Source organism: Lithobates pipiens, unplaced genomic scaffold (assembly GCF_037356315.1).
Source record: "Lithobates pipiens isolate NorthernLeopardFrog02 unplaced genomic scaffold, aLitPip1_a1.2 Scaffold_10, whole genome shotgun sequence".
In the NCBI taxonomy this organism is placed as follows: domain Eukaryota; kingdom Metazoa; phylum Chordata; class Amphibia; order Anura; family Ranidae; genus Lithobates; species Lithobates pipiens.
The window spans coordinates 163,836,762-163,976,927 of NW_027507686.1; the positions used below are offsets into that span (position 1 = coordinate 163,836,762).

At 43.9% G+C, this 140,166-nt stretch overlaps 1 protein-coding gene across 2 annotated transcripts; it reads left to right on the top strand.

The window, feature by feature from the left end:
- Positions 1 to 20,245: 20,245 nt before the first annotated feature.
- On the top strand, positions 20,246 to 113,835 carry LMNTD2 (lamin tail domain containing 2). Of its 2 annotated transcripts, none has more exons than XM_077459018.1 (9): positions 20,246 to 20,407; positions 60,016 to 60,080; positions 85,539 to 85,725; positions 91,125 to 91,244; positions 101,358 to 101,506; positions 102,082 to 102,188; positions 108,562 to 108,608; positions 108,909 to 109,073; positions 113,161 to 113,835. In XM_077459018.1, the coding sequence occupies exons 1-8, from the start codon at positions 20,351 to 20,353 to the stop codon at positions 109,026 to 109,028; spliced, it is 852 nt and encodes a 283-aa protein (XP_077315144.1). In that variant the 5' UTR covers positions 20,246 to 20,350; the 3' UTR covers positions 109,029 to 109,073; positions 113,161 to 113,835. The 2 variants fall into 2 exon arrangements, with proteins under 2 accessions (XP_077315144.1, XP_077315136.1); XM_077459010.1 differs by having other exon boundaries at positions 108,909 to 109,062.
- The last annotated feature ends 26,331 nt before the right edge of the window (positions 113,836 to 140,166 follow it).

Here is a 140,166-nt window from a genome sequence, read left to right on the forward strand (position 1 = left end):
AGTGCTACCTGCCCCCAGTGCCATCCACCCCAGTGCTACCTGCCCCCAGTGCCATCCACCCCAGTGCTACCTGCCCCTAGTGCCATCCACCCCAGTGCTACCTGCCCCTAGTGCCATCCACCCCAGTGCTACCTGCCCCCAGTGCCATCCACCCCAGTGCTACCTGCCCCCAGTGCCATCCACCCCAGTGCTACCTGCCCCCAGTGCCATCCACCCCAGTGCCACCTGCCGTCAGTGCCACCTGCCGTCAGTGCCACGTGTCATCAGTGCCACCTGCCCCCAGTGCCACCTGCCGTCAGTGCCACCTGCCGTCAGTGCCACGTGTCATCAGTGCCACATAGTGCCATCTGTCATCAGTGCCACGTATCAGTGCCATTTGTCATCAGTGCCACCTGTCAGTGTCACGTGCCATCTGTTGTCAGTGTCACGTGTCATCAATGCCACTTATCAGTGCCATCTGTCATCAGTGTCACGCGTCATCGGTGCCATGTATTAGTGCCATCTGTCATCGGTGGCACATATTAGTGCCACGTATTAGTGCCATCTGTCATCGGTGCCACGTTTCAGTGCCACGTGTCATCAGTGCCACGTATTAGTGCCACGTGTCATCAGTGCCACGTATAAGTGCCACGCGTCATCAGTGCCACATATTAGTGCCATCTGTCATCAGTGCCACATATTAGTGCCATCTGTCATCAGTGCCACCTGTCATCATTGCCACGTATCAGTGCCATCTGTCATCAGTGTCACGTGTCATTGTCCTGGTGCTTCAAAAGTGTAATAAATAGTCAACAAGTTAGATGTGTAACTTATGTTCCTAGAACACATGATGGCGCTACCTGCATGTTGGGCCTCTCTATGTGGTCAGGCTGTGAAAAAGTCCCACACATGTGGTATTGTAATACTCAGGAGGAGTAGCAGAATTTTTTGGGGGGTGTCATTTGTGGTATACACATGCCACGTGAGAGAAATAACCTATTACAATGACAATTTTGTGGAGAAAAAAAAAAAAATGAAAAATCTTAATTTTGCAAAGAATTGTGGGAAAAAAATGACAACATCAAAAAGCTCACTATACCTCTTACTAAATACCTTAGAATGTCTACTTTCCAAAAAGGGGTCATTTGGGGGGTATTTGTACTTTCCTGACTTGTTCGGGTCACAAGAAGCGAGATAGGCCACCAGTACATCAGATGTGATCAATTTTGTGCGATTCGCACCACAGCTTGTAGACTCTCTAACTTTCACAAAGACCAAATAATATCCACTAATTTGGGTTATTTTTACCAAAGACATGTAGCAGTATAAATTGTGACCAAAATTTATGAAGAAAAATTAATAATTTGCATAATTCTGTCACAGAAACAAAGAAATATGCGTTTTTTTTCAAAATTTTCGGTCTTTTTTCATTTATAGCGCAAAAAATAAAAACCCCAGAGGTGATCAAATACCACCAAAAGAAAGCTCTATTTGTGGGAAAAAAAGGACAAAAAATTCATTTGGGTACAGTGTTGCATGACTGAGTAATTGTCATTCAAATTGTGAGAGCACCGAAAGCTGAAAATTGGTCTGGGCAGGAAGGTGTTTAAGTGCCCTGTAAGCAAGTGGTTAATAACAATGATAACTTTTTCCCACTACAGTGGAGTTACCCTTTAAGCTGGCCATAGCTGGGTAAAAAATTATTTGTAAAATCGTTCGAAACGCCCAATCGTTCCACCTTCTAAATGTTTGTGGTCTCATATTGGTTAACAAAAAAAAAAAAAAAAAAATTGTAAAAAGTAATTAAAAAATTAAAATTGTAAAAAATAAAAAATAAAGAACTGACACTGTCCACTGCCCTACTGACACCATCCTGCAGATACTACTCACCGCTGTACACTCCACACTCCTCACATGCACATACTACCCACTGCCATACTGTACATTCCTTATTTAACATTACTACATCCTGCACTGTGTAAGTAATTTCAGACTCTATAAAACCACACTCCATTTAAGCCACACCCAATATGTAGCACCGTTTAAGCCACACCCACCTCCCTGAAATTAGTTTTTACAAGTTGGGATGTCTGCTAATGAGTACTTGGGGCACTGGAGCAGGAAGTGGTCCTCATCCTCCAGGGCCTCCTGGTCACATTGCTGGCACAGTCTACTTTCAATGGGCTTGAAGGTCTGTCTGCGCAATCCATCATTTTTTTTAATTTTTTTATTTTATCATTGTTGGGAGTTTGGGATAGACAAGGCGCTGATGAGTTGTTGCAGGCTGCATCCTCATATCTGCAATTCCACTTCTTCAGTTCTGGACACCAGGGGCCCATTCACACCATATCACATTAGGCTGCGATGGGTAGCTTTTTTTAGTGCATAGACCAGCCTTTCTCAACCTTTTTAACACAGAGGAACCCTAGAAATAATTTTCCGGTCTTGGGGAACCACTGCTAAAAATGAAAAATCTACAACTCATCATACATTAGTGTGATGGTCAATGAGAAGAATGCTTCTAACACTTGTGGTTATTGGGAAGAATTCCCCCCTACAGATAACTAAAAAGATCAATGGTGTCCTTGAGAACTTACCTGAGATGCAGAAATTGACCATTGCTCAGGGAACCCCTAGCAACCTCTAGAGGAACCCAAGGATTTCACGGAACCCTGTTTGAGAAACCCTGGCATAGACAAAGCAAATTGCTCTGTTTCCTATGTGTTCACAACAGATTATGTGACGCAGTTCACGCACAGTGAAACATTCTGCTGTGAATTAAATGAAAGAAACGTCACCATCATAAAATTGCCATTTTGGGTGGACTGAACCTTTAATACAATGATATGTCAAGTGGCTTCTGTTGAGTCTATCTTCTTCTGTTTCCACAACAGCTGCACAACGCTCACATGTCAGGAAGTGCACAATTGTACTAAATCGATCTACCGTGTCATCATAGGCGGCAGACATTGAGGGAGAATACTCTGGAACTAAATCAATACAGACAGGTGGTAGTGGAAAGAATACGGTCACAATAAAAGATTTAAGAAGTGGTGATGCAGGGGGATGGGTTTATCGTTTTTCTTGGAAGGTCTGAATTGAATGTCCTTGTTTCCTTTAAATGAGGCGCTACTTCTTCTCCACACTCGATTGACGGACAATTCAGTTGAGATGATGAACACTTTCATCACCGGATGAAGATGTGATTGGAAATCAGGCAGGCTCCATCAGGCTGCATACCTGGAGAGGGGCGCATTCCAGTGTGTATGGCAGAGGCCACATCGTATATGTTCTTACATGTATTGTCTGCTGACTATCACCTGGACCTGCAAGAAGAAATATGATGTACTATAGACTGAAATGGATTAGCATAAAATAACAGGACCTAATGTAGTGCTAAATCCATGCAATAGAATACTTTGTTTTTGCAGAATGTTAAGTAAAATAGAATTGCATTAAAAATACTGTTTTCCCAATACAGCGTTCATGTGCTCTCTCTTTGCACTGTGCACATTCAGCTGCAGCTAACTCAGTAAATTGTCTTTGCATACCCCTTAATAGAGTGCATAGATGGCAACATTTCCCCAAAAAATTTAGGGACACTTTTTTTTTTTTTGTAGCTGGAACAGCATGTAAATTAGACGTGGGGCATTCATTTTGTGGGTGTGACTGAAGTGCTAAATTTTGCGGTGCGTGGAGTGGCCATGGTGTAAATTACGCTAAATATTGGACGTGGCTTAAAGGGAGTGTGGTTAAAAAAAGAGTTTTTCTTGGGCCCCACCATGCAATTTTGGTCCTCCATCCCAAAACAAATAAACACACACACATAGACTTGTCACAAAAAATTTACGTAAACATGAAGAACTGATCCACACTCACTGATTGGCTGCTAGAGGTTACAGTAGTAAATCATTACTGCTCACTGATGGGTTGCTAGAGATTACTGCAGTTAGTACAAGAGACAGTCAGAGCCTGCAGACATAGTACAGAGGCTGCAGGCCATGGTGTACTACAGTAAAGGATCAGAGACTGCAGGGTGTAGTACAAAAGAGGGTCAGAGACTGCAGGGCTTAGTACAAGAGAGGGTCAGAGACTGCAGGGCTTAGTACAAGAGAGGGTCAGAGACTGCAGGGCTTAGTACAAGAGAGGGTCATAGACTGCAGGGATTAGGACAAGAGAGGGTCAGAGACTGCAGGGCTTAGTACAAGAGAGAGTCAGAGACTGCAGGGTGTAGTACAGAAGAGAGTCAGACTGCAGGGCTTAGTATAAGAGAGGGTCAGAGACTGCAGGGCTTAGTACAAGAGAGAGTCAGAGACTGCAGGGCTTAGTACAAGAGAGGGTCAGAGACTGCAGGGCTTAGTACAAGAGAGGGTCATAGACTGCAGGGATTAGGACAAGAGAGGGTCAGAGACTGCAGGGCTTAGTACAAGAGAGGGTCAGAGACTGCCTGCATTTGCACTCAATAGCCATACACTTGCTTATATCAATATGAGCGAAGCTGTGTACATTCTGCAACTGCGCCACCATTGCTGATTACGTACTCTTGTCTTATGAGTCATTCATTCAGTAGCAGCATGTGCAGAAAATGACCTTGGTCTTCAGTTATTGTGATTAGCTGAAAGCTAAAGTCATTCTACACATGCGCCACCACCCCTGATAACACTATTGATATTTACATGGCGGCTTTGAACAGTGGCTGCAACACTTAAACTGGCCATATATTATACAATGTTCTTATTCAACTTCTTTTACATTTACCTTCAACTATATAGTGCAAGGACCTGCCTGATTGCATACAAATTGAAAGTGTTTAAGTTTGACCTCATATTATATTGTGCTGGTAAATAGAGTGGAAATTTGTACAAGAAAATTGTATAATGTATGGCCAGCCTTGGGGTCCATTTACTTTGAATGCATATAAACATTAACAAAAGCATGTACATGCATATGGCATAAAATACTGTCCAAATCAGACTTTAAGTGCAGATTTTCCAAGTTTTTGGTTTATGCAGCTTAACCTCCCTGGCGGTATGATTAGTTCTGGTTTTAGGTGCTGAAAGCGGTACAATTATTTTGCATGGAAATTTGGCGTTTTATATTGTAGTCCTGTAATTCTTAGGAATAACTCTCTTAAATCTGTTCAAACCAGAGTCTAGCAGACATCCCGGGTATGATAAAGTTGATAATATAATAAATAATAATAAAAATTATTCAATAATGTAATCAAATCCTAAAACACTGAAAAAGGGACACTTTTTGGTTGCTATGGACAATCTCCAAATTCCAGGCAGAAAAAACAGTATTTATAATATAAAAGTGCATGCAGGGCACTGCACAGACCACTAGGGACAAAGGGTGTGTGCAATTTTTTTATACAGTACTGTAATCTGTAAGATTACAGTACTGTGTGTGTTTTGTGTACTTTTACTTTTTTGAATTTGGCGCCGATCTCCGCTCCCGTGCGCCATAACGTCGCAGGAAACGGAGCTCAGCGGCATTCGGCACTGTGTGAATCAAGTGGAGGACAGCTCGATCACAGCGCGGAGGACATCGCTGGATCCAGGGGACAAGGTAAGTAACTTCTCTGTGTCCTCCCTGTATCCAGCAGTGCGATCCCGAGTCTGACTCTGGGTTACCGCTTGTGACAGTAAAATCCCAACCTGAGCCAGACTCAGGATTACCGCTAGGGAGGTTAATTGTGTGGGCCACAATCGAGAGGTGTGAATGGGCCCAATGCATGCAATCAGGTCTGTATAATTATAAATCTGACCACAGCAAATTATGCATTCTAAATCCAAACTACTAAGATGGTTTTTTTTGCCCTGTCCTCCAGTCAATCTTCAGTGTATTGATAAAAATGGGCAAACTGTCTCTTAAATGACTATGATGTCAATTCTATGTATTCACATAAAAGGAAAGAAAAAGCACAAGAGGGGTATGAGAGTCTGTACAGTGTAGTATCTGAGATATTCAATGGATATTTTAGGCGTAAGCAGTAAAAGAGCCCTGTTTGGAATCCATCAGGGTCCATTTACATTTGTGCTTTGCATTTAATGCATGTGTGTTAAAAAGCTTTGTATTGCATGGTAATATGCATTACATTAAGCATTTGAATGGGCTGTCTAAAGTACCAAAATGCAGAGAAATGGGTGCATGCACCATTTTTAGCAATGCAGTGCACCACAATGCATGGTAGTGAATTACCATGTGTCGAGGTATCCTGCAACCTATCTTGGATCTTGTAGAGAATACCAGTGGCGGCCCATGCATTGTGGGTGCACGGGCGTCGCCCCCCCTAACACCGCCGCCGCCCTTCCTATCCATGTGCCCCCAGCCCCTGTCAGGATGCCAGGCACATGAATTCCTATGGGGGTTGAAGCACCTGATTAAAGCCAGAGGCTCTAAAAGACTTCAAAATAGGGTGGGCTCGAGGTCCAGAACATTGCGTCTGGTGCCCACCCAGTTGTGTTGCAACAGCAAATGAATATTCATTGTTGCAACACTGATCCTCCTCCCGGCCAATTGGGAAGCGGGTCTGATACCCATCATCTGACTGAAAGGATAGGCGATTCTATTGGACACCTAGGATGAGGGGAGGAGATGGACGGCATAAGCCGCCGGGATCTCAGAAGAGAAGAGGACACAGGAGACGCTGCCAGATGCCCATCGCAGCCTGATCCCCTGTCGCTGTGTGCCCGCCGATCCCTGATGCTGTGTGCCTGCCGATCCCCGACTGATGTGCCCGCCCAATCCCCGCCACCAATGGAGTAAGGGCAGGTGGACCGGCAGACAGTGGGTTGTTTCCCCCCCCCCCCCCCCAACAAACAAACACCAGCTGCTAGAGGCTATATGAAAAAAAGAAAAAACACATTTTTTTAAAATTTCTTTTGCATGTTCTCCTAATGCAGATCAAATTAGATTAACCGTATGAAAATGGGCACTTTGCCCACTAATATATAAAATGAGTTAACACCTTTAGTTGCAACCTTACAAAAATGCACAGCTATTAGAAATGACCTGGTTAAAAGTGAATATAAACAGTAGGAAAATAAATCATGGTTGTCTGAAATGAGATAGATGTGGTAACCATTCACAAAATACAAGGCCTTCTGTGAATAGACAAGGGGGTAGGTGTGGTGGTTAAGTGACAGTGAGATCTTCTTTGTATGAGGGCTGCAGTCCAAGCCCCTGTACACACGGTCGAAGATTTCCACACCCAAATCCGTCGGATTTTGCCCGTCGGATTTTGCCCGTCGGATTTTGCCCGTCGGATTTTGCCCGTCGGATTTTGTCCGTCAGATATTGTCCGAAACTATTGCATACACACGGTCGGACAAAGTTGGCGAAAAATCCGATCTTTCAGAACGTGATGACGTAATTGCGTTACGGTGGGACTACATTCAGGCTAGTAGCCAATAGCTTTGATGTAGGAATTTGATCTGAGCATGCATGGCACTTGGTCCGAGTATGTCCGATCGGCCCAGTTGGTCGGGAAATATTTCCAACATGTTGGTAAATTGGGTCCGACTGATATTCCGACAGAATCAGTCCGATGCATACCACACACAGTCGGAGTATCCGACGACACGGTCCGATAGGACACATTCCGATGGATTCTCCGACCGTGTGTACAAGGGCTTAGAAGTATACCAACTACACACTGGTCATTCTAAGGTCCTTCCCGTTGGTTCATTTTTTTTTTCCTGGAGTTCAAAATTATTCTCTGCACTTTATATATACTTCTACTCCAAATGTCTATCAAAAACATTAATTATAAAAAAAAAAGATACAACTTAGAAACTTGTACAATTATATTTTAAATAGTATTCTGCTCTTGTTTATTGCTGTAGGTGTCCCTTATTTTCAATTACTAGTAGTGGTGGAGGAGTATTTTTCCTGATTACTAAGTGTATTTTATAGCGTTTACGTGACATAATTACACTTTATTGTGAAGCAACACTTACATAACAAGTGATGCATCTTATTGTGTTGTTTTTATGTAAGTTCTATGACCATTGCTGACCTCTTCTTTCAATAATTCAGATTTCTGAGTCGCTACCCTGGAATATTTATATATGCAGATCAGAATTTATGACTTCTTGCTGTCATCCTCTACACGCCTCATTCAAGTTTCTAGTAAATTATTAAAGCCTGACGTTCACGGTTACTGCCAAGCATCTATTGATTTCACACATATGGCACTAATGGCAGGCTATGAATTTTAACAAAGTTTTTTTTTTTTTTTTTAGACACCTAAAGTGGAATTAAATGCTAGTATTAACTAAGTTTAAAAGGGCAGTGCCTGAGTGGCCCAATGGTCAGTCTGCCCCTGCCCATAGGTCTACTATGTGACATCCACTGTCCGTCCTCTCCCTTGAAGCTGGCCGCTGGGAACTGATCATGTGACCAGACTGGATCGTGTTAAGAATAGGTAAGTATAAGCATCGTCTTTCTATAGAGTAGTTAGTATAGGCGTTAAAATGTGGGTGGGAGCGAGGAAGAAGAACCTCATTTAAGTTTGATAAATTTTGAAGAAAATTCACGCAGCATGTAAAAATGGCAATTATCTGATTTGATCACTTCATTTTGCACAATCTACCTTTTTCCAATTTAAAAAGTAGGCTGGAATTGCACTCACCCTGTAATGTCACTGTAGGCATTTGTAGGCATTTGTGTGCTGTGCGGGCTGCATTGCACGTACATGGCAGCCCATTCATTTGAAAAAAAATATTTTGGGGAGGTATGTAACCTAAGTCCTACCCCACCACTGGTAAAAACGTGGGGGTTCCAATGACCTATGGTTCCAGAGATACGGGGCTCCTTGCACAGCCTGTCAGAAGCTACATACAGAGCAGCCACTGTAAATAAAACTGGCACACTCTGTTTGCAGCAGACTGAGAGTATGAGCTCACAGTGCCTCTCACTTCTTGTCAGAGGCACTGAGCTCAATGAACAGCTTGGAGTCTTGGACCAATGGTAAAGTACCATTGGTCCCAGCTGTCCAATAAAACTGCTGCAGTGGAGGCACGCCTCTCACTGCAGTGTCAAAAAAGGGGCATGTGTCTAAAAGACAAACACTCCCTTTCAGTCCAGCCCTCTTAAAGTGGTTGTAAACCCTTACAAACCACTTTGACCTACAGGTAAGCCTAGATTAAGGCTTACCTGTAGGTTCAAGAAATATCTCCCAAACCTATACGGTTTAGGAGATATTTGCCCGAAGACGGGCACCGCTGTCTACGGCGCATGCGCTGTAGACAGCGGCGCGCAGGCGCACTGAGCGCGGCATCGTCGATGACGAAGATGCCGCACAATGCCACGCGTCTCGACTCCCGTGCGCATGTGCGGGAGTGGCGTCATCGCGGCTTCGCCGAATGACAGCGGCGGAGCTGTGAGACCCCACCGAGAAAATGGATGCGCCGGACTACAGGGGACAGCGGTGACTTCGCTGGCTCCTTTGTCAAGTAAGTGACACATAATGGGCTGCTATGCAATGCATAGTAGTCCATTACGCTTTGCCTTTGCAGGGAATGAAAGAGGAAGTAAACTCATCAGGGTTTACTTCCTCTTTAACCGCTTTAAGACCAGCCACCACTCAATGGCTCTCCTGCGTGAATCGCTGTAGATGTACGGTGGCTCACGCAGGCAGCATGCTGCGTAACGTGCCTGCGGGTTGGAGGGACTCAATGCTAATTGCTTGTACACAGGCAGAACGGGGAAATGTAAGCAAGGCATTTCCTCGTTCTGACAGGTGACACGACAGGGATCTACTGTTCCCAGTGGATGGGAACCGTGATCTGTCATGTCCCAGTAAGCCCAGTGCCCCCACAGTTAGAAACACTCATAGGGAACACAGTTAACCCCTTGATCGCCTCCTAGTGTTAACCCCTTCCCTGCCAGTGACATTTACACAGTACTCAGTGGCTATTTTTAGCTGTGATCTCTGTATATATGTCAGTGATCCCAAAAAAGTGTCAGAAGTGTTCGATCTGTCCGACAACAATGTCGCAGTCCCAATAAAAATCGCAGATCACCGCCATTACAAGTAAAATAATTTTTTAGACCCTATAATTTTTGCGCAAACCAATCAATATATTTTTTTTTACCAAAAATATGTAGAATAATACATATTGGCCTAAACTGATGAAGAAATGTGTTTTTAAAAAAATAAATGTGGGATATTTATTATAGCAATATGTAAAAAATATTGTTTTTTTTTTTGTTTATAGCTCAAAAAATAAAAACCACAGAGGTAATCAAATACCACCAAAAAAAAGCTCTGTTTGTGGGAAAAAAGGACATCAATTTTGTTTGAGTAAAGCATCGACCGCGCAACTGTCAGTTAAAGCGATGCAGTGCCAAATCGCAAAAAATGCTCTGGTTGGGGGGGGGGGGGGGGGGTAAAACATTCTGGGGCTGAAGTGGTTAACTACAAGGAAAAAACATGTTTATGGGTATAAGATTTACCCACAATCCCATATTTTTCTCACACAGTTAAGAGGGAGAAACTGATTCTGCTGAAAAGGTACTGTTATATTCATGCTAAATCATATATTTATTTCTATATGTTATAACATAATAATTTATTATTTATCTATTTACTGTGAAATTACTGGTTGGAAGTTATAACTTCAAACTTCAGTAATTTGTCTGCTAAGCCCCCTGCTTCAGTACCAATTTAGAAAATACAGTAAATTGCCTTAAAAACAAGATATAATAATTATTTATATAGTACTTACTTATGGCAATTAACCCCTTGCCACCCAGGCCAATTCTGACACTTCTCTCCTACATGTAAAAATCATAATTTTTTTGCTAGAAAATTACTCAGAATCCCAAAACATTATATATGTTGTTTTAGCAGACACCATAGGGAATAAAATGGTGGTCATTGCAACTTTTTATGTCACACGATATTTGCTTCACGAATAAAAAATAAATAAAAAAACCACTAACGTTAGCCTGATTTTTTTTGTATAATGTAAACGATGATGTTACGTCGAGTAAATAGATACTTAACATGTCACACTTTAAAATTGCGCACACTTGTGGAAAATCTCCATAGGCGACGCTTTAACATTTTTTACAGGTTACACGTTTAAAATTACAGAGGAGATCTAGTGCTAGAATTATTGCTCTCACTCTAATGATCGCAGTGTATGTAACCTGTGTGTATCTGGCTCTGATACTATCCAGTGCCTCACCAGCCACTGACCTCACCACACGTCCCTGGACTAGACCTGCCTATGTCACTCGCTTAGGTGAATGACATGGATAGAAACTGGAACTACAAGAAATATGGCATTGAGAGGCAGATACATGTAACCTTAACCAAAAATATTAAAGGAGGGAAAGACAAATCAAACAGAAGGAAATTTATAAACTGGCTGAAGGTCCGCTTTAAGCTTAGTTAGTACCAGTCTGGACTAATGCTGCAGACACATGACCGTTTTTTCCTTCAGAATAAACTCTTACGGTTTTTCCGATGGAGTTCTGCTGAAATGGTCTTGCCTACACACGGCAAAATCCAATCATCTAGAACACGGTGACGTACAACACGTACAACGGGACTAGAAAAAGGAAATGTAATAGCCAGTAGCCAATAGCTGCCCTTATGTCGTTTTTGGTCCATCGGAACAGCATACAGATGAATGGTTTTCCCAATAGGAATTGATTCCCTTGGAAAGATTTAAAACATGTTCTATTTCTAGGTCCGTCAGAATTTTCGAAAAAAAAGTCAGATGAGGCCCACACCAGGGGCGGATCCAGGGGGGGGGCAACGGGTCAATTGCCCCCTCCGAGAATACCGCCAGCTAATGACAGCACGGCCGGTTCCGCGGGTCCAATCGCGGCCGGTTCCGCGGGTACCCGCGGGCCGGTTCCGTGGGTCCAATCGCGGCCGGTTCCGCGGGTACCCGCGGCCGGTTCCGCGGGTCCAATCGCGGCCGGTTCCGCGGGTCCAATCGCGGCCGGTTCCGCGGGTACCCGCGGGCCGGTTCCGCGGGTCCAATCGCGGCCGGTTCCGCGGGTCCAATCGCGGCCGGTTCCGAGGGTACCCGCGGCCGGTTCCGCGGGTCCAATCGCGGTCGGTTCCGCGGGTACCCGCGCGGCCGGTTCCGCGGGTACCCGCGCTGAGTGGACAGGTGAAGGGGGGGCAGCTGGGCGGCTTAGGAGGGCTGCTGGCCAATCAGGAAGCCAGCAGGCAGGGGAGCAGGGAGATGACATCATCTCTCACTGCCCTGCATCCCTTCAGTTCCACCCTCACTGTGTAGGAAGCTGTGTGCAGCAGAGAGATTGCATCATCTCTCTGCTGCCTATCTTCACTCTGGGACCCAACAAAAGACCACCAGTAGGTGACAATCCGCAGTGTGTGGCAGGCTACCTGGCAAGTGGCAATCCGCAATGTGTGGCAGGCAACGTGGCAAGTGACAATCCGCAATGTGTGGCAGGTGACGTGGCAAGTGGCAATTCGCAATGTGTGGCAGACTACGTGGCAAGTGGCAATTCGCAATGTGTGGCAGACTACGTGGCAAGTGGCAATCCGCAATGTGTGGCAGGCAACGTGGCAAGTGACAATCCGCAATGTGTGGCAGGTGACGTGGCAAGTGACAATCCGCAATGTGTGGCAGACTACGTGGCAAGTGGCAATCCGCAATGTGTGGCAGGCAACGTGGCAAGTGGCAATCCGCAATGTGTGGCAGGTGACGTGGCAAGTGACAATCCGCAATGTGTGGCAGGCTACGTGGCAAGTGGCAATCCGCAATGTGTGGCAGGCAACGTGGCAAGTGGCAATCCGCAATGTGTGGCAGGTGACGTGGCAAGTGACAATCCGCAATGTGTGGCAGGCTACGTGTCAAGTGGCAATCCGCAATGTGTGGCAGGCAACGTGGCAAGTGACAATCCGCAATGTGTGGCAGGTGACGTGGCAAGTGGCAATCCGCAATGTGAGGCAGGCAACGGGGCAAGTGACAATCCGCAATGTGTGGCAGGTGACGTGGCAAGTGACAATCCCCAATGTGTGGCAGGTGACGTGGCAATCCGCAATGTGGGTCAGGCAACGTGGCAAGTGACAATCCGCAATGTGTGGCAGGTGACGTGGCAAGTGGCAATCCGCAATGTGTGGCAGGCAACGTGGCAAGTGACAATCCGCAATGTGTGGCAGGTGACGTGGCAAGTGGCAATTCGCAATGTGAGGCAGGCAACGGGGCAAGTCACAATCCGCAATGTGTGGCAGGTGATGTGGCAAGTGGCAATCTGCAATGTGTGGCAGGCTACGTGGCAAGTGACAATCCGCAATGTGTGGCAGGTGACGTGGCAAGTAACAATCCGCATTTGGTGACAAGTGACAATCCACATTTGGTGGCAGGCGACATGGCAAGTGACATCCTCAGGGCTCCCACTGATTCTGCAATATGGTGAGTTGAACCATTTAATTTTATATTACAATGTATTAATAGAAATAATGCGCTTCAATCATCCTGACACCATAACAACCATGGTGCCGTAATGATTGAAGCGCCAATACCAGCCATTTCCCATATAAATTGCCCCCCAAAAAACATATTTTATAGAAGTGCCCCTCCCGAGACTAGACTCTGGATCCGCCCCTGGCCCACACACGATTGGAATATCCGATGAAAAGATTCTGTCTGAGTTTTTCTACAGGAAAGTCCGACCGCGTGTACACGGCATTACACTTTAAGTCCCAGGTGCCAATTGAAAAAGGCACACCAGTTCTCTGCCCCAGGGCTGTTAAAAAGCAAGCCAATGCTATGTCTAGGAAGGGCGAAGCAAGAGGGTCACTTTTAATGTCCTTTCCTTAGCAGCACTCACTTTCCTTCAAGCTAGCTTCACACCTACAGTATGCATTGTGGTAACGTGTAGATTTCTGCAATGCACAGTAGCCTATCATGAATGCATTCGTATATTTTGGTGCCATTCATTTTGGAAGCACCTCCTACACAACATACACTGTAGCACACCACAACGCATTGCGTAAATAAGTGCAGGTGCTTTTTTTTTAGTGCATTGGTGGTCTATTAAATGAATGTGCTGCAATAATAGAGTGCATGTTATTGAGCATAGATGACTGAGCTGCATTAGACCAGTAAGGTCTGAATGTGGCCCGACTTTCACCACTCTATTCAGCGAGAAAAGCATGCTCTGTGCAAGATCCTAATCGCTTTAGCCAAGGGTGCTTTTAACGTTTAGTTCGCCATACATTATACAATTTTCTTATTCAGTTTACCTTCAACTATGTAGTTTAAGGGCCTGCCTGATTGCATACAGATTGTATAATGCATGGTCAGCCTTACTTGATTGTGATTTGCTCTTTAAACTCATTTTCAGTGATCTGGTGTGTAAAGGGTAAATACTAATTTGCAATTCATGCAGTCATATTAGTAACCTCCCTGTATGAATTCACACATAAAATCAATCCAGACCTGTTCAGTTTGATCACGACTGTCAGAGTGCAGTATAATTCTTACTGGATATTTTATAAAGGGCTGGTTACATGTTGCAGAAGATGACATCTGGTGTATGTTAGAGGCTTTTAAAGGTTTATGAGGATAAATCTGTACTAATAAATGAGAATATGATCACAGTGATTATAAATTATAGCTTGAATCATTTTCCTTCTACACCAATTCAAAATAAAGCAATTTTGATGTGTATTTTTTCAGACAACCCAACAGACTATTCTCAGTACTGACAGTCCGCTTTCTTTTCTCCATTTTTTTTTTGTTCTTGATCTTCAGGATGGGAAAGATGGTGGCATAGCATGTTTAATGATGATGTCTGTATATAAAGGCCGATTACAGCCGTTTTTTTTTTGATGACTACATGTATTACTTCATCATACACCATTTTCATCATGATTGCAGACTTGTTGATATGTCTTTTCTTTTGGCTGTGCAGTGAGACAGTAGTACTAGGGAACTTACCCAATACCCCAGGTAACTTAGTGTTCTTTGACATAGAATGCCCTCATTCTGTTTTCTTCATTTAGATATTTTTAGAGCTGCAAATGAGAAAATATCTGCACAGTTGGCTGTCTATGTGTGGATCAATATAGTGATGGTGCATAGAACATGTCTTGAGCTCCCAATGGGGATGTAATACCTTAGATCATGGTCACATTGGCACAACGAACCAATGGAAGAGGAGATACAACACTAAACAATGCACAAACTATATTAACCACAAATACGGCCACATATACACAGAACTTGGGGGCTACTCCCAAACGAATGCCCCGTACAACCATGGATTTTTTTCTGAAGGATATTGGCTCAAACTTGTCTTTCACACAAGTGTTGGCCCAAAAATTCCGAATGTGAGAACGCGGTGACGTACAAGACTTACAACGAGCTGAAAAAAGGAAGTTCAATAGCCAGTGCAGCTCCTTCTGCTTGATTCCGAGCATGCACAAACTTTTGTGCGACGGATTTGTGTACACACGATTGGACTTTCTGACTACAAGTCCATCGCACAAATTTGAGAACCTGCTCTCAAACATTTGTGGGTGCAAATTCCGACAGCAAATTATTGATGGAGCATACACACGGTCAGACTTTCCGACAACAAGCTCACATCCAACATTTGTTGTCGGAAAATCCGATCGTGTGTACGGGGCATCTAGGAGACTCCTCTTTTTTAGAACCGTCCTCGTCGGGCAACAAGAATGCTCCAAACAACCTCGACTGTTATGTGATCAAACAAATACAGAAAACGATAGATTGGGGGTAGGGATGAGCTTCGAGTTCGAGTCCAACTCATGTAAGGTTCAGGAGGGGGGGGTGCTCTCTCGCCCCCCTCCCTCTTTTCCTGCGGCCTGCCAGGTTGCGTGCTCGGATAAAGGGTCTGGTATGGATTTTTAGGGGGACCCCCATGTCAAATTTTTTTTTTATTTGATGCAGGGTTCCCCTTAATATATTAATAAATTGAAGCGAGATCGAATCCAAGATAAGGTCATTTTGGGGTCCATGTGAACACAAAGTTTGAGCATGAACCAGGGTATGAGGACACAGGGAAATATTTAAAGCTTTAGATTTGGTAGAATTTCCACCAAATGCCGAAAGAGGAAGTAGGATAATATTCACAAAATACAATGCTAGTCTCTATGCCCTGAATATTGGGATTATTCCTAATAGTCACAACCAGAGGTTCCAAGGCCAATACAAATAAAATTGGTGAAAGGGGGCGTTCTTGCCTAGTACTGTACCTCTATAAATTTGAAACATTGTAGAGGAAAGGCCATTATATTATGAGGGCATGCCAGGCAATGCCAGAAATGTAAAGAAACAGCCAAAGCTTTCTTAGTTTATGGGGATAACTAAATCTTAGGTTAAAGTACACATCCTTGAACTTGCTGATCATATTACTTAAATCCGTTTATTTTATCTAATTCAACCACTTGCTGCCCACATATAGCAAAACGATTGCCGCAAAATGGTTGTGATATCCTGAACAGACGTCATATGACATGATCAGGATAACAAACAGGGGGTGCGCATCGCAGCAATCACTGCGGTGTGTCACTCTGACACACCGCAACTCTAATCTAGGTAAAGAGTCTCTGATGGACAGAGGGGGGTCTGTGCTGATTGTTTATCACCACAGCCCCCCCCACGGATGCCAACCAGGACCACCAGGGGTGCCACCAGAACCACCAGGGATGGCCACCACTGATGACCACCAGTTATGGCATCTCTGGTGGCCATGGGTGGGAATGTGTACCCACACATGATGCCAATTAGTGCCCACCAGCAAAACCCGCCAGTGCCTCCTAATCAGTGATGCCCATCAGTGCCATCATTCAGTGTCAATCAGTGTCCATCTGTGGCACCTATCAGTGCCCATCCATGCCCATCAGTGCACACCTAGTGCCCATCAGTGCCACCTATCAGTGCCCATCAGTGTCACCCATTAGTACCCATCAGTGCAGCCTTTCAGTGCCCATCAGTGTCGCAAATCAGTGCCACCAATGAGTGACCACCTGTGCAGCCTATCAGTGCCCATTAGTGCCTATCAGTGCTTCATATCAATGCCCATCATTGTCGCATATCAGTGCCCATCATTAGTGTCCCTCAGTCCCACCTTATCTGCACTTATCAGTGCCACCTTATCAGTGCCTGTCAGTGCAGCCTCATCAGTGCCCGTCAGTGAAGGAGATAACATACTTATTTACAAAATCTTATAACAGCAACAAAGAAAAACTTTTTTTTCCCAAATTTTCAGTCTTTTTTTTTATTTGTTTAGAAAAAAATAAAAACCGCAGAGGTGATCAAATACCACCAAAAGAAAGCTCTATTTGTGGGAACAAATTGATAAAAATGTTGTTTGGGTACAGTGTAGCATGACCGCGCAATTGTTATTTAAACAGCGACATCGCTGAAAATTGGATTGGGCAGGAGGGGGGGGGGGGGGGGGGGGAGTGCCCAGTATTGAAGTGGTTAACATTCTGCAGCAATAAAAATCTTGCGGTTAGCAGAACAACAAAACCCACAATAGAGACTTTAAAGCCCAACTCCAGAATTTTATAAAAAAATATGTTTGCTCTTTGCCAATAAATGAATAAAGCAGTTCTTGCAGCAATTCTCCCACTTTCTCTAGTACTGTCTTCCAGGTTGAATGATGCTTAGGGTCCTTCAATCCACTTCTTGTGTGCCCACCACTGCCATTTGCCAATCTCCTTCGTAAATGCTAGTTTCATGGCTGTCATGCTAACAGTGTCATTTATGATCCGGAATGACTGTGCTGATCATGAGTTTTGACTTTCCTGCAGCACTAAAGGCCGACTCAGCCAGGCAACTATAATAAGGAAATAAAAGTAAAAAAATACATAATAAACCAGGATACACGTGTTTGTTAAATAAACTTAAGCACCCACATCAGCAACTCCAAACCACAATTGAGTAATCATCAAAACAGATCCGAAATTGGTTCGACAACGTGCACAATTGCTTTATTATGTACAAAGTTTTAAAATTCATCAACTGAAGCTTCCATATCCTAAACACCTCCATGTACATTTAGGTGGCAATGTTGCCATAATGTCCTGAACCTCACATGCGATCACATACTATCACACCTCAGTCACACCTGTACTGGTTCAAAAACATAGTCTGTGTGTTTCAAATGACAGGTTCTCCTAGGTCAGTGATGGTGAACATTGGCACCCCAGATGTTTTGGAACTACATTTCCCATGATGCTCATGCACTTTGCAGTGTAGTTGAGCATCATGGGAAATGTAGTACCAAAACATCTGGGGTGCCAAAGTTCACCATCACTGCCCTAGGTCTACCACACTATTAGAGCAGACAATGCAAAATAGCTGACATCTGATTGGTCAGTAAAACGACTGGCTTATTACATCAAGAATCCCAACAAGCTGCTGATTGTATACCTGTCCTCGGTACAATCATCTACAGTTCACAAACCTCCACTCAAGCATCCAGCTGTGGCGATAAGCAAAGGACAGTCCACACAGTAAAGGCAGATCAAATGAACAGAGCACAAATGTTCCAACCAGGCAACTAGCATTTTCGTAAGACATCATCAATGGCAATCCACACATTTCCCTAGGCCAGGTGCACTATAATCTTCTTAAATATGAGAGTTTATGGCCATTGACATATTGGTATACCCATGTTCTGGCTGAAGAAGCGTTTTAGTGGTATGAATGTTCCCTAGTGTTATATTTTACAAACTTCACAAAATTCAAGGATCTTCCTTTCTCCTGTACTAAATTAATAATGAATGGAAAATGGACAAACTCTGGACAGCCGCACTCCGGATCGAATGAAAAGTAAAACGTGCCTTTATTTCCTCAAAATAAAAAACCTCACATCACACAAATCACAGCAGCAAATGGAAAAACAATAGAACAAATAGAATTGCTATGAGTAAGCGCTAGTTTTAGCGTGAAACGCGTCAGATTTTGTTCTATATTTTTTCCTTTTGCTGCTGTGATTTGTGTGATGTGAGGTTTTTTATTTTGAGGAAATAAAGGCACGTTTTACTTTTCATTCGATCCAGGTGCGGCTGTCCAGAGTTTGTCCATTTTCCATTCATTTGGTTTGTGCAATCAGCCTGCACCTGGGACCCCTACTTGCCTGGAGAACAAGCAGTTTTTTGGTGGACTGACCTGGAGCAGTGTATTTCCATTTTCCTAAATTAATAATATAAGCAAAACTTTTTTTTTTTCATTTTGGATAGAGCAAGGAGGGTTATAACCCCTGTCAGATTTTTTTTTGTCCACTTGTCCTCACTTCCTGTCCCATAGCCAAACAGGATGTGATAGGAAATCCCTGCAAATTAAAGTGGAGTTCAAAAGTTCCAACTGTGAAAAAAATTTTTTGGGATGAATATCTTCATTTTAAAATACTTATTACTAACACTCACATTTCTCTTTTTAATCGCTGCTCGATTGCCAATTTAATTGAGCAAGATATGTTTTATTCCTTCTTCTTGGCACTTTCCATCTTGCTTGTGGGCATGTGAAGCCCACAATCACTAACTTCTGGGCCCTGGTGCAGCTGAGCGACCAGCATGCACGCCTGTTGTGCATGTGCTGTATGTACGACGCAGCGCCATACACTTTTGACGTTGCCATCACAACGGGCGGCGTCTTCGGAAGTGCCCGCCACCGTTGTGATGGCAACGAAGCCCTCGGTGCTGCCTACTGATTCCTGGGAAATGATGACAAGCATCTCCCAGGAGCACTAGCGAGCATGGGCACAGAGGGAATGATGTCAGGCGCCAAAGAGAGGAAGAGGCAGATTTATGAGGCACCCAGATTTCCAAAGCAACAGATATGAAAATCTGAGTAAAAAAAAAAAAATTCCAAATGTTGTTTATTGTGTTTAATGCTGCTGAATAATGCAAACTCAATTTTATGGGTGGAACTCTGCTTTAAGGGAATTCCTTGGGGACCCCTTTAGAAGATTTCCCCTCTATTATTTTTTTGGGGGACAACCCAAAATTTGGGATTTTCTTATACTTTGACTTTCAATGATAATGGTAAACATGACAAATAGAGAGGGGGAAATCATTAATACTTCTGTGCTTCATCCAAAAGTAAACAAAAAAAAACTTTTGCCTTTAGTTATACTTTAAAATAGAGCAGGAGGGCTTGTCACAGAAGGTCAAAGCTTATTTTTTGAAGGCTTTTTTGGCAGTAAAGCAGTTAAAGCTTTCCACACCTCGTAGCCATAGTATCAGATAACAGAGAAGAATGAGTGTGTTTTCATAGTGAATGAGGAGTTTCCTGCTTCCTAGTTGTGACAAGTCTCTGTTTACATCCAGCCTGGCCTATGGCTCGTTGTTGTCATAGGGACATCAACAAAGTGAATAGGACTAAGGACAGCAATGAGCAAGAACATGGAGATAGGGGGGGCCCCTAACAGGACTGCCAGCTGTAGCCAGGTTAGTATCCCATTTTTTGAATTTGTATACATTTACTTATATTACAGAACCCTCATATCTGATAAGGATTAAAGTACCCACACAACATATGTCTGACTCACATACTGATGACAAGTAACATAGATATTCAGCTACTCTATAATGCAGTCCCTATGCATACAGTCATCAGGTCTATGGTTCACACTTTTGCGAATTGAATGCGGCTTTTGCCGCATCCAATTTGGAAAGCAGGAGATTGTGACCGGCTCTCTATAGAGCCGGTTCTCAGATCTTAGTAGCGGCTCCATTTTGAATTGTACAGGAGTCCTGTGCGTCTTTTGGTTCAAATTCAGTCAAAAATTCAGGCTGAAATTGGACCTAAAAAAGGTGAATGGGGGCGCACCGAACTCCTGCCGTGAGCTGCTCCGTGGTGCGGTGTGAACCCAGCCTCGCACTGAGGTGCTCGAAAGCTGCCCATAAAACGTTGGGTGTTTTTGCTGCACTTTTCAAGCGCTTTTGCAGCGTTAGCAGGGTTTTTTTTTTACGGTCACATGACTCAAAAGAACAATTTTCCTGCGACTTTAAAGTGCTTTTTAGGCGCTTTTCAGGTGCTTTTGAAGCACTTCCTATGCATTTCAACAGACAGGGGCATTTTTGAGGTGCTTTATTTAGCGCTCCAAACATGTTATAAATATGCTGCTTGGAGGACTTTTTCACCACCCCGCCAGCGCACCGCCCCAGTGTGAAGCATTCATTGATCTTGACGGAAATTGTTTTTTTTCCATAAACTTTCCAGGTGCTTCTTTTTAGCACAAAAGCGCCTAAAAAGCACCTCAGTGTGAAAGGGATCTACCGTAAATCAAACCTCCTCTCCTCCTCACTTCTCTCTTATCCAGCTTTCAAAATAAAAGATATGCAAAATCAAGATTAGCAATAAAGCTGTATAAACTATATACTATAAACGACATACATTGTATGTTGTACATAAAGTATCCATTCTCAAAGTCACTTGAATATTTACAGGTATTCTTGACATTTTTTGCAACAAAATATTCAGTTCAAAAATATAGTAGCGGTGTGTAATCATTTTGTTCATGCACAAACTGACAATTAATTATAGAACTCTATGCCCCATGATTCTGTATTTTAGCTCATGCATAATTATTTGATTTACCAGCTGAAATGGTGCCTTTTCCTCCCTTCCTCAGTAGACTCCCTATAGAAATCTTCTATAATGTCATCCGGAGAATAGAAATATTTTTAGGAGCAAAGATCATATGATAATCTTGTGAACTGTCAGTTACATATAATACCACAAAAACTGATAACATACCATGAGGCCTTAGGATTTACACTGAGGCTCTAGGGAGGTTGCAAAAGGGGCCCATCAAAATTTTGCAATGGGGCTCCATGATCTAGATTAGGGGCCTAGTAAACAATTCATATATATATATAAAACCTAAAAAACTGGGGTATCTGGCGCTACCTCTTGTTAGAAAAATATATCAAAATATTGCAAAATCCCAGAAAAGAATATATATTGGTGGGTAAACCCTGATGATACCAACAATCCCAATATTACGTTGACCTATTAAATGAACTATCCTGTATCTCAAATGACAATCTTAAATGTCTAATTTCCACCCCATGGAGATATTGACTTCTATCAGGAGAAACACGGTTCAATAATCCCAAACCCACTGGTTACAAAAACTCTATAAAAGCTAAACAATGTGATAACCCTTGCGATTCACACCTAAAATCGCATAAGTTGACCCTTTGCGGTTCAAACTACAAACAGCACAGGTTTAGTAAATGTGACCTTATCTAATATAATATATATATATATATATAAATATTTAACATCTATGTTAAAGGAAACCAGGTTATGGATTTCCAAAAAAAGGGGGTGCTATGTGACAAGTGAAGCCGATGAGTTGTTGGATAGGTCACATGTAATAATACTCATGCGACCTTAAGTTTAAGTCGCATTGAGTATCACATTTGTCACATAGCACCCCCTTTTTTGGAAATCCATAACCTGGTTTCCTTTAACATAGATGTTAAATATATATATATTATTTTAGATAAGGTCACATTTACTAAACCTGTGCTGTTTGTAGTTTGAACCGCAAAGGGTCAACTTATGCGATACTTAGTAGGAACAAATTATGTGTCTCCTCTCCCCTGACAGAACAGGGATTTGTGTGTTTACACACACAAATCCCCATGCTGGCTCTCGTGCCTGCGATCGTGCATGGCTGGTGGCGTTTGCGCCCGCTGGCCACTTACATCGGTTCCCCTGCCATGCTGTGGGTGCGCCTCCAGCAGCTCTTAAACTGAACAACATACCCATACATTGTTTTGCCCAGCCGTGACATTCCGCCGACGTATATCGGCATGAGACGGTCGGCAAGCGGTTAAGGCAATTAGAACCATTTCTGATTTGGTGTGCAGAGACGCCAGTCCTCAGAGTGAGGCATGTATGTGCTGGGAAGCTGTCATGAATATGACAGCTTCCTGCAAAGGACTGGTTGTTTCTAGGGTGTTGGTGACCACTGGCTTTCTAACAACCGATGACTCATTCTCAGCCCCTTGCAGCTGCCGACTGTGAGATTCTGTGATCCACAGCTGAATGTAAACAATGGGTCCGGGAATGCTTTCTGACATCATTACACAAATATGACAATGCCCATATTTAGGTAATGACAGGAATTAGGTCACGAGCTGCATGGCGCCAGAGATGTGTCTTTGGTTGCTATGATGCTGTCGGCTGCACAGCCACTGGCTTCTTAGCAACCAGTTATGCTGTGCTACCGGGGCTAAACAGGCACTGAGCATGGGACAGTCCACCACTTGAACACTCCAGGCCTAAGTGCCGCCCCCCACCAAGCCTCAGACAGGTACATTATCACAGGCACAACCATTTGTCATGGAGAGGTGTGAAAGAATTCTAAAGAGTGTTGTATACTCTCTTCATCCTCAGAATTTTTTAAGATGCAGTTTCTAATATGTTTCATATAAAATAAACCTGTACATAATTTTAGCGACTGATAAAAGGCACTCAATTACTTTGCTTGTCTCTGTCTGGGCAAACATTTACAGACACACATTATGAAAATGTAGGCCAATATGTGCCAGTCAGGGACAGTTGGCAGCCGTGTTAATTTACATGCCAACGTTTTTACCACTCCAGTCTTGCAATAAACTTCCTAAACATCATATTAGGTCTTTGGTGCTCTTCTTTGCCTTGTCATATGCACGGCTTCACTTCCTCCACATTTTTACAATGAACAGTATATGATGTAATACGGGAATTGAATGTGCTTACAAATATATCTGACGCAATGCATCAATATTTTATTCCAAAAACAGTTTTGCTCAGTTCCAAAACATTTTTTACAGCTGCTGCTGTGATATTTTAATGGATTCATCAACTTGGAATGTTACCACTCATTACATTCTCACAACTCACATTAATTTGCATAAATGCATCATTATTCAACAGCAAACCTGGACTCTGGAATGTAATACTCACCCATTACTAAATGAATGGTCAATTAATTACTCTCTGGCCCTTAATTACTACTTGCACAATTACATAAGATGTAATATGCAAATAGCAGATGCATAATCAAAGTAATAACTAGTAACAAACAAATGGCCCCTGCCCCCACCTATAACTGGCCTTCATAGCAAGGAGCACATGAAAGGGCAAACGCATGCGAGACAAACACAGAACATTCTATAGCTCAACTCACCAACCAGTCTGCCAACCGACCAAATTAACCTGTCCAACAGTGTACATTAAAAACAGGGGTTTAATTAGCATGCATTTGCAAACGCATGCGTAAGCTGCAAAGCCTCTTCAGGGCACCCTGTGTGTTGCTTGCAGTCCTAACGCTACTGCATTTATAAATGTCTCCACAACAGAAGCACATGCATTAAAGGGGTTGTAAACCTTCGTGTTTTTTCACCTAAATGCGTCCTATGCATTAAGGTGAAAAAACACCTGTCAGTGACCAGCCCCTCAGCCAACCTGTTTTACTTACTTGAACCCACAAACTGGTCCCACTGGGATGCGCTGTCTCTCTGCCCGGGGTTCTCAGCTCTTGATTGGATAGATTGATAGCAGAGCAGCCATTGGCTCCAGCTGCTGTCAATCAAATCCAATGACACGAGTGCTGGGGGCAGGGCCGAGTCCTGCATTCGGCTTCTATGGACGCTGAATGCTGGACTCGGGAGCATGCCCACAAGGTAACCTCCTTGGGTTAGCAGATGTGGCGAGGATCCGCCAGGGGACCCCAGAAGAACAGGTTCGGGGCCACTCTGTGTAAAACGAGCTGCACAGTGGAGGTAAGTATATGTTTGTTATTTTATTTTAAAACATTTTTTTACCTTTACAATCAGTTTAAATGGATAGACGAGGGGAAGATGGGCCTCCACAGACTGTTGGACAGGTTCATTTGGCTGGTTGGTGAGATGAGCTATGGAATGTTCTGTTTTTGTCTTTCATGCATTCTCCCTTCCATGTGCTCCTTGCTGTGAAGGACAGTTATAGGTGGGGGCAGGGGCCATTTGTTTGTTATTGGTGTAAATATGGTCCGGGGATACACTGGGTACCTACACTGCCTCTGTGCTATTGCTGGGTGTCCAGTGTGCTCCTGTTCCTTTAAGGGGGATTGGGCTGCCTCCAGGCCCACCTGCCCCTCATCTATCCATTTAATGCATGTGCTTCCATTGTGGAGATGCTTATAAATTCAGTAGCGTCAGGACTGCAGGGTGTCGTGAAGAGGCCTTGCGCATGCATTTGCAAATGACTTCTAACTAAACGCTGCTTTTAACGCAGACTGTTGGACAGGTTAATTTGGTCGGTCAGCAGACTAGTTGGTGAGTTGAGCTATGGAATGTTCTGTTTTTGTCTTTCAAAGTTAAACTAACATGAGCGCGTCCCTGGATTTCCAGAGGCTGTTTATAGTGAGCCTTGCCGCTATTAGTGTATGTATAACTATTGTTCTAAATGTTGTAGGGTATACTGTATGACCAAATTTAGTCCGAGTAAGGTTTTATTGACAGCTATAGCCAGACTAAATATTCAAGCTCAGTATGAATTTATTCTTGCTTATAAAACTACTTCACCATCATATTAAAAAAAAGGGATTACATGGCTATGCCATCCTAGAGCATCCAACTACTTAAAAGAGTGTAACTTGTAACTTATCCTTAAGTTTGACGTACCATTAAGCAATATATGTGCATATCTTTTGATGTAGTCTAGCATCTTGGACCTACCTTTTCAATCGGATTTAAAAGTTTTGTTTTCGTTTTCATTTTTTTAACCCAACGATCAAAGTAATTTGGTGGCCTGTCCATGCCTGCAGTTTGAACCCATGGGGTAGACTGGTACAGGTTATCAAGTATTTTATACTTACACAAAACCTTTTTAAATCAATGTAACCATGTTGGATACATATGACTAAAGTAAATGACAATTTGTATTGTTAATTGATAACTTTCAATAAAAATGTATTGTGAGTGAGGGACATGTTCCAAGATACAGTCAATATTCCCCGTACTCACTCTATCCATCGACAAAGAGGACCTGTCTAATCTTCTCTCTATTTAACCTCTTCACGCCAGCCGAACGCACATATGCAGCTTCTTGGCATGCAGACCCCTCCCTGCATGCTCCCAGAACGGTAGCTGGCGATTACTGGAAAGCTCCCGATGCATACTAGCCAATCACAGAGGTCACATGACCCGAAAACCTGACCTGAGAACACTTAAAGGGCTGCGAGACAGCCAGGGAGAAGAGGTTAAGAACAGAGGTTTATTGCACACAGAAGGGTTGATTTACTAAAACTGAACAAAGTTAAATCTGGTGCAGCTCTGCATAGAAACCAATCAACTTCCTGGATTTATTGTCAAAGCATAATTGAGCTAAATGTAGAAGCTTATTGGCTACAATGCACAGCTGCACTAAATTTTGCACTTTCCAGTTTAGTAAATCAACCCCATAAGATAATTCATTATATGGCTGTTACATGGTTCTATCAAGGAGTTTCTGTATTCTGTAGTCCTGTCCTATTTGAATGCATCAGCAGTAACCAAACTGAGAGTTTTTAAAATAGAAATGTGTTAGACCAGTGCTTGTCAACTTACAGCTTGTTGGGGACCTCAAGCTGTGCCCCCTGATGGCACCAAAGGACTTCACATAACATTCAGTATGTCTATGACTCTTTGCAGACACCAGCAGTCAGTAGTGAAAGCATGTGTTTGAAGAAATCTCTAGCAGTCTCGTGTAGCATGTTTCCCATCTCTATAGTGTGTCTTCAGCAGTGGGAGCTGGTGCTAAACATTTTTGCGGGTGCGGAACCCCCCCCCCCCCAGGTCTGCACTCATACCTCCCATGGTCACGATGCCTCGGCTTCCCCTGCTTCTCCTCCTAGCCAACCCGGTCTTTTTTAGATCCACCTCCTGTCCTGATTGGCCGACAGGAGAAGCCAGAAACCAATAGGGAATATTGATTCCCTAGTAGCGCGACTCCTGAAGAAACTGCACCAGCGGCACGTTTCTTCAGTGCGCATGCTCTGATGATGTTGGTAGCAGCGCATATACTGAATATCTCCGAAACTGTTATAGGCTTACCTGCAGGTAAAAGTGGTGTAACAGGGTTCACAGCCACTTTAAAGGATATGAGGTGAGCAAAGAAACGAAATTGATTTAAAATATCACTTTTATTCTACAAACGTCAGTAAAAACATCATAAAAACATGTATATGTGTGAATAGCATATGGTACAAAGCCAGTAATAGTACTTGTTTCCAGTAGAAGCCTGGAGAAGTTCTTAGGCATGGAATAGTCCAATGCGTTTTGCAGAGCTATATCTCCGCTTTTTCAGGGAAACTCAATATGCATCTAAATTTTCAATTTAATTTAAAGGGACATCATTACAATCACAACAATCTGCAGATAGTTTCATCATTTTACAATAACAAAAAAGATCATAACCAATATGAACATTAACTAAATGTTGTGCTCACCAATTTCATCAAATTCTGGCTGTGTGTAATTTCCAGCATAGAAAGAGACCGAGCCAACAGTTGACCTTGTAGTCCAAACTGCCAGAACCTAGACCTTAGTCTGACAGACACTGGATCGAGCCTTGGTGGAATCAGGCTGGTATCATTCACATATCTGCAATATTAAAATGTGGAAAACCCATCTCAACAGATCCAATGTATCTGTAACAGCATTCAAGACAAGTATATGGCTAGCAAGACTAGTAGCACAAGTTTTTTTACCTAAAGCTGGCTCTACCAATCAACTTTTGTACAACCGGCCTATTGGATTTTTCCTGCTTGATCAGCGCTGCCAGCTATATCAGTATATTCCGATGACGGGAAAGTCTCCCCATTGTCAGTATATAATACCTGGGAATGATTCCTCCATCACATCGAGTGAGTAGATAGGGCAATCGGGTCTTTTTTTTTTTTCAACTTACTGGTCGAATTGAAAAAAAAACGAATCTATGGCCAGCTTTATGCCCTGTACACATGGTAAGACATTTCGGCGACAAAATCCATCCATCACCACATGGTCGCACAAAGTTGTTGGAAAATCCAATCATTCAGAACAAGGTGACGTACAACACGTATGACGTGACTATAAAGAGGCCAGTAGCCAATAGCTTCCATCTGGTAATTTGTTGTGAGCACGATCGGAATTTAAACGATCGATTTTGGTGTCGCAAAATTTTAGATCCAGATCTCAAACTTCGTGTGTCGGAAATTCTGACGGAAAAAGTCAGATGGAGCCCACACACAATCCGATCGCACATTTTCCATCAGAAAGTCCGACCGTGTGTACAGGGCATTACTCTTACAAACAGGCAACTTCTACTTCAAAAACATTGCTTTGTGTCACCAATCATAAAAACAGAATCCTATTCTGATTTTTAAAGTCGCCCATGGTGACTTGTCCAAAACCACAGGGATTTTATAACAGAAGAATAAATGCACAGCTCAGAGTACATTTATAGCACCGCTCCCGCTCTGTGTCATGTTAAAGTGATTCCCATGACCATATGTGGAAGTGATGTCACTACAGCCTGGCCATTCAAATGGACAAAAACAGAGCAAACCCAGAAAGAAGGCCTGGTAAAGATGGAAGTGCCCGGGATCAGCTGGAGCACTAACAGCGCATCGCTGGAGGGCTTTGTTTAACAGGCACGTCCGCCATAATGCTGTACATTCTATCATATTATAGCATAAACCACCTGGGGGCCTATTGAAAAAAAATTAGCTGAGTTTAATTCCGCTATAAACCTTTTCTGCAAGAAGACCATGTCTTAATATTCTTTAATCATCTACCTAGCTCATGTAGCAGCTCTTTGTTCTCTCTGTGCCATCATCACCAAGCTTGCAGGTGTATCTACTGGGATCTCACTGCCCAATTACATAGGCATGCCCCGAGAACTACATTTCACATAAGCCCTTTCATTGTTTTGCTGAAAATTAAATCAATGTATGCATCTGGAATTTGTGTGGATCAAAGGAATAAACATAAGGGTCTGATAAAGGCATAATCAGAGAACTACAGGAAGTATTTAACAAACTCAGCTGTTCCAGACTAAATAAAGGAAAGTGCAACAGGAGATTAGAATGTGTTTACAATACACCAATGCCAATCGAAGGGTGCGTGAAGTGTGTAGATGTCACTGGCACATTAAGTCAGGATGAAAAAAAAAAAAACGTCTTTACTAAACTGAGGATTGATTATCCTATTGGACCTTCTGGTATGTGGTAGCATGGACATGGACCAGCCATGCACAGAATAAAATCATGGGCTCGTGCAGATGCAAAGAATGTGCACATTGCAGATTTGTAATGGAAGGAGATAAATTAGGTTTGTCCTTGAGTAGGCTTCTCAAGTGCAGATCTAATGTGGATTGTAATACACAGGCACTAATTTACAGACATACATACCTGAGCCTGTGGAACCTTCTACATGGGAAAATCAACAATAATGTGACCATGTATATGATATAAGAACTTTCAATATGTGTTCACCTTAAGCAAGATACTTTTTTCAATCATAATGGTCAAGAACATTTCCTAAGAGTCTTGATAATAGGGGTAATTGAGAGTGGGGCGACATGTACACTGGGCATTTAACGCTTGTGAGTCCAATCCCAGCATTTTAGTGAGCCTAGAAAGCACAAATACAACATCTAGCTCTGCTGACTGCAGCCTGTCAAAGTCTATTGCAAGCTGAAGTATGCTGTGGTTGGATGGGACTGAATGTTGTACCAAGTAGTAGTAGTTAGGGCCTTATGCATTCAGGGGCGTATGCCCAGAATGTGTTTTCAAGGGTGCCATAGACTTTGAAAGGCTGCAGGCAGTAGGAATAGATGCTATCAAACCTATGCTTCCCAGACACACCAAAACATCAGGATTGGGCCCATGTGGGCTAAATGCTAAGTGTGTATGTGGCCTAACCCTAGAGAAAGGGTTCTGGGTTCAAGCCGAGACTTCCAGTCTCATACCCGCAACACAATAGAGTCTATCATGGGCAACACTCATTCTAGCAATGAATACAAAGCTTCCTCTGATTGGCTGAGTCAGGGAGACGGGCTGTTAATGTCACAACATTTTCATGGGCATTTATTGAGCATTCTTGTAGCAATTTCAACTCTTCATAAACACAATGAAAGCAAATCATAAACTCGTGATAAATGCTATAGGAGCGGTAATAAGCACTCCTTCCTTCTTCATAACTAATACATCTGTGAACGAGTCCTTAAAAAGATTCTGCCCAGCTAAATTTGACAAAATTTGGCACGTATGGTTAGAATCAGACAGCACAAATGCAACACAATAGGCTCTGGATCCCCTTGAATGTTTACTTCCGCTAAAAGTCTTGTAGTGGTGAAGACCTAATCTTGCTACTATCTGAAGGTTCTCCTAAAAAAAAAGTTATTCTCAACCTCAGCATCTCTTCCTGAAGTGCGGGTTCCATTATCCTTCCCCTTACCTCTCTATTTTGATGACACGAGCAGTTTAAGTTATAGTGGTTTCTATAGAATAGTTTAAAATCTATAGAATTGTTATAATGTTTGTTATCTCAGCTGGGGTATGCCCAGTGGCTGTATTAGATAACCCTTCCACACGAAAACTCAATAAAATGTATTTTCAAAAACAAAATTGCAAGGGTATTTGCAAGGGTATTTTCTTTGTTGTGCCTGAAGTTGGCCTTTAAATATTAGCCATATACATCACCTACTGATTATGAATTCAACCCTTTGAATAGGGTGAAGATGTCTGTGACAGATGCTTCACCCCATGGTTTCTTTTATTTTACGACTGGACATTCTTAACTTGCTGAGGAGGGCGTAGGTAACAGGACTGTAAAGTACAGTTGCAAAGACTGCTAACGTTTTCTCAGTACTAAGGATGGATTCAAAGTATATTACACAAATTAAACTACCTTGTGGGGGGGGGGATGTGTTATAATATGTATTTTTACTAGCAAAGACAGGGCATGCAACAATGTAATGGCGTTTTGACTCGGGACACCCTGGAGCTGACGTACTGACATCTTTGTAGGACCCAATACATATATCAATCATGACAGGTCTTTTAGGCCTCCTACAAACAGACAATCAGGGCCATACACTGGATTCCATCAGAATTTCACTTATTTCTATATTATTTGTTTATGATCTGACATTTGAAAGAAATAGAAGGTGGCACAGCAGTGAGTTGGGTAAGTTTCTGTAGGATGCTGAGCATTATTCAGAAACAAGCAGAGTCTTAAGCCTTGTACATACGTTCAGATTTTTGGACGAACGTTCATCCGTTTTTTGTTGCATGCTAATCTCAAGTCGAAAATCAAGAGGTTACTCATCATATGAAAATTCTCGTACGACAGAATACAACTTCCGAAGTGACATAATGTGTTGAATAGTTTTGTATGTATTTTTTCGTTTCTGAGCATGCGTAGGCTTGCTCTTACGATTTTTTTTCCAGACGAAAACAGTACTAATTCAATGAAAATCCGACGTTGTGTTCACATCCGACAAAAATTTTATAGTCTACACATCCAGATTTTTTTTTGTACGAAAAATCGGAATCGACTGTTGAAAGCACTATACTAACAATCCGAAAATCGGCAGATCGTTTGTCGACCAAAAATTTTATTCCGATTTTCATATCGTGTGTACGGGCCGTTAATGACATCTGATGCAAATGCCAATATCTTCCATTATTAAGCAAAGTATAGTGTCTCTATGTGGCCACCTGTACTTTGGCTTTAGGCAGAAAATGTTCTAATAAGTCTCAGGCATACATCTCTAGTCTGGGAAAATATTTTCAACAGACAGGCTAATGTAAATGAGTGTAAATCATACAGGGAAAAGAAGTGCTGGAGGGAGTCAAATGTGTTGAATTAATTATGATCAGATGAATGAGTGACTCCCAACGCCATCAATATAGAACTTTTTATGTAGACCTTGTACTTGCAATTTCAGAATAATGCCTGGAATTCACTACATGTCCAGATAAGATTTCCAATACAACCTGCGCATGATATGAGTCATGAGAAAACACTGTAAAATAACAGGTGTTCAGTCAAATATTGTCCAAACTGATTTTCTGTTCAAAAATTAATTTCTTACATGCATGAATAATCTACAGACTGTCAGTGATAATATTAATAATAATGTTGGGCAACAACAGTAATAATAATAAAAACAACATAATACAAATTTGAATAATATTAATAACAACAACAATATTGTGTTTTAGTTATTATTCAAACTTACATTGCTTATTTAAAGCGGGTCTTGTATGGAAATGAAAGATCCTCTTATCTGGAAGTCTCCACTTCCAGTAAAGGTTCACAGGATCCTGGAGTGAGGCTCAGGGACAATATTGATGCTAATGCCATGTACACACGACCGGACTTTCTGGCATACTAGGTCCGACGGTCTTCCCGACTGACTTTTCAGCGGAGTTCCGACTGACTTTCCAAACCAACGGACTTGGCCATACACAATCACACCAAAGCCCAATGGATTTGAACGTGATGACATAAGACCGGACTAGAATAAGGAAGCTCATAGCCAGTAGCCAATAGCTGCCCTAGCGTCAGTTTTCGTCCGTCGGACTAGCATACATATAAATGGATTTTTCGAGTCGCGCTGCGCAATAAGGATGGTCCCCGCTGTCTCTGGGATCCGTGTGTTTCCCAGCAGGCAGCGGGGGACTTTCGGAAAGGGGCGTAGATTCTGCGGAAAGGAGCGTACCTTCTGCAGAATCTACGCCGGAAGTGGGTGCAGATACCTGTACTGTACAGGTACCTGCACCCCCCTCCCCCCTGAAAGGTGACAATTGTGGCACCAAGGGGGGGGATTCCAATGAGCGGAAGGTCCACTTTAGGGTGGACCTCCGCTTTAAAGTCTGGTCGTTTGTACACGGCATTAGAAGAAGTTAGTAAGTTTTAATTAAGGAATTAAGTGTAATGTAAGTAAGCTTTTACAATTTTCCTTCATTTCTTTTTTTTCCTTTTATTTTCATGCCAATTACCAAACTTTCACAGGTGGTGAATCATTCCCTGTAATTTAAAATGCAAACACCTGCATTTGTTTTTTAAATATGTCCCTAGGGGCCGTTCACACTGATCTGGTGCATTTAATGCAGGCTTTAAAGAGGAAGTAAACCCTGATGGGTTTACTTCCTCTTTCATTCCTTGCAAAGGCAAAGCATAATGGACTACTATGCATCGCATAGTAGTCCATTATGTGTCACTTACCTGGCACAGGAGCCAGCGATGTCACCGCTGTCCCCTGTAGTCAGGCGCATCCATCTTCTCGGTGGGGTCTCGCAGCTCCGCCGCTGTCATTCGGCGAAGCCGCGATGACGTCACTCCCGCGCATGCGCACGGGAGCCGACACGCGCGACATCTTCGTCATTGATGATGCCGAGCTCAGTGCGCCTGGCGCCGCTGTCTACGGCGCATGCGCCGTAGACAGCGGTGCCTGTCTTGGGCAAATATCTCCTAAACCGTATAGGTTTAGGAGATATTTCTTGGACCTACAGGTAAGCCTTAATCTAGGCTTACCTGTAGGTCAAAGTGGTTTGTAAGGGTTTACAACCACTTTAATGGGCCAGTGGCGGCCCGTCCATATGAGGCGCTCCCCTAATCCATGCCCCCCACTCCTAATCTGCATGCAGGGCACCGGACACATGGATTCCAACACGGTTTTTTTTTAAGCACATGATTAGAGCCTGAAGCTCCAATTGGCTAAAAAAAAGGGTGAGCTCGGGACACAGAGCACTGCATCCTGAGCCCACCCAGTTGTGTGGGTAATATACAATGTTGTCTTCCTGATTCTTCTCCTGGCCAATCAAGAAGCAGGTCCCGAGACCCGATTGGCCAGGGAGTCTTAGGACTCCTTGGCCAATCGGGTCTCAGGAATCACTTCCTGTTCATTCGGGAGGAGAAGCAACGGCCCTGCTCTTCCTTCCCCCTGCCTCCTAAGTTAAGGTCAGTCTTGGTGGATTGCCGCCGATTCTTTTACATCTAACACAGAGGGGGCTTGCGGCGATCTCTGACTTCCTGTCCGTCTCCCCCTGAGGGGGGGTTACCTGGCATTAGTTTGCCATCTCTCCCCAAATACTTAACACCAACAGCCACTGCAATGGGCGATCAACAAGCTTCAAGAAGCTCTAAGACCCGCTAGCAGCTTCTTTAATATGCATTCTGTGGTGTGTGTCCCTGCATTGCGTTATGCCAGCCCATTGATTTTGCATAAATTGTACCTGTATAATTATTTTGTAGTGTGTAACCATGGACCGAAGTGCGCTCCAATGTATGTACTGTATGTTGGGGTGCCATTCAAAATGAATAGAACAGTAGGGCACCAACATGTAAATTGCACGTTTTTCCAAAATACAGTGATGCGATTGAGTCCTCAATGTTTTTGAACCAGAAGGTTCCCTTTGACTGACCAATGCAATGTTTTATCAGCTGTAAACAGCTACAGATTTTTTTATTCCAAGTAGGTTAATCTGTATTTTATTTCTTTAGTATATGTCTGTGAGACTTATACTATAGTGGCTTTGAACTGTCTGCCTCTATTTATTAGGGTCAGAACTAAAAAATTATACTTAAAGAAAGTTGTTTTTTCAGGTCAGGTAAGTATGAAAGAATCTGAATACTACTAACAGTGATACTAAATAAAAGTGATACTAAATAACCACTTACCTGCTCTGTGAAGTGGTTTTGCACAGAGCAGTCCAAATCCTCCTCTTATCAGGTCCCTCTTCGGTGCTCTTGGCCCCTCCCTCCAGTTGAGTGCCCCTACAGCAAGCAGCTTGGTATGGGGGCACCTGAGCCGAGCCGCAGCTCCCTGTGTCCATTCAGACACAGAGCCACAGCCCAGCCCCACGCCTTCTATCTCCTCATTGGCTTACTAACCTTGACAGCAGCGGGAGCCAATGGTGCTTTGCTGCTGTCTCAGCCAATGAGAAGGGAGAGTCCCAGGCAGCTGAGTCTCTCGTGCAACATCACCGCATCGAGATGGGACTCAGGTAATTATTAGGGGCTGAGTAGGGCTGCTACACATTGAAGTTTTTTTTTATCAAAATAGATTGCATTAAGATAAACACCTTCTGCCTTTACAGCCACTTTAATCTTCTATGTAGCCAATAGGTGGAGCTTTAGGCTCATTTAAACACAGTTTCTCTTCGCCTCTTGTCATTAGAAAGAGCTTATTATGTATAAAGCTCAGCGTGTTTCTAAAGCTCAGTAGCTCAAGCTGAGGTTTACACACCAGTGAATGCATCATAGCAGAGGCTCATCCTCACTTTCCCTCCTTCAGTGTGGTGATGAAGAATCTGCACTCCAATCAGTTTTCTTTGTATATAAAGGCATAGAATGTAGCAAGATTAAATTAAATGAGTCTCTCTACTCAAGACACCCATAGAAAGAAGCATTTTAAGAAAGAGTTAATTTTTTACATTATAGACTGAACTTGTGCAGCTAGTATACGTAAATAGTCCTTTCTGTAACTATATTTTCTGGGGGTCCAAGAGATCCTGACAGGTAGGGGGGCCTATTTATGCCTATTCAGGTTTAAATATTTATAAAAATAGGCATTACAGAATATACTCCAACAGAGGTCCTGGACAGTACTCACAAAGTAGAACATTGGAGGGTTGCTGCATTTTATACTACATGTGTTAATGACAGTAAAAAGTAATATATTTCAAAAGGTAAAAAAACTGTTTGCTGTAATTGTTTGTACATTGTTAGCTGGGGTTCCGCTTCAATTTGTTACTCAAGGCCATCTAAATTTTCTTGTCAAACACTACCCTCTCCCTAGACTGACAATGCTGCTGTCCAAAAGTGTCTTTTTTACTATTTCATCCAGAATTCGGATTCCAATAAGTCCGCAGACCCCGACAACCAACGGCCAGGGTTGTCTGGAAGAGGCCTTTTCCTCATCAACATGGGGACAAGGTGCTTTGGGGTGGGGGGGCCGCAGGGCCCCCCTTCCCCAAAGCACCCCCCTATGTTGAGGGTGTGTGGCCTGGTACTGCTCAGGAGGGGGGGGGGTGCTCGCTCGTCCCCACCCCATTTCCTGACCGGCCGGGTAGCGTGCTCGGATAAGGGTCTGATATGGACCTAGGGGTGGACCCCCACGCCATTTTTTCAGCATAAGGCTTCCCCTTTAAGTCCATACCAGGTGACCGGGCCAACAATGTGTCAATCTCGCCGCCAAAGACGGCAACATTGATTTCCTTCGCTAGTCCCGGCTACCTGGAGCCGCGTTCAAAATTAACAGATTTTTCTCCGTGTGCAGGAAAGTCCGTTCATTTCAAAAGTACTGCGGACTAGCACACACATGGTGGGATTGGAGTCCGGCGGACAATTTTTGAGTCAAAACTACTTTCTAAGTCCGCCGGACTTTTGGGGAAAAAAAGTCTGCTGGAGCCCACACACGGGCGGACTCTGGTCCGCCAGACCAAGTCCGCCGGATAGTTTGATCGTATGTACGCGGCATAATAGTTACCTGAGGTCCATGTCTCTCCAGCGATGTCCACGAGTCCCTCGGCCATCCGGGACTCTGCTCCTGATTGGCTGAGACACAGCAGCAATGCCATTGGCTCCCATGGCTGTCAATTAAAGTCAGTTAGCCAGTCAGGAGTGAGGGGAGGCGGGGCCTACCGGCAGCTCCATGTCTGAATGGACACATAGAGCTGCAGCTCGGCTTGGATGCTCCCATAGCAAGATGCTTACTGTGGGGGCACTCGACAGGAGGGAGGGGCCAGGAGCAGCGAAGAGGGACCCGAGAAGAGGAGGATCTGGGCTGCTCTGTGCAAAACCAACTGCACAGAGCAGGTGCCCTTCTGCTTTCTACGGGAGGTTTCTGTCCTCCCTGAGCTCGCCTTAGGACCCTTTGTATGTTTGGGTTTTTTTTTGTTTGTTTTTTTTAAAACAAGACTTTACAATTACTTTAAGTTCAGGTAATGACATACTTTATTTGGTGAATATTGAATAGTACCGTACATTATCATTAAAGAAAGGTAAAACAACAGAGCTGCAAACTATAACCCAATAAGCCTGACTTCTGTAGTGAGTAAATTATTAGATGGTATTTGAAGTGATGACATAAAATATATAGTAAAGAATAATCTAATAACAGAGAATCAGCACAGGTTCATGAATGACAGGTTGAATCTTAACAAGTAAATTCAAATCTAATCGTGGCGACGTTGGTGACATAATATATTTAGATTTTGAATAAGTATTTCGTACTTGTTATGGGTTCTCTAAGATAGTAAAAAAAAAACGTTCATTCGGATTGCTGCTACTGTTGCGCTTTGCAGAATATTGATTATTTTGGGAATATGTCTGTATAAGTAAGGGCATCAATGATAAAGGGAGCATATGATATTACAGATTGAAAACATGGATCTTATACAATTTATGACATACGGTATACCCAACATTTTGCATGAGCTGTACATCATACTTTCTGATGGCAGGCACACACATGAATTATTCTTTGATTTGACAGAATGACAGAAAGACTTGGGGCCCCCTGTTTAAAAATGTTGGGAATGTGGAAAATATTTACAATGCTAGTACTTTGCAAGTCTGGTCCTATAGAGTCATTTGTCTGTCTGTAACTGACAAAATAAAAGACATACAATATGCCTATAATCCATATAAAGTATAGATATCAATTCATTTGGAAGAAACATTTATGTAGGGATCAAGACTGGGCAATAAACTGAAGGTGACTTTAAATTGGCAGCAATTACTTTGAAGACAGTTAAGAGTAGAAGCTCTGTAAGAGAAGGAGTCTGGGGTAAATGGGCTTCTTTTATTGAATTTCCTGGATGGGCCTTTTAGAGGAAATCCAAGCAATCCAAGTGGAGACATCCATGTCACGCCATTGGAATTAAATCCTAACACTAGCCTAAGAATACCTTGGAATTGGGCACAAAGAGTTAAAGTGAACCTGACCCAGCCTAAAAAATGGCTAAGGTAACAGCAACATGAACCAACCAAACAATTAAAAGTGTGCTATCTTTTTACTAAATATAAGTTAATAAATAACATAAGAGACACAATAAAAGTGCATTACACATATAATGAACTCATCCTAAATTGACATATCTGTGCAAATAAAGTCCATATAAATTGTGCAAACAAAGTGCAAAAAAATATATAATATATATATACAGTATCTCATAAAAGTGAGTACCCCGCTCACATTTTTGTAAATATTTTATTATATCTTTTCATGTGACAACACTGAAGAAATTATACTTTGCTACAATGTAAAGTAGTGAGTGTACAGCTTGTATAACCATGTAGGTTTGCTGTCCCCTCAAAGTAACTCAATGCACAGCCATTAATGTCTAAACTGTTGGCAACAAAAGTGAGTACACTCCTAAGTGAAAATATCCAAATTTGGCCCAAATTGTCAATATTTTGTGTGGCCACTATTATTTTCCAGCACTGCCTTAACCCTCTTGGGCATGGAGTTCACCAGAGCTTCACAGGTTGCCACTGGAGTCCTCTTCCACTCCTCTATGACAACATCACAGAGCTGGTGGATGTTAGAGACCTTTCACTCCTCCACCTTCAGTTTGAGGATGCCCCACAGATGCTCAATAGGGTTTAGGTCTGGAGACATGCTTGGCCAGTCCATCACCTTTACCCTCAGCTTCTTTAGCAAGGCAGTGGTCATCCTGGGGGTGTGTTTGGGGTCGTTATCATGTTGGAATACTGCCCTGTGGCCCAGTCTCCAAACGGAAGGGCTTCTGCTCTGCTTCAGTATGTCACAGTACATGTTGGCATTCACATTTCCCTCAATGAACTGTAGCTCCCCAGTGCCGGCAGCACTCATGCAGCTCCAGACCATGCCACTCCCACCACCATGCTTGACTGTAGGTAAGACACAATTGTCTTTGTACTCCTCACCTGGTTGCCACCACACACGCTTGACACCTTCTGAACCAAATAAGTTTATCTTAGTCTCATCAGACCACAGGACATGGTTCCAGTAATCTGTCCTTAGTTTTGCTTGTCTTCAGCAAACTGTTTGCAGGCTTTCTTGTGCATCATCTTTAGAAGAGGCTTCCTTCTGGGATGACAGTCATGTAGACCAATTTGAAGCAGCGTGCATAGTATGGTCGGAGCACTGACAGGCTGACACCCCCCCCCCCCCCCCACCCCTTAAACCTCTGCAGCAATGCGGGCAGCACTCATGTGTCTATTTCCCAAAGACAACCTCTGGATATGACGCTGAGCACGTACACTCAACTTCTTTGGTCGACCATGGCGAGGCCTGTTCTGAGTTTCTGAGTGGAACCTGTCCTGTTAAACTGCTGTATGGTCTTGTGCTGCAGCTCAGTTTTAGGGTCTTGGTAAACTTCTTATAGCCTAGGCCATCTTTATAGAGAGCAATAATATTTTTTTTCAGATCCTCAGAGAGTTCTTTGCCATGAGGGGGCGATTTGAACTTCCAGTGACCAGTATGAGAGATTTAAATCGATAACAGAAAATTTAACACACCTTCCCCCTATTCACACCTGAGACCTTGTAACACTAATGAGTCACATGACACCAGGGGAGGAAAACGGCTAATTGGGCCCAATTTGGACATTTTCACTTAGGCGTATACTCACTTTAGTTGCCAGCGGTTTAGACATCAATGGCCGTGTGTTGAGCTATTTTGAGGGGACAGCAAATTTACACTGTTATACAAGTACACTCACTACTTTACATTGTAGCAAAGTGTAAATTCCTCACTGTTGTCCTCATTCCTTCAGGGCAAAGAAAGAGGAACTATTGATGTTTAGAAAAACCAAGCACATTTTTTCACTTTTATGTATATATATATATATATATTATTATCAAAAAGGGGGCTAGGGACCCAGAGATTGTGGAAAAAAAAGAAACAGAGAAGCACCAAACCACTCCTATTGCAGCATTGCTTTAAAGTGGTTGTAAACCCTTACAAACCACTTTGACCTACAGGTAAGCCTAGATTAAGGCTTACCTGTAGGTCCAAGAAATATCTCCTAAACCTACACGGTTTAGGAGATAGTTACTAAAAGACAGTGACAGCTGTCTACGGCACATGCACCGTAGACAGCGGCACGCAGGCGCACTATCGGCGTTAGCGGTGCTAACTGCGATATTCTGTTAGTGGCGGCTCCCGTGTGCATGTGCGGGAGTGACGTCACCGCTTCTCCGGCGCTGTGAGTGGCCAGAGCAACGATACCCGGGAAAAAGATGGATGCTCCGGACTACAGGGGACAGCGGTGACATCGCTGGCTCCTGTGTCAGGTAAGTGACACATAATGGGCTACTATGCGATGCATAGTAGCCCATTATGCTTTACCTTTGCAGGGAGACAAAGAGGAAGTAAACCCATCAGGGTTTACTTCCTCTTTAATAAATGGTAACAAATTGATAACAATATAAAATGCACTCACTTGTGAGTGTGCACTTTTGATTGCATTTTATATTGTTATCAATTTATTACCATTTATTAAAACGATGCTGCACTAGGAGTGGTTTGGAGTTTTCCTTGCCCTCTTGAATAAATGCTTTATGCTATTTGTAAATAATAGTGCTTTATACCAGAATCCTAATTTTAGTGTTTTAAAAGGGACAGCTTTTAGAATAAAAATTATGCTTTTTATTACAGTAACCTACATTTTTTAAACTAACACTGATCAAAATAGAAAAGCACTTTTATTTTTGTTTTATTACATTTTGTTTATGGATTGTATAAATCAGAGGTAGGCAACCCCCGACACTCGAAGATTCTTTTGCCGACACTCAACTCCCTCCCCGGCAGCGCAGGAAAGTGTCAATGAGACACTAATGCATTCCAGTCTCAGAATACCCCACACCGCACCTGCATTGAGGGGGAGGCACTGTGCCCCCACACATTGTAAAAGATGGGAAACATTGTTTGGTTCTGTAACTTTGCTGTAGCTGCGATCATCAGCTTTTGTGATGGGGAAGAGATTGGGTACAGTTCTGCTGGGAGGCGGGCCCTGTTTCCAGGTGGAGAAAGACTGTTATTGGCCACTGCTAAAGCCAATCACAGTTCTGCTAGCCCCGTCCACCATCTGGAGGGAGATGACTCACATGGTTGCCACTACCAATCTCAGAAAGAAGGGATTTCACTGTGATCGGGTGACATTTTGTGGAATTATTGTTGAGCTTCTGGGAACTTTGTTGAAATTATTCCTGAACCTTTGCATCACTTACTACTGAACCCCGGCACTCTGTGTCCCTTTAAGCCACAGCCAGTATTCAAAAACACACCCAACTTTTGCTGCGGCGCAGAAGGCCGCACCTTTTCTCAGCTATGGGGGCCTGACCTATGATCCTGCACACAGGCCCACTGCTTTCAGAAAATGCCCCTGACCTGAGCTCATCTTTGCGCATCCATTCCATATGTTTGTATGTGACATCACATACTTCAGGTACAAGCACGTGGGCTGGATACAAGAGGTGGAATAGCAGGATGAGTGTGCCAGGACAGGTATATGTGTCTCATCTCTGCTTCCTTCAAAAGGTTACCTACCCCTAGTATAAACAATAAACATTTTTGCTAGACAGTATAAACTATATATGTATTATTTTGTTATCTTAAGTAATGATAAAATTGTTGCAGAATAAACAGGCCCATAGCAGACATGTAAAAATTACACTTGGCCATGGAGGGTGTACAGCTGAAAGAAAACACATGTAACATAACCATAATAAACATGGCTTGGTGTTTTAGATGTCAGACATCGATCAGGTTGTAGTAAGACCTCCCCCAAAAAACGAGTCGCTTTTACCCTCTGCTAGAGAAAGGGTTAAAACCGGCCGCAATATGCCACAATAGCGGCGTTTTGCCGGCAGTATTGCAGCACTGCCCCATTCATTTCAATGGGGAGCAGCGGTGGAGGAGCGGTAAACACAACGCACCTTCAACGCTCCAAAGAAGCTGCTGGTGGGACTTTTCCTGACGTCCTGCCAGTGCATCGGTCCGGTGTGAAAGCCCTCTGGGCTTTCACACTGGAGTGAATGGTGCAGCAATTTGAGGGCGGATTGCAGACGCTATTTCTAACGATATAGCGCCTGCAAAATGCTCTTGGTGTGAAAGGGCTCTAAGTGACTGTAATATAGTTCAGCTTACCAGATTTTATTGACTACTTTACTGAACAAGATAGTCAATAATCGCCTCTGCAGGATTGTGCCTGCTCACATGTGTTTGACCTGTAGATAGTTTATACCTTCCTCCTCACAGACAAGTGTGGTATATGAAAAACAGATAGAGAGCCTCCATAGCGTAACTCAGTTTTATTAAAAATCGTAAATAAATGTTTAGCCAAATGGCTCCTTACTTGTAAAAGTGCCCTTTTCCCAGCACTGGGGCTGCTGGCGTTTTCTAGGGCGAGCTGCAATGCAGAGAGTGTCCACACTATCCACCACAGATGGCGTGCGTTCCACGCGCTTGCACCTTTAACCAGGGGAACCGGATATCCTGCGTGACCTTGCACTGCCTCAGAGGCAGCACCCCCTATATGTTATCTAAATCACAAATGAGGAGCATATTATTCTCTTTTTCAGGGGAGCAGTACTAGAATAATTATTTTTAGGTTTTTCATTGCAATTTTTCACGACCATTGAGGTCTGTCTGAAAAAAGTGACAGGCAGATCTGAACGGTCTGCAGGTGTGAAAGGGCCCTTTGGCTGAAGCCATTTATTATCAATCAACTGTGTTTACTCTTTTTAACCACTTTGTCATGATACGTCGGTACTTTGAAGGAGGCTATCGTTGTTATGGCAGCAGCCTGGTATCCTCCTTTTCAGTGAGCGGTCCAGTTTGAAATAAAAGTGATCTGTGCGGCGGATTTGTCACAAGATCACTTTTATCGGTGGCGGGAGCAGGGCCCCCCGCCACGATCCGGTGCCCTCCGCCGTGATCCGGAATCATCGGCAGCGGTGGAGGCGATTGCGTCCACCAACATGCAGATTGCTTCGCTCACCTCAAGAAGTTGACCACTGTGACACAAAAGTCGCCTTTTTCCCACTAATCCGGGGAAATGGGTGTATGCAGATAGCAACTGGTCTCAGTTGATGTAAGGATCACCGGCATCTGATTGCAATATAAAACATAAAGAAAGGATCTAAGCCTTCTCTGCGTGGTGATAAGCTTACACTTTAATAGGATAAAACGTACGAGATTCCTCGTCTTGTTAACAGCAAGAAAAAACAACAAAACGCAGCCAACAAGCTGAAGGGATACACGTTCCCATCGGATAGCAGTGGGTGACGTCAAAGAACGCGGCTTCTCCTCCTGTACGCGTTAAGGGACACAGGAGGGGTGCATGCTGTTAACACAGCACCAGAGGAACATAGTTCTGTAAATAAATGAAAGCACAAATATTGTAAGACTGTGAAAACATTCTAACATGCTTTCATTCACAATGATCTCCCTCTCGTGAAATGTTACAATTTATTTAGGCTTCTTGCAAGCTGCTGCTTGAAAAAGTTCAGTACAGCTTATTTTTTTTACTAAGCTAATATACAGCCCATGAATTGTAATGTGCCTATGCACACAGGCGCGTAAACAAGCGGTGTGTATTCTTCAGTAAAAAAAAAAAAATAGAAAAATCTGCATTTTTGGTCAGTAATTTATGCCTCGTGCGCATTCAGTTACGCATGTATGCGCACATTTGTCCGCAATCGTTCATTAACATATTGTGAACGTGAGAATAAGTTTGAGCGCAGCAATGCACGAACGCATATGCGTGAAAATACACGCAAATACATGCTACTGTACTTTTAACTTACTGTTTAGTGCAGAGTTGTTTTTTTGTACAATGCTAAAAATTTACAATTGTACAATACTGACTGCCTACTGCCAGGTGATAAATAACAAATCAATGCCCTTTAGAGAATTGACTTTAATGATGTATCACATTTTGTTTGGGGTTTTTATTTTTATTTTTTGCGGTGTTTACCTCACATTAAATTTTTACTTTTTTTTACCAAAAGTAAAAAGGTTTTATTTGAACACATTCAAGCACATGTTCCATAAACACTCACAAAAGAATGCAAAATCGGAATGTACAAAACACTAGAAAACAAATAGACAATTACAGCTTCCAACTGCATAGAGCTCAATAAAGAGAACATACCGCCCCAGCTAATAGATGAAAACAGAAATGACAGTGCCAATAGAGCATTAAAGGAGAAGTACAGGCTGAGCTTTTTAGGCTGGGATTCACCTATGGGTCACAGGAGTGCAATCCGTTTTGCACTCCTGTGACCCGCTTTCAGCAGAGAGCGGTCTGAAGTCCGCTCTCCCCTGACGTCACCAGGAAGTCCGCTCTCCCCTGACGTCACCAGGAAGTCCGCTCTCTCCTGACGTCACCAGGAAGTCCGCTCTCCCCTGACGTCACCAGGAAGTCCGCTCTCCCCTGACGTCACCAGGAAGTCCGCTCTCCCCTGACGTCACCGGGAAGTCCGCTCTCCCCTGACGTCACCGGGAAGTCCGCTCTCCCCTGACGTCACCAGGAAGTCCGCTCTCCCCTGACGTCACCGGGAAGTCCGCTCTACCCTGACGTCACCAGGAAGTCCGCTCTCCCCTGACGTCACCAGGAAGTCCGCTCTCCCCTGACGTCACCAGGAAGTCCGCTCTCCCCTGACGTCACCAGGAAGTCCGCTCTCCCCTGACGTCACCAGGAAGTCCGCTCTCCCCTGACGTCACCAGGAAGTCCGCTCTCCCCTGACGTCACCAGGAAGTCCGCTCTCCCCTGACGTCACCAGGAAGTCCGCTCTCCCCTGACGTCACCAGGAAGTCCGCTCTCCCCTGACGTCACCAGGAAGTCCGCTCTCCCCTGACGTCACCAGGAAGTCCGCTCTCCCCTGACATCACAAGGAAGTCCGCTCTCCCCTGACGTCACCAGGAAGTCCGCTCTCCCCTGACGTCACCAGGAAGTCCGCTCTCCCCTGACGTCACCAGGAAGTCCGCTCTCCCCTGACGTCACCAGGAAGTCCGCTCTCCCCTGACGTCACCAGGAAGTCCGCTCTCCCCTGACGTCACCAGGAAGTCCGCTCTCCCCTGACGTCACCAGGAAGTCTGCTCTCCCCTGACGTCACCCGGATCAGTCGAGGCACCACGCCATCCTGAATTAGGAGGTCTGGATCCGCCAGCTGCCTTGACTGATGGCAGTTTCAGCATCTCAGCGAGCCGCTGAGATGGCTGCTCCCGCCCCTCCACAGCTCAGTGCTCCAATGAGTATGAAGGAGCAGAGCTCAAGAGATTCTGACTGACAGTCGGCGATGTTCGGTGGCTCGGTTCTCAGTGCAGAGAGGCCAGGCGACAGCTGCAGCATCGGTCTGATGTTGCATCCACCGAGGTAAGTATGAATATCCAAAAAAAACAACAACCCATACTTCTCTTTTAATATTGCACACTCCAAAGTCAGATAGTAATAACCCGCATTGAGTAACCAACGGCATTCTATTCCAATATCCTATCTATAATCGTGTCTGCTGGGGCCAATCCTGGTGCATCAAGTCAACCCCCCCAAACCCTCTCAAATTTAGTGGGCATCCACAGTACTGGTAAATAGCCTTTTAATATCTTAAAGTAGTACCCATAGGGTCTAGCCATTCCTTTAGGGATAGAGGGAGAAGTATTTTTCCAGTGGAGGAGAATAATTTTTACGTGCCTGAAACAAGGCTCTGGATACAGTTTCCTTAGTAAAGACCTCTAGTATAATATCATCAAAAATTCCCAGCGGACAGAAGGGATGTCTGTCTGGAGTACTCTATTGACCATTGCAAGAACAGATGACCAGTGTCTGTGTAACTTGGGACATCTCCATAGTATGTGAATGAGATTCCCATGATCTATGCTACATTTTAACCCCTTCAGATCCTTGATATAGTCGAATGACGACTACAGTGCATACCTACTTTGCTGGGAGGGCATCAATAGAAGTCCTCCCGTGCATGATCGGCCTGCGCACCCTGTGACCAAGGAGTCTGTGACTTGGTTGATCACAGATCAAAGTAATGGGTCAATCTGTACTCCTTACCACGTGATCAGCTGTCAGCCAATGACAGCTGATTATGTGATGTAAACAGAGCCGTTAATAGGCTATTTTTTCTCCTTATGCTGATAACGTGAGGAGAAAAAGAAAAGCCGATCAGCAGCGGCTGTCAGAGGGACATCGGTCCCAATCAAGGAGAGCAGTCTTATCTGTGCCACCTGCCAATTCCACCTACCAGTGCACAACAGTTCCTCCTACCAGTGCCCACAGTGCCACCTATCAGTGCCAACAGTGCCACCTATCAGTGTGACCAATCAGTGCCTCATTAACAGTGTTGCCCATCAGTGCCACCTATCAGTGCCATCTATCAGTGGTACCTATCAGTGCCACCCATCAGGGCTCATCAGTGCCATCTTATCAGTGCCTATCAGTGCCGCCTTATCTGTGCCCATCAGTGCAGACTCATCAGCGCATATCAATGAAGGAGAAAAATGATCTGTTTGCAAAATTGTATAAGAAACTATGAAACATGTTTTTTTGTTTGTTTAGCAAAAAATAAAAACCCCAGTAGTGATTAAATATTACCAAAATAAATCTCTATTTGTGTGAAAAAAATGATAAAAATGTCATATGGGTACACTGTAGCATGACCACGCAATTGTCATTCAAAGTGTGACAGAGCTGAAAGCTAAAAATTGGCCTGGGCGGGGGCGGGTTAAGTGCCCAGTAAACAAGTGGTTAAACAAACTGGTTCTGACAAGAGCCTCATTTTAAACAATTTCCCCGGGGTATAATGAACTTGGCAATAAAAGGTACAATTGCAATTAACGCTGAGAATTTCAATAAACACTGAAAACTAGCTTGCACTGCTTCAAAGTGCATTTTTCCATTGTTCACTGGACATGTCTCCCACATTGGACTCCCACAAATCCATGGCCTTACAGGGGTAGGCCTCCAAATAGATATTTAGTAGGAAATTTAGAAATAAGGCCCTTCTGCAATTCACTGTGCTGCAACAGCCCAAAATTAGGTGTTGGGGAAAGAGAAAGGTCAGAGGGCAGATATTGTGCCTGTACTTCATGGGACTGCTGCAAATAGTAAAAATACACGGATTGTGGTAGACTGTACAAAGTCTACAAAGAAGTGTGTCATACCATAAGCACCCCACTTAGGAGCATAAGTAAGTTTCGCTAGTTCTGGGTAAGCAGTATTATTCTAAATAGGGCTAAATTTTGTATACCTAGTTGCCCCTTGCAGCTGTTTGTCCTTACCCCAGATTTTGTGCATTAACCTATATGTGGGGACAAGACGGATGTGTTTAGTGTACAATTGCGATTCTAAACTTTGACGCTGATCTAGTGTGGTGAAGCATAATGGACAGGGAGGAATTCCGAGCTTCAACAGCCGACCCTAGTTTAAAGTGATACTAAAGTCTTGTTTTTTTCCCCCTAAATTAACAAACATGTTATATTTATCTGCTCCGTGAAGTGGTTTTGCACAATGCAGCCCAGGTCCTCCTCTTCTTGGACCCCTCACTGGCGCTACAGACCCCTCTCTCCTGTCGAGTGCCCTCACAGCAAGCAGCTTGCTATGGGGGCACCCAAGCCGGGCCACAGCTCTGTGTGTCCATTCAGACATGGCACTGTAGTTTGGTCCTACCCCCTCTCTCTGCTGATTGGCTAGCTGACTTTGACAACAGCGGGAGCCAATGACGCTGCTGCTGTGTCTCAGCCAATCAAAAAGGAGAAAAGGAGAGTTCCGGGCGGCCAAGGCACTCGTGCACATCGCTAGAGATGGGGCTCAGATAAGTATTAGGGGGGCTGAGTGGGGCTACTGCACACAAAAGGATTTTTATTTTTATGCATTAAGATAAAGAACCTTCTACCTTTAAAACCACTTTAAGCATACCCTCCAACATGTGCTGCAGTTGAGCGGTCTATTAGTACAACCATGGTTTTGGAAATGCCATGCCCGGTTTACTTTGATTTTTACAGTTGTTCTAGGTGGATCCTTGGTGAACTTTGCCGCCAAAGTAGTTGTCTAAAAATGGAATTAATAGTCCTTAAAAGCTTGAGAGACAGTACTATGGGAGCATTATGGAGAAAGTATAGCAGTTGAGGCATTAAAATCATCTTCACCAAGTTAGCCCTTCCTGCCACAGAGAGCCAAAGTTTTTTTTTCATGGACAGTATATTAAGACGGGAGTAGTTTGTAAAATTGGGTGAAATCTCCACACCTAAATACTTAAATGACTCAACTACCGGAAGGAGGAAAAGGGGTTCATGGACCTTTAAAGTTTACCACTGTAATCTCAAGTAGAAAAAAGTGTTCACAAATATATAAAAATTCATATTTTATTTAGAAAAATATCATCATAAAAAAACATCATAAAAACATTGTAGCATTTGTGCAGACAACTACTGGGATGGGGCAGAATGTGTGCAGAGAGGGATCAACTATGCCCTCTAATGCCCCGTACACACGAGTGGATTTTCTGTCGGAAAAAACTTGGATGGTTTTTCGGACGGAATTCCGCTCAAGCTTGGCTTGCATACACGCGGTCACACAAAAGTTCTCTGAACTTTCAATCATCAAGAACGCGGTGATGTACAACACTACGACAAGCCGACAAAATGAAGTTCAATGCTTACGAGCATGCGTCAAATTGTTTCCGAACATGCGTATGTAGCAGTACCCCCATGAGGGCTGCTGAGTTTGTTCATTACCTTTTGTCAGATGGTTCCGCTTTCAGTCCCCCCATGCAATTACATGACACCAAACGGTCAACTCTGGATTTTATAAAGCTTTATTCTGGGCATAAATCGGTGGGCTGTTCAGTAGAGTGTATGAGATGCCCCATCCGACCCCAGCTTTAAATCAAAAAGGGTACTAATCTGTAACCATTGCATTTGTTAGTTAAGTCCCTTATAGCAATCCTTTCCTGGTTCCAATTCCTAGCCTCCTCAGGTTGCACTTCCAATATAGACAGATAAGCATCAATCTGAATAATGCTGTGGATGTTGACCCCCGAAGTCACAGGCCACACTGCCTATTTCCATGACTTGTGTTGTCAAACCTCCCTCAGTCCTGGAAAAGTGCTGGATACTGTGGTCCTTGGATACACAGTATTAAGTTGCAAGCTAGTCCTACTGGGTTGCACTCCCGTTGCTCTCCCCCAATCACAGTCCATGTTCTACTCACAGAAAGTCAATTCCCAGTTTTTACCTTCCACTTAGTTCCTACTTCTTCCTCCATACATCCCCGCATGGGACGCCCGGTCTCCCTCCAGTGCTGCATGATGACTTCTCCTCCTGGGGCCAGACTTCGGCCTCCCTGGACTCGCCTCCGGCTATCTGGCTCCGGGATCTCTGAATTCCTGGGCCTTCATCCTCCTCCCAGAGGCTCCGTGATCTCTGAACTCCCGGACCTCCGGTCCTGAACCTCTGGACCTCAAACTTCTCCCCTCCAGAGCATGTGACCCCCCTATTTATGAGAGATCTCCCATTGTCCGTCGTAATTAACCATTGGTCAATTCTCTCACATGGGCTTCCTGCCACTCAGGTCTCAGTCCATCTTCTCTTTCCAGCAAAATCTACTGTCAAGAAGAGGAGGTATCCCTGAGTCCAAGTGTAGGTAGCCACACCCCCTTCTACTTTGACACTCCCTTCCCCAAATAAACAACCAGGCCTAGTAAAGAGTAGGACCCTGGCTAAATTTATCTGTCTCTGTCTCCTATACTCAAAAAAACACCACTAAGCACCTACCCAAAAGTAGAGGGCACTACACGTAGGAATTTTGCGCATCGGAATTTGTACAGACAAACTTTTTTAGACTGAAAAATAGATAACCTGCTCTCAATCTTTTGCTGGCTGGAATTCTGCCAGCAAAAGTCAGATGGAGCATACACACGTTTGGAATTTCTGACCAAAAGCTCTCATCCGACTTTTGCTGGCAGAATTTCTGATCGTGTGTATGGGGCTAATGCTGCGTGCACACGTAGCCGACTATCCGACGGACTTAGACTGGCGGACTTCCCGCCAGACTGTCCGTCGGATTTTCCGAACGGGCTACTTGCCCACACACGGCACTTTATCAGAGGACTAATACGCCGTACTATCCGCCCTACTTTTGAAATGAACGGACTCGCCCACACACGCGGAGGAAAATCCGCTCATTTCGAGCGCGTCTCCAGGTAGGCGTGGGGTTCCCCCCCAAGTCCACAACAGACCCTTGTCCGAGCATGCTACCCGGCCGGCCAGGAAAGGAGGGGCGAGCGCCCCCCCCCCCTCCTGAGCCGTACCAGGCCGCGTGCCCTCAATATGGGGGGTGCCTTGGGGAAGGGGGGGCCGTGCGGCCCCCCCACCCCAAAGCACCTTGTCCCATGTTGATGAGGACAAGGGCCTCTTCCCGACAACCCTGGCCGTTGGTTGTCGGGGTCTGCGGGCGGGGGGCTTATCGGAATCCGGGAGCCCCCTTTAATAAGGGGCCCCCGGATACCGGCCCCCCACCCTATGTGAATGAGTATGGGGTACAATGTACCCCTACCCATTCACCTGTAAAATAAAGTACAAAAAAACACAACACACAAGATAAAATAGTTTATTGCACAGCTCCGGGGGTCTTCCGTCTTCGGGGGTCTTCTCGCCGAACTCCTCTGCTATCTTCTTCTAGCTCTTTTGCTAGCGGAGGAGCCCGGCATTCTTCTTCGTCGCCGCGGCCTCTTCTTCCGACTTCGGGGGTCTTGTCCCCCTCTTCGGTTCTTCTGCCAGGCCACCGCGCCTTCTTATAGCTCTTTTACAGGTGGTGGCCCGGTCTTCTGTCGCCGCCGCCGCCTCCGCCTTTCGTTCTTCTTCTTCTTCTCCTTCTTCTCCTGGAGATGTTGAACTGAAGCTCTCTCCGGCCGCAATGCCAGGGACGTGCTCTGCGGTGACTTATATAGGGACAATGGGCGGGGTCATCAGTTGATGTCACATGGGTTGATGTCACATGGTGACACCGCCCCCTTGCGATGTCACAGTCCTGGAGGATGCTGAGACTGTCGCCATGTGACATCAACCCATGTGACATCAACCCATGTGACATCAACTGATGACCCCGCCCCTTGTCCCTATATAAGTCGCAGCGCATCCCTGGCATTGCGGCCGGAGAGAGCTTCGAGTCAACATCTCCAGGAGAAGAAGGAGAAGAAGAAGAACGGAAGGCTTCGGCGGCGGCGGCGACAGAAGACTGGGCCACCGCCTGTAAAAGAGCTATAAGAAGGCGCGGTGGCCTGGCAGAAGAACCGAAGAGGGGGACAAGACCCCCGAAGTCGGAAGAAGAGGCCGCGGCGACGAAGAAGAATGCCGGGCTCCTCCGCTAGCAAAAGAGCTAGAAGAAGATAGCGGAGGAGTCCGGCGAGAAGACCCCCGAAGACGGAAGACCCCCGGAGCTGTGCAATAAACTATTTCATCTTGTGTGTTCTGTTTTTGTTTGTACTTTATTTTACAGGTGAATGGGTAGGGGTACATTGTACCCCATACTCATTCACATAGGGTGGGGGGCCGGTATCCGGGGGCCCCCTTATTAAAGGGGGCTCCCGGATTCCGATAAGCCCCCCGCCCGCAGACCCCGACAACCAACAGCCAGGGTTGTCGGGAAGAGGCCCTTGTCCTCATCAACATGGGGACAAGGTGCTTTGGGGTGGGGGGGCCGCACGGCCCCCTTCCCCAAGGCACCCCCCATGTTGAGGGTACGCGGCCTGGTACGGCTCAGGAGGGGGGGCGCTCGCCCCTCCTTTCCTGGCCGGCCGGGTAGCGTGCTCGGACAAGGGTCTGTTGTGGACTTGGGGGGGACACCCACGCCGATTTTTTTTTTTCGGCGTTGAGGTTCCCCTTTAAGTCCATACCAGGTGGCGGGGCCAGCGGCGTCTCCTTCACGGGCCCCGTCTACCTGGAGACCCGCTCGAAATGAGCGGACTTTTCTCCGGGCGGGAAAAGTCCGTTCATTTCAAAAGTACGGCGGACTGGCATACACACGGCCAGATTGTCCTTCGGGTCAAAAAAGTATGCCGGAGGCTACACACGGGGGGATTGTCTGGCGGACTTCAGTTTCCCGGACTTTTCCACCCGCTTGTTTGATCGTGTGTACGCAGCATTAAGGGTAACAATACAAACTTGGAGAATTGATGGTCCAAATAGGTACCAAAGTCTGCAATTACTGCCATGGCTGTTCCCAACTAGGTATCTGTGTCCCCCAGCAGCACCAGCATGTCGCCTGCATATAGCATAAGTTTCTAATGCGATATTCAATATTTTACCTTGATGAATTGACTCTCTTTTTATCTCATGCAATAATTCCAAAAAGTGAGTCAAGAGACCTTCACCTTGAATGAAAATCCTTTAGTGAATTGATCCCCAAAGCCTAGTCAGCTGATGCTCAGTTGTTGTCAAACTAGTATTCGTGATTAAAGAAGGGCTACACCTTTAAAAAAAATATTAAGAGCCAGCAGCTACAAATACTGCAGCTGCTGACTTTTAATAAATGGACACTTACCTGTCCCAGGGTCCAGCGATGTCGGCGGCAGATGACAAGCAATCGCTCGTCTCTCTGCTGCCCCCGCTGCCACCCTCTGTCAGGGAATCGGGAAGTGAAGCATTGTGGCTTCACTGCCCGGTTCCCTACTGCGCATGCGCGAGTTGCGCTGCGCATCTCCACTGGTCCCCGCTGTGTCCTGGGAACTGTGTGTTTCCCAGAACACAACGGGGGGGGGGGGGGGGGCATCTGCGGTTAGCTGCGGGTAGCTTGTCCTGGAAGTGGGTGCATATACCTGGATCACCCCCTCCCCCGAAAGGTGCCAATTGTGGCACCGGAGTGGGGGAGGGATCAGATGAGCGGAACTCATGAGGGTGGAGGTCCGCTTTAAATAAGTGCACTGTGTATGGTGAAACTGGACACAGAGGGGTATTTTTTGTTTATTTGAAAGAATTATGGATGCTGACCTATACAGCTGAAGGACTTAAATCAAACCTTATACCTATATATCCTACATACTTGACGGTGGTCTTTACTAACACACATAGAGGGGGTTTATGATTATGAATGTTGTTTTTATCCATGTTACCTGCATAACTAAACAAACCTCTTATAGCACAAGTTGTAATAATATTTGACATTATTTAGCATACATAGAAATGATTGCTTGGTTTATGACCTAGATTGTATCATAATGAGAAGACCCCAGGGCACATTACATATCTGATGTGTAAGATGTTCTGGGTTTCCCAGCCTTCGGCAATGCTTAGTGCACAGTACACACCTGCAGTACAAGGAATTCCTCTTGTGTAACTTCTACTGTTTGCTGGCACAGGAGTGGAGGCTGCATGGCTCCTAGAAGTCTGGGGGATGGCATTAAAATTTTCAATTAGCCTGAAGTATTGTATATATTGGATGTAGGTATTGATATTATTTAAACATGTAGTAAGACTCAAACTGAGATTTAAATTACCCTAAGGTGTAGATTGCCCAATGATGAGTGGGAAGATATCTGCCTTTAATTTTTAATGCTGGACCTACTGCTGACCCTTGTAGTAGTGTGTGCAAAAATACCTTCCTGATTGACCAGGTAACACTGGAATTTTCCAACACTTTAGACCTCCTTAAGGCAAAGCTTTGTCCAAAAGGGGAAGCTCTACTTGTTTGCACCCTCCACTGACACATTTAGCACTTTTTGGGGGAAGCAGGCACCTAGTTTTGACAGGTGCCCGCTCCCACTTTCGAGCTCAGATCACTACAGCAAACTGAGCCAGAAGTTCATCACCCCCCCTCCTTTCCCCGCAGTCTTCTGGGACACATCACAGGTCCCAGAAGACTATGGGACCATTCACAAATCTCTAATATGCAGTAGGAAACCGGCTAGGAAGTTGCACAGTTTCCTTTACTGGAGATGCTGGTGCCTGCATCCGAAGTCGATTGAAGAATAGGCTCGAGTGAGGACATTGCGGGATCCCTGGACAGGTAAGTGCCCTTATATTAAAAGTTAGCAGCTACAATATTTCTCAGAATCAATCAGGCTGCATTCAGATTTTCCAAGTTTTTATTTTTTTAAATGCCACCTTGCACAAATTAACTTACTTGTCCTTAAATATGGTGGCTGCATTAACCACTTGCTTACTGAGCACTTAAAGAGGAAGTAAACCCTGATGGGTTTTATTTCCTATTTTTTCCCCTGCAAAGTAAAAGCATAATGGGCTAGTATGCATCACATACTAGCTCATTATGTGCCACTTACCTGCAAATGAAGCCTGCGCTGTCCCCGCATCCATCTTCACCCTCTTCCATCCCTCCTGTGCATGCGCGAACCATCCCTCCCGTGCATGCGTGCAGGAGCCATCAGTCACGGCACTTGCTAGTGAAGAAACGTCAATGAGGTGCACTGATGAGGCTGCACTGATGGGCTGCACTGGTGGGCACTGATAGGTGGCACTGATAGGCGGCACTGATGAGGCGGCACTGGTGAGCACTGATGAGGCGGCACTGATGGGGTGGCACTGGTGGGCACTGGTGAGGTGGCACTGATAGGCAGCACTGGTGGGCACTGATGAGGATGCACTGATGGACAGCACTAAAGGGCACTTATAGGCAGGACTGATGGGCACTGATGGGCAGCACTGATGGGCTGCACTGATGGGCACTGATGCACTGATGGGCATTAATGGGTTGCACTGATAAGCAGCACTGATGAGGCGGCACTGTTGGGCGGCACTGGTGGGCACTAATGGGCTGCACTGATGGGCTCTAATGGGCTACACTGATAAGCAGCACTGATGCGGCAGCACTGGTGGACACTTGAGGTTGCACTGATGGGCGGCACTGGTGGGCACGAATGGGCTGCAGTGATGGGCACTAATGGGCTGCACTGATAGGCAGCACTGGTGGGCACTTGAGGCGGCACTGGTGGGCACTGATTGGGTGGCACTAATGGGCAAAGGTAGGTGGCACTGGTGGGCACTGGTATGTGGCACTGGTGGTCATTGCTTAGCAGCAGTGGATATGGGGTGTGTGGGACTGAGGTCCTGTTTACTCCAGACAATATTTGGCTTTTTTTTCTCACACTCTCAACATGAGGCAAAAAAAACTGCTTATTGACTCTGTTTACATCATGTGATCAGATGTCATTGGCTTACAGCTGATCACCTAGTGTGATCAGCTGAGTCTTATTGACTCGCTGATCAGAGCGAGCCACGTGCGCAGGCAGTGCATGAACGGGAGGATGTACATGGACGCCCTCCCGGAAAATTAGGCATGTGCTGTAGCCGTCTATCGGCTATAGCGCAGGCGGGAAGAGGTTAAAATTAATTTTTCAGGCTAAAAATTATTTTAGCAATACAGAAACAAATCACAAACAAAGCTAATCTTCTGTGAACTACAAATCCCCCCCACCCCCTCCAAATTAAAGAGAGAGGAACACATCTTAGTTGATAGAGATGTATGGCAGGATCTGGTAGTATATCATTATGATTAAATGTGGACCTGCTAGTATGCAATTATGGATAGACTTGTAAGGCAGGACCTTGTAGCATATAATATTGGTGTTGCACCCTGATGTTTAGACAGGGTTGCTAATAAATTTACCTGACAATTGATAGTTGCGTTGGCCGATTGATAGGCGATCAATTGATTTCACCCTATTTCTGGAATTGCTGCACTTATAGGGGTCCCCTATTGACAGGCCACCACTGCTCACAGGAATGGTTTACTCCTTGTTCTCAAAGTTGGAACACACATTCTGATTTTCAGTAAAGGGAACCAAAGAGGCTTTCTGATACTGGGTGCACAACTTCCAGACTGAAGATTTATGCCAGTGAGAGGCCGGCCTAAATTGTTTATTAAGGGATTGGCTAATGGTTTTGCACATATTTGCTTTCTTTAGCATGTCAGGGCTAACAAATATGTAAATAAATATAAAAATATATACAGCATCTCGCAAAAGTGAGTACACCCCTCACATTTTTGTAAATATTTTATTATATCTTTTCATGTGACAACACTTTGCTACAAAGTAAAGTAGTGAGTGTACAGCTTGTATAACAGTGTAAATTTGCTGTCCCCTCAAAATAACTCAACACACAGCCATTAATGTCTAAACCACTGGCAACAAAAGTGAGTATACCCCTAAGTGAAAATATCCAAATTGGGCCCAATTAGACATTTTTCCTTCCCAATGTCATGTGACTCATTATTGTTACAAGGTCTCGGGTGTAAATGTGGTGTGTTACATTTGGTGTTATCGCTCATACTGGTCACTGGAAGTTCAACAGGGCACCTCATGGCAAAAGAACTCTGTAAGGATCTGAAAAAAAGAATTGTTGCTCTACATAAAGATGGCCTAGGCTATCAAAAGATTTCCAAGACCCTGAAACTGAGCTGCAGCACGGTGGCCAAGACCATACAGCAGTTTAACAGGACAGGTTCCACTCAAAACAGGCCTCGCCATGGTCGACCAAAGAAGTTGAGTGCACGTGCTCAGCGTAATATCCAGAGGTTGTCTTTGGGAAATAGACGTACGAGTGCTTTCAGCATTTCTGCAGAGGTTGAAGGGGTGGGGGGTCAGCCTGTCAGTGATCAGATCATACACCGCACACTGCATCAAATTGGTCTGCATGGCTGTCGTCCTAGAAGGAAGCCTCTTCTAAAGATGATGCACAAGAAAGCCTGCAAACTGTTTTGCTGAAGACAAGCAGACTAAGGACATGGATTACTGAAACCATGTTCAGTGGTCTGATGAGACCAAGATAAACGTATGTGGTTCAGATGGTGTCAAGCTTGTGTGGCAGAAACCAGGTGAGGAGTACAAAGACTAAGTGTGTCTTGCCTACAGTCAAGCATGGTCTGAGCATGTAGGCCCTTTACAAAATAATCTAGAATGGGTGACTGGGGACAAAGAGAAGGCTAATTTATTAAATACTTTCTTCAGCTCTGTGTATACAAAAGAGCATGGGGGAGCTCATGTCCATAATGGGGGTGGTGGTGACACAGCCCCAAATGATCCAAAATGGCTCAAAAGTGCTATGGTCCAGAAATATTTAGACAGAATAAAGGTGGATAAAGCACCTGGACCTGATGGCATCCACCCACGGATCCTAAAAGAATTGAGCTCTGTAATTTCAAAGCCATTGTATTTAATTTTTAGGGACTCATTAATGACGAGAATAGTACCACTGGATTAGTGCAGGGCCAATGTGGTGCCTATATTTAAAAAGGGATCAAAGTCTTTACCAAGTAACCATAGACCTGTTATGCCGCGTACACACGACCGGACTTTTCAACATCAAAATTCCGACGGAACAATTCCAGCAGACCATTCGATCGTGTGTGGGCTGCAGCAGACTTTTGATTTGCAAAAGTCTGACAGACTTTAGAAATGGAACATGTTTCAAATTTTTCCGCCAAAACTCCGCCGAACCCAGTTCCTACAGAGAAATCCGCTCGTGTGTATGCTAGTCCGACGGACAAAAACCGACGCTAGGGCAGCTATTGGCTACTGGCTATGAACTTCCTTATTCTAGTCCAGTCGTACATCATCACATTCGAATCCGTCGGACTTTGGTGTGATTGTGTGTGGCCAAGTCCGTTCATTCGGAAAGTCCGTCAGAACTCCGTCAGAACTCCGCCGAAAGTCTGTCGGACCTAGTCCCTCGAAAAGTCCGGTCGTGTGTAAGCGGCATTAGTTTAACTTCTATAGTCGGGAAGATACTGGACGTTTAATAAAAGACCACATAGATGAGTTCTTGCTGGAAAAAAACATTTTAAGCAACAGACAGCATGGATTCATGAAAGACAGAAGTTGTCAGACAAACCTGATTTCTTTTTATGAAGAGGTAAGTAAAACCTTGGACAGGGGGGTGGCTGTGGATGTGGTATACTTGGATTTTTCAAAAGTGTTCGATACAGTTCAAGACGCACGGCTCATTTGTAAGGTAAAGTCTGCAGGCTTGGAAATATCAGTTTGTAAATGGATAGAAAGCTGGCTAAAAGACAGAATTTAGAGAGTAGTGGTTAATGATGCTTACTCTGAATGGTCTAAGGTTATCAGTGGTGTACCCCTAGGTTTAGTGCTGGGACCCTTACTTTTTAATATCTTTATAAATGATATTGGGTCTGGAATCAAAAGGAACATTTCTGTCTTTGCAGATGACACCAAGCTATGCAGTGGAATAACGTCCTTACAGGATGCCTCCAATTTACAAGCCAACCTCAATGCTCTGTCTAATTGGACGACTATGTGGCAAATGAGGTTTAATTTTGAGAAATGTAAAGTTATGCACTTGGGGGCTAAGAATATGCATGCATCATACATGCTAGGGGGAGTACAACTGGGGGAATCCATAGTGGAGAAGGATCTGAGTGTTGAGTTATTCTCTTTACGGTCAACACAAAGGACACGGGGGCACTCTTTACGTCTAGAGGAAAAGAGATTTAATTTCCAAATATGGAAAGGTTTCTTCACAGTAAGAGGTGGTTCTGGTCAGCTCAGTAGATTGCTTTAAGAAAGGCCTGGATACTTTCCTAAATGTACATAATATAACTGGATACTGACGTTTATAGGTAAAGTTGATCCAGGAAAAATCTGATTGCCTCTCTGGGATCAGGAAGGAATTTTTTTCCCTGCTGTAACAAATTGGAGCATGCTCTGCTGGGGTTTTTTGCCTTCTTCTGGATCAACTGTGGGTATAGAATAGGGTATATTGGATTGTACGATTGTTTTATTTTTTTTTATTTTTTTTTATAGTTGAACTGGATGGACTTGACTAACTTTGAAACTATAGTGGGAGTATGGTCTGGGGCTGCATGAGTGCTACCGGCACTAGGGAGCTACAGTTCATTGAGGGATCCATGAATGCCAACAGTACTGTAACATACTGAAGTAGAGCATGATCCCCTCCTTTCAGAGACTGGGCCCCAGGGCAGTATTCTAACATGATAATTACCCTAAACACACCTCCAAGACAACCACTGCCATGCTAAAGAAGCTGAGGGTAAAGGTGATGGACTGGCCATGCATTTCTCCAGACCTAAACCCTATTGAGCATCTGTGGGACATCCTCAAACAGAAGGTGGAGGAGCACAAGGTCTCTAACATCCACCAGCTCTGCAATTTTACCATGGAGGAGTGGAAGAGGACTCCAGTGGCAGCCTGTGAAGCTCTGGTGAACTCCATGCCCAAGAGGGTTAAGGCAGTGCTGGAAAATAATGGTGGCCACACAAAATATTGACACTTTGGGCCCAATGCTGACATTTTCAGTTAGGGGTGTACTCACTTTTGTTGCCTGTGGTTTAGACATTAATGACTGTGTGTTGAGTTATTTTCAGGGGACAGCAAATTTACACTGTTATACAAGCTGTACACTCACTGCTTTACATTGTAGCAAAGTGTAATTTCTTCAGTGTTGTCACATGAAAGGTATAATAAAATATTTACAAAAATGTGAGGGGTGTACTCACTTTTGTGAGATACTGTATGTGTGTGTGTGTGTATAGGCTGGTCAGACTGAGGTTCTTACCTCTAATAACTGCAGTGAGCCAGGTAGAAATAAGGGACAGTGCTATCATATCCCCAAGTACAGGCATACCCCACTTTTAAGTACACAATGGGGTTTATTTACTAAAGCTAAAAAGTGAAAAATCAGGCTCACATCTGCATAGAAACCAATGAGCTTCCAGGTTTTATTACCAAAGTTTAATTGAACAAGCTGGGGTTAGAAGCTCATTGGTTTCTATACAGAAGTGAGCCCTATTTTTGCACTTTCTGGCTTTAGTAAATAAACCCCATTGTGTACTTAAAGTGCGGTATGCCTGTAGTTGCTTTTTCTCAGCCATAGATAATCTATGTAAGGACCACAAATCAGTGCTAAAACAGGAAGTTGTGGATGATCTCACTAACATTTTACAATATTTTATTTCTAAAAGTTAACTTTATTAGACTATACACTTTTTGTATATGTGGAAGATGCTCACAAATGTATAGTCATGTTTGACATTTATCTATTGATATAGGTAACCAAAGATGATTGGGTAGACAGAGGACCCATGGCGAGAGCAACAATATCGGAACATTGCAAGTAAGATGTATATATTTTTACTGATAGGAAAGTTTTCTTTAGTATCAATACAATAGCACCCAGTGTAGCAGAGACCACAACTATAAACGGATCCATGTCTCTAATACCCATAGAGAGGAAAATCATCCAAAAGTGATATTTTAGTCAAAGATGCAGCCTGGCTGAGTCCACCATTGGCTTCTTCTACTTCCTGAATACTCAAACAGCGGGAGCTCCCTGCGTTGTTCCTGATTCTTTCTATTGGCCCGTTAGCCCAAGCTCCTTCTGTTACATTCTTCTTTAGAAGATTACAGTAATTTAAAGCATATAAAATTCAATAGAGTGGGAAACTTCAAATTAACACAGCAGGTGTGTGGAGTCAATAATTCAAGAGCAGAGATCTTACCATCTTAGACACTGCTAGAGAGTTTACTTTTTTACCAGGGCAATTTTGAAATTTTTGTCACACATGATAAAATCTGCATTTGTTTTCTAGAAAATATTTTTGAACCTCCAAATATATATATTTTTTAATTCTAATAGATAGTTTGATCATTGCCAGGGTGACACATCCCTAACAATGTTTAAAGAGAATGAAAAAAACAAAAAAAAAACATGGACTGGGATTTTTTAGTCACCAATTAAACCATAAAAAAAAATTTTTAATTACAAAAGCATTTTTATTGAACATCAGAATAAAAAATGAGAAACTGTAATAAAAACAATCCAACTGATAGGTCTAGATGCTCAAAAATGGCTCAGTGTTGCATAGTAGATAAAGGCCATCCTTTTGTTTATGTATTGCAAAAAGGCTCTTACAATAGCCACAATATTATATATTATATACTGATTATCAGTGTTGGTCATCTTACTTTAAAAAAGTAATTAGTTAAGTTACATATTACTTCGTCCAAAAAGTAATTGCGTTAGTAACTCAATTACTACATTGGAAAAGTAATTAGTTACTCAGCAAAGTAACTGTGACTTTTTAAAAATATTCTATATTGTAATTACGTTCTATAACATCTTTAATATCAAAGATATTAACTGATTGAGGAATAAAAACACTATATACAGTATTTTAGAACATTTGGTATTTATTTGAACCCAAATGTTGAGGGGAGTGGCAGCGTTGGTACTTGAGGGGGTGGCAGCGGTGGTACTTGGGGGGGTGGCAGTGGTGGTGATGTACTTGGGGGGGTGGCAGTGGTGGTAGTATACTTGGGGGGGCAGCGGTGGTACTTTAGGGGGTGGAAGCGGTGGTGTACTGGGGGGGGAGGCAGGCAGTGTGGTACTTGGGGGGGTGGCAGCGGTGGTGGTGCCATCCTCTCCCACCACCACCACCGCTGCCTCTTAATGATCCCATCCCCCACCATCACTGATCTCATCCCTACCCTATCACCTCTGTTGTAGAAGTGATGGTGGATGGGTAGGGATGGGATCAGTAAGAAGCAGAGGTGGTGGAGGACTTGGGATGGATCAATTGTACTGCAATTCGAATCATCAGTCACTTACTTGAATGCCACCAAGGATGCCTTTCCTCATGGGGAGAGAGACCCTCCCTTTCACTCGATTGGTGTCAGAAAGTCAACTTCATTTTTCAGTGTCCACCCCGCCTCCCTACATTTTCTCTCTCTCTCTCTCTGGATAGATGGGATGGGATGGGGCGGTCCAGACAGTCTCTCTGAGTCTCAGCCTCTTCTCAGCTCAGCGGGCGAAAGCCCCCCTCCCCGCGGCGGAACGAATGGCCAGGCAGTGCGGCCACGGTGGGGCCTCCTGGGCGATAGATGTAATTAAGGTAATGCCGCCCAAGTAATGGGAACTGAGTTACCATGAGGGGAAGAGTAATCAGTTAGATTACTCATTACCCTCTAAAGTAACTGCGTTACGTAACTCCGTTTATTTTAACTCAGTTACTTATATCACTGATGATTATAATATAGACCCCAAAATGTTTCAATTTCAGCAAATCTTCATTAGTGGGAATCTTCATCAGGGTTTAATCTGAAATATGAATGTACAAATCAAAAAACATAATAGTATCATAACATATACATATGTGACTTCTATAGCACAGGTACATAAAAAGCTTGCATAAAAGCTGATATAACATCAACACTAATAAGCCAACCAATAAAATATGTCAATAAATCATCAGTAGCCCCCACAGTATAGAGCCTGGGGAGTACAAAAGGCACTAGGAATCCCCCGGTGCTCACATGATTCCTCAGATTTCTCTCATCTCTCCTCCCCTCCTTCCTGGCTGACATCAGCGGCAGTGCTCAGCCCCGCCCACTATAGCTGTCAGCCAGAGAGAGGAGAGAGCCAAGAAGTCACGTGAGCACTGGGAGCTGATCTGATATACGGTATAATCTGCATCTTTTTTTATACAGCACAGGCACATGGCACATAGCGTTATATAACAGAGAGGATGGCATGATCATCATATAGTAGGTTAACAACCACTTTAATGAAATGTGCCTAGTCTTTGGTTTCATGCAATTTGATAGCAGACCGGTCTAATCTAATATTAATGTCAGTACCAGGATTTGGGTTTTCACTTTAGGCCTGAGTAAAACTCACTTGAGACAGCTTTTACCTAAAAATTACAGTGATGGGCCAGATTTTTGTGTCCATGTTTAAAAAAAACTGTTTTATACTCCTCCTCCTCCTCTGCTCATGCAAATGGATCCTGCTTTGTGTGTTCTTGATTGACCCAGGTTGATTGCTCTGACCCTGCTCTCTTCTTGCTGTGATTGTGTATCATTTGGACTTTGATCTACTCATGTGTGACCTGGTTTGTCTAGACTACACTTCTGCTTGACCCTTCTGTGCTAGCAGACTCACTTGGCCTGCTCTGACCTGCTCCTGATACATACCAGTCTCAGTGCTGCTCTACTTAAATCTGCAGCGGTGCACCTCAAGCACCAGCAAGCCTTCTCTGCCTACAGTCCTGCTTGTGTTATGCGCTATTTATTACTGAACTATTTGCATATTTAACATATCTGAACTGTTTAATTCTTACCTATACCCTTGTCGACCAATTATAAAGTCCATGGTTCTCATAAATGACTCTTAACATGCCTTCATAGTTCCCATGGTGTCAATAACTCCAAGCTATGAATTGCAGAGATATTATCAGGTCCCCGAAGCGGGTATTTACAGAATTAACATAACCAAAGTGTCCAAGGGGTGCATTGAAGGGGTGTTGAGGTTTTTATGATGCTCCTGCAGATACTTTCTTAATGTCAGTTATACTAACTATATCTTTGTTTCCATATGACCATGTTTTACAGTCTGACAACCAACGTATTATTAGACAGAGTGAAATTACAATTTCATAGACCCCAAATATGATATGGATCTTATGCATATTTTCCTAAAGAGATGTAATGTGTTGCCTTCTGCACCTTGTAACATGGCTGTGATCATAGCCTTGCGCACAGGGTGTGCCGGGTGTGCCTGGGCACACACTAATCACCCTGTGTGGTGCATATTTCCAATGTTTAGACCCCTGATATTTCACCAAATAACATAAAAAATCTTTTTTTTCTCCTAAAAAAACTGCTAAATATTAATAAAATAATATTGTAACTGCCCTACTGACACTACCAATATCTGCCCTTATGACACCATTCACTGCTCTACTAACACCTTCCGTATATATACACATGCACACACACATATGCGTTTGAGCTTTGAGGTGCACACCCTAATGCAATAGGCTGCACACACCTGCGGCTGTGATTCATGTCTAAGTGATTGTTATTTTCTTGCACATTGGTGTAACCACTTTTCATGAAGGTATTTTCCTTACACCTGGTATTATTAAATAGGAACCACTGAGGGTCACTAAAGACCCAAACCAGAATGTGTATTTCAGGGATCTTCAAACTACAGCCCTCCAGCTGCTGTGGAACTACACATCCCATGAGGCATTGTAAAACTCTAACATTTACAGACATGACTAAGCATGATGGGAATTGTAGTACCTAAACAACTGAAGAGCCATAGTTTGAAGACCCCTTGTGTATTTACTAAAACTACTCCTCTAGACATCAGTTTTACATCAAGACCATTAAAAGGATTTACAGGCTCTGCAAAGTGCTGTTTATAATACTGCACTGCACTATTCCTCTTCCCGGGACTCAGCCAGTGGTTCCTGCTGCTGCTTCTGAGTCCTGTGAAGAGGACGTGTGTCAAACAACTCATGTGCGGAGGAAGTGGTTTGCGGGCCAAGCAGCGATGCATGTGCGTTTATGGATGGAAACAGCCCGGCTCAAGATTTCGCCTGCACAAGTGCACCCATAGCAAACGGCTTGCTATGGGGGCACTTGAATGTTACTACCCATACACTACATAGATAGCAGAGCTCCCAGGTGCTCCATCCACAGTTGCTGGCTGAGTAGAGTAATGTGGAAAAAATTATCCACACTTCAGTTGTTGCTCTTAAAATGTCTTCATGTTATTGAATAGCCACAGTGAACAAATGCAGATTAAGTCAGTTGACGCATTTCAGCCTATAAGGCTGGTTATGACTAAGGCCTTCTAGCCTGAAACGCAGCAACTGACTTAATCTATTAACTGTGGCTATTCAATAAAATTAAGAGATTTTAAGTGCAACAACCAGAGTGTGTATCATTTTTTCCACAGGAGGATCTGAGAGCACCAGCTGAGGTCCCCTGAAGAGGAGGTTTGGGGCTACTTTGCCCAAAACCACTGCACTGAGCAGATAAATATAATATCTTTATTATTTAAAAAAAAAAACTTTAAATCATCGACTTTGAACAAATATGTATATCTTTAAGTAAGGTATGGAACCCAAAGCATTGAGGCAAGAACGTAAATATGACTGCCAGGAAACTGGCATTTGCAGAATTAGAAGTAGCAATAGCACTCTCTCTAGAAAGTTTAATTTGCAACAGATTTTTTTCAGAATTAAAATATTACTCTACCAATAGACATTTGAGGGGACCTGCTTGATGAAGGAATACTGATAATGAGGTGTAAGGATGTTGCAAAATAAGAAGTCTTTTTGTGGCGGGCAATGGTAAAGGCTTTCAGCAGTAATACTGATAACTTTGAAGTAAGTGGACGATATGGAATAAAAAGCAATAGTGCATCGTTGGAAACTAAAGCAGCATTGCTATGTGTTCAGATTGAGTCTAAGAGCAGGGTTCCTCCTGTTTGTTTTTTTGTTTTTTAAATCAAAAGTTTTTATTGGGAAAAGACATATAGCAAATATGCAACAATACAATTCAGTTTGTCGTGTTGTAATATATTACAAGATCAGGAGCATCATAATAGAAAATAAAAATAAAATTACCAAGTCACTGAAACAACAAAGCATACCTACAGTCGTGAAATAGTACCGTTAAAGCAAATATACAGGTATTAAGACCCTTCTTGTATTTTAGGAAAACTAGAATACCAACCATACATTCAGTACCCACATGAACCTTTATCTTTACAGGCATTGCAGAAACCTCATCAGAATAAGGTTTCTGCACTTAGCCCTGGTGTATCAATCCAGGGTGCCCACGGTTTGTCTTATTTGTCATGCCTCCTCCTGTGCTGGTATATTTACCGTTCAAGGATAAAGCCCCATACACACTATCAGATTTTCTGCTGATTTTTTCCTCCAGATTTACCAAAATCATATAATATGAGGTCAAACCTTAGGAGTTTGAATGTGTATGCAATCAAGCAGACCCTTACACTACATGGCTTTGATAAATCTGAAGGAAAAAATCTGCAGAAAATCTGATAGTGTGTATGGGGCTTTAGAGCGTTTCCCATATGTTGTATCCAAGACTTAAAAGATGGTGGGGTGGCAGACTTCCATCCCATAAGAATAGTTTTCCTAGCTTGGAACAGGGCTCGAGAGAAAGCAACCCTTGCCATCTCCTCCGGGATCACCCCCTCCAGAGCACCTAGTATGCAGCATATTAGGTCCAGGGGAACAGTTGTTTGAAAGACACCATTGAGTGTGGCAAAAACCCTACTGCAATATTTATGGAGCTTAGGGCACTGCCAGAGGAGATGAACAAGGTCACCAGGAACCAGATTACATTTAGCAGGTCATGTAGTCTTCCCATTTTGTGAAGTTTTACAGGAGTATAATGCGCTCTGAGCAGTATATATAGGGGTAGGGGATTGTATCCACTCTATCGCCTCACTCTGTGCCCTAACAGCAGTTGAATGACATATTGGAGGGAAATGCAAACCCACTTTGTAAGTCTGAGAAGGAAAGTAATTTCAGTTGTGAAATATATGTGAGAGGTGAGTTACCCCTTGAAAGAGCCATCTAGGCTCCTGTTGGAGTTTAGCCAGTTCATCATGCATTTTATTTCCCCAGATCGGGCTGTAGATTGTGAACTCCTTTACATGCTGCAATTGTTTAGACTTATTCCGCACCTTTTGAAGGAGCGCATAAGTAGTGGCCAAAATCTGAGATAATGGACAAAACCTTAGTTAGGGAAATAGTTATGTCCCCCAGGAAAAGTAGCATATCATCAACATAAAGCATGATCTTCTCATACAATTCACCCTATCTAAATCTGGGCAATTATGCACCTGGGCAGCAGGGGCTCAATGACAAGTGCAAGAGCAGGGGGGGCAGGGGGCATCCAGGCCCAGTCCCCCTGCTTAGTGCAAAGACAGGTGACATCCTATCAGACACCCATATGGTGGCTTGCGGGGAGCTGTATAATAAGCATGTCCAAGTGATAAAGCTGATGCCAAATCCAAATTTAGATAATACCGCCCAGAGATACCACCAGCTGACACTGTCAAATGCCTTATTGGCGTCAAGGGATAGCAGGGCTCTATGCCCAATGTTATCAGCTGGTGTCTGTATATTTAGAAAGAGTCTTCTAAGGTTAGTAGCAGTGGACTTATGTGGTATGAAGCCTGCTGTGGTCTGAATGGACAATAGATAAAATTACTTTGTTCACCCTCACAGCCAAAACATTTCCCAGAATTTTTACATCACTTTGCAATAAAGAAATGGGTCTGTAAGAACTCGGGTCTATTGGATCTTTCCCTGGCTTGAACAACAGAATAACATTTGCCCTGGACATGATGTAGGTAGCTGTCCCACCTTCAAGGAGGTATTAAACATTTCTAATAGTTTGGGTAGAAAACCTCCCCATGTTGGGTGTATACCTCCATGGGGATACCATCATCCCCGATAATTTTACAAGTGGGGAAAAAAAACGGCCGCCCCCCTCAACTTTCCCAATGTGAAGGGTGCATCTAATTCTAAGCGGGCCTTTCGAGTCAAAGCAGGTAAAGGTATTGATTGTAAATAGCACATCAGTGCCTCATCAGAGTAGTTGTCACAAGGATTAAACAGGTCTCCTCCTGCTTGGTTAGTTAACAGGAGGTTGAAAGGGAAGCTGGAAAAACTGCAAAGCACTATGGAGAAGCCTGCTGAACAATCATGGTAAAAAAAATCTTGAAAAATAAAAGTTTTTGAATATTAATTTCAGCTGGATTTGTTGAAATCAGGTTGAGTCTTCAAACTGGGAATCAAAAATTGCTAATCTCATCAAAAACACTTTAACAAAACCTGGTGGGATTACAAACAGCAGCATAGTCACACATCCTGCTACATGTGGGAAAAATCATGTGGCAAAAACAATAATGAAATATTACCTAACACTGTCACTTATCTTGGTTTCTGTTGGCAGCATTGCTGGAATGCCACAACTGGTTTCAATGTTAAAATAAAACCTGACCTTTGAAATTGTAATGTGTCCTCCAGTTTATCTTCAGCATGATCCTATTTTTTACCTTTTAATACTTTTGAAGTAGGAGTTAAAAATCAGATGCCAATGCACAAGTATCCCTTTTCTCTCTGGATTGAATTGCTTTTTAAAGACAATATCAGCAAACTGTAATGCATTGTTGTATTTTCTGGGCCATTGTGCACAGGTGTCTGCATATCAAACTAAACTGGGCTCCTGAAGTGGCTGTGTTAGACATAATTGCTTGTATACTCCTCAGGGGAGGGAATGATCGGATGTATCTGGGTGAATAACTGGTCTGTACAGTGCACTAGGAATCTTGCTTCCATTGTGGTTGATTTACTAAAGTCAAATAGACTGTTCACATTGCAAGATAATTATCCCCAAAGCTTAGAGAATGTGTAGAAGCTCTGCTGACTGCCTTTACTACTTGAGTTATTCACTTTAAGGTCAACACAATGAACAAAGGGACACCCTTTACATCTAGAGGAAAAGAGATTTCATCCCCAAATACAGACAGGTTTCTTCACAGTAAGAGCTGTGGAAATGCAGAATAGACTCCCTCAAGAGCTGGCTCTGTCCAGCTCAGTAGATTGTTTAAAAAAAGGCCTGGATTATTTCCTTGGTTTACATAATATAACTGAGTACTAACATTTTATAGGTAAAGTTGATGCAGGCAATATCTGATTGCCTCTCGGGGGGGGGGGTCAGGAAGGATTTTTTTTTCCCTGCTGTAGCAAATTGGATCATGCTTTGCTGGGCTTTTTTACCTTCCTCTGGATCAACTGTGGGTATAGGATTGTGTATATGGGATTGTATAATTTTTTTATTTTATTTTTTATTAGTTGAACTAGATGGACTGGTGTCTTTTTTCAAACTGACTAACTATATACTGAGCTCTAGAGAATATTACCAAAGTGTACAATCTATTTGTTACAGACTCCCCACCCACAGCTGAATGAGGAAGAAAGCATTTTTCAAAGAGCGTAGACAGGCATGTACTGGCCATCGGGACTACTGGGAGTTTCCCGGTGGGCTGATGGCTCAGTGGGCCACTCTGATGTAAGGGGGTGCTGAAGGGACACTCTGATCTAAGGGGGTGCTGATGGGACACTCTGATCTAAGGGGGTACTGATGGGACACTCAAAATGTAAGTGGGCCGGTCTGGATGAAGTCCAGGGCCAAATTTCTGTCCCAGTCCAGCCCTGAGCGTAGAAAAGGGAAAACTGCAGATATACAAATAAAACATATGTAGGAGGATTTGTTTAATCTCTGTGTATCATCTGAGGCTATTCACTTCACTGTGTATATGTGAGGGTTTACAACCACTTTAATTTTCATCTCTCATAAAAATAATCAATCCAAACAAGCAGAACATAAATTCTTGATTATAGAAATAAAGTGAAATGAATCATGAAAGAAATGGAGGTCTCAAGATTCCAGCAAGACCATAATCCAGGTCAATTCAAACCAACTGAAAACACACTGACACCAATTCACCAATGATTACATTTCCAGCACCTGCATGTGGAACAAAGTGGACTGTTTGTTATACTTAATCCAATGGCTTCTATTTTTAAAAGAAAATGTGTTCTTTGTATCTAATTCTTTAATGTTTAGTTTTTAGGCAATTCCTGGAAAACAGTATTAGCATGAAAATAAAAGTACAGTAACTGACTCAATGGGGTTGATTTACTAAAGGCAAATGGGCTGTTCAGTTTTCAAGGGAAGTTGCATTTTGCATGGGAAATTTGTGGCAGAGCTTAGTTTCATCTCGCAAAGAATACCCAATGACATGCAAGATGGAAGTCAGCTTTACATCATTCAGTAAGCTCTGGGGAAAATCCCCATGCAAAGTGCAACCTCCCTTGCAAAGCAAACAGTCTATTTGCCTTTAGTAAATCTACTCCAATGTGTTTGATAGGGGAAGTTTAGGATATCCTTTTTTTTTTTATTCATTTTAAAGATTTTATTTAAATTTTCAAAAGTAAAACAAGAATAGTTCAGTTACATATTTAAACAGTGTGGGGTTCCTTCTTATCTTGGGTAGAAGACTACCCAAGATAGATTTTAGGGGCAGAATTATTCCAGGCAGACAGAAAAGTCTTCTTGTTTCTAAACATTTTGGAACGAATCGCAAAACATTACAATGTTACCGATCAGGAATATTTAAATCTGTGACAAAATTGGAGAATTTAAAGTGAGCAGTGGTGAGATCTACCTTCAGTGAAAACCACATGTCAAAAGCATCTGAAGATCCAAAGATATACCAGTAATCAAATCTCATGGGTTTTCTGCAAAATGAAAGCTTGTCCCTAGATTGTTCCTATTGATTATTAATTGTGAAGGCCAACTTTACTGATCAGTATGAGATTGAACTATGCTTGGCAGGAAAAGCTTGTAGATGTTGCTTTTACTTCATGGGGCTCTATCTCTGGATCATTTTAACACATACTTTAAATATGGAGTAACCCCTAATATTGCATATTTAATAATGTGTTCAGTTTGAATTGCACTGGCTTGTGACAGGTTTCTTGTGCTACTCTAACTTTAACTTTTAACTGTTTTGTTACTTTGTTAAAATAATGGGATTTTTATATACAGCTTACCTGTAAAATCCTTTTCTTGAGAGTACATCACGGGACACAGGAGCTTCATTACATAGTGGGTTATATAGGCACCTCTGGTGATTGGACACTGGTTGACCCTAATTAAAGAGAATTCCTCCCCTATATAACCCCTCCCATCTGGGAGGCACCTCAGTTTTGTAGCAAAGCAATAAGAAACCACGTAAAACCCAAGAGGGGCGGGAGCCCTGTGTCCCGTGATGTACTCTCAAGAAAAGGATTTTACAGGTAAGCTGTATATAAAAATCCCATTTTCTTGATCATACATCACGGGACACAGGAGCTTCATTACATAGTGGGATGTCCCATAGCAATGCTCAGGTTGAGGGGAGGGAGACACAGATCATAAAAATAGACCGCCAGGGACCTGAGGACCTAAACTGCAGCCTGCAGTACACTGCGCCCGAAGGCGATATCCTCTTGCCCTCTGACATCCACCTGATAGAATCTGGTGAATGTGTGGACTGATGACCAAGTCGCAGCCTTACAGATCTGAGCCAGGGAGGCCTGGTGATGCACTGCCCAAGAGGCACTGACAGCCCTAGTAGAGTGCGCTTTCACCTGAAAAGGAGGAATCTTCCCCTTTAAGCTATAGGCCTGAGAAATAACTTGTCTGATCCACCTTGAGAGAGTGGACTTTGACGCTGCCTGACCCCTTCTAGGGCCTTCCGGCAGAATAAATAAACAGTCAGTTTTCCTTATCTGAGCAGTTGCTTGAAGATAAAGACTGATTGCTCTAACCACATCTAAAGTGTGTAAAGACTCTTCCTCTATGGACTGAGGATTCGGAAAAAAGGATGGTAGGATTATATCCTGATTCAGATGGAAACCCGAAACCACCTTAGGTAGAAAGGACCCGCTGGGACGCATAACCACCCGGTCCTTGTGGATAATTAAATACGGCTCTTTACTGGAAAGAGCTGCCAATTCTGATACTCTTCTAGCCGTGGATATGGCTACTAAGAAGACCAGCTTTTTAGTCAAGAGAGCTAAAGAAGCCAGATGCAAAGGTTCAAATGGTTGGCCCTGTAAGGCCGAGAGAACCAAATTCAGATCCCATGGGCATACCGGAGGTTTAACTGGCGGTTTTATCCGCATAGCCCCCTGGATAAAAGCCCGTACTAGGGAGTGTGATGCAAGAGGTTTTTGAAAAAAATACCGACAGGGCCGAAATCTGCACCTTGATGGTGCTTATGGCCAAATTCATTTCTAGGCCTGACTGGAGAAAGGCCAAGATTCTGTTAATGACATACTTTGTAGGATGCCATCTCCTGAGTTCACACCAGGAAACATATGTCCTCCAGATCTTGTAATAGATACGCCTGGAGGCCGGCTTTCTGGCATTGACCAGAGTAGAAAGGACTGGCCCCGAAAGGCCACGGTCTCTCAGAATGTGGGTCTCAGCAGCCAGACCGTCAAATTCAGACTGCGTAAAGCAGGATGGTAGATTGGACCCTGTGAGAGCAGATCTGGCCGGAGAGGGAGGGTCCATGGCCTGCCCACTGCCAACTTCATGATTTCTGCAAACCATGGTCGCCTGGGCCAAGCTGAGGCCACCAAAAGGACCGATTTCGACTCCCTCTTGACCCTTCCCAGGAACCGCGATAGCAGCGGGCTCAGGGGGAAGGCATAGATCAGATTGTACTGATCCCAGGGAACCGTCAGAGCATCTGACCCCTGGGCAAGCGCATCTCTTGTCCTTGACACAAACCTGTCCAGTTTCTTGTTGAATCTGGACGCAAACAGATCCACGTCTGGAGTGCCCCACTTGTGACATATGTTCTGAAACACGTCGGGGTGCAGAGCCCATTCTCCTGGGCATAGCTGCTGGCGGCTGAGAAAATCCGCCTGCCAATTCTCCACTCCTGGGATGAAGACTGCAGAAAGACACGGAACATGCTCTTCTGCCCAGACAAGTATGCGATTCACCTCCTTTTGGGCCACCAGACTTCTGGTACCGCCCTGGTGATTGATGTAAGCCACTGCGGTGGCATTGTCGGACTGAATCCGAACTGGGAAACCTCGCAGTCTGTAAGACCACTCTATGAGTGCCATGTAAACTGCCCGAATCTCCAAGATATTTATGGGCAGCAGACTTTCGGTCGCAGACCATTTCCCCTGCGAGCACGTTCCCTCTAATACGGCTCCCCAGCCTGTCAGGCTGGCATCCGTTGTGACAATCTTCCATGAGAGGGGAAGAAAAGTTTTGCCTTTCAGCAAATTCCTGGTTTGTAACCACCAGACAAGACTTTTGCGTGTCCCGGGGGATAAACGCATAGGAAGATCCAGGGATTGGGGCTTCCTGTTCCAAACCGCAAGGATGCATCTTTGCAGAGGCCTTGAGTGGAACTGGGCGAATGGGACGGCCTCGAATGAGGCGACCATCTTTCCCAAAAGTCCCATACATAACCGAATGGAGGAAGATCTTCTGCCCAGAATCAGGCGCACCAGATCTCCAATGGCCAAGGCCTTTGGCCTTGGAAGAAACACCCTGCCCTGAGCGGTGTCGATAATCAAACCCAGGTAATCCAACCTGGTGGTCGGTTGCAAGGATGACTTTTCTAGGTTTATAATCCAACCTAGGTGCTCTAGATGTTCTAGCGTCTTGGTGACGCTGCGACTTAGGCACGCTGCAGTTCTCTCTACGAGAAGCAAGTCGTCTAGGTAAGCCCTGATGGCTATGCCCTGAACTCTTAAGATTGCTAAGAGAGGGTCCAGAATCTTCGTGAAGACTCGAGGGGCCGTAGCCAGCCCGAACGGCAAGGCCACAAATTGAAAATGGCGCTGCTCTACCGCGAACCTTAGAAACTTCTGGTGTGCGGGAAATATTGGCACATGGAAATATGCGTCTTTGATATCTATTGATGCCATGAATTCTCCCCCTTGCAGGGAGGAGACCACAGTGCGGATTGACTGCATCCGGAAGGTCTGGATATGTAAAAACCGGTTTAGGTCTCTCAGATCCAGGATAGGTCTGACACTTCCGTTTGGCTTTGGAACGGTGAAGAGATTTGAATAAAAACCTGAACCCTGCTCTTTCGGGCTCACTTCTACTATCACACCCTGGGATAGTAACTGATCTAAGGCCAGGAATAGCGGCTTCTGCTTTACTGGATCCTTGGGGATCCTTGACCTTAGGAAACGATAAGGTGGAATCTCCTGAAACTCTAGCCTGTAGCCCAGAGATACCGAAGAGATCACCCACTTGTCCTGAATCTCTTCCCGCCAGGCGCCTGCAAACTGCAGGAGCCTTCCCCCCACTCTGCCGAGCGGGGGCGCCCCTTCACAAGGAGGTCTTGGGGGTCTGCTTGGCAGGCTTTCGCCCCCAAGTCTTTTTCTGTCCCTGGGCTCGGCCCTGAGGCTTTCTAGCAGAGGAGGGCTGGGAAGGCCGTCGCCACTGTTTTGAGCTTGATGCTTCGGGAGAGAGAGTACGCCTGAATGAAGGACGTTTGCTCTTTTTGACTGGAAGGAGAGTAGACTTACCTCCTGAAATATTTTGGACGAACTTATCTAATTCTTCCCCAAACAAACGTTCCCCTTTAAACGGGAACCCAGTCAAATGCTTTTTGCATGACATCTGAGCAGCCCAATTTTTTAGCCATAGGGTCCTTCGCATGTGAACCAACATGAGGGACAAACGTGATGCTTGTTGGACAGAATCCAAAATCGCATCAATTATGAAACACAAGATGTGAGGCAATTCTGCATAATTCTCTACTTCCTCACTGGGAAGGAGTCCAAACATCTGTTTAACCTGTTCCTTGAGGAACTGACACAACCCCACGGCTGCGACTGTAGGTTGCACCACAGCACCAGCCATGGAAAAGGAGGCTTTTAATAAGGTTTCCAGCCTTTTGTCAGCTGGATCCTTAAATACCTGCGCATTATCCAAAGGACAAGTTAGGTTTTTATTCACACAAGAAACAGCCGCATCGACAGATGGGACCCCCCATTTCTTGGTGAAACTTTCCTCCACAGGATAATGCATAGAAAACCTTTTGGGAGGAGTAAACAGTTTATCGGGATGTCCCCAATCCTCATACATCAATTCATCCATTAAAGGATGAATTGGGAAGGAACAAGCAGTCTGTGGGGCTTTCCTGACTCCCAGGGAAGAGACAGAGGATGTAGCGACTTCAGCAGCCGGCATTCTGAATGTGGTACGCACCAATTCAGTATAATACTGCACCTGCTTTCTGAGTGCCTGGGAGGAGGGGACTATCTCCTCTTCCTCTGACTCATCCGACTGCTCATGATCCCTATCCAAAGATAGGGATCCCTCCTCATTTTCAGAACAAGTATCTGAGAGAGGGATTTCAGCAGAGGGAGGGGATCTACCCCTTTTCCTGCTATCTTTTAGGGAAGCAGAAATAAAATTCATGATCCTCCCTTCAAAACCCTCCAATGTAGCCCTAAGGGAGTCCTCAGTGACATAGACCGGGGCTGCGACATTAGGAGAGGCTGCAAAGCCTGAAAGGGGCACCGACTCGTCTTGAGAGGCAGGCTCCAGTCTTGCAGAGGGGGATGGTAATTTACAGGCACTTTTGGAACCCCTGGACCTAGGCGGTGACTTGCCAGTGCTCTTTTTACCTCCCCCTGAGACCCTCTTACGAGGAGACATAGTACTAAGCTACAAAGCAGAGGTACTAGTACAAATGCGATCACTGTTGCGCTTAAAGTCTCACAATAAATCAATATATGCTTAAACTGCACAACCTGATGCTGAGTAGGTGTCTTAAAGTTTGCCTGGATCCAATCCGCATGGATGCTTACAGCCCACAGCTCCTGTGTCTCCAGTTACAGTCCCCTGACGCTCTGGGCTTTTTAAAACTGCCGCCTGGCGCCTGCGCAGTACAGCGCCGTGCACACTAACGTGCACGGCTCGCAACCACACCCCCCCCCCCTCCTCCATTAGGCCGGGAGCACGCCCGACGCGCGTGCACGAGGACCGCGGAATCCGGGGGGGGGGGGGAGGAGAACCCAAAGGGAGCAACGTGGGACCCCTGACCTGCGTGGGACCCCTTTTTACCTTTAACTGTGGCAGGAACTGTAAGGAGACGTGAGTAGCTGGAGAACCAGGCTTTCACTGAGCGTGTTTCTATTGAAAGGCATGTAAGTATGCATCAGGCTACTCTTACTCCCTCTAGTGGTGGAAACCAGGTAAGACATACAACTACTCACAATGAAGAAATCCATTCATATATTTAAATATATAGGATGACTTCCCTTACCTGTCCCCGCCGCAGGAATTGCTGATATCAGACCAATTCCAGCCTTCACCCATCACGGCGGGTATTGTTAGCCAACCTTCAGGTATATCTGGGGCTCTTACGAAAAGATCCTCCCACCTGGGCCATGTAGAAAGCTCTGCCAGAAACTTACGGGCGCTCTGAGTAAACAGTACCCCAAGTCTGGTTTTCCCAGAGCCCAGTCTTCCAATGGAGAGGACTTACAGGCAAAACCTCGTTTCTTCGGCAGACGAGGCCCGGGTACCATACCATCATGGGAGTCAATATCGGCCCGAGGTATGGATCCGGTTTGTTGTAGCCCTTCGGCCCTCGCAGGGACCTGCATAGAGCTAAGTTTTACGTGACCATCAACCAGACACTGGCGAAAAAACTGAGGTGCCTCCCAGATGGGAGGGGTTATATAGGGGAGGAATTCTCTTTAATTAGGGTCAACCAGTGTCCAATCACCAGAGGTGCCTATATAACCCACTATGTAATGAAGCTCCTGTGTCCCGTGATGTATGATCAAGAAATAGTATTTGAACTTTTTCAGTCTATTTTACTTTTTCTAAAGGTCTACTGAAGGTTTATGCAGTGGACAGCTCAACATATAAAGGAAAAATACATTCAGTTATTTTTTTTTTGTATAGCCTAAATCAAGGATATGCAATTAGCGGACCTCCAGCTGTTGCAGAACTACAAGTCCCATGAGGCATAGCAAGACTCTGACAACCACAACAATGACACCCAGAGGCAGAGGCATGATGGGACATTGTAGTTTTGCAACAGCTGGATGTCTGCTAATTGCATATCCCTGGCCTAAATAAAACATATTGCTTGTAAATAGAGACGCACCAGTCAAGGCTTTGACCCCAAAGTTTTTGGAGCCAGGAGTAACTGCTCCTTCAACATCCTATGTAATTGCATACTAGCCATGCACCTACCACAAAATAGACATTGGGCTCAATTCATTATTACAAACCATGACTGTTCTCATTTTCAACATTCAATGCTTAAAACAAAGAACAGTATAGCAAATGACAATCCTTAAACTTCAGCCAATGCATAAGTTTTGCTTTTAGTTTCCATGGGGCAGGGTTATAATCTCTGTAAAGTTTCAATTTTCTCCATAGAGGAGATCAAGCAAGGGAAGAAATATTCCCGATGGGGCCACAGGCAGCATTAAAACCCTTATAGAAATCCTCACCCTTGACCACTTCCATTTAAAAAAAATATTTTATCATTGTCTGAGCCACCCTTGGAGAGATTTTTCTTATTTTAAAATGAGCCTTGTTCAGAGATTTTCTTTGGGGGGGGGGGGGGAATTTACTAAAATTGGAGCATGAAAAGTCTGGTACAGCGCTGCACAGAAACCAGTTTCTAGGCTGTCTTGTCAGTTTAATTGAGCAAGCCAAATTTAGAAGCTGACTGGCTACCATGCACAGCTAAGCCAGATTACGAGGGCTCCAGTTTTAGTACATCCCCCCTGTGTGTCTAAAGTCAAATTAGCCTTTACATTAATTAACCACTTGCCGACCGCCGCACGACGATGTACGTCGACAGAATGGCACGGGCAGGCATAAGGGCTTACATGTACGTCCTTGCCTGCCCGCGGGTCGGGGGCCCGATCGGGGGCCCGATCGGGCCCCCGCCCGGTGCCTGCGGCGGTCGGTATTCGTTCGGGAGCGATCCCGGACGAGGGGACGGCCATTCATTCATGGCCACCCCCTCGCGATCGCTCCCGACGAATGAAAATGCTCGATGACATCACTTCCTCTCCTGTAATGTAAACACAGGCAGAGGAAGTGAAGTAATCTCTCCTCGTGTCGGTCTTTTTCGTTCCGGCACCGAGGAGAGAGGATCGGTGAGTTGCACCAACACTACACTTACAGTAGAACACGCCAGGCACACTTTTCACCCCCCTGATCACCCCCCAATCACCCCCCAATCACCCCTGCCCCCCCCAGTCACAGTGACACCAATACTTTTTTTTTTTTTTTTTTCTTTTTTTTTTTTTTTTGCATTGGTGTCATTTGTGACTGTAATAACTGTTAGGGCAGTTAGGGCTAGCCCCCTTCAGCTCTAGGGTGCCCCCCTAACCCCCCCAATAAAGGTTTAACCCCGTGATCACCCCCCGTCGCCAGTATCACTAATAAGCGATCGTTTTTCTGATCGCTGTATTAGTGTCACAGGTGACGCTAGTTAGGCAGGTAAGTATTTAGGTTCGCTGCAGCTTTTTATAGCGTCAGGGACCCCCATATACTACCGCATAGCCCCCTGATTGCCCCCCAGTTAACCCTTTCACCAGTGATCACCATATAACGGTTACAGGTGACGCTGGTTGGTTAGTTATTTTTTTTTTGTTTCAGGGCACCCGCCATTTATTACCTAATAAAGGTTTAACCCCCTGATCACCCGGCGGGTGATATAAGTTTGAGGGTCAGATAAGGCCTGCGTCGCCCCAGCGTCAGGTTAGTGCCAGTACCGCTAACACCCACGCGCAAAGCATACACCTCCCTTAGTAATATAGTATCTGATCAGATCTATATTAGCGTTGCCAGCATTTTAGGTTTCCCAAAACGCATTGTTAGCGGGATCAGCCCAGATACCTGCTAGCACCTGCGTTTAGCCCCTCCGCCAAGCCCAGCCCAGCCCACCCAAGTGCAGTATCGATCAATCACTGTCACTTACAAAACACAACACACATAACTGCAGCGTTCGCAGAGTCAGGCTTGATCCCTGTGATCGCTAACAGTTTTTTTTGTAGCGTTTTGAAACAGTCGCTGACAGGCTAGGTGCTTTTTTACCTGTGAGTCTCACTAGTGTACCCCTAAATTTAGAGCCCAAAATTGCAAAGCGAAGGTACACTAGTGAAGAGGCCTACACGTTTCTGAGCATGACAGATAGTGAAGAGGACGTCACTCATCTGTCAGATTCAGGCTCAGAATACGATCCTGTAGAGGACAGCGGCTCCATGACAGATAGCTCTGACGACGGAGATGAGGCCTCTGTTAGGGACAGGTGTGCCCAATCCCGAATGTATTCTGTTGTTGAGGTGCATAAACCGCAGGCCACTCGTATGGAGCAGAGACGTACTAGAGCCGCTCATCCTTCTGGTGAACTGGCAAGCACCAGCGGCCTAGTACACCCTGGACCTACATCCAGCACTGCAGTAACACGTGGTGACGTGGCGAGTCCCATAAGTGCAGTTCAAGCTGGCGAGGTGGCAAGCACAAGTAGTGTCCCGCTGCCACCAAGAAGAAGACAAAGACAGGCCCGTCGTACCCATAGTGCCCTTCCTGCAGAATTCGCCAATCCTATTTGGGTGCCCACCACTTCTGCAGAACCCGTACTTCCCCCATTCACTGGCCAACCTGGCATTAACGTGGAAACAGTTGATTTTACGACACTTGACTTTTACTCACTGTTTTTCACCGAAGATCTCTATAGATCTATTGTGGACCAAACCAATTTGTACGCTGCTCAACACATCGCCACTATTCCCCAGTCCGCCCTTGCCAGACAATGGAAACCAGTTACGGTTTCCGAATTTAAAATCTTTCTGGGCCTCTCCCTCAACATGGGCATAACCAAAAAGAGTGAGTTGCGGTCATATTGGTCCACTGACCCAATTCACCATATGCGCGTGTTCTCTGCTTCCATGTCCAGGGCACGATACGAGATGATTTTGCGGTTCATGCACTTCAGCGACAATGAACTCTGTCGTCCTCGTGGAGACCCTGAATACGATCGGCTCTACAAAATTCGGCCCCTCATAAACCACTTCAACCAACGTTTTGCAGACTTGTTTACTCCCGATCAAGTTGTCTGCGTTGATGAGTCCCTGATTAAGTTTTCTGGTCGCTTGTCATTCAAACAATACGTCCCCAACAAGCGTTCCAGATACGGGGTCAAGATGTATAAGCTCTGTGACAGGGCCACAGGCTATACACGTAGTTTCATGGTTTATGAGGGTAAAGATAGTCACGTAGAGCCGGAGAACTGCCCTGACTACATAGGAAGCGCTGGCAAGATAGTGTGGGACATGGTGTCACCCTTATTCGGAAAGGGGTACCACTTGTACGTGGACAATTATTACACAAGCGTGCCACTGTTTAGTCACTTGTTTGATCAGCAGATTGGAGCATGTGGCACCGTGCGACCTAATCGCCGGGGCTTTCCCCAGCGGCTTGTAGAGTCCCGTCTTAGGCTGGGGGAGAGAGCCTGCTTGCGCAGTAATAATTTGCTCGCTATGAAGTGGAGGGATAATAAGAATGTTTTCGTTCTTACCTCCCTTCATGCAGACACGACGGTCCAAATTCCTACGGCGACTGGTATTGTGGAGAAACCCCTCTGTGTCCACAAATATAACCTTAACATGGGAGGGGTGGACCTCAATGACCAGTTGTTGGCGCCGTATCTAGTTGCCCGTAAGTCCAGACGCTGGTACAAAAAAGTGTCTGTTTATTTATTCCAATTGGCTATACTGAATGCTTATGTACTACACAAAGCTTCAGGACGGACTGGATCCTTCCTCAAATTCCAGGAGGATATCGTCAGAGCCCTTCTGTATCCAGGCGGTGCTCCACCTCACCTTCCCCTACCAGATGCAGTAAGCCGGCTGCATGAGAGGCATTATTCTTATGTCCTCCCGAGTACCCCTACCCAACGAGCCCCCCAAAGAAAATGTCGTGTCTGCAGAAAGCGCGGATTTAGGCGTGACACCCGTTCTTATTGTCCACGCTGTCCTGGCAATCCTGGTCTTTGTCAGGGTGAGTGTCTTGAACGCTACCATGAACTAGTTGAGTATTAGCGTAGGGTACAGCATTGCACAGGCTAGGCACACGTTCACAGGGTCTCCCAAGATGCCATCACATTTTGAGAGACCCAAACCGCTGGAACCGTTACAACAGAAGTGTTAGGCCGCGTACACACGGGCGGACTGTTCGCCCAACTTTGTCCGCTGAACAGTGTTTGGGCGGACAGTCCGCTCGTGTGTGGGCTTTCAGCGGACAGTTTCAGCGGACAGTTGGACGGACAAGGTTTTTCGGAATTTCCGAAAAACTGTCCGCTGAAACCTTGTTTCAGCGAACAGTCCGCTCATGTGTAGGCTTGTTCGTCAAACAAAGTTGCGCGCATGCTCAGAAAGGATTTTCACGCCGAAAGCTATAATGCAGTGTATAGGACGTCGTATTTTTCGTCCCGTCGTACGTGCCGTTCACGTCATCGCGCACGGTTTCAGCAAACTGTTCGTTCGTCGTGTGTGGCCATGTCCGTCCATGCTAATTTTGAGCGGACTGTTTGCCGAAACTGTTGGACGGACAAAGTTGGGCGAACAGTCCGCCCGTGTGTACGCGGCCTTAAAGTTACATAAAAAAGTGTTAAAAAAAAAAAAAAAAAAAGTAAAAAAACCAAAAAACCAAAAAAAATATAAAATAAAAAAACCAAAAATAGTTGTCGTTTTATTGTTCTCTCTCTCTCTCTATTCTCTCTCTATTGTTCTGCTCCTTTGTACTGTATTCTATTCTGCAATGTTTTATTGTTAACCATTTTTTGTTTTCAGGTACGCCATTCAGCTGTAGCGTGGATTTATTTATCTTGACAGCAACAGCGTTTGCTCCCACGATACGTAAAGCCACGACTCCAGCGCTGTTGGAGGTGATTTCACCACCACAGTTAAAAAAGAGCATATATGCCGAAGCATGGGGGCATAAGGGGTGGAGGAGCGATTTTGCTCCTAATGCCACGTACATACAGTCAAAATTCCGACGGAGGGTTTGCCCGTGGAAAAGTTTGAATGTATGTACGCGGCATAACTTTTTTGCGGGAGGATGCCCCCATGCTTCGGCATATATATATTTTAGGCACAGATTGTGTTAAATGTGTTATTTTTTGCTATTTTTTTTGTATTTGCTTTGCAGGTATGGTACGTCTTACTGTTATACTGTAATGTTACTTTGTTTTATTGTTAACCATCATTTGCTTAGCAGGTACGCCATTCAGTTGCAGCGCGGATTTATTTATCTTGACAGCAACAGCGTTTGCTCCCATGATACATAAAGCCGCGACTCCAGCACTGTCGGGGGTGATTTCACCACCACAGTTAAAAAAGAGCATATATGCCGAAGCATGGGGGCATACGGGGTGGAGGAGCGATCTGCTCCTACCTTTTGCGGGAGGATGCCCCCATGCTTCGGCATATATAAATGGTGCATGTATGCCCACCATTAGAAGTGGGTGGATGAAGGGAGGTATCTAATGGTGGGCATACCCACCGATCAATATTTTTTTTTTCGTTCAGCCCACAGGCTGCATGAAAAAAAAATTACAATATATGCCCAACCAGTTCCAGCAACATACTGGTATGTTGCGGGACTTTGAGTGCTTATACCAGAATGATGCCTGCAGGTTTAGGTATCATCTTGGTATCATTCTTTTCAGCCAGCGGTCGGCTTTTATGTAAAAGCAATCCTAGTGGCTAATTAGCCTCTAGACTACTTTTACAAGCAGTGGGAGGGAATGTCCCCCCCCCCCCCGCACCATCTTCCATGGTTTTCTCAGGCTCTCCTGTCCCAACAGGGAACCTGAGAATGTAGCCGGTGGTTCCGCCAGCTGACCATAGAGCTGATCAGAGACCAGAATGGCTCCAATCATCTCTATGGCCTAAGACACCGGAAGCTACGAGCATTTCATGACTTAGATTTTGCGGGATGTAAACAGCGCCATTGGGAAATTGGGAAAGCATTTTATCACACCGATCTTGGTGTGGTCAGATGCTTTGAGGACAGAGGAGAGATCTAGGGTCTGATAGACCCTAATTTTTTTAAAAAAGAGTACCTGTCACTACCTATTGCAATCATAGGGGATATTTACATTCCCTGAGATAACAATAAAAATCATAAAAAAATATATATAAATGAAAGGAACAGTTTAAAAATAAAATAAAAAAGCAAAATAAATAATAAAAAAAATAAAAATAAAAAAAAACACCCCTGTCCCCCCCTGCTAAGGCGCAACGTGGAACGCAAGCGTTGGTCTGGTGTCATATGTAAACAGCAATTGCACCATGCATGTGAGGTATCACCACGAAGGTCAGATCGAGGGTACTAATTTTAGCAGTAGACCTCCTCCGTAAATCTAAAGTGGTCACCTGTAAAGGCATTTAAAGGCTTTTAAAAATGTACGTAGTTTGTCGCCGCTGCACGTTTCTGCGCAATTTTAAAGCATGTCATGTTTGGTATCCATGTACTCGGCCTAAGATCATATTTTTTATTTCATCAAACATTTGGGCAATATATTGATTTTTAGTGCATTAAAATAAAAAAAAGTGTGTTTTTTCCCCAAAAAATGCGTTTGAAAAATCGCTGCGCAAATACCGTGTGAAAAAAAAAAATGAAACACCCACTATTTTAATCGGTAGGGCTTTTGCTTTAAAAAAAACACTTCATGTTTGGGGGTTCAAAGTAATTTTCTTGCAAAAAAAAATATTTTTTCATGTAAACAAAAAGTGTCAGAAAGGGCTTTTTCTTCAAGTGGTTAGAAGAGTGGGTGATGTGTGACATAAGCTTCTAAATGTTGTGCATAAAATGCCAGGACAGTTCAAAACCTCCCCAAATGACCCCATTTTAGAAAGTAGACACCCCAAGCTATTTTCTGAGAGGCATGTCGAGTCCATGGAATATTTTATATTTTGACAAAAGTTGTGGAAAAAATACATTATTATTTTTTTTTTTTTTTTTTTTTGCACAAAGTTGTCATTAAATGATATATTGCTCAAACATGCCATGGTTATATGTAAAATTACACCCCAAAATACATTCTGTTGCTTCTCCTGAGTACGGGGATACCACAAGTGTGAGACCTTTTGGGAGCCTAACCGCGTACGGTACCCCAAAATCCAAGCACCACCTTCAGGATTTCTAAGGGTGTAAATTTTTGATTTCATTCCTCACTGCCTATCACAGTTTCGGAGGCCATGGAATGCCCAGATAGCACAAAATCCCCCCAAGTGACCCCATTTTGGAAAGGAGACACCCCAAGCTATTTGCCGAGAGGTATGGTTAGTATTTTGCAGACCTTCATTTTTGTCACAAAGTTTTGAAAATTGAAAAAAAGAAAAAAAATATACATTATTTTTTTTTTCTTCATTTTCAAAAACAAATGAGAGCTGCAAAATACTCACCATGCCTCTTGGCAAATAGCTTGGGGTGTCTACTTTCCAAAATGGGGTCATTTTGGGGGGTTTTGTGCTATTTTGGCATTTTATGGCCTTCAAAACTGTGATAGGTAGTGAGGTGTGAAATCAAATATTTACACCCTTAGAAATCCTGAAGGCGGTTCTTGGTTTTCGGGGCCCCGTACGCGACTAGACTCCCAAAAAGTCCCACACATGTGGTATCCCCGTACTCAGGAGAAGCAGCAGAATTTATTTTGGGGCGTTATTTCACATATGCCCCTGGCATGTGTGAGCAATATATCATTTAGTGACAACTTTGTGAAAAAAATAAATAAATAAATAAAAGTTTGTACATTTCCCGCAACTTGTGGCAAAATATAAAATATTCCATGGACTCAACATGCCTCTCAGCAAATAGCTTGGGGTGTCTACTTTCTAAAATGGGGTCATTTGGGGGGGTTTTGTGCCATCTTGGCATTTTATGGCCTTCAAAACTGTAATAGGTAGTGAGGCGTGAAATCAAAAATTTACGCCCTTAGAAAGCCTGAAGGCGGTGCTTGGTTTTCGGGGCCCCGTACGCGGCTAGGCTCCCAAAAAATCCCACACATGTGGTATCCCCGTACTCAGGAGAAGCAGCAGAATTTATTTTGGGGTGTCATTTCACATATGCCCATGGCATGTGTGAGCAATATATCATTTAGTGACAACTTTGTGAAAAAAAATAAAAGTTTGTAATTTTCCCGCAACTTGTGGCAAAATATAAAATATTCCATGGACTCAACATGCCTCTCAGCAAATAGCTTGGGGTGTCTACTTTCTAAAATGGGGTCATTTGTGGGGGTTTTGTGCCATCTTGGCATTTTATGGCCTTCAAAACTGTGATAGGTAGTGAGGAGTAAAATGACATATGTATGCCCTTAGAAATCCTGAAGGCGGTGCTTGGCTTTCGGGGCCCCGTACGCGGCTAGGCTTCCAAAAAGTCGACCACATGTGGTATCCCCGTACTCACTAGAAGCAGCAGAATGTATTTTGGGGTACAATTCCACATATAACCATGGCATGTGTGAGCAATATATCATTTAGTGACAACTTTGTGTAAAAAAAAAAAAAAAAAAAATATTCAATGGGCTCAACATGCCTCTTATCAATTTCCTTAGGGTGTCTACTTTCCAAAATGGGGTCATTTGGGGGGGTTTTGTACTGCCCTGCCATTTTAGCACCTCAAGAAATGAGATAGGCAGTCATAAACTAAAAGCTGCGTAAATTCCAGAAAATGTACCTTCGTTTTTAGATGTGACAACTTTTGCGCAAACCAATAAATATACAGTTATTGACTTTTTTTTTACCAAAGACATGTGGCTGAATACATTTTGGCCTAAATGTATGACTAAAATTGAGTTTATTGGATTTTTCTAATAACAAAAAGTAGAAAATATCATTTTTTTTCAAAATTTGCGGTCTTTTTACGTTTATATCGCAAAAAATAAAAATCGCAGAGGCAATCAAATACCATCAAAAGAAAGCTCTATTTGTGGGAAGAAAAGGACGCAAATTTCGTTTGGGTACAACATTGCATGACCGCGCAATTACCAGTTAAAGCAGCGCAGTGCCAAAGTGTAAAAAGACCTCTGGTCATTTACCAGCAAAATGGTCCGGTCTGAAGGTGGTTAAACAAATGTTTTTTTTTTTTCTTTTAGCTCTCCTTGTCCTTTGAAGATTACTGAAGTCAATTCCTTGGGCCACTTTGTTCGGATAGTGAACTCTTCTCCACACCAAGCTGTTGATATAAGTGGCTACATCCTGTGGCAGCTGGAAGGAGGACATGCTGTGTCTATGTATCGCTTTCCACAGAACTTGATCCTTCCTGCTCACCAGCATGTAACGGTAAGGAGAAGACACCAATTCAGTCCCATAGAGTTATGGGGGGGGGGGGGGGGGTACAAAGAAGTAAAACAAGGTACACTGTAATTTATTATATTATAGTTTTCTACAAGGTAATTGATAGTCTTTTCATTTTTTTTTTCCATTACTCTTGCAGTTTTTGTGCTTGTTTTTCAAGAAATATTTGCTTGGATTACCTGCACTGTGGATCGGTTTTCTCTTTACATGTTATATGGCAATACATGCTTTGTGTAGTAGGCTGAGGCCCTCTACTATCCTTGTGATGACTTTAAAATTTTTCTTTGGGGTCTACTCTTTCTGGTAAGAGTGTATAGGTGTCCTGGTGGTTAAATGGAAGAAGTCACTGGATGGGATTTTTATTATGAAATAAGTAGTACATTGGTTCCTAATTACACAATTCACTTTTTGTGACATTTTGGACAGAGTTATTGCAATATATCGCTGTATCATGATTTTGTGAATCTGTATTATGTTATGTTAAGTTTATGAATTCTGTATGATATGTTTGCACATGTTTGAGCTGCGCAGTAGTATTTGCACAAGTGTTTGATTTAAAGGAACAGCGCAGCAATTTTTCAGGTTTTAAGTATAATATCTTATATTGAGGTATTTGATGCATGTGGTTTCTATGAAATATTATAACTGTATAATTTTTTAATTTTTCACTGCACTGAGCTCCTGCGTGCCAACCCACAAATCTCCATATCTAATATCCATATCTAACACAACATAAATATGGTATAAAACGAAAAGTGCTCTGCTACAGGTTCTGCTACTCTTTCATTATCTTCTGGAAGCAGAAACTGGCTCTCCGTGGCCATGAGCCATCACTCATCTAACTTTTGAATACTCCAAAATAATAAATGTATTTTTTGTGGTACTTCAGTCTGGCTTGATATGTCAGCCTCTGGTAAACCTTTACACAGAAGGACTGAAAGAGTGAAGCTGGCCATAGATGCAGGACCGTTTTTAAGGCAGGGCAAAAAGGGCAGCTGCCCTGGGCCCATCATTGTTGTGGTGTCCAAAGCAGCTGCCTCATAATAATCAATTTTACCTGTTCAAATTCCCTTGTCCCTTGAAGTTTTAGTCCTGTGCTGTGTTCTCAGTGTGAAGTCCTGTTACTAATGCTACTCTGTCCTATTGCCATGCACAGATGACTCACCTGCAGACCCTGTGTTTACATGTAAATAACCTGCATTAATATGTAAATAGCCATGGACCGACGACATTGATATGTAAATAGAGGCAGCATTCATATGTACAGTGCCTTGAAAAAGTATTTATACCCCATGAAATTTCCCACATTTTGTGATGTTGCAATCAAAAATGTAAATGTATTTTATTGGGGTTTTATGTGAAAGACCAACACAACTTGGCACATGATTGTGAAGCGGAAGGAAAATGATAAATGGTTTTACATTTTTTTTACAAATAAATATCTGAAAAGTGTGGCGGCCATTTGTATTCAGCCCTCCTTAGTCAATACTTTGTAGAACCATCTTTCACTGCAATTAAAGCTACAAGTCTTTTTGGTATGTCTCTACTAGCTTTGCACATCTAGAGAGTGAACTTTTTGCCCATTCTTCTTTGCAAAATAGCTCAAGCTCTGTCAGATTTGATAAAGAGCGAACAGAAAATTTCAAATCTTGCCACAGATTTTCAATTGGATTTAGGTCTGGACTTTGACTGGGCCATTCTAGCACATGTATATGCTTTGATCTAAACCATTCCATTGTAGCATGGGTTGTATGTCTAGGGTTGTTTTCCTGCTTTCCTTGCCCCAGTCTCAAGTCTTTTGCAGACTCTAATTCCCCGTACACACGATCGGAATTTTGGTCAGAAAAAGCTCTGATGGTTTTCCCAACGGAATTCCGACTGGATTTTGCTTAAGCTGTCTTGCATACACACGGTCACACCAAATTCCGACCGTCAAGAATGCGGTGACGTATGACGGGACTAGAAAAAGGAAGTTCAATAGACAGTAGCCAGTAGCTTCCGTCTCGTAGTTGAATCTGAGCATGCCTGAGTTTTTGTGCGTCGGAATTGCATACACACGGAATTTTATGTCGGAAAAATTGAGAACCTGCTCTCAATATTTTGCTGGCGGAAATTAGGCCAGCAAAATTCCGATGGAGCATACACACATCGCATTTTTTCAGACGAAAAGCTCTCATCGGTCTTTTGATGGCCAAAATTCCGACCATGTGTACGCGGCATTACAGGTTTTCTTCTAATATTGTCATGTATTTGACTTCATTCATCTCCCTATCAACTCTAGCCAGCTTCCCTGTTCCTGCTGAAGAAACGCATCCCCACAACATGATGATGCCACCGCCATGTTTCATGGCAGTGATGGTGTGTTCTTTGTGATGTGCAGTGTTAGTTTTCCGCCACACATAACATTTTGAATACACCGCTCCTTCACCACTCCAAAGATGCCGGTAGCAGGACTTTTTTCACCATCCTGCCAGCTCACCGCTCCAGTGAGAAAGCCTTCCGGCTTTCACACTGGAGTGAAAGGGCCATTTTTTTCAGGCGCTACACAGGCTCTATTTTTAGTGCTGTCGTGCCTGAAAACCGCCTCGGTGTGAAAGGGGCCTTATGGATTTCTTTCAACATTGGCTTTCTTCTTGCCACTCTTCTATAAAGGCCAGATTTGTGGAGTGCACAACTAATAGTTGTCCTGAGGACAGATTCTCCTACCTGAGCTGTGGTTCTCTGCAGCTCCTCCAGAGTTACCTTTTGGCTGCTTCTCTGATTAATGTTTTCCTTGCATGGCTTGTCAGTTTAGTTGGATGGCCATGTCTTGATGATGGATTGAACAGTGCTCCGTGAGATGTTCAAAGCATGGGATATTTTTTATAACCTAACCCCACTTTAAACTTCTCCACAACTTTATCCCTGACCTGTCTGGTGTGTTCCTTGGCCTTGTTGATGCTGTTTGTTCACTAAAGTTCTCTAACAAACCTCTGAGGGCTTCACAGAACAACTATATTTATACTAAGATTAAATTACACATAGATGGACTCTATTATTTAGGCGACTTCTGATGGCAAATTATTCCACTAGTTAGGGGTATCAGAGTAAAGGGGTCTGAATACAAATGCACGTCACACTTTTTAGATATTTATATGTAAATTTATATTTTTTATATGTAAAAAATGTGAAAACCATTTATCATCTGTCTTCCACTTCACAATTGTGGGCCACTTTGTGTTGGTTTATCACATAAAATCCCAATAAAATATATTTGCGTTTTTGATTGTAATATCACAAAATGTGGAATATTTAAAGGGGTATGAATACTTTTTTAAAGCACTGTATATCATGCTCCCCTATGGTCATATTCACCATCACTTCTGCTGAATGCTGCCCACTGGGGAGGCATGCTGGAAAGTCTTGCCTACAACTGTGGTCATTAAAGTGGTTGTAAACCCTTACAAACCACTTTGACCTACAGGTAAGCCTAGATTAAGGCTTACCTGTAGGTCCAAGAAATATCTCCTAAACCTATACGGTTTAGGAGATATTTGCCCGAAGACAGGCACCGCTGTCTACGGCGCATGCGTGGGAGTGACGTCATCGCGGCTTCGCCGAATGACAGCGGCGGAGCTGCGAGACCCCACCGAGAAGATGGATGCGCTGGACTAAGCTGGATCCTGTGTCAGGTAAGTGACACATAATGGGCTACTATGTGATGCATAGTAGTCCATTATGCTTTGCCTTTGCAGGGAATGAAAGAGGAAGTAAACCCAACAGCCTGTTCTGCAAAGGTAAGCAAATTGGAGGTGGAGCACTTTTTCAAAATAACATGGTGCCACAGCACCCTGAATTTTGTTGCATGTGAATACGCACATCTCACGCATCTGCTGAGATGTGCGTATTCACATGCAACAAAATTCAGGGTTCTGTTAACACATAATGGCACTGCTTTGTATCTGCTAAAGGGTAGCACTTTTCTGGGGTGGCAGGAAAGCGATTTTGCATGTGTTCCCAACACACACAAATGTGAACGCGGGCTAAATGTCTCAGTTACATTGGTGGTCAGTGTAAATCTTCTCATTACATTGGGGCTTGGTGTACAATCCTTTCATTCACACTAGTGGCCAGTGTTAAGATCCCCTTTACATTGTTGGTCAGTGTATATCCCTCTTTACATTAGTGGTTTGTGTAAAAGTTCCTTTTTATATTGGTAATCAGTAAAAACAATCCAAACTTGCATTTGTGGTCAATTCAAATCCTCCCTTACATTGGTGGTCCATGTAGAAGCCCCCTTTATTGGGCGTTAATGTAAAATCCAATATTACATTGGTTGTCAGTGTAAATGCTTCATTACGTTGGTGATCAGTGTACATTTTCCTTCACATTGGTGGTAAGTGCAGAATTGCCCTTACACTGGTGGTCATTGTAAATCTCTCTTTATATTGGTGGTCAGTGTAAATCCCCACTAACATTGGTGATCATTAGAGGTCATGGAGGTCATTGTATATTCCTCCTTACACTGGTGGTTGGTGTAAATGCTCCTATTAGATTGGTGTCAATGTAGAAATCCCTCTTTATATTGGTGGGTGGCATAAAATCCCCCATTACATTGGTTGTCAGTGTAAATCCCCCCTCACATTGGTGGTCACTGAAAGTTCCCCATTACATTGGTGGTCAGTGTAGAATCCCCCACTACAGTATATACTGTACTTGCCAAAGATTTGCAGCTTTGCTCTACATGATTCAGAATTTGCCACAGGTAACTGCCTACTAACTAATCCCATCCCCCCACCACTGCCACTGATCTCTTAAACCCCCCAGCATTGCCACTGATCACATCCCCCTCCCCAGGCATTGCCACTGATCCCAGGAGTCCTAGGATCCCTAGGAATTTTCTGTGTATTGTCTGTCTTACCTCCGTAGCCCATGGTGTGCAGGCAGTGAGAAGATAATGTTCTATAACCTTTGGCAACCAATCAGTGAGCAGTAATGATTTACACTAACCTCATGCAACCAACCATTGAGCGGTAAGGATATGCAGTAACCTCTAACAACCAATCAGTGAACAGTAATAATGTGCAGTAACCTCTAGCAACCAATTAGTGAGTGGTAAGGACGTCAAGAAACCTCTAGCAACCAATCAGTGAGCAGTATTGAGGTACAGTAATCTCTAGCAATCAATCAACAAGCAGAAGTCATGTGCTATAATCTCTAGCAAATAATCAGTGAGCCATAATGTGTGCTCTAACCTCTAGCAGCCAGTAGGTGAGCGGTAATGATACACTGTAACCTTTAGTAACCAATCACAATCGCTGCCTGATCTGATTCAGTAAACTGAAACTAAGTGTTTAGCTTTTTGCCTATTATTTTGCCCTTTATAACCTTTTTATGCACTTTAGGTTTGGGCGTCTGCACCAAAGGTTTCTCATAACCCACCTACAGATCTATTATGGAAAGGATGTGTGTACTTCAGAAGCAACCCACAATGCATCACTGTCCTGTCACGTCCAAATGGTCAGGTATAAAGGAAAGATAATTTCAGGAAACTGACATTGATTATTGTTATATTTTTATTAAAAAGGTTGTATAGATTAAATTCATACTTCATACACAAAGAAACCTATAAAACGTTTGTGACTTTTAAATTTATAAATATAAAAAGGGTATAAATATAATACTGTATATTGCATTGTAAGGTGTTGTTCAGACTGAATTTTTTGAGATAGGTTATCAGAACTATATATGGAACACAGAATTAAGGTGGATCTATCAATAACTTTAGTTCACTGGCTTTGTCATGCATAGAGTTGCATTATATAGAAGGGACGTTCAACTAGTGGCAGAAATTAGATGCATTCCAACCAGCGGAAGCACCCAAGGAGACAAACCAAGGTGCTACCCAGTAACCGGAACCTCGCTTATCCACAGTGATAAAACTGAAAGTAGCGAGCAGAAGAAACCATAACATTAGGCCAATAGCCTCAATCATGTAATTATATAAAAAAAATGGAAATATCAGCCAACCTACGCATGAATTATAAAAAATAGGGCTGTTACTGATTAAAATTTTTGTGTGCGATTAATTGATTTTTTTAAATCGATTAATCGACTAATTTTGATTAATTATAACGCACATACAGATCCAACTACTTTTAGCTGATCTCCTTGCATTGCAACTCTGCATTAGTCAGTGGTAAATGGGGTATACACTATATACAATCACCCGACACTAGTTAGTTTCCACAATCCATAACTTAACTTCACAGTTCACACAAATATGTTTTAAATTCAAACTGTAGCACTGACGTAAGTAATTTTTTTTTCCATAGTAGCATGACAATCCCTCCACCTCCAGTATAACTAATCACTCTCACCTTATGGCATGGACCCCTGTGCCATGGCGATGACCGCTGGCCACACATGATCGTGGGCTCAAGAGCCAGAACAGGGACGTGTGTGTGTGTAAACACACAAATTCCTGTTCTGTGAGGAGAGGAGACAGATTGTGTATTCCTACAAGCTAGGAATAACGATGTCATCTCCTCTAGTCAGTTCCTTCCTCCTACAGTTAGAACACACACAAGGGAAAACAGTTAACCCCTTGATCTCCCCCTATTGTTAACCCCTTCCCTGCCAGTGACATTTACACAGTAATCAGTGTATTTTTATAGCACTGATCGATGTATAAATGTCAATGGTCCCAAAAACGTGTCAAAAGTGTCCGATCTGACCGCCATAATGTTGCAGTCCTGATAAAAATCACAGATCACCGACATTACTAGTAAAAAAAAATAATAATAATAAAAATGCCATAAGTCTTTCCCATAGTTTGTAGACGCTACAACTTTTCTGCAAACCAATCAATACACACTTATTACAATTTTTATTACCAAAAATATGTAGAAGAATACATATCAACCTAAACTGAGGAAAATTATTATTATTATTTTTAAATGGGGGTATTTATTATGGCAAAAAAGTACAAAATATTGGGGGTTATTTACGAAAGGCAAATCCACTTTGCACTACAAGTGCAAAGTGCACTTGAAATTGCATTGAAATGCAGTCGCTGTAAATCTGAAGGGGTAGATCTGAAATGAGGGGAAGCTTTGCTGATTTTATCATCCAATCATGTGCAAACTAAAATGCTGTTTTTTATTTTCTTTGCATGTCGCACTCGCATCTACAGCAACTGCACTTCCAAGTGCACTTTCAGTGCAATTTCAAGTGCACTTTGCACTTGTACTTTGTAGTACAAACTACAAAGAAAGTGCATTTGCCTTTGGTAAATAACCCCCATTGTGTTTTGTCGCTCTTTTTTTGTTTATAGCACAAAAAATAAAAACCGCAGCACCAAAAGAAAGCTCTATTTGTGGGGGGAAAAAAATGTAAATTTTGTTTGGATACAGCGTTGCACGACCGCGCAATTGTCAGTTAAAGCATGATTTTTAGCTAATTTAGCCTTTGTATGTTGTCTTGTAGGCTATGGATAATTCAGTTTTAGATCTATGTATATTTTAGTAAGGTACTTTTTATTCACATGTTTATTTATGTTTAATAAATTTAATGTGGTAACTGATGATTTCTGTACACTCCACAAGATGGTTCTGTCTTCTGGCATACTGCAGTTTCAAATGAATATATTTGTAAGGCCCCTTTCACACGGGACAGATCCGTGATGATCCACCCCGTGAACATCCGCTTGCTCAGCGGGGATCGCTCCGTTGATCCCCGCTGAGCCGGCGGATGACAGGGTGGTCCCTGCACACTGTGCAGGGCCCATCCTGTCAGATCTCCGCTCCCCTCTATGGGTGATGGGATGAACACTGACCGTCTGTCCGTGTTCATCCAATCCGCTCTGCAGACGGATAGAAAAATAGGATTTTCCTTCGTCTGCAGAATTAGACCATAGCAGAGACTGATGATATCGGGTGTAAGTGGATGTTCATGCATATATGTCTTTATTTCATCCGAAAACAGACATACGGTCCGCATTTCTGAAAGGGGCCTAACTCAATATATGATCATTTTTTTATAATTCATGCGTAGGTTGGCTGATATTTGAATTTTTATATAATTACATGATTGAGGCTATTGTCCTAATGTTATAGTTCTTCCACTTGCTATTTGCAGTTTGATCACTGTGGATAAGCAGGGTTCCGGTCACTGGGTAGTGCCCTTGGTTTGTCTCCTTGGGTGCTTCCGCTGGTTGTAACACATCTAATTCCACTAGTTAGATGTCCCTTCTATATAATGCATTTCTATGCACGTGACACCACACCCCTGGCGACATCAATGTATGACGGAACGCATAGGGAGGAGCTTGTGACTTGACATGATTCGAGTGTATGCCGGGATGCGGCAGCCACCTTGTTGGCAGTATTAGCCAGGAGCTGTGTGTTTGTATTCATTATATCATTATATTTTGAGTGCTACACCTATCTCTTTTCTTACCTTATACTGTCGTGGAGGTGGGGAGGAGGACGAGGTGGCGGTGCACTGCTAACGCCGGGGTGGGGCTCCTAGAAGAGACTGCTGCTTCTGGGGCCAATGCTTCTCCTCCTGGCCTAACAAGAGGTGGATCCTGAGGCCCATTCCAAAACTCCTGGCCAATCGGGTCTGATTGGCTGGGAGGAGAAGCAAGAAGACATTAGTGAATATTAAGTCTTACAAGTGGATGCCTCAAGCCTACCCTTTTTCAAGCCAATTAGAGCCTCTGCCTCTAATCACATGCTTCAAAAAAAAAACATATTGAACTCCATGTGTCCAGCACCCTGCATGGAGATTAGGGTCTGGAAGCATGGATTGAGGGGGGGGGGGGTGCCCCTGTGGCCCTTATACATGGGCCGCCACTGGTCACAACACCGAGGAACAATCGTATTAAGAAGTTACATCTTATCATCCATCCAGTGACTGTGCCTAAACATAATCTCTCTGGATCTGCCTGAAAGGAGCAACCAATGACAATTACAGTATATCGGCAGTCTGCTTTCATCTAGTGATCACTCAGTTTATTGCGATGCCCTGAGCTAAATTATAATGGAGTTTTACATCAGCAGTTCACAAGATGAGAGAGTGACTGAGCTATGTGGGGGTGATGGATAATTTTCTAATTAAATGACCACAGAGACAACAACAGAGGGTATGATGTTTAAAGAAGAACTGTTTCCAGGACACCATGTCCACGTAGCACCTTCCCCTGTTAAAATTGGTGCTGTGGTTTAGAATTAATAAGATGACATTTTTGATACTGTCAGTGCTGACTGTAGCTCCATCCCATGCAGAATCCCAAATTATGGGTGTTCCTATGGGAGCTACAGGTGGCATTGAAGTCAGTCCCCTCTCCATTCTGCAGCCATGTCTCCTCTGCTACATTGCCTCTGTGGAGTCAGTCAGAAGACTGTTTCCTTTGTCCAGCATTGTCAGATAGCAGTGGGCAGTTGGAGTGGCTAGCTATTCGATGATGCTGCTTAAAAACTACAGCAGCGATTTTAACAGGGTCAAGTGCTTTATGTACAGGGTCACCTGGGGGATTCAAAGTAATACTAAAGGCTTGCTTTTTCCTAAAAAAAAAAACCAATATGTTCTATAGACACACACAGCGTGGCTCCCCCCCACTCCTTACCCACAGAATTTGACTGACAGCAGCAGAAGCTAATGGCTCCCACTGCTCTCAGTCTGTCTTGTAAGAGCAGAAATAATGACCAGCACTGCTGCAGATGGGCACAGCACTGGATCGAGGGGGGAAAGGTACTTAGGGGAAAGTACAGCAAGTAGGAGGTTTTTTTCTTTAACCACTTGGCGCCCATACTATGTCTATTGACGTCATGGGCTTTCGGTGGTTATATCTGAATGATGCCTGAGGCCACAGACATCAGCGTTTTCAGCCGGCGATTCCCTGCACTATAAGAACGATCATAGCGGCTGTTCCGCCTCTTGATCGTTCTTACGGGCGGCGGGAGGGGACGCCCCCCCTCCCGCTGCCCTCCGGTGCTTGTACCGACTCACCACTTCCATCGGTGAGTCGGTCACAGGATCCGCCAGCCCCCGCAAGTTACCATAGAGATTTCCGGCGGACCAGATCATCCCCGGAGTCTCTATGATCGTTCGGAGGCCGGGCGCGATCTTATGACGTTACGCCCGGCCTCGGTATTCAAATTAACGGCGCTGATCTGGCAGGGAAGCCAGGATTGTTTTTTATTTTTATTTTTTTTATTTTATTCATTATTATTGACCCCATATCTCACTGTAAATATGTCCGATCGTGCCATATTCTTATTACAAGGGATGTTTACATTCCTTGTAATAGGAATAAAAGTCATCAATTTTTTTATTTATTTTTTTAAGTGTCAAACTAAAAAAATAAAAATAAAATTAACAATAAAAAAAAAAAAAGTAAAGCGCCCCTGTCCCCGTGAGCTCGTACACAGAAGCGAACGCATACGTAAGTCCCGCCCACATATGAAAACGGTGTTCAAACCACACATGTGAGGTATCGCCGCGAACGTTAGAGCGAGAGCAATAATTCCAGCTCTAGACCTCCTCTGTAACCCAAAACATGTAACCAGTAAAAAAATTTAAACGTTGCCTATGGGGATTTTTAAATACCAAAGTTTGGTGCCATTCCACGAGCGCGTGCAATTTTGAAGCGTGACATGTTGGGTATCTATTTACTCGGCGTATCCTCCTCTTTCACATTATGCAAAAAAATTGGGCTAACTTTACAGTTTTTTTTTTTTTAAGCATGAAACAGTTTTTTTTCCAGAAAAAAACATGTTTGAAAAGTTGCTGCGCAAATACCGTGCGAGATAAAAAGTTGCAACGACTGCCATTGTATTCTCTAGGGTCTTTGCTAAAAAAACATATATAATGTTTGGGGGTTCTATGTAATTCTCTAGCAAAAAAATTAGGAATTTTACATGTAGGAGAGAAATGTCAGAATTGGCCTGGGCGCGAAGTGATTAAAGGAGGGAATGCAGTAGCATATATACCATGAGGGAAACAAGGAGTTTGCCTTGGGTGGCGTTTTTCAGGTGTATGGCCCACCTCCAGGTAGAAGGGCAGAGGCAGCTCTTTAATTAGTCAGGTGAAGGACAGTCAGACAGATTACTGTGTTTCGGGTAGCCTGGTGCCTCCTGTAGTGTTTTGTCAAAGGCTCTGAATTGTGTTAGCCACGACCCCTTCCTGCCTTTAGATGCTGACGTCACGCCCGACCACTGGTGTTCCTTTCCCACAACTACAGGAGGCATCGGGCTCCCCGGATCATAGTGATCTGCCTGGTGGTGCTTCTCCTGACTGAGCAGTGTATGCTCTGGTTTCTACAGTCTTTCATGCTGTGATCCTCTCTCCTCTTGTACCAACTGGACAGAGTGTGGAGGTTTTAGTTTGCCTGCTGTAGCCACAAATAAACCATGTCTACTATATTGAATTTGACACAGTTGACCACCTGCTCCTCCTCAACAAACTTCACTCCCTTGGCTTCCGTGATTCTGCTCTTTCATGGGTCTCCTCCAACCTGTCTCAGCACACTCTCAGTGTAGTACCCCAAGGCTCTGTCCTTGGACCCCTTCGATTCTCTCTCTATACCTCTTCCCTGGGCCAATTGATAACCTCCCATGGCTTCCAATACCACCTCAATGCTGATGACACCCAGATCTATCTCTTCACTCCTCAAATCACCCTCTCAATCTCCTCATGTATCACAAACTTCCTGAGTGACATATCAGTATGGATGTCACACCACTTCCTCAAACTTAATCTTTCTAAAATTGAGCTAGTAATACTTTTTCCTGCCCGATCCCCTCCCTATGACTTTACCATTAAGTTCAATGGCACAACCATTGGTCCCTCCACACATGCCATGGTGCTGGGTGTAATCCTACACTCTGACGTCTCCTTCTGGCCCCACATCCAATCACTGGCCACATCTTACTGCCTTAACCTTCGCAACATTTACAGAATTCGCCCCTTCCTGACTCACAACACCACAAAACCGCTTATTCACTCCTTCCCCACTTCCTATCCCCACTTCAGTCTGTTCTGGATGCTGCTGCTAGACTAATACAGCTTACTAACTGATCCGTGGCTGCTGCTCCTCTCTGCCAATCCATTCACTAACTTCCCCTACCCCACTGTATAAAATTCTAAATACTAACCACAACATACAAGGTCATCCACGACATTGCCCCCAGCTACATCACCAACCTCATCTGCAGATTTCGTCCAAATCGTCCTCTCCATTCCTCCCAAGACCTACTGCTGTCTAGCTACCTTGTTACCCCCTCCAATGCTCACCTCCAGGACTTCTCTAGAGCCTCTCCCACCCTCTGGAACTCCCTGACCCAGTATGTCCAGTCAGCCTCTACCCTGTCCACCTTCAGGCGATCCCTAAAATCTCACCTATTCAGGGAAGCCTACCCACCTCCACCTAAGAACTGCACCTGGGCCAACTCCATCAGATCATCCCCTGCATATATTACCTTTTGTACCATCCCCCCCTCCCTTTAGATTGTAAGCTCAACAAGCAGGGCCCTCCTGTCCCTTCTGTATTGAACTGTATTATAATTGAACTGTCCCCCCTCTGCATTGTACAGTACTGGGCAAACTGTAGGTGCTATATAAATCCTGAATAATAATAATAATGATAATAAATAGACCACCTATGTAAATGTTTGTGAATTCATAATGTTCCAAAAACCAAAACCATTAAAAGCAACATATTACAGAATAAGATAAAAACGGTGCACACATTTACTGTATGTCAGTACGGAAAACTTGTCTAAAATGTGGCTTAGCATATTTGACACCTAAGGCTGCTCTATACTACTAAAAGGCATTAAAATTGGTAGTGTTCCCTCACACTGGTGGTCAGTGGAGAAACATCAATATATATTGATGGTGAAAAAGTGCTCACCTATATTGGCAGTCAATGTAGTACCCCCTCTTCCTTACACTAATGGTTAGTATAGTGGCCTTCTTACTGTACATTAATGGTCAGAAAATGCTACTTTACACTGGTGGTCAGTGGTGAAGGGACCCCTTAGATTAGTGGTCAATGGGAAGAATGCTGATTAAATGGAAGGTCAGTGAGAAATATAGCCTTTTACACATCACTAAAAAGATAATTGATGTCACCGGTTACACATAAATCAGAAATTGCTGATTGCTCTAGCAACCCCTTGAAAAATCTAGAATTCTGGTTGAGAAAGGCTGATGTGATTCTAATCCCAGTTGGCAGAATTGGTGTGCTCTGCCACCATGTGGACAAAACAGAACACTACATTCATACATAGTATTGTATCTACACTATATTACCAAAAGTATTGGGACGCAGGGGCATTGCTAGGTCTACAAAAGGTTTAGGGCTAGAGCCCATAGCTCCCAATTGTCCCTGATTTAAAAAATGTCCCTCTGTCTCTCATTCCTCCTCATTTGTCCCTTATTTTGGTCTGATCTATATATTGTATATAAAATGAGCTATTTATCTTTCAAAAAGTATTTCCCAGCTCAAAACGTTTCATCCAATTTCTACATTGCTGCATTTGTAAATACCAAAAGCCAATATAAAGGAATAGTAGTGGTAAAAAGTAGAGTTGCACCGATACCACTTTTTTAAGACCGAGTACAAGTACTGATACTTTTTTCCAATACTCGCCGATATTACTGATACTTTTTTTAAATGTCTGTCTTAGTTCCTGTCAGAAAATTTTGTAAATAAGAACTTTTTCGCCTTCACTGATGTTGCGCTAATACAGATGCACTGATGGGGCAGTGATAGGCTGCACTAATGGGGTACTGATAGGCTGCACTGATGGGGCACTGAAGGGCACTGATGGGGGGAGCACTGATGAGGAGGCGGTAATATGCAGCACTGAAAGGATTAGGTGGCACTGATGAGGCAGCACTGATTATTATTATAATTATACAGGATTTATATAGCGCTGATAGTTTACGCAGCGCTTATATAGCGCCATAACGGATTTGCTAATACTTGCCTCTTCACTGAGAACTGGGTGGATCCCAGCTGTAAAGTCAGGGTCTTTCCCCAGCCTGGACTGGCTGAGTGACATCAGCTGAAAGCGGGCTTTAGCCCACTGTCAGCTGAAAATGGGTCACAGGACTGCAGAAAAAACGGCATTTAGGTTGTAAGCTCTAACGAGCAGGGCCCTCTAATTCCTCCTGTATTGAATTGTATTGTAACTGTAGTGTTTGCCTTAACGTTGTAAATTACTGCCCAAACTGTAGGTGCTGTACAAATCCTTTATAATAATAATTCCTGTGATCCACCGGAGAAGTATAGCCAGAAAAGCATTGGTCGTACTTCTCCTTTAATCTCTTCTTGGCCTGCACTTGAACTGCTTTAAACAGATTTTGCATTCCCATATACTTGCTTGGGATTGCCTTAAAGGGGTTGTAAAGGTAAATGTTTTTTCACCTTAATGCATTCTATGCATTAAGGTGAAAAAACATCTGACAGTGCCTGCACCTCGAGCCCCCCCGTTTTACTTACCTCACCCCTCGAAAATCCCGTGCTCGTCCCCCGACGTCCTTTCCACCGTTCAGCCTGGCCGCTGATTGGCTGGAGTGGATGGATGGAAAGCAGCGTAGCTATTGGCTCGCGCTGCTGTCAATCACATCCACTGACGCGGAGCGCCGGGGGGCGGGGCCGTGTGATACAGCGAGCGGCTATAGCCGCCGGCTGTATCATGGGAGCGTGCCCGCAGGTGCTTTTCACCATGCGAGGAAGCTCACATGAACGTGAGAAGCACCTGCGGGAGGAAGCCGAGACAGCTGCCGAGGGACCCCAGAAGAGCAGGTTCGGGGCCACTCTGTGCAATACGAGCTGCACAGTGGAGGTAAGTATAACATGTTTGTTATTTAAAAAAAAAAAAAATAATCACTTTACAATCCCTTTAAAGTCATTGAAAAAAAAAACAAGGTGCTCTAATGATGGCGATGCAAAGCAATCGTCTCCCTGTGTTCAGTGTGCAGAGGTAAAGCTGCTCACACAGAACCTGAGCAGGACCTGGAAGATGGCAGTTATTGCTGTAGTAGTGCCAACTACTACAGTGATTTTTCAGCTTTCCCAGTGCCCCATCAGGTATAAGATATGCATACTTACATTGCACCAAACTGGACCAAGGTAACTATGGAATGCTTATAATACCTAGAGCAATGGTCATCAACCCTGTCCTCAGGGCCCACTAAAAGACCAGGTTTTATGTATTACCTTGGAGAGATGCAGACTAGAATACTGCAATCACTGAGAAGCAAATGATATCACCTGTGATGTATTCTAGTTATCTTGCAAACCTGGCCTGTTAGTGGGCCCTGAGGGCAGGGTTGATGACCACTGAACTAGAGTACAGCATTAAGCCTACACATTTTTTTCATGTACATGCCCACAATTTTAAATTTGATCACTTTTACACAAGTTCAGAGTTTAGTTTTCTGCTAGAACATAAATTCATTAAAGCAGTATATTTGCTCTTACTAGTCTACTATCATCTGGACTCAACTACCTGAATTCCGATAAGAATTATCAACAATAAACTATGTTGAAATTAAAATGGAAGTAAACTCTGATGGGTTTTACTTTCTCTTTATATTGGATATATTGTCTCTGTCTGCAGCCTGTAGCATCCCATCAGAATGAAGAGTCACCTTCTATGTATACCAGCGTAAGAAAGAGTGCATCACAGAATCAGAAAATCAGAAGTTGGCCCGTTTTAGACCAGGACCAATATAGCTGCAACCTACCATCACCTGCTATTCTCCCCAGGTAAATTTTATCAAGTTGAATTTATAGTCAAACCGTTTTTGTTTTAGATAGAGTAGGGGGTGGTTAAAACCCCTGCTGATTATTTTTGCTGCATTTGAAACATTGGGGAAATGTTCTTTCATTTCTTGTCCCAGTGACAAAACAGGATGTTAGAGCAAATCTAAAGTGAGGGGATTTCCCTCTTAGACAGCTGACCCCGGAACAGATGTACCCATTGGAAGATTTCCCCTGCCTAGCATGCCTTGGGTCCTTATGATTCGTGGTGTGCAGTAACGGTTTCCTGGCAGGAAAGCTTAGGTGGGTTCAGACTAGGATCCAAACACTCCTGAGCTCATCCCTGGTCACTAGTACATATAGAGTGGTTACTTTCCCTAATAGGTACACAGACAGCAATCCAAACATGGCAGAGGCCCCAACCCTTCCCCACTCTCCAAAGTGAAAAAAAAAGTTTTTCACTAGAGATACACTTTAAACAATGCTAAAATCAGGTTTGTTATCTATTGCCATTTTTAACGTGTTCTATTTTTTTTATTGCTGGTCAATCTAATTTGTTTTTGTTTTTTTTTATATTATAGAAGACACAGTGTCTCTGCTATGCCGTACCTGGACTGTAGGGCACCTCAGAATATGTCTAACCCAGCTAATGCTGTACAGCAGCTTTCTCCTGCTATCAGAAATCCAGGTATGCCACCAGCAGAATGAAAGTGATATATGTACAGGTTCAGATAGATGAACATATCAGACTACACATTTTATAGACTGGCTAAAAATATAGACACCTTTTTAGGGCATCAAATATGAGATTATTACCAAGCATAAGATACAAAACAGGCTTATTCAGAAAGAGAGGATGATTGGCCTAAATATTATTTTCTTGATTTGACTATGATGAAATAAAATTTGTTTAGTAGCCATGGGTATTTTGAATATCACTATACTTCTTAAGAATACAAACTAACAATATACACCAAAGGTCCTTTAACTTCCTTGATTCCATTATTATGTATTTCTTGACTTCTTTAACTCAGTACTAAGCCCCTTTCCTACCATATCTCCGACTTTTACTATCCAAATATTCAATGCCAGAAACTCACTGGTGCTGGATTGTTGAAAGGTAAGAGGTGGGTCTTAGCTCTTTCAATGTCAAACTTTAGCATCCAGTTTAAAAGTTTACGTTAAGGCATAGAATATGTGAACAGTACATGTGGAATCAGGGGTATTACTTGCAGCATTTAAAGGTGTTTGCAAACTTGTCAGCACTATAGAATTGATTATAAATAAGCTCAAATGGGTTAAAAAGTATAATACAGTACCATACAGCAACTATGCCATAAAACAAGTTATTTTCTGTCTGTAGGGATGTGTGTAAAGTTATGTAAGACTGAGTAACATATGATTCATCCACCAAGAACGAATGCCAATGTCTTTAGTCTTTACTGTTTAATCACATAGTAAGTTTAAAGTAGCACTAACAGTAGTATTCCCTTATCCTTATTTCCCCAAAATAGTCCATACACATCCACAACATATTGCACTTATAATCTATTTTCTCACTGTGTTTTTCTGTCTCATTGTACTGTCCTCTATGAGCTCCCAAACCTCTCACTTGTGTTGGTTTGGAATGAGCAGTGCATATTGGTTGTGATAATGCACACTGCTCTATGCACGCTACACATTCCATAGGCCCTGGTCCATCTTGGAAGTGAGCAAGAGAGGGTGGCTATGTTCCTACCTACAGTGGAACCATGGAGAATGAACATAGGCTTCCTTTATTGGAAGTCAGATCACAGCAGCAAAAAAAAAAAAAAAGGCTGAGAGCAATAGGCCGCGTACACACGGGCGGACTATCCGTCCAACTAAGTTCCTCAGACAATCCGACAGACAGTCCGTCCTACTTTTGAATGAACGGACTTGACCACACACGACGAACAGACAGTCCGCTGAAAGCTTGCGCGATGACGCGTACAGCACGTACGACGGGACTAGAAATACGACGTCCAATACACTGCAATGCAACCTTCCGCCGTGTAAATCCTTTCTGAGCATGCGCCATACTTAATCCGTCCAACTTGCCTACTCACGAGTGGACTGTCCGCTGAAACCAAGTTTGGACGGACAATATTACGGAAATTCCGAAAGACTTAGTCCGCCAGACTGTCCTCTGAAAAAGTCAGCTGAAGCCCACACACGAGCGGATTGTCCGCTGAAACACGTTTCAGCGGACCAAGTCCGTCAGACAGTCTGCCCGTGTGTACGCGGCCATAGAAGGGACTCGTTTGGGTTAAGAGTACATACTTTAATAGATATTTTTTAAATCAGTTTAGTGTCACTTTAACAAATCTCACTTTTACAAATCAGTTACAAATAAAGCATTTACTTATGTCCATATATAAATATGTAACATGTAGGGTGTTTATCAGAGGTTAATTAAGATATAGGCGACAAAGTTGGCAAATACATTTCTATACACCCAGCTGACTTCTTCTTTGTCCCATAAATAAAATTACCTAATGCTACTAAGAAGACTTTTTAGAGGAAAATTCCTAATAAATGTATACTATCTGAATTTCTTATGCATGAGTACTTTTAAATACTTTAAATTCTACAGTGCCTTGAAAAATTATTCATATCCCTTGAAATTTTCTACATTTTTCATGTTACAACCAAAAATGTGAATGTATTTTATTGGGCTTTTATGTGATAGACCAACACAAAGTGGCACATAATTGTGAAGTGGAAGGAAAATGATAAATAGTTTTCAATTTTTAAAACAAATAAATATGTGAAAAGTGTGGCGTGCATTTGTATTTAGCCCCCCTGAGTCAATACTTTGTAGAACCGCCTTTCACTGCAATTACAGCCGCAAGTCTTTTTGGGGATGTCTCTACCAGCTTTGCACATCTAGAGAGTAACATTTTTGCCCATTCTTCTTTGCAAAATACCTCAAGCTCTATCAGATTGGATGGAGAGCGTCTGTGAACAGCAATTTTCAAGTCTTGCCACAGATTCTCAATCAGCTTTAGGTCTGGACTTTGACTGGATAACACATGTATATGCTTTGATCTAAATTCATTGTAGCTCTGGCTGTATGTTTAGGGTCTTTGTCCTTCTGAAAGGTGAACTTCCACCCCAGTCTCAAGTCTTTTGCAGACTCTAACAGGTTTTCTTCTAAGATTGCCCTGTATTTGGCTCCATTCATCTTCCCATCAACTCTGAGCAACTTCCCAGTCCCTCCAGAAGAAAAGCATCCCCACAACATGATGCTGCCACCACCATGTTACATGGTGGGGATGATGTGTTCAGGGTGATGTGCAGTGTTAGTTTTCCGCCACACATAGCTTTTTGCTTTAGGCCAAAAAGTTACATTTTGGTCTCCTCTGACCAGAGCAACTTCTTCCGTATGTTTGCTGTGTCTCCCACATGGCTTCTCGCAAACTGCAACCTGGACTTCTTATGGCTTTCTTTCAACAATAGTTTTTTTCTTTCCATTCTTCCATTAAGACCAGATTTGTGGAGTGCACAACTAAGACTGCTTTCACACTGATGCGCTTTACAGGTGCTACAGCGCTAAAAAAAAGCACCTGCATAGAGCCTGTAAAGAGCCTCTCCTGTATCTCCAGTGTGAAAGCCCGAGTGCTTTCACACTGGAGAGGTGCGCTTGCGGGACAATAAAAAAAAGTCCTGCAAGGAACATATTTGCAGAGCTGTAGGAACGATGTACACCGCTCCTATAGCGCCCCTGCCCATTGAAATTAATGGGGCAGCGCCGCCGAATGGCCGTCAAAGCGCCGCTGCAACGGCGCTTCTAACAATTTTTCTGATGCTAGCAGGGGTTAAAAGCACCCTGCTAGTGGCCGAATATCGCTGCTAAAACAATGGTAAAGTGCCGCTAAAACAGTGGCACTTTACTGCCAACGCCTCGGTGTGAAAGCACCCTTATAGTTGTCCAGTGGACAGATTCTTCCACCTGAGCTGTGAATCTCCGCAGCTCCTCCAGAGTTACCACGAGCCTCTTGGCTGATTCTCTGATTAATGCTCTCCTTGCCCGGCCTGTCAGTTTAGGTGGACGGCCATGTCTTGGTAGGTTTGCAGTTGTGCCATACTCTTTCCCTTTTTGGATGGATTGAACAGTGCTCTGTGTGATGTTCAAAGCTTGAAATATATTTTTATAACCTAACCCTGCTTTAAGCTTCTCCACAACTTTATCTCTGACCTGTCTGGTGTGTTCCTTGGCCTTCATGGTGCTGTTTCTTCACAAAGGTTCTCTAACAAAACTCTGAGGGCTTCACAGAACAGCTGCATTTATACTGGGATTAAATTACACACATGTGGACTCTATTTACTAATTAAGTGACTTCTGAAGGCAATTGGTTCAATTAGATTTTAGTTAGGGGTATCTGAGTAAAGGGGACTGAATACAAATGCACACCACACTTTTCAGATATTAATTTAGTAAAGAAAATTTTAAAACATTTTTTCATTTTTCTTTCACTCCACATTATTACTTATGTGCCACTTTGTGTCGGTCTATCACCTAAAATCCCATTAAAATACATTCATATTTTTGGTTGTAACATGACAAAATGTGGAAAATTCTAAGCGGTATGAATAATTTTTCAAGGCACTGTATTAGTAACTTTAAAACTTTTCTTATTACTATTAACACTTTAACCACCTCAATACAGGGCACTTACACCCCCTTCCTGCCCAGGCCATTTGTTAGCTTTCAGCGCTGTCGCACTTTGAATCACAATTGCACGGTCATGCTATACTGTACCCAGATGAAATTTTTAGCATTTTTTTCACACAAATAGAGCTTTCTTTTGGTGGTATTTAATCACTCCTGGGTTTTTTATTTTTTCCTAAAAAATTTTTTTTTTTTAAATAAAGTTTTTCTTAGTTTCTGTCAGTAAATTTAAGACATTTTTCTCCTTCATTGATGGGCGCTGATGAGGCTGCACTGATGGGCACTGATAGGCTGCACTGATAGGCACTGATGAGGTGGCACTTATGGGCACTGATTTGCTGCACTGATTAGGCGGCACTTATGGGCACTGATATGTGGCACTGATTAGCACTGATAGGCAGTACTGATGGGTGGCACTGGTGGGCACTGGGCAGAGATAGGCAGCACTGCTGCGCACAGATAGGTGGAACTGGTGGGCACAGGTAGGCAGCACTGGTGGGCACAGATAGGTGGCACTAATGGGTGGCACTTATGAGCATTGATGGGCAGCAGTGTTTAATATTGATGGGCAGCAATGATGGGCATTGATAGCCAGCACTGCCTGGCATCACTAATGGCCACTGATTGCTGGCACTTGTGGGCACAGATTGGTGGCAATTGTTGGCACTGGTTGGCGCTGAATGCTGGCAGTGGTGGGCAATCATTGCTGGAACAGGTGGGCACTTAATTGTGATCAGGGCACTGATGATCAGTTATACTTCTCTTGGGGAGGAGTGCAGTTCGTTCTGCACTTTTGTGACCCATTTTAGCCAACAGCCAGCTATAGCCCGCTGTCAGCTGAGATCGCTCAGCAGGTCCAGGGTGTGGAAAGATCCTAACTTCAGTCAGGATTCACCCAGATGCCTGGACCAGCAGCTAGCTTAGCCTTTCAGTGAGCCGCAGAGACCCTGAACCAGCCGCTCCTGCCCCCTCCACAGCCTGGCATTCCACTGAGCTTGGGGGGGGGGGGGCAGAGCCAGGGACTGACAGTCACCACTCTTTGCTCACTGAAGGCTGAGAACTGATTGATTAGTGGTCTTTGGTCGTTTGCTCTGTTGTTGGTCTTAGAAGCAGCTGGGGACAGATGCAACATTGGATCGATGCTCCATCCACCTAGGCAAGTATAATTTAAAAAACAAATCTCTTTTAAAGAAAATAAAATCCCCCTTTCCCTCCTAAGAACCCTCTCTCCCCAAGCAAAGATTCCCAGTGTAAAATATCTACCTCCCCAAATATCCCCCCATAAATCAAATCCTCCATTTCTAAACTGACCCACCGAAGCAAAAATATCTCCCTCAGTCAACACCTGCTCCCCCAGCAAAGATTCCTAATTATGAAGAAAATCTCCTTTCATCCAATCAAACTCCCTCCCAAAAGCAAATCCCTGCCATTAACCACCTTCTGTAAACTTCCCTATAAGAAACTTCCCCATTCTCCAAAAGCAAACCCACCCCCCTTTCCTTATTCCCCCACCAAAAGAAACTCCCCCAGGCTGGAATTCTCACTTCCTCCTTCCCAAAACAGAAAATTGATGCCTCCCCACTTACCAGACCTCAGATTCAGCATGACACAGAAGTAGGAAAATGTCTGCATCCCCAGTCTCCCTTCGCCTGTGTCATATGATACCTCAAGGAGGAGTCTAGGAGTTCCCTCAACCATGCACTGTCAATTTCCGGCATCTGAGACCACGCAGTAATTTAATGTTTTTCAGGGGGGCCCCTTGTTAAACTGAAGGGATGGGGCACAATAGAAGGGGGCTGGCTGCTGCACTCCTAAACTCTAATTGCTTCTGCTGTGCTGAGGCTAAACAGCAGAGACACTGTCTGGGCATTTTGACAGAATGCTCTGGGGAAAGGGGGGGGGGGGGTGTTGGACACTCCTGATCCCCCTTATCTACACCCCTGGGTAAAGGGCCCATACACTGTGTATTAGATGACAGCTATTTTGATTTGGCTACCTAATGTCTGATCTTTGCCCAAATAAAAAGAAAAAAAAAACTTTGATCAATTATTGTGCTTGTAAGAAAGTAATGGAGGTATCTGCTGTGTTCAGTCCCTTCCTGCTTCAGCCTGATTCCCATTTGTGACTGTGTTTAGGACCCCATCCACACATGCCTAAAAGTGGTAAGACCGTGCGTGCAAGCCTGATTATTGTCTGGAGTCAACTTGAATTCAACCCACTGATACTTCGAAAAAGTGAAATAAAAAGTTTAAGGAAAGCTTTCTTAGATTCTCCAAATATATCCTCTGTGCAGTCATTTTCCCAGCCCTCTCATTGTGTCTAAATTTACTGTGTGCCCTATATTACTGATTTCTGCTTCTTTTTACAGAGTTAACCAATTCTAGGCCCGCATCTATGTACGTTACTTGGCATCCAGTAAGTAATAAATTAATTTCCAACATTCCACCCAACTTATCAAATGGCTTACATAACAATCGTCTATATGTCTATACAAAAAACACATTCAGCCTTCCCTTCTTTATGTTAGTTGCATTGTTGAATCACATTGGCTTTTGAGAGATGATACAAATGATTAATATGATAGACACATTTATTTTCTCAATATTTTACAAATTAACTACTCACTAAGTAATTTATACAGTGTATAATTTCATTAAATTTCACAGATCAAAAACAAGTGCACAAATTCAGTAATCTAATCTTTCTTGTTTACAGAGCAGGTTGAATACAGATAGTCCTCTCGTGAGGCTTGTGGCCCAGAAGACTGCCCGATCCAGACGTGGATTTAAATTCCTCAGTCACATTCCCTTTACGTTTGATGTTCTGCGAGTGTAGAAGAATATGTATGTCTTGTCATAGTGTTCAGAGGGTAAGTCAAAGGTAGGTTAAAGTGCAGCTGGGCCCAGACAATCACAATAAAGTATTTACATATTCTGAGCAAGCAATAAAATCACTTTAAAACAATATCTCTACACCAAGGGCAGGCAACCTTATGCCACGTACACACGTAGCCGACTATCCGACGGACTTAGTCTGGCGGACTTCCCGCCAGACTGTCCGTCGGACTTTCCGAACGGGCTACTTGCCCACACACGGCACTTTTTCAGCAGACTAATACGGAGTACTAAGTCCGCCGTACTATCCGCCCTACTTTTGAAATGAACGGACTCGCCCACACACGCGGAGGAAAGTCCGCTCATTTTTAGCGCGTCTCCAGGTAGGCGGGGCCCGCAAAGGAGACGCTGCTGGCCCCGCCACCTGGTATGGACTTAAAGGGGAACCCCAGCGCCGAAAAAAATCGGCGTGGGGGTCCCCCCAAGTCCACAACAGACCCTTGTCCGAGCACGCTACCCGGCCGGCCAGGAAAGGAGGGGCGAGCGAGCGCCCCCCCTCCTGAGCCGTACCAGGCCGCGTGCCCTCAACATGGGGGGTGCTTTGGGGTGGGGGGGCCGCGCGACCATGTTTATGAGGACAAGGGCCTCTTCCCGACAACCCTGGCCGTTGGTTGTCGGGGTCTGCGGGCGAGGGGCTTATCGGAATCCGGAAGCCCCCTTTAATAAGGGGGCCCCCGGATACCGGCCCCCCACCCTATGTGAATAAGTATGGGGTACAATGTACCCCTACCCATTCACCTGTAAAATAAAGTACAAAAAAAAACACAACACACAAGATAAAATAGTTTATTGCACAGCTCCGGGGGTCTTCCGTCTTCGGGGGTCTTCTCGCCGGACTCCTCCGCTATCTTCTTGTAGCTCTTTTACTAGCGGAGGAGCCCTGCTTTCTTCCTCGCCGCCGCCCTTCTTCCAACTTCGGGGGTCTTGTCCCCCTCTTCGGTTCTTCTGCCGGGCCACCGCGCCTTCTTCTAGCTCTTTTACAGTTGGTGGCGCAGTCTTCTGCCGCCGCTGTCGTCGCCGCCTTCTGTTCTTCTGTTCTTCTTCTTCAGATGTTGCCTCGCCGAGTCCTCCGCTCACAATGACGGGGAACGGGCACGCAGCGACTTATATAGGGACATCGCCGGATGAAGTCCCCGCCTATTATGATGTCACCATAATGGGCGGGGACATCATCTGGCGATGTCCCTATATAAGTCGCCGCGTGCCCGGAGGACTCGGCGAGGCAACATCTGAAGAAGAAGAACAGAAGAACAGAAGGCGACGACGGCGACAGAAGACCGGGCCACCGCCTGTAAAAGAGCTAGAAGAAGGAGTGGTGGCCCAGCAGAAGAACCGAAGAGGGGGACAAGACCCCCGAAGTCGGAAGAAGGGCGGCAGCGAGGAAGAAAGCCGGGCTCCTCCGCTAGTAAAAGAGCTACAAGAAGATAGCGGAGGAGTCCGGCGATAAGACCCCCGAAGATGGAAGACCCCCGGAGATGTGCAATAAACTATTTTATCTTGTGTGTTGTGTTTTTTTTTGTACTTTATTTTACAGGTGAATGGGTAGGGGTACATTGTACCCCATACTCATTCACATAGGGTGGGGGGCCGGTATCCGGGGGCCCCCTTATTAAAGGGGGCTCCCGGATTCCGATAAGCCCCTCGCCCGCAGACCCCGACAACCAACGGCCAGGGTTGTCAGGAAGAGGCCCTTGTCCTCATCAACATGGGGACAAGGTGCTTCCCCATGGCACCCCCCATGTTGAGGGCACGCGGCCTGGTACGGCTCAGGAGGGGGGGGGGCGCTCGCTTGTCCCCCCCTTTCCTGGCCGGCCGGGTAGCGTGCTCGGACAAGGGTCTGATGTGGACCTGGGGGGACCCCCACGCCGATTTTTTTCGGCGTTGGGGATCCCCTTTAAGTCCATACCAGGCGGCGGGGCCAGCGACGTCTCCTTCGCGGGCCCCGCCTACCTGGAGACCCGCTCGAAATGAGAGGACTTTTCTCCGGGCGGGAAAAGTCCGCGCATTTCAAAAGTACAGCGGACTGGCATACACACGGCCGGATTGTCCGCCGAAATGCGAGTCCGGAGGGAAGATTGGAGTGCAAAACTACTTTCTAAGTCCGCCGTACTTTCAGGTCAAAAAAGTTTGGCGGAGGCTACACATGGAGGGATTGTCCGGTGGACTTCAGTTTGCTGGACTTTTCCACCCGCTTGTTTGATCGTGTGTACGCGGCATCAGTATTACAGAGTGCCACAGGTTTATTTTTGGCCAATCCTACTGATAAATGCAAAAAGGATTTCAAATTTTTTTTTACATTTGAGAAATCCTGTTTTTTTTGCTCATCAGCCATCTCTTGTCAGTTCATCTTCAGATGAACATTTTGAGTCAGTAGGCTCCTATTATCCTATTAAGAGCTCAATGGTACTAGAAAGTCACTGCTGAGTGTATCATGTCAAGCACTGGCTGGCAGGAATGTAGCTGGTATGCGTGTGTCACCTAGGTTTCGCACAAACATATGGTGAGGAGTTTCAGGGTTAAGGGCTGATGTGGAGAAAAAAAATGTTTTGTTTTCTCAGAATCTTAAGAAGTTCTATCCTGGTTCCTGGAACACAGAGACTTTGTAGAGCTTTGAGTGGAATTCAGCCTCCATTTTTAGGTCTGCATCTTTGTTATGGAAATTTGGATGCATATTATGCACACAGCCAAATCTCCTGTTTTTAATAATAATAACATTTTGTCTAAATGATATAATGCCTTACCTATCAACCCACTCATCCAAATAAACAGACATGACCATCCTTCTTATGTTCTCAGCTCCATCAGCATCACTTCCCCCTGTGGGTAGTGAGCCTGGCTCTTTTATTTACACATAAACAGGAAGCCACACCCTGGAGGGCTTGCCTCCAACAGCTAAACCCCTCCTACACAGTTCGTGACCTCACAGGAAAATGAACACCGGATGCGAATGACCATATAAGGACATGACCAAATAAAGACACGATACAGAATATATGAATTTATACAATAACCAATGAATGATGATTACAATTCCATTGATAGGAATCCTTAATATACATTGTTCCAGAGAACAATGCATACCTGGATTATGCTACCCTTTCTTGTGGATGGGAGGCTATCTGCAGGTGCACGCTGCGAATATCGACATGTGCTGATCAGGCACAGCAGAGACAATGAGTGTACATCGGCCCATAACCCATCCTTGCAGAGCAAACATATCCCCTCAGACGATCGTCTGTGCAATGCACAGAGGCCCTTTCGCTGGTGGACATACCCCCACTCTGCAAACACCTCTCTCCAAACAACAGGAAGTTTTCCACTACCAGGTCTCAACTAGCGTCAGTCTGCCCCAGTCCGCTCCTTAGAGCGGGCTGGGGGAGAACGAAAACTGGGGGGACTCTTATGACAATACATTAAAATACATCTTAAAATTTTCCACAACACTTATTAGTAGCAAGACCTCACTGTTAGTCTGAGCTGTGCACAAGCCTTTATATACAGTATGCAATAGGACTGATATTCATGACTCTATCTTGCTCCCTCTGATGCAGGATCCTGCTGCTGAGTGAAAAGGCAGAATGCAGACAGAACTCTAAAAAAGTTACATATGCTGACCGCTGGTTTTGGAAATCCTATTAGAGGGCATTCTGTTAGTCATGAACTGACCAGGGTTACTTAGTAGCTCAGATGAGCAGATAGTTTATTTTATGCAGTGTAGAATAAACCCACATGGACTGTTTCTGGGTGTGCCTGTCTGTGCAAGGTTACCATTGTTACCACTGCAAATACCATTGGAGGATGGATTGGATGCCCCCCTTACAATAGACATGCACAATCATGCTAAACAGATGTCTATGGCCTGATCTGTAGGGAAAATGACTATGTAAGATTGTGCACACTGCAATCTAGCACTATTTTAATGTCTGTGACCGGTTAATAGCACATATTGTACCTCTGTTTATCTCAATAAGAATCATATTGTGTGCAGGTCCCTTGTGTCTTGAAGGATATGACTGAATACCTTTTGTGACCTAAAATTCAGTTATTTTAATAATGTTTATCGTCTTTTACAGGTAGAATCAAGAACAAGCTATACAGCATGAGAAGAAAATTGTGTATGCCACAATACCTAACTGATCAAACTGTCCATTTCCCACATCAATCAATGAAATCCTTGGTGTTATTCTTGTACATTCTAAGGAAAGAATAAAAGGGAGGATGTGGTTTCTAGTGGCAACAATAAAAAATGCTGTTAAGACCCAAATAATGCTCATATAGTATAAAAAGATGTAAGAGATCATCTTTCAGCATTTTAATGTAGTCTAACCATTTGGCGTTGTCTTGTTGAATGTTGCTCTTCTCACAAAATTTGTTTCAAAGGCTTTCAGAACACTTAGCAAATACCTCTGGATTCCCCTCAGAGCTAAATAGAGTGTCAAGTCTAGCAAACAGATATCGTGGCTCCACAGAATGTGAAATATTTTAACTATATATTCATCTACAAAACTTTTTAAAGAAATGATACATCGTAGGTACACCTGGAGTGGCTATAAGTGAAATAAGTGAAATACAAACCTGGCCAAATCCCTAGTTTCAGTTCTAATCATTATTATTAATTGCTAGGTAATTAACCTAAAGGACCGGGCAAAACAATGAGAAAAGATATCAGAAAATATTTGATATCATAAATATAAAGTGATCTCGCACAGACATATAAAGTGCAAATACAGAACCTATATCAAAATGTAATCCTCATAGCAAATAAAAAGTCTTAAAGTGAAATTGGTAATGACTTCACAAAGGTGCATAAATATATGTACGCAAACGTACTGACAAGTGTCCAATTAATGTGCAAATAGTTGCAAATGTGCTGAAAATCAATAATTACGTATATGAAGCAATTCTCCACAAACAGGAATCAATCAACCTTTTCCAGTCTTCCGGGGAGATTAGATAATATGGGAGGAATAAATTGGTATACTGCTGTATATATAAATCAGTTCAGTAACAGTAAATTTCCATACAAGGGGGAAATAAATCAGTGACCGCTGGTAATATACTGCTGCATACACCAATTAGCAACCATAAATGTTCAAAAATAACTCCATATATATCTTTCTATAGCATTAGTCTCTCACAACTCTCACCTCATGTATAATAGTAAATGTCATCAAGGAGTAAACTGAGACTCTTCACCATATCCCGTTTGTCCCTTTTCCAGCTTCCATACATTAATCATGGAGCAAAGGATAGCTTCTCTAGCTATAGGAATCCTCCACTTAGCCGCCCCAATATACTCCAATAATAAGTTCAGCCAAAGGGGAAACAGAAAAACAAAATACCTCCAATAGTGTAGTAGGTTAAAATGGGATAGATTTGTTTATTAAGGGTATATACGATGGACTCTTACATGATAGACAGTAAAAACAGGCAAGACAATTAAAACCAGCATTTTCGGTGCCTCCTTACGTCACTTCCAGTGCACGTTTGATTTCAGCCACTCCCTACTTGTTACTTCACGTCTCGTGACGTGAGATGAAGGTGAGATGAAGTCATGAGACGTGACGTAACACGTAGGGAGTGGCTGCAATCAGACGTGCACCCGGAAGTGACGAAAACGCCGGTTTTAATTGTCTTGCCTGTTTTTACTGTCTATCATGTAAGAGTCCACCCTATATACCCTTAATAAACGCACCTATCCCGTTTTAATCTACTACACTATTGGAGGCATTTTGTTTTCCTGTTTCCCCCTTTGGCTAGACTTATCATTGGAGTATATTGGGATGGCTAAGTGGAGGATTCCTATAACTGGAGAAGCTATCCTTGACTCCATGATTAATGTATGAAAGCTGGAAAAGGGACAATAGGGATATGGTGAAGAGTCTCAGGTTACTCCTTGACCACATTCACTATCATACATGAGGTGAGAGTAATGAAAGCATGATGCTATAGGAAAATATATATGGAGTTATTTTTGGACATTTATGGTTGCTGAATGGTGTTTGCAGCAGTATATTACCAGCGGCCACTGATTTATTTCCCCCTTGTATGGATATTTATGGTTACTGATTTATATATACAGCAGTATACCAATTTATTCCTCCCATATTATCTAATATCCACAGAAGACTGGAAAACGTTGATTGATTCCTGTTTGTGGAGAATTGCTTCATATACTTAATTATTGATTATTATTGATTTTACTACTATTTGCACATTAATTGGACACTTGTCAGTACATTTGCATACATATATTTATGCACCTTTGTAAAGTCATTACCAATTGCCCTTTAAGACTTTTTTATTTGCTATGAGGATTACATTTTTATATAGGTTCTCTATTTGCACTTTATATGTCTGTGCAAGATCACGTTCTATTAATGATTTATTCTTGTGTACTGTGAACACTATCAGGTTTTGCTGCAGATCTATTATTTAATTTGTTTAGTTCACCACTTGTCATTCTTTTCACATTTTTACTACTCCCAGTAGCATGAGGGACATTCCACACTTTTTATTCAGAAAATATTTGAACTTGTGAAATTGACCTATAACTAAAGGCTTTTTTTTATTTTTGGATAGAGTAGAGAATGATTAGAGCACCTCTTGGTTTTTATTGCCATCTGTATTCTAGTTAGGTAAATTTACCTTCTCTATTTTGTCCTGTGTACTGTTATCATTGAAGATGAAAGTTAAAGAAAATTCTACATTTTGGGTTTTTCCCAGAAAAGTAAATGTAGAGAAAACTTTCAAACTCATTCTGGTGACAACCAGGGATTCCCTCACTCTAACCTCTTGGCACAGACAGTACGCAAATATGCGGCCTCCTGGAGGGTGGGCCTTAACGCAGAGCGGCCACATATTTTCATACCACAATGTAAATACAGCTGTGCCGAGAGCATGCACACTGCGCTCTCCCGCCACACTTACCAACGGCTAACAGAAAGCTACTTGCGATTGTAAACTTTTCAATCATGTGACCTCTGTGACAGCCAATCGCGGTGGTCACATGGTCATAAAAACTGCCCCGCCTCCTGGCATCCAAAACCCCTTAAAGGGCCAGGAGGCGCCAGTGCCATGGGGTTAAAGAGATTTGCCATCACTTCCTGTTTTGTCTAGGGGACAGGAAGTGAAGGGAAATCTCGCCAATGGGACATAGATGAAAATAAATCAATTGGCAGGGGTTATTACCATCCCTTTATTTTATGCAGAGTCAAAAAAAAGTTTTGCCTTTAGTTCTAATTTAAGGGACAACTTCAACAATAGGAAATGTAATTCTGCTGGTATTTCAAATTCTAAACCGTGGGCAAATGACAGTTATATGGTGAAGATGAATAGGAATGGAGGACATGGTTATCAACACAGTATTTATTGAACAGTATCAAATGATTTTAAAATAAATATGTTAAAATACAGTTTGGTGTCTCATTTGTACAAAGTTTGCAATATTTTTCTTATTGCGTACCCAATGAATCTTGACTGTCATTAAAGAGGAAGTAAACCCTAATGGGTTTACTTCCTCTTTGTCTCCCTGCAAAGGTAAAGCATAATGGGCTACTATGCATCGCATAGTAGCCCATTATGTGTCACTTACCTGACACAGGAGCCAGCGATGTCACCAATGTCTCCTGTAGTCCGGAGCATCCATCTTCTTCCGGGTATCACTGCTCCGGCCACTCACAGCGCAGGAACAGCGATGACGTCACTCCCGTGCATGCACACGGGAGCCGCCACTAGCGGCATATCGCCGTTAGCAGAGGCATGCCACTAACGGTGATAGTGCGCCTGCGCGCCGCTGTCTACGGCACATATGCCGTAGACAGCTGTGACTGTCTTTTAGTAAATATCTCCTAAACCCTGTAGGTTTAGGAGATATTTCTTGGAACTACAGGTAAGCCTTAATCTAGGCTTACCTGTAGGTCAAAGTGGTTTGTAAGGGTTTACAACCACTTTAAGCCTGAACTTCATGTTACACTTTTCTTAAAATGCATATTTTTATATTTATTGCTCATATAATTCATTGTTTTTTTTAGCTCTAACAATATATTTACTTGGCATATTTGCATCTATTTGCCAGTTAAAATTTCATTAAGCATCTAGAAATCTTAAATCTTATCTCACTGTTGTTCTATAAAGTGCATATAGGGCAAAATAAAACACACATATTCAATACATCCACATTTCCCCATTGTTTATGCCTTTAAAGACCCTGCAAGTATAAGAGCCCTTTCACACTGAGGCGGTTTTCATGCATTTTAGCATTAGAAATGGCCTAAATAATGCCTGAAAACCACCAACCATTCATTTCGGTGTGACTTTTCACACTGGGGGAGGTGCGCTTGCGATACATTAGGAAAAGTCCTCCAAGTAGCATCTTTGGGGCGGTTTGGGAGTGCTGTATACAGCGCTCCCAAAACCCCCTGCCCATTGACATTAATGGGCAGTACTTCCAAAGCTCCTGAAAGGCACTTCGGAAGCGCAGCTACACGGGCATTGAAAAAAATCCCTTCTTCGGGTTAAAAGCAGCCAAAAAGTGTCGCTTAAACAGTGCTAAAACAAGTGGTACTTTATCGATAACACGGCCATGGCTCAGTGTGAAAGGGGTCTAAACAATACCTGTTGATCCGCCAGAAATGCTGTTCTCTTGTGGACTAACAACACACAATATTTTTGTCAACTGATTGGTGTGAGCCCTGCCCAATTGTCTTTTGCTAAACGACTCCACCACAATTTCTCACACTCCATGACATAGGCCTCTTGCACACGAGTGAAAAAAATGCTGAATTTGTAGCCGTAAAGAGTTTTTTTACGAACCTGTGTTTTTAAAAAATAGGTGTCCTGTTGTTAGTGGGACAATGCATGCGCCAATGCATTCTGAGTAGTGTTGGAAAAAATGTTTAAATCCCTTGCTGTCCTGGCATGATGACACCACATATGTCAATAACAAAAAGAATGCCATACCCTAGATATCTAAAGTTTAAAAAAAAAAAAAAACAGGCTCAACCTGCATTCTCAGTAGATTTGCAGTAGTCCTTTAAAAAGCGTCCACAGTGAACCGCTTTAAGAGGGCGTTTGACAGGCAGTATGTCACATCCCCATTGCCTGTTTAAACCCCCCCCCCCCCCTCCTGTTCTTGGACATGTTCCATAGTGAGTGGATTAAGGTGTCTGTGCTACCTTTGTGGATATGAAAGCTGGGATATTATCCTAATACACATGAGAACTGAAGTAGTGGCTTGGATAAGCTATGAAATGTCTTCAACATTACAGATCAAGTCCGGGTAAATGTGAAGAATTACTACTAGATTTAGCATGATGTGGATAAATGGAAATGAATGGGAATGGGATAAAAGAGGAATTGCTGGCGTAGGGGGGTTGTTGTGGTTTTCACTTTCAATACATTTTTTATTTAAATATTGCAAATTACAGATCATAACAAGAAATAGCAGATAAATGCATAGTATATGCTATCTATCAGCAAAGGTGTAGCTGTCGCATATACAGTGGTGTGAAAAAGTGTTTGCCCCCTTCCTCATTTCCTGTTCCTTTGCATGTTTGTCACACTTAAGTGTTTCGGAACATCAAACCAATTTAAACAATAGTCAAGGACAACACAAGTAAACACAAAATGCAATTTGTAAATGAAGGTGTTTATTATTAAAAGTGAAAAAAAATCCAAACCATCATGGCCCTGTGTGAAAAAGTGATTGCCCCCTTGTTAAAACATACTATAACTGTGGTTGTCCACACCTGAGTTCAATTTCTCTAGCCACACCCAGGCCTTATTATTGCCACACCTGTTCACAATCAAGGCATCACTTAAATAGGAGCTGCTTGACAGTAAGGTCCACCAGAAGATCCTTAAAAGCTACACATCATGCCGAGACCCAAAGAAATTCAGGAACAATTGAGAAAGAAAGTAATTGAGATCTATCAGTCTGGAAAGGGTTATAAAGCCATTTCCAAAGCTTTGGGAATCCAGCGAACCACAGTGAGAGCCATTATCCACAAATGGCGAAGACATGGAACAGTGGTGAACCTTCCCAGGAGTGGCCGGCTGCCCAAAATTACCCCAAGAGCGCAGCGACGACTCATCCAAGAGGTCACAAAAGACCCCACAACAACGTCCAAGGAACTGCAGGCCTCACTTGCCTCAGTTAAGGTCACCGTTCATGCCTCCATCATCAGGAAAAGACTGGGCAAAAATGGCCTGCATGGCAGAGTTCCAAGGAGAAAACCACTGCTGAGCAAAAAGAACATCAAAGCTCGTCTCAATTTCTCCACAACACATCTTGATGATCCCCAAGACTTTTGGGACAACATTCTGTGGACCGATGAGACAAAAGTGGAACTCATTGGAAGGTGTGTGTCCAAGTATATCTGGCGTAGAAGGAATACTGCATTTCATAAAAAGAACATTATACCAACAGTAAAATATGGTGGTGGTAGTGTGATGGTCTGGGGCTGTTTTGCTGCTTCAGGACCTGGAAGACTTGCCGTGATAAAAGGAACTATGAATTCTGCTGTCTACCAAGAGATCCTGAAGGAGAATGTCCGACCATCTGTTCGTGTACTCAAGCTGAAACGAACTTGGGTTCTACAGCAGGACAATGATCCTAAACACACCAGCAAGTCCACCACCGAATGGCTGAAGAAAAACAAAATGAAGACTTTGGAGTGGCCTAGCCAAAGTCCTGACCTGAATCCTATTGAGATGTTGTGGTATGACCTTAAAAAGGCCGTTCATGCTCGAAAACCCTCTAATGTAACTGAATTAGGACAATTCTGCAAAGATGAGTGGGCCAAAATTCCTCCAGGACGCTGTAAAAGCCTCATTGCACGTTATCGCAAACGCTTGGTTGCAGTTGTTGCTGCTAAGGGTGGCCCAACCAGTTATTAGGTTTAGGGGGCAATCACTTTTTCACACAGGGCCATGATGGTTTGGATTTTTTTTCACCTTTAATAATAAACACCTTAATTTACAAATTGCATTTTGTGTTTACTTGTGTTGTCCTTGACTATTGTTTAAATTGGTTTGATGTTCCGAAACACTTAAGTGTGACAAACATGCAAAGGAACAGGAAATGAGGAAGGGGGCAAACACTTTTTCACACCACTGTAAAAGACTGTTCAGAAACATGGTTGCAAATGTATAAATGGATAGGACAGGAAGCCAAAGCCAGTGACATATGGATGAGCCCTGGCCAGCTGAGAAGTTACTGTATATTGCAGCAAACAAAACACTGGGCAAGAGCGCATTAAATCCAGGCAGATAGCGAACTGTGCATTGATGTTGACGTAAAAGAAGGGATGAAAGCCCTCCATAGCAGGGAAGCACAGAGAAAGGTTAGAGTGGAGAAGAAAGAAGATACGGGGGGGGGGAGGGGGGGGTTGGATGGGCAAGAGGTAGAAGAGAAAGCGGACGTTGAGAACACCTAAGCTTGTGGTCTTAAAGCCTTACTATTATAAGAGGGTATAACTCACTGTAGGTAGCGAAGGGTGAGCATGTTCTACCCACGGGGTCCAAAATGTCATGAGCATTGGGCAGGTACACAAACATTGGGCAGGTACACATAAACATCCACAAAAGCATATATGGGTAACAGACTGGTTCAAGTGTACCAAACAAGATGGGACCATGTATCACATTGCTGCAACGGTCTTAAATGTGGATTAAGTTGTGTATATGTTAATAGAGCAAGGGACTATCGTAGACCAGATTTGTAGCTAATCTTCTCTATCTTTAATGTTTCACAGATCCTTTTTCCACATAAGCATGTCTTGTGTGATGGTTGGAGCTATTTACTTGTGAGTAAGGTTAGATATCAATTTTCAAAAAAGCGAAAGCTTGCCTTTGAGATCATTATTAGTGAAGGTGGTGGTGAGCCAATGTATGATTTGGAGGAAACTAAAGAGTTCAGAGGGTGGAGCATGATATTTTTTTTTACTAAATTCTGCCCAAGTGTAAATTGTACAGCCATTGACGAAAGAGTGATAATAGCAATATTTGTAAAAGTGCCATGGGTTGCCTACAAAAGGTAGGAAGGGTAAGTGCAGTGAGATCAGTTTGCTGTGATATTTGGTGGTGTCTCATATAGTAAGAGTATGTTGCATCATAGAACTCATGGAGGTTTGCATCTATATTGGAGCCATGGAAAAGATCAGGTGGAGACATGCAAACAACAAAATGTCTCTATGTCCACCAACAAAGGCATCTTGTTTCAAGCACTTATAGTAGAGAGGTTATTGGGGGAGTTTTTTTGCATACTTTTTTTTATCAAGGAAAAGCTTTATTGAATAAACCAGCAGGTACAGGGAATAAAAAGTAAGCAATGATATAATCACACAGACGAGTGAGGCATGTACCATCAGTACAAAATAAAAGTGGAGACATAAACAATATAGAAAATGATAAACCGTGTCCCAATAGATGAATTGAAGAAAGGAAACATACCTGACAATTCTGTTAAGACAATATAGTGACCATATAACATTAAAAAGCAAAAATACCCTGAACTGGTTGACCTACTACAGGATAGGATGCTGCCCATATAGGGGGGCTAACCCTGGAAAATTCTGTCCATTGCCAACTGATGCAAGGCCCGGCACATCCAACCAAGGATGCTACATGGAGTAAAAAATTTGGGGGCTGTTTTTATGGTGATATGGGCCATGAAATACTTGATAAAGTTGGAAACTCCAAGACCACCCTGCATTTTGTGAGAGAACATTGTGTGTGCTGCAAGACACGGCTTTGAAAAGATTTTAGGGCATAAGATGGAATTGGAACAGGGATATTGTCAAATACACAAGGGAGTTTTGGTAAGACTGTCATTTTGATGCCATTGATTTCCACTATCCATGATGATACATGGATGGTGGGACTAGGTGAAGATAATTGTTTTCAATTTTTGCAAGGTTGTAGTGTAGTTGGCTGTATAAAGAGTATGGTAAAGGTGCAGAAAGGTGAATACCTAAGTAATCAAGGATAAAGTGAACAGTTAAACTGAACTCTTGTCTCAAAGAGGACACAGTAGCATCAGGGAGGGAGCTGTGGAGGCCTAAGATTTATTTTCATTGATAACATTTTCAAGGATTAAGTATGGAAATTAACATACATTCCAAATATCCATTTGTTGTCTTAATCGCTAAATAAATAATTCTGTTACAGTCCAATTACATCCAATACTTCTTGTATAGATATCAATACCTTTAAAGTGCATTTTGGGGATACTCATTTTCTGTTTATGATATTTTAGGATGTGGCATTATATCTATATGAAGCCAGTCACCGACTGCCCCATTTTGTGGAGAATGTTAGGTAGAATTGTATGAGGTTGAGTTAAAGTGAAGAGTAAGCTGTTAGCAAACAAGCTTCATTTTGAATGAGTTAGGGCCCAGGCCAATCCCCTGAATGTCCAGGTAAGGCCCCATTCACACCTGAGCATTTTGTAGCTTGAAGCCTGAAGCTACAAAATGCTGGAGGGGAAAAAATCTATTCTCAATGAAGATGGTTCACATCTCCACTCCAAGTCGCCTGAAGCCGAACCGCTGAAGCTCAAACAAGTTCTGGACCCTTTTTTGTCGCTCGAATTGGGCAGATTTGGGCATTTTTCTTCTTTTTACATTGGTCACTTTTTGCCCTGCACAAAATTGTGGCAAAACACGGTAACAAACGCTGCAAAATCGTGGTAAAAAACGCCGCAAAATCTTTCGATTTTCTGCCTGAAAACGCTATGCTCAGGTGTGAATGGGGCCTTAGAACTAATGAGACACACCAGTGGTTCCAGAGCCAATATAAGTAGAATAGGGGAGATAGAGCACCCGTGACATGTGCCTCTATGAATTAAAAAAATATGTGGATTGGTGAGAGAGATAGCATATTGAGGCTGAGGGTTGGCGTAATAGGATTTTTATAACAGCTTACCTGTAAAATCCTTTTCTTGAAGTAAATCATGGGACACAGAGCCATAGTAGTAACTATATGGGTTATATAGGTCACCTTTAGGCGATGGACACTGCCACACCCTAGACAGGAAGTTTACTCCCTATATAGCCCCTTCCTATTACTGGGAGTACCTCCGTTTTTGTAGCAAAGCAATACACATGTATACCAGAAAGAGGGGAGGGACCTCTGTGTCTCGTGATGTACTCCAAGAAAAGGATTTTACAGGTAAGCTGTTATAAAGAAAATAGGATTTTTATCATACATCACTGGACACAGAGCCATAGTAGTAACTATATGCAATGTCCCAGAGCAATGCTATCTGAGGGTAGGGGGACACAAACAAAAGCAGGGTGCCATTAGACCTGAGGACCTATACTGCTGCCTGCAGCACACTGTGCCCAAAGGCAATATCCCCCTGTCTTTTTACATCCACCTGATAAAATCTGGTGAAAGTATGGACTGAAGACATTGCGGCCTTGCAGATTTGAGCTATGGAGGCTTGATGATGCACTGCCCACGAAGCACTAACAGCCCTGGTGGAGTGTGCTTTGGCTTGAAACTGTGGAACCTTCCTTTTCAAACCGTAAGCTTGAACAACTACGTGCCAAATCACTTAGAAATAGTAGATTTTGATGCTGCCTGTCCTTTTCTAGGACCTTCAGGTAACACAAACAAAACATCTGTTTTTCGAATCTGAGCAGTCGTCAAATAGACCTTGACTACTCTCACTACATCAAGAGCATGTAGAGACTTTTCTTCTGTAGAACAGGGTTCTGGAAAAAATGAAAGTAGAACAATATCTTGGTTTAGATGAAAACCTGACACTACTTTCATCAGAAAGCTAGGGTGAGGACGCAATACCATCTTATCCTTGTGAATAATTAAATAGGGCTTTTTACAAGAAAGAGCAGCCAACTCTGATACCCTTCTTGTAGAAGATATGGCAACCAGAAAAACAAACTTCCTTGTCAAAAGGATCAAAGAATTCTGCCGTATCAGCTCAAAAGCCTGTTTTTGCAAAGCAGACAAAACTAGATTCAGGTCCCAAGAATTCAAGGGTGACGTAACTGGTGGATTAAGCCGTGTTACCGCCTGTATGAAATTACGGACCAGAGAATGCGAAGCAAGTGGTCATTGGAACAATACTGATAAGGGCGAGACCTGGCCTTTGATAGTACCCAAGGCCAGCTTAATTTCTAATCCCATTTGCAGAAAGGCAAGAATTCTACCTATAACATATTTTCTAGGATGCCAACCCCTGGAATCACACCAGGAAACATATGCCCTCCAGACTATAAAAATGACTCTGGAAGCTGGCTTCCTTGAATTAATCAAGGTAGATATCACTGAACCTGAAAGCTCATGATTCTTCAGAATATGGGCTTCAATAGCCAAACCGTTAAATTGAGTGTTTTTAAGGTAGGATGGAATACCAGTCCCTGCGAGAGCAGGTCTGGACCTGGTGGTAGGGTCCATGGGTCTCCTACTGCCATCCTTACGATCTCTGCATACCGAGACCTTCTGGGCCATGCTGGGGCCACAACAACCACGACTTCTTTTCCTGCTTGATCCTGCGAAGAAGACGAGGTAGCATCAGGATAGGAGGGAATGCATAAATCAGTGAGAACTGATCCCATGGGGTCACTAAGGCATCCTTCCGCATGCGAGCGGATCCCTTGTTCTTGACACAAGGTTGTCGACTTTGTTGTTGAACCTGGATGCAAACAGATCCACATCCGGGACCCCCCATCTTTGGCATATGACCAGGAAGATGTTGGGGTGAAGGGACCATTTCCCCAGGAACAACTGTTGGCAACTCAAGTAGTCTGCCTGCCAATTCTCTATCCCTGGAATGAAGATTGCCACTATGCATGGCACATGCTCTTCTGCCCAGGTTAGGATGAGGTTTACCTCTTCCTGGGCTGCATGACTTCTGGTGCCCCCTTGGTGGTTGATATAAGCCACTGCTGTGACATTGTCAGATTGAATCCTGACCGGACAATTCCACAACCTAAACATCCAGGCCCTTAGTGCTAAACGTGCTGCCAAAATCTCTAGAACATTGATGGGCAAGGTCCTCTCGGTCCTGGACCATTTTCCTTGGACAGTCGCCTCTTCAAGGACTGCTCCCCAACCTGAAAGGCTGGCATCTGTTGTTACCACCTTCCAGATATCTGGCATGAAGGATTTCCCCTTCTGCAGATTCTTGGATATCCTCCACCAACTAAGGCTCTGGCGCACATTTGGTGACAGACGCATTGGAAAATCTAGCGCTTGGACCTTCTTGTTCCAAGCAGATAGGATACTGCTTTTCAGCAGCCTCGAATGAAACTGAGCATAGGGAACTGTTTCAAATGAAGCTACCATTTTTCCCAACAGCCTCATGCAAATGCGAATAGAAGAATCCTTCTTCGCCCTGACCACCGAACTAGCTCTTTTATGGAACTGATTTTCACCTGGGGTAAAAACACCCTTTTCTGGGCTATATCTATGATCAGACCCAAGTACTCTAGTCTTCTTAATGGTTTTAAAGCGGAGGTCCACCCTAAAGTGGACCTTCCGCTCATTGGAATCCTCCCCCCCTCCGGCGCCACAATTGGCACCTTTCAGGGGGGAGGGGGGTGCAGGTACCTGTACAGTACAGGTATCTGCACCCACTTCCGGCATAGCTATCTGCGGAAAGGGGCGTAGATTACGCCCCTTTACGAAAGTCCCCCGCTGCCTGCTGGGAAACACACAGATCCCAGAGGCAGTGGGACCATCCTTATTGCGCAGCGCGACTCGCGCATACGCAGTAGGGAACCGGGAAATAAAGCCGAAAGGCTCCACTTCCTGATTCCCATACCCAAGATGGCGGCGGCAGCACCCGAGAGACGATCGAGAGATCGGCTTCGGGTGCCGACATCGCGGGCGCGCTGGGCGGGTAAGTGTCCTTATTTTAAAAGTCAGCAGCTGCAGTATTTGTAGCTGCTGGCTTTTAAAAAAAAAAAAACGGCGGAACTCCTGGCGGACTCCCGCTTTAAAGAAGATTTCTCTAGGTTGAAGATCCAACCTAGGTATTCCAGATAGTTGAATGTGGTGACCATGCTTTGGTCTAAGCGGGCTACTGACCAGTCTATCAAGAGCAGGTCGTCTAGGTATGCCACAATTGTTATACCTTGAGCCCTTAACTTGGCCAGAACTTTTGTAAACACCCGAGGTGCAGTAGCTAGATCGAGAGGCAGAGCTACAGCACAAACTGAAAATGGAGTTTCTCTACCTTGAAAACGTAGATATTTCTGGTGAGTGTGGAAAATAGGTACATGCAGGTATCCAACTTTTGATGTCAGTTGACGCCAAAAGTTCACCTCCTTGCAGGATGGAGACAACTGAATGGATTGACTCCATGCGGAAAGAGCGGATATTCAGGAATCTGTTTAGATCTTTGAGATCTAGAATGGGTCTGACATCTCAGTTTGGTTTTGGCACCGTGAAAAGGTTTGAATAAAACCCCAAACCCTGCTCTTCCATGGGGACCACCATGATCACTTTTTGAGACAAAAGTTGATCTAATGCTTGAAAGAGAAACTTCTTTTTCTCTGGATCTGAATTAAGTTCAGTTTGCCACAAAAGTCTATCTGCGTTGTCATTTTGTCGGCCCGGCCTGTGCTGCACAGTAAAGATGTAGGGCTGCAGGGCAAGACTCTATCTCAATAATCCATTGTCACCTTATACTTGATTTAACCAGATCAAAGGGTTGTGGTCCGTGAGCACCGTAAAGGATCGTCCATAGAGATACGACTGACGTTTTTTTCAAGGCCCACACCAGCGCCAAACATTATTTTTCTATGGCTGCATACCCCACCTCCTGGGTTTGTGGTTGTGACTGATGTAGGCAACAGGGTGCTCACTGCCGTTGGCTCCTACTTGGCTTAGCACTGCTCCAAAACTGAAGGTAGAAGCATCTGTATGTACACAAAAACGTTTGTTTGGGTCAGGAGCAGCCAAAACTGGGGCAGAAACCAAAGCATTTTCAGGCACTGGAAAGCATTTTCACACTCTGGGGACCACAGGACCTGGCGGGGAAGATTCTTTCTGGTCAAGTCAGTCAGGAGTTTAGCTATCATGCTAGAATCGGGAACCTCCTATAGTATCCTGCAACCTCCTATAGTATCCTGCAGTGCCTAGGAATGCCAAGACATGGGTTTTTGTCCGGCGGGCCAGTTGGCAACGGCCTCTACTTTAGCTGGTGACAGACGCATTGGAAAATCTAGCGCTTGGACCTTCTTGTTCCAAGCAGAAAGGATACTGCTTTTCAGCAGTCTCGAATGAAACTGAGCATAGGGAACTGCTTCAAATGAAGCCACCATTTTTCCCAACAGCCTCATGCAAAGGCGAATAGAAGGATCCTTCTTCGCCCTGACCACCGAACTAGCTCTTTTATGGAACTAATTTTCACCTGGGGTAAAAACACCCTTTTCTGGGCTGTATCTATGATCAGACCCAAGTACTCTAGTCTTCTTAATGGTTTTAAAGAAGATTTCTCTAGGTTGAAGATCCAACCTAGGTATTCCAGATAGTTGAATGTGGTGACCATGCTTTGGTCTAAGCGGGCTACTGACCAGTCTATCAAGAGCAGGTCGTCTAGGTATGCCACAATTGTTATACCTTGAGCCCTTAACTTGGCCAGAACTTTTGTAAACACCCGAGGTGCAGTAGCTAGGTCGAGAGGCAGAGCTACAGCACAAACTGAAAATGGAGTTTCTCTACCTTGAAAACGTAGATATTTATAGTGAGTGTGGAAAATAGGCACATGCAGGTATCCATTTTTGATGTCAGTTGACGCCAAAAGTTCACCTCCTTGCAGGATGGAGAGCGGATATTCAGGAATCGGTTTAGATCTTTGAGATCTAGAATGGGTCTGACATCTCAGTTTGATTTTGGCACCGTGAAAAGGTTTGAATAAAACCCCAAACCCTGCTCTTCCATGAGGACCACCATGATCACTTTTTGAGACAAAAGTTGATCTAATGCTTGAAAGAGAAACTTCTTTTTCTCTGGATCTGAATTAAGTTCAGTTTGCCACAAAAGTCTATCTGCGTTGCCATTTTGTGTGCTGCACAGTAAAGTTGTAGGGCTGCAGGGCAAGACTCTATCACAATAATCCATTGTCACCTTATACTTGATTTAACCAGATCAAAGGGTTGTGGTCCGTGAGCACCGTAAAGGATCGTCCATAGAGATACGACTGACGTTTTTTCAAGGCCCACACCAGCGCCAAACATTATTTTTCTCAGGCCTCTCTTGGTACACTTTGAGCATGTTCACACTGAAGGTCCACTAGACTCTTCCATCTGAGCACTTAGCTACCAGGTAGGTAGTGTCAAATATTTGCTACACTACCTTGTAGGGTCCCTGCCAAGAGGCCTGTAATTTGTCCGACTTGGTAGGCTTGAGAGCAAGGACTTTCTGCCCTAGAGCCAAGGTGCAATTCCTGGCAGTACAATCATATCACCTCTTCTGCCGCCCCTGTGCAGTCTGAAGATTCTCCATTACGGTGTCCGTGAGTTCCTTCAGCTGGTCCCTGAGCGCTAGTACCCTACCACAGAGGTCTCTTCAGCCCCTACACCTCCTTCCCAATGGGCTCTAAGTAGATCTAGTGACCCCCTCACCTGTCTCCCATACAATAACTCAAATGGGAAGAACCCCATAGATTCCTGCGGCACTTCCTTGTAAGAGAACAGGAGGTGCGGCAGAAATGTATCCCAATAGCAGTGAGAAGTTGCGAACGTCTGCAGCAATTGCTTTAGCATTCCATTGAACCGCTCACATAGTCCATTAGTGGGGGGTGGTAGGGAGAGCTGTGTATAGGCTTAATTCCACAGAGCTTCCACAACTGCTGGTTTAGGTCTGCAGTAAACTGAATCCCTTGGTCTGAGATAATCTCCTGAGGGAAACCCACCCTGGCAAAGCCAGTGAGCAGTGCCTCCACTACTGTCTCTGCATGGATGTTTGTCAAAGAAATTGCCTCTGGGTAATGAGTAGCTTAATCCACCACTGTCAAGATATATCTCCTCCCAGAGGGACGGGGTCTGGGTAATGGTCCTACCAGGTCTACGGCTATCCGGCTAAAAGGCTCAGCTATGATCGGTAGGGAGTACAAAGGAGCTTTAGATCGGTCATCCTTCTTTCCCACACGCTGACAAGTATCACAGGTACAGCAATACTGTCTAATACCAAGTTATCCCTGGCTAGAAGAATAGCTGAGTCAAACGGTGGACAGTTTTGGTCACTCCAAAGTGACCAGCTAGGAAAATGTCATGTTAGATGCTAAGCAGGTTGCGCCAATATTTCTGTGGCACGAACAGCTGTCGCTTGGGCACTGGATGTGATCCCTTTCCTTCGGTCACCCGATAAAGTAATTCCTGATCTCACTCTATCCGTTCCCTTTCTAATCCCCCGGGGTCCATCCCTGCCCTCTCCCGGTAACTAGCTAACGTCGAGTAAGATAGTAGTTCCCGGGTAAAGTCAGTCCAAGCCCAAGAAAAGGTTGGTACAGTCTGGTCGGGGGTTAGGGAAGTTAGGCCTCACCTGGGTCCCATCATCGAGTGCCTCTCTGCTCGCCTTGCTTGCTGCCGGGTGGCCACAAGGAAAGGCTTCTGGGGATAAATCCACATGGAAAGATGAAGAAAGATGTCCCAAATCATTTCCAAGTAGAACATCTGCGGGTATACCTCTCATAACTCCAACTTCCACATCTCTATCCCGAGCCCCAATCCATATGCACTTGGGCAGTGGGGATGCGTAAAACTTTGCCTCCAGACACTCACACAGATATGGACCTCCGGTTTTCCCAGTCCTTGTAACCATGCTGGGTTGCACCAAAGTAATAGTAGCTATGCTGTCCCTGAGTCCTTAGGTGGTTGCCCATTCACCCATTCGGCCTGTCGGTGATGCCGGTGATTGTCATCAGCAGCAGCTTGTATCAGGTTCACCTCATGCAGTAGCCCAAATTCCTCTTCACCTCAGCCAGGTGAGGTAGATGTTGGGGCGGCTTCCAGGTAATGAGCAGCCGCTCGGGCTGGGCCAGGGGCAGCACGGTTCCATGAAGTGATGTTGACATTTCAAGGACAGTTAGCTCATTGGTGTCCCATTTGATTACACCCATAACAGCGAGGCCCGGTCTTCTTGATGGGTATAGCCGGTCGGCCATTACAGAGAGGGCAACTGACTGCTGGGAGGATGGCTGAATATGGGCAGGTGCTGGCGGTGGTCTGGAGATGCCACGAGGCTCCGGTTGGTGGGATCTCCGGGTATCCATATACTGGTTGGCTAGTTCCGCTGTTTCGTCTGCTGTCAAGGGCTTTTGGTCTTGGGCCCACTGGCGAACTTCACTAAGGGATTGGTTGTAAAACTGTTCCAGTAGGGCAGCATCCGCTAAGGTAGTTGCCTGACAGCCGGAGAACCATGTATCTACCGTATGGGACATCTGATGAGCCCATTCCATATAGGGCTGCCCCTCTTTCTGTTGTAGACTGCGAAATTGTGACCTATGAGCTTCGGGGGTGATTGCGTATCTCGCCAGCAGTCGTTTCTTGACTCACTCATAGTCTTTTTTGTCTTCCCCAAGTATGGCTTTAAAAACATGTGCTCGACTAGACAGCTTGCTGATGAGGATGGTAACCCAGTCAGCTTTGTCAATTTCCTGCAGATCGCACTGGGTCTCAAAGGAAGGTACCGGTCGATTTCCTCCACCCCATCCTGAAAGGGTCGAAAAGCTGTGTTGAGAATTTTCTTGTGGCTACCCTGTTCTGCAGGTGCAGTACCCCTGATCTCCTTCTGAACCTCAAGCATTTTCAGATGCGTTGTGTCTGCACTTATCTGGATGATCACCTCTTTGGGGGGAGTGGTGCTGTATAACGACAGCCGCCACTGGATTTCTCGCTGGAGCTAGCCCATCCTGGACCCATCCATAGCTGGCCCTCTGTTTCGGTCGCTGGCCTGGTCACTCTCCATCAACTTGGCAATTAGAGTTGCCTCTGACTAGTTGCTGGCGTTCTGTCCCCTTGATTCCAGCAGATCCTTGAGTGTGCTTCGCTTAAGGCTGGAGTAGCAAAGATCCATTCGACAAGGTCCCATTGGTGGTTTGGATGTTCCAGGCACAAGAAACCATCCCACAGCTGCCAATGAAATGAGATGGACTCCGAACACCATGTTGGGTATTTCCGCCAAGAAGCTGCTTTCCAAGTCCTGGAACACAAGACCAATGGATATGGCTATGGAAAGCCCCAAGGACCAGACAACACCAGTCTTGGAGTACACCAGAAACTGCTTTATTTTTAGAAACACACTGAATTTATACAGCAAACCATCAGATAAGGGCTACTCCTATTACAGTAGGTGCCGCCGATATTGTGTTTCCAGCGCTACAGTACTACTTCTCTAACCAGCGTGATCCCGTTGCGCTGGCTGCAATAGGAAAATGTCATTTCAGAGCGAGGCGATAATGTCGCCTCACTCATGAAGCCTGCATGCCTTCTCGGGGGCATACCAGGCGGCGGCGGCGACGACGACGGCAGCGGCGACAGAAGACACGGCCACCGCTAGTAAAAGAGCTGGAAGAAGAAGCGGTGGCCCAGCAAGAAGAACCGAAGAGGGGGACAAGACCCACAAAGTCAGAAGAAGAGGGCGGCGATGAAGAAGAAAGCCGGGCTCCTCCGCTAGCAAAAGAGCTAGCAGAAGATAACGGAGGAGTCCGGCGAGAAGACCCCCGAAGACGGAAGACCCCCAGAGCTGTGCAATAAACTATTTTAACCCTTGTGTGTGTGTTTTTTTGTACATTTTTTTTCACAGGTGAATGGGTAGGGGTACATCGTACCCCATACTCATTCACATAGGGTGGGGGGCCAGGATCCAGGGACCCCCTTATTAAAGGGGGCTCCCGGATTCCGATAAGCCCCCACCCGCAGACCCCGACAACCAACGGCCAGGGTTGTCGGGAAGAGGCCCTTGTCCTCATCAACATGGGGACAAGGTGCTTTAGGGTGGGGGGGCCGCGTGGCCCCCCTTCCCCAAGGCACCCCCATGTTGAGGGCACGTGGCCTGGTATGGCTCAGAGGGGGGGGGCGCTCGCTCGTCCCCACCAACTTTCCTGACCGGCCGGGCTGCGTGCTCGGATAGGGGTCTGGTATGGATTTTGGGGGGGACCCCACTCTGTTTTTTTTGGTGAAGGGGATTCCCCTTAAAATCCCTACTGGACCTAAGGGCCTGGTATGCCTCCCAAGGAAGAACCCATGCCGTTTTTTTTTACATTTGGCGTGGAGTTCTCCCTTAGGATTCATACCAAACAGTGCCTGGTATTGGCGGGAATCCAATTCGGATCCCTGCACCAGTGTCAACCCGGCCAGCGATGCTTGTCGCTTCTCGGGAAAGGAAAATAAACATTCTGCGACGGAGCTCATAGGGTGTCAATCTCGCCGCTAGAAGTGCCGAGATTGACACAATATCGCGGTCACCTACTGTGTCTCAGACAAAGGTCAACTTACACAGTATAGCTAGTCTTATTATCATATCAATGACCTCCTTATATAGTTCCGGCTCCTTGAACTAACTTGCATAAGAAGCCACAAGCAATTAGTGACCACTGGCAGCTCTGGATAACTTAAGAACATATTATAACACAAAGTTCTCCAGGCCATGGTTCTCCTGCAGCCCAAAGTCCATGACAGGGAGCATTGCTGTATGTGCTGACAATGAAGAAGGGTCCAAATGTGTACGCAAGTGGTCTAACAGAATGGTCAGATGAGGGATGAGGAGATCTAAAAACTTTTTATAATATGAGGCCAAGAAGCCATCATTGCCTGGTATTGATTGTGATTGATTGCCTTGAGGACCTCTAGGGTAGTGTAGCCTTGTAGATTGAGATATATCCTATCCTGTCTTCAGCTAATAACCAAATCTTCTATTTTTCCCATCAGTTCATCCCTCACAGTTATTACCTTTTGTTCCCCCAGCCCCTCCCTATTAGATTGTAAACTCCCAGGAGCAGGGCCCTTCTAACCCTCTTGTATTGAATTGTTGCTGCATTGTCTCCTTTTATATTGTAAAGCACTGTAAAAACTGTTGGTGCTATATAAATCCTGCATAACAATAATAATAATATAGTGGGGGGAGAAATATTTTGAAAGCGGTTTCTGCCAAATCTTGATGGAAAGAGTTTGAGGGATGGTATAACATACATAGGGTAGATGTGAATTTGTCCAAAACTGTGGATGGGTTAGCTGTAATTACATTGGTAAGCATAATGTATTAGGTCTAGTTTCTCATATACAGGCATTGAGTACATTTGCTAACATGGGCCCTGGTTTGTTAGCACAGGTGTAAAATTACCCTCTGGACCATCGCGGTTGTTTTCCAGCTCAGTCATTAAGGAGAAGATTAAGTTTAGTTTGTATCACATTTAATTGCTTCTGTAAAGATACAGATCATGTGGCTTTAAATTGTGTTTCTAATTGTGTTAAGTGGGAAGATAGTGAGGTGAAGTTGAGTCAGCATTTTCATTGAGGTATGCAGAGAGGGAAGCATGGATCACCTCAGCTCTGTCTTTAAAAGATAGAAGGCAATAGTTTTAACGCCAAGTGTAATTCCTTGCAGTTGGAGTCATAGATTTGCAGTCAAGGGAGTGGAGCGTGATCAAACCATGGGCTGGATATGATCCTAAGGTTAAGGATATTTTGCAAGAAAGATTGGTGCATACAAAAGTGGCTGATGCACGTTAAGCTATTGTGGGCTGTGGAATAGTATGTATAGTCCCTAAAACTGGGGTTTAGTTCCTTCCAAGCATCAACTAAATTGTGTTCTCTCAAGAGGTCATTACATTTTTGCATCTGAGTAGACGGCTCAAAGTCGCAAGAGGCATTTGAGACAAAGGAAAATGTATCTGCTGTAGTTTCCTATTAAGAATCATTTTGCTGTCTGGCTGTCCCTGCTAAATCTGCTGAGAGTCAAACTGTCTATGGCCGGCTTAAACCGGTTGTATACCCGCACAAAAAAATAAAATAAAACCTGTAAGGCAAAGGCATAATGAGCTAGTATGCACCGCATACTAGCTCATTGTAAAATACTCACCTTTGATCAAGGCATCAGCATCAGATCCTGGTCACAGCTGAGGAAGCTGACATTTTCCCCTCGGCACATCTTCCGGGCTTGCGACTCCGGCGCTGTGAGTGGCTGGAGCCGCAATGACATCACTCTTCTTTCCGGCAAGGTCCGGCAGCATCCATCAGCGGCTGCATGCTGCATGCAAGGGGACTATCTTCTAATTCGCACAGGTTTAGGAGATATTCATTTTACCTACGGGTAAACCTTATTATAGGCTTACCTGTAGGTAAAAAGGTAAAAACAGGAAATATAACCACTTTAAGTGGTAAAAAAATATATATGGAGAAATGTAATCGGGTATCAGGCGTTATAAGAGTAAGTATGAACATGAACAGTATCTAAAGAAACTTGCAGGGGTGAAATATGGGTAACTTACCCAGGTAGGTGAGTGGGCACAGTCCTCTGAGTATGGAGTAGTAAATTATCTATATGGCATAGAAAGCCAGCAACCCAAGGTTAAAGAATGATAAGGAAGAATAATGATCTCCAAGGACACAAAAAGTGCAGGATAAACAAAAGACATTAACAAATAAAATAGGGCTCGTGTCCAGCTGTAGTGACCAGGGGTATAGAGATTATATGGTAGAAACATTAACATTTACAGGATATCACAAACCTCCAAGCATACAGACAGACAACATAGCTAAAGGACAAACATGAATTTGCCCAGTATGGTAATTGCCATGGGTGGCCAAGGCCCCCGTAAGTAAACCTTCAAAATTAAAGCAGTGGTAAACTCGGTAACCAATTCTAAGTAATTTTCTAGCAAAAAAATTTGATTTTACATGTAGGAGAAAAGTGTCATAATAGATTTTTTAAGATTTTTTTTTTTTTTTACATACTGTCATCATCAGAGTAGTTCATTGTCACCATATTTCACTGTAGCACTCTGGGGGGTGATCAGGCATTTTTTTTAAACTGTTAATGCTTATAACAGTGATGATCACTGTTATAAACAATATTTTTAACTGGCATGAACGTTTTTCATTCATGGCAGCTTATTTACTATTGTGATCTGTGATTTGCTACAGCTAATCATATAGTACAGAGTGCCAGGTATCATGTGGTAGCTGTGGGCCAATCACAGCATCACAATAGTAAGCAAGCAGTCATGAATGGAAGCTATTCATGGCTGTTTTGTTTACATGTAATCATGTGCTCGCTATGATTGGTCATAAGGATTACACGATACCCTGGACTCTCACAGCAGGCGGGTTGTGATGAACATGTATCCACCCTGGTTTTTAACTATGCTAGGTTTGCCACTGGGGGACTTTAAAAATTTAAATAAAATATACAGACTAGACACATTCCTAAAGAATGTATACTATCAGTTCAAGTAATGGTGACTGTCACTTAACAGATAAGTCTGTTATCAGTTGCTCAATCAGAGAAGTGTAATTGCACTTATAAAAAGAGTTTACAAGCGTGTTTACTTCTAGGTATATAATGTTCCAGGCATTTTAATTAAAACCTTGAAGTTTTATAGTTTGGGAGTGGTTAATTGTTTTGGAGCTGGTGAAAACCAGCATGGTTCTTTTTGGTGTCACTCAACATTTGTGCAAATTAATTTATGCACCAAGAAAATGTTCAAGAGTTTTTTTTTTTACTCCTGCAAGAATGATTTGGATCTGTCACTTAAACCTCATGTGATACTTATGTTCACATTTATCACCCAAAAATATAATTATCATCCCAAAAAAGCAGATTTATCAAGCCCTAACACTTAGGAGCATACTTATGGCAGTAAAACAATCAAAAACACATGCACCGGGAAATATGGTCTGCACTGAATATTTAGTGAATATCACATTCACTGCTTTATAAATTTGCCTCCGGTTTATGAAAGCTTTTCGATAGTGTCCTATTAGAAGATGTCCCAGTCCCATCATCTCTTGTTCTGGTGCCAACTGTAAGATATTAAATATCCTATTACTTTTTGTCCCACTCACAATGGGCACCATAACAATTTGAAAAAGTAATTCTACCTAGCAGGAACACTATAACAATAACTTGACAGAGGTTCAGATCCTTCCTTAGGGCCTGTTCACACCAGATGCGGACTGTGTTTGGCGGCTATTCCATGGCATTCCCACCACCTCATTATTCTTCTCAGGAATTATAACAAAATGTTTTGGCTATACATACCCTTTAATCTTTGCACAACTGCCTATCCAAATCTTAAAGGCCAAGTTCACTTTTTTTTATTCTAAATTCCAGCTTACCTATGTACCAATATGGCATTAATGCACCTCTTTTGGAGAAAAGAAAAAGCTTTCTATATGTCCTAGATCAGGAATTACCTCAGCCTCCAGTTTGTTGTATAAAAACGTCTCCATTACTTCCTGGACTGCCCTTAGGTTTGGGAATACCGTTAAGACACAGGAAGGAGCTCACCAGCTGACCTCATTAACACACACCCTGTATCTGACCTCCTCTTCCAGATCCCTCCCACCCACCTTACATGCAACCAGTGATCACCTTTCTCACTAAATACACAGCCATCAATTATTATTTCTAACTTACCTTCATGTTGCATAGATCATTAATTTGGCAGAGTGTGCAGGAGCTGAGCAATCAGCCTATGTGGAGCAGAGCTGTAGTATTGAAAACAGGGGACATGTGTCCCTGGAAGTCTGTAAAGATCACTATACACTATACCAGGGGTTGCCTCTTTTGCCAACACTCGACTCCCTCCCCATCAGCAGAGCCGTGCAGGGAAGTGTCAGTGAGACACTAATGCATTCCAATTTTAGAATTCCCCACGCTGCACTGGCACCGAGGGGGAGGCACTGTGCCCCCACACACTGTAAAAGATGGGAGACATTGTTTGGTTCTCTAACTTTACTGTAGCTGCGATCATCAGCTTTGTAATGCGGGAGATAGGGCTCAGTTCTGCTAGGGGAGGCGGTCCCTGTTTCCAGGAGGAGGAGAACTGTGATTGGCCACTGCTAAAGTCAATCACAGTCCTGCTAGCCCCATCCACCATCTGGAGGAAGATGACTCACTTGGTTGCCACTACCAATCTCAGAAAGAAGGGATTTCGCCTTGATTGAGAAAACCACAATCAGGTGACAGTTTGTGCATTTGCTGTTGAGCTTCTGAGAACATTGTTGAAATTAGTCCTGTACCTTTGCATCACTTACTACTGAACCCCTGCACTCTGTGTTCCTCTAAGCTACAGCCAGTAGTCAACGCAATGAAAATCACACCCAACCATTTTTTCTCAGCTGCGGGGGCCCAACTTATGATCCTGCACATGGGACCACTGCTTTCAGAAAATACCCCTGACCTGAGCTCATCTTTGCACATCCATTCCATATGCTTGTATGTGACATCACATACATTATGTACAAGCACGTGGGTTGGATGTGGGTGGTGGATCAGCAGGATGAGTGTGCCAGGACAGGTAGATGTGTCTCATCTCTGCTTCCTTTCACCACTCTGCATATCACGCATATCATAGATGAGAAGAGTGTACAGCGGTGGAGCAGATGAGCAGGAGGGTACACCAGTGAGGAAAATGAGCAGAAGGGGTTGAGAGGTGGAACAGAAGAGCAGGAGGGTACAGCCATGTGGCAAATGCACAGGGAGGTACAGTGGTGGAAGAGATGAGAAAGGGGTTCAGCAGTGGGACAGAAAAGCAGGGTGGTACAGTGATGGGCCAGATGAGCAGGGGGGTTCAGTGTTGGGACAGAAAAGCAGGGGGGTAGAGCATTGGGGCAGATGTGAAAGTAGGTATATTGGTGGGGCAGAGGAGCAGGGGGGTACAGAGATGAGACAGATGTGCAGGAGGTACATTAGTGGGGCAGATGAGAAAGCGGGTTACAGTGGTGTGGCAGGTGAGCAGGTGGGTTCAGTGTTAGGATAGGTGAGGAGAACCAGTATTGAGACAGAAGAGCATGGGGATACGGCGGTGGAGCAAATGTGCAGGGAGGTACAGCGGTCGGGCAGATGAGAAAAGGGGTACATTGGTGGGGCAGATGAGCAAAGGGGTACATTGATGGGGCAGATGAGCAAAGGGGTACATTGATGGGGCAGATGAGCAAAGGGGTACATTGATGGGGCAGATGAGCAGGGGATTACAGTGGTGGGACAGAAGAGCAAGGGGTACAGTCCTGGCACAGATGTGCAGGAGGTACAGTGGTGGAAGGGATGAGAGGGGGGTTCAGTAGTGGGACAGAAAAGCAAGGGGGTACAGTAATGGGGAAGATAAGCAGGGGGGTTCAGTGTTGGGCCAGAAGAGAAGGGGGTTACAGTGGTGGGAAAGATGAGCAGGGGGGGTTCAGTGTTCGGGGAGAGGAGAAAGGAGGTACAATGGCGGGACATATGAGAAGGGGGTTACAGCGGTGGGGCAGAGGAGCAGGGGGTACAGAGGTGGGGCAGATGTGCAGGAGGAACAGTCGTGGGGCAGATGACAAAGGGGGTTACAATGGTGGGGCAGATGAGCAGATAAGTGGTGGGACAGATGAGAAGATGATACAGTGGTAGAGCAGATGTGCATGGAGGGGAACACTGGTGGCGGCAGATCAGCAGGGGGTTACAGTGGTGGGACAGAAGAGCAGATGAGAAAGGGGGTTACAGTGGTGGGGCAGAAGAGCAGATCAGAAAGGGGGTTACAGTGGTGGGACAGAAGAGCAGATGAGAAAGGGGGTTACAGTGGTGGGGCAGATGAGCATATAAGTTCAGTATTCGATCAGATGAGAAGATGGTTTAGTGGTGGAGCAGATGTGCATGGAGGGGGAACATTGGTGGGGCAGATGAGCAGGAGGTCCCGTTTATCTGGTAAGAGTTTTTATTTCTTCTGGCACTTATCCTAGGGAAGTTCTCTTCAGTGGTGGTGGACAACCTTTGAACGTTCTCCCATTTTTTATGTAGATTCTTACTTCACGTTCGGATTTGGACTCACTGATTATCTCTATGTGGACTTTGCACATATATATTCTTGTGATTCTTAAGGCCCATACACACGATCAGACTTTTTGACAACAAACATGCAAATTAGCTGTTTTGGAGCAACATCCGACTGTGTGTACGATCCATCGGACAAACTTTTTCGGTTTTCATTGGACTTTTGTTGGCTGTGCGAACGGGCAAACTTTCTGGCAACAAAAGTCCGATGGAGCAAAGTCTGATCGTGTGTACAGAAAACCATAGGACTTTTGTACAAAGTACAAATGCGCATGCTCTGAACCAATGCAAAAGATCAGACAACAATACAGAAGTTGACCAATGGTGGCGGTAAAGAGCAGAAAAACCACATGATTTGGTGAAAGTTGGCTGAAAAAGTCCTGCTGTGTGTATGCAATACAAGTTCAGGGCCAACGCCCTTTGTACAAAAATCCAAGGGAAAGTTTGTACAAAGTCCTATCATGTGTATGAGGCTTTATTTGAATTATATCACGTGGACTCTTTATGCACATACTGTATTTTTTAATTTTTGCACTTATATATTATTTCAATCATTTTTATATTTCATTTATGTGTGTTTGTGAACCAATATTATTATTTTTTCATGTAAAGTTTTTCAGGCACTTATTTATCCAGTAACGCAACCATTCCCCTTTACATATTGTGTTTTCATGTTTTTAGCGCATGTTTTTGTGTCGCTGCTTCTTTTTTCACTACTATTTTAAATATTCTTTTTCCATTAGCACGGTATATACCCCACTTGATTGTAATCAACGGACTTCATCCAATAGAACATATATGGAAAAACTAAAGATCAGAGTTTCATAGCAGAGGGCCACAGGACCTTCAAGATTTGAAGGCTGTGTAGGAGAATGGGCCAAAATCACACCTGAGCAATGCATGTGACCAGTTTCTCCATACAGGAGGCTCTTTGAAGCTGTCATTACCAACAAAGGATTTTGTAAGAAGTATTAAATAAATTTAAATTAGCGTGTTCAATACTTTTTTCCTGTGTCATTCCATTTTATTTCATTTTATGACACATAACTTAATTTCTGAAATTATTTGTTTGTTTGTTTTTT

Excerpts from the sequence above, each read along its gene's own strand:
- LMNTD2 (XM_077459018.1), top strand. The coding sequence starts at position 20,351 with ATGAGCAAGAACATGGAGATAGGGGGGGCCCCTAACAGGACTGCCAGC. Across the intron at positions 101,507-102,081 it reads TCACCTGCTATTCTCCCCAG|AAGACACAGTGTCTCTGCTA; the intron begins GTAAATTTTATC and ends TTTATATTATAG. Across the intron at positions 102,189-108,561 it reads TCCTGCTATCAGAAATCCAG|AGTTAACCAATTCTAGGCCC; the intron begins GTATGCCACCAG and ends TTCTTTTTACAG.